General features: G+C 40.9%; 4 protein-coding genes across 5 annotated transcripts; 2 read left to right on the plus strand and 2 right to left on the minus strand.

Moving 5' to 3' along the window:
- Positions 1–22,498: 22,498 nt before the first annotated feature.
- Positions 22,499–40,468, minus strand: chrd (chordin). Its single transcript, XM_041047175.1, has 21 exons — positions 40,051–40,468; positions 37,494–37,597; positions 37,243–37,369; positions 34,677–34,829; positions 34,339–34,450; positions 34,100–34,187; positions 32,877–33,018; positions 32,474–32,611; positions 31,880–31,962; positions 30,088–30,235; positions 28,507–28,613; positions 27,847–28,126; positions 27,456–27,697; positions 27,232–27,345; positions 25,651–25,842; positions 25,357–25,450; positions 25,097–25,153; positions 24,776–24,879; positions 24,260–24,523; positions 23,925–24,018; positions 22,499–23,615 (listed from the first exon to the last, which is right to left on the minus strand). The coding sequence occupies exons 1-21, from the start codon at positions 40,190–40,192 to the stop codon at positions 23,551–23,553; spliced, it is 2,850 nt and encodes a 949-aa protein (XP_040903109.1). The 5' UTR covers positions 40,193–40,468; the 3' UTR covers positions 22,499–23,550.
- Positions 40,469–46,394: 5,926 nt separating this feature from the next.
- On the minus strand, positions 46,395–50,645 carry LOC121186779. Its single transcript, XM_041045575.1, has 5 exons — positions 50,235–50,645; positions 49,134–49,188; positions 48,963–49,037; positions 48,612–48,851; positions 46,395–47,789 (listed from the first exon to the last, which is right to left on the minus strand). Exons 1-5 carry the CDS (start codon positions 50,643–50,645, stop codon positions 47,248–47,250), a joined length of 1,323 nt encoding a protein of 440 aa, XP_040901509.1. The 3' UTR covers positions 46,395–47,247.
- A 3,623-nt stretch (positions 50,646–54,268) lies between these two features.
- Positions 54,269–58,863, plus strand: LOC121187460 (thrombopoietin-like). Of its 2 annotated transcripts, none has more exons than XM_041046714.1 (4): positions 54,269–54,518; positions 54,775–54,855; positions 56,576–56,740; positions 56,972–58,863. In XM_041046714.1, the coding sequence occupies exons 1-4, from the start codon at positions 54,345–54,347 to the stop codon at positions 57,167–57,169; spliced, it is 618 nt and encodes a 205-aa protein (XP_040902648.1). In that variant the 5' UTR covers positions 54,269–54,344; the 3' UTR covers positions 57,170–58,863. The 2 variants fall into 2 exon arrangements, with proteins under 2 accessions (XP_040902648.1, XP_040902649.1); XM_041046715.1 differs by having other exon boundaries at positions 56,582–56,740.
- A 976-nt stretch (positions 58,864–59,839) lies between these two features.
- zgc:153039 (uncharacterized protein LOC767698 homolog) lies at positions 59,840–119,215 on the plus strand. The gene is made up of 13 exons (XM_041045923.1): positions 59,840–60,450; positions 64,071–64,205; positions 65,055–65,195; positions 65,372–65,698; positions 67,371–67,478; positions 67,550–67,661; positions 81,768–81,925; positions 86,280–86,362; positions 96,183–96,307; positions 109,800–109,992; positions 113,500–113,674; positions 115,613–115,759; positions 117,192–119,215. The coding sequence occupies exons 1-13, from the start codon at positions 60,231–60,233 to the stop codon at positions 118,148–118,150; spliced, it is 2,883 nt and encodes a 960-aa protein (XP_040901857.1). The 5' UTR covers positions 59,840–60,230; the 3' UTR covers positions 118,151–119,215.
- The last annotated feature ends 24,964 nt before the right edge of the window (positions 119,216–144,179 follow it).

Consider the following 144,179-nt stretch of genomic DNA (forward strand, 5'->3'; position numbering starts at 1 on the left):
GTTTTACTTTGGCCTTGGTTTAAAGTGACTACTTCAGATTTTTCATGAGTTGTTACAGATGCTGTGTCTCATTTTTAGGCTTTATTATGAATCATGCAAGTATGGTAGCCATTTCTGTTGTCTTACCAAAATTCTGGGTACGGACACTAACCCAAGAAGCTTGAGTACTGCATAAGTCAGATCTGGTCCACTGTTTCTAAAACACACAGTTAAAGCTGGACTAAACAATGTTTCAATGTCACACCACTGGCAAGAAAAGACTGCACAGTATTGTGTTTTGATATGGTCACTGTGTCAAATTAAGCCGTCACAGAGTTAGAAATTCTGCTATGGCTTGGTTGTGAGACATGGCAGGCTACATCTCGGACCCCTACCAATCATAGCTTGTAGTTAGCTTGTCATACATGTGTTGCACTGTTCCACCTGACAGCACTAACAATGAAAACAATGCACAATTCACACTGAGTGGTCCTTGAGCTGCCATACAGCAGTGCAGGAGGCATAACCAGCTGAGTAAAGAGTAAAGGGTATAGACCACACGCACCAGTTTCTCAGTTCATCAGCTCAGTTTAATTCAAAATACTTTACTTGTTCCTGAATGGACAATTTGGAGGGGAAAAAATGGTACAAAGAGGTCATTCATTTCCTCACATAAATTAATTCACATAAATTTGGATGTGACTAAATCTGAGTCTGTGTGAAAGGACTGTGAAGAGATGTATTACTTAAATACTGAAACGACTGAAAACCAGACATAGCATGACTGAGAAGCGAAAGACGAGGACAGGGACAGTTATTAGCACAACATAGTTTTGTATTTGTGAGTGAATAACTGAGAGAGGGATATTGAACAAATAGAGATCTATGACTCTATTCTAAACTATTTTCATGATTCTCTAACATGCAAGTCCTACGTGGTGAGTCGGTTGCCTGCTACGCTTACAGATTACATGGGATGAAACTGTCATACTCAGTGCTCTGTATCATTCCTGATGCCTCACATGTGTTTACAAGCCATTGCTGGGCTGATATCATGTAGTCTGGATTGTGCTTTAGCACAGCACAAGTACTCTGAGTTTTTTTTTTTTTTTTTTTTAGGTGGGCTAGAATAGAACAGTAATTGCAATACAGACAAGTCTCCTGCCACATTTTGTGAAATAGAGACTCAAGTATCTCTCTGGTATTAATGCAAAACCATTTCCAACTCATTTTTGACAAGAATTTCATCCATTCATTATCTAATGTTCTTTGTGCTTGTTAAACTTGACTACAACCTCCATGTAAAAGCACCAGTAGCCATCCTTTGTCTCCCAGTGTCTCTCTGCTGCATGTCATTACTTTACCATCAGAGCCCCATCAACAGAAAAACTGTAATTTGCTCAACATTACAACCTATCCAAGTTGTGCCCCAGTGAGTGTACAAACAATCAAAGGAAATGATTACCCAGCACAAATTGAACAAGAATGTTTAGTAGTATATCACAACACATACACACACACCCACATGCGCAGGCACATTCATGAACGCACTGACACAAACACATAAACCTTTTTGGCTGACTGAGCTGTTTAGAGAGCAACATGGAATTAAAGCAATCTCAATTAAGCCCAAATTTCTAAAGCTCCACCCACAGACCGAAATGGATTAACTTCATTAAAATTGCTTTTCCCTCAGCAGAAGCTGTTTCATTTGAGAAAGATTTGAAAACAAAACTGCTGATTTGATCTCCTTCTAGCTGCACGTCTTCCAACGCTTCATTTGGCAACACGTTCTGGCTCACTCTCTCTCAGGCCATAAAGGTGGAAGCAAGATCCAAAGATCAATATTAAATACTGGGAGCAATCCAACCGCGCGCTGACACTCTGTCGCCCCACCTGCCCCCACCCCTGCCTCATACCTTCCTCTCTTCCTGTATCAACAAGTCTGATGCTGTCCCTGGGGTGGTGAACTTTAAAGAAAAATCCATATCATGCCTTGGGATACATTTGACGTATATTTAGTGATAGACAACTCTATTACTGTCGTGGATGTGTTGGACTCATTCATGCTTGAAAAACCCCACCAGCCCACAAACCCGTGGCTCTTTGCCAGCTCGATTGCTGCCTCACCTAATTGTTTCACACTTAAATGTCAACTACAGCGTTAATGGAATGTGTCTAAAGAGCCCAGGAGTGGAGATAAATAAGTGTAGTAGTTTTACTGTGAAGTGGAGAAAGTCTCCATGGAGCGTAGAGCAGAAGAGTAATGCATCCTCAGTGTGAACCTGAATCTCATTCAGTAACTGATGAACAAGATGTGATAAAAGACATTATCCTTCCTATAGGTCCTGTTAGATGAAAGAATATATTTTAGTACCTTCCTGCATAAATTTGTGTATCAGCGTATTACAAAAGTTCTTGTACAGCAGAAATTCTCACAGACAGGAGTGTAGAATCAAAGACTTCTTATTGTGAAAACATTTATTAACATAATTATTTTTTTTTATAACTTTTATCTGGTAATTCCTTGATCCTTGATCTGTAAAAAAAAATCTGAGGCCTGAAATGCTTTTAATAAAATTACTACAAGTGATCAACATGGTGCAACATCTTCTTCATTACCAGGTCAGTGATCACAAGGCACCAAGTTCTGCTAAAGGTTTAGTAAACACTGAACTGGATAATGTCATGAAAGCAAGTTGATCTCTTCAATCATAATTACAGGCCAGTGTACAGTAAATAGAGCAATGAAGTTCTTCCACAAAAGACAAGATCTGTCCCTCTGTGGGTCCACAGTTGCCAAAATCATCACATATGCAGCTGGCAAAAAATTACGCCAGCTACAACTTACTCCAAGTATCAAATTCTGTCTTAAGGTAGCACTGTGATGAATTTCCAAGCAGCAGCATTTCTTTAAGGGGGAATATATTTACCAGAATTTCTGACTTTTGAAAACTAAAAAAATCAAAATGCCTGTCTGTGCTGTCATCACCCCTCAAACACCAGCAGCTTCTCACACAGTCATTAAAAAAGAATAAATAAACAAAACATTTTATACTTGTAAAAAAAAAACCATACAACAATATTTTGATGTTTTATTTTGATTGTCAGTATGAAATGCATAAGGCGTGACTGTACTGTGACTGCTGCTGTCTGACTACAAATTCACAAATTAAATTAATGATGATGATGAGAGTCAGTTTAATATCATGGTCCATTCAATATACTTAATATATATATATATATATATTCTCACTAAATTAATTATTAATGATAAAAGAACAGTGTGATGATGAAAGCTTTTATCTCAGCTACCAACTATCAGGCATGAGGTAACAGTGCCAGTGAGTTGTGTTGTTAGCATTTTTTGTCTTTGCTCTTCCTGTGAACAGAAACAAGTAACTGATGTTTTTATTCTTACGGTTGGCGTCAGCAAATCACATTTAACTCGCAGAACAAAATGGCATGACATTTTACTCCTGCATCATATTCATCCAAGGAAGATTTGTTTTCCTGAGGAAAGAGTTAAATGGACCTAAAAACCATTCACCATCTTGTGACACCATCCTGAGTGTTATTATAATATAATACAGAAATGACAGAGGGGATGAAGTTGCCGTTATGATTTTTTTGTCTGACCAACACGGGTCGTCATTTTAAAAAATGATTCCAAACAAAGTCTTTCTTTGTGGTTGCATGTTAGTATGCCAGACACTCTACTGCCATGTAAATTACATCTACAAACAGTAGGTCCAACAAACTTTGTGGGTTGTATCAACAGAAAATGTTTCTTAATCATCATTAGCATCAAGTTTTGTTGTCAGATGTATTGTTGTTAATTATTCTTATTCTTATTATTGTTATTGTTATTATTATTATTATTATTATTATTTAATTTAAGTACCAAAAGACACAACTCTCACTGCTTGATAAGACTCTCACTCTCTCACTGTCACGATTGTCAGACCTCATGTTTCACCACGTATGAAACCAAGAATTGAAGGAGTAGATGAGGCGAAACGAGAGAAAAGTAAAAAAAAAAAAAAAAAAAAAAAAAGGTAATTTGTGAAGCCTAATTCAAAAATGACACGCAACGCGGTTGCTCTGGGCCCCCTGGTGGCGCAGTCCAGGCGCAGGCATGGTCCTCATGAAGCCATTCAGCATTCAGACTGTTTACTAAGTACCAGGACCTGTGGAGTGTCCATGCGCTGTGCTGCGGGCCAGCGCTTTGCCTTTGATTCTACTTAGACGAAATCAAAGGAAACTGGTCGCCCTTGGCCAATTTAGCTGTGTGCCAGCACTGTGTATTTGAGTGTGTAGCCTGTCTGTGTGTGTGTGTGTGTGTGTGTGTGTGTGTGTGTGTGTGTGTGTGTGTATGTATGCGTGTGTTTGTGGAGGCATGACTGAAGACACAAGCCTCGCACAATTAGAGGAGTTTAGGCACATGATCACTCTCCCATTAAAACACAGATAATGTGTGTGAAGCGCGGAGCCACTCAAAGAGCCCATCTTGTGATTTGAGAGGCAACTGATGTGCAGATATGGTGTCTATCTTGTGACAAGAAGATCCGTGACCACCGCGCTAAATATGTGCGCGCGTGTGTGTGTGTGTGTGCGTGCGTGCGTGGAGGTGAGGATGGGATGAGGAAGTTGACTGAGAGGCGACGTGAAGGCGTTAAGGGCAGATGGAAGGCAGTTGATGCTGCCGCTGTTTGACAAACACACACACTCATCAGTCAGGGCATGCGGACGCGCAGTGCGCAGCCTACTCACCATCCTGCCCGGGGCCCCTGGGTCTCTCCACTACGTCCAATAAACCCCCAGTAGACTTCCTGAATCGGCGGTAAGTCACCTGCAGTTCTCCATCTCTCACCCTCCTGGTGGTGAGGGCGGAGGAGGGGGTGGGTGTCGGGACGGGGCGTCGGACTGGTCAAAATCCCTCAAGTTCAAAGATAAAGTTTGATTCAAGGCAACAGTTTATCCTGCTCGAGAACTTTGCTGCTGCTGCTGCTGCTGCTGCTGCTGCTGCTGCAAAGATTTCTGATTGCTGCCAACTAGTCCAGTCCGGATTCTGTTGTTTCAGACTATCACCGGTGCCAGGCTGGATAGAAATCCTATTGGTTGTAACAGCCCAACTTCCAAGACGCATTTAACATCCAAAAAAAACACACCCTCTCTGTAACCCTGTCAGAGACATTTCTAAAGATGACACCAGTGGATGCGGTTACTGTGCACGACCAGGGTGTTTGTCTGCCTGTTCTGTGCTGGTCAGGATAAAATAAATCAAACAAGGAAAAGAGACGAGAGATGCTCCTCAGACATTCAACAGCCGGTCCTCAGCATCCTGTGTTGCAATGCGGGAGCTGTCGCTGCAAACAGCGCTTGATATCCCGTCTCATCCCTCCGGTTCCCCGTCGCTGCTCCAGATGTGCAGAGCTGAACCGGGATCCCACCGCCTGGAGCGGACTGGGCAGATGCGGTGGAGGTGGGGGGAGGTGGAGGGGGAGTGGAGTGCGCACTGCTGGGAGAGGCAGGCGACGCAGGGAGCTGAATGGGAAGGAGAGGAGGCTACCTGTGGGAGGTTTTTGTGAATTCAGTTTAGATGCCGACACCGACGGGAAAGAGCATCTGTTTCATATGCGCGTCAAGTGCGCAGCTTTCCTCACGTTTAGAGGGGTTTTTATAAAGCGTTGTCATCAAGAGTGAAATCCACTAAACAACCGAATTTGAATATGAATCCAATATATTTTTAGCTTTTAGTTATTATTTTTATCTTATTTTATCTTGTCAAGAAACGTAACATAAATGTAAAATGAGGATAAATCATAATAGTTATTATAATAAACAGTTAAATTATACAATTATACTCACTAATAATATTAATTAACTTCTGTGGTTTATTATTGCTATGTAGATACAGACAGTTTCAGTTTGGTACGTTAACACCTGTGCGCATTTGACGCATGGAGCTGGAAGGAGATGAGGGCTGATTTGATCCAGCTAACAAAAAAAAGGTAAATAAATAAATAAATAAATAGATAGATAGATAGATAGATAGATAGATAGATAAATAAATAAAAGAAAAACTGGCTTTAAGATATCACTGCATGAATTTGGTCTTTTTTTTCTATTGGTCTATTAGGTCACGCTTTATAGGAGGTTTATAAGGACTTCTTTTAATCTTCATTAAACTATTTACTGATGCATTACAACACATCAGTTATGGTGTGGTGTTCTAAGAGTTCACCTGAGATGCACCTCTGACAGCAGTTACAGCCTGGAGTGGATCGGTCTCTATCAGCTTTGCACATCTGGACACTGCATTTATTCTTCATTCTTCTTCACAAAACTGCTCAGCTGTCAGGCTGAGTGGGGACTATGGCTGAACAGCCTTTTTTCAAGACCTGGACTCTGACTTGTCCACTGTTGTTTGGGAGCCAATTCTCTGGAACTTTGTTTTTAAATTTTGGGTCATTTTCCCAAGAGGAAGGTTTCTTGCAGACGCCATCAAGTTTTCCTCCAGGATTTCTCTGTAGTTTGATGCATTTATTTTATCCACTACCCTCATGAACCCTGCAGAAGAGCATCCACACAGAGTGATGTGGCCACCGCCATGCTTCACTCTGAAGATGCTGTGTTTATGATGATGTAAGTGCAGTGTAACATATCTTTTAGTATGATGGCCAGAAAGCTGGATTTCAGCCTCATGAGACTGTAGAACCTTCTTCTACGGAGACTGTTTTTTTTTTGTGCGTGCATGTGTGTGTGTGTGTGTGTGTTTGCCACTTACCTGGACCAAAATTTGTTTAAAAACAACTTATTGATTGGAATTGACTTGATGGTTAAAAGCTCTTTATAACTAGAACTTTATACTCAAAACTACACAGATTTCTCACCAAAATTTAACACAAAACATTGTGTTTATGGTATGAGCTTTAACCCTTAAACTACCAGGACACTCCTGATTACCAAAATGTATGACATTTGTAAAGCATTCATAAATGGTTATCCAACACAACAGCTAGTTAAAACTTATGAACTCTTTATAAACTGTGATTTCTGAAAAATACCACATTCTACAGCAACATAACAGCTCTGCCTTTTGTTTGGAGCATTTAATGCATTTGTAAACAGCACAACAGGTCCATGTCAAAGTGTTTGTTACGATTCTGTCCCATTAAAATTCCCATAGAACCTGAATCTGAATCAATAAACTTTTCTTGGGGGTTGTTTCTTGTAAGAAGTTTCCCTCTCCTCGTCTGCAGAATAAAGTCTGCTTTTCTACCCAAAGCCCTTATTTAATGGGTCTTTGGTCTGAGACATATCTACAGCATATGGGGACATCAAAAAGCTTACGAGAGCCCATTTTAAAATCAGCACACTACAGTGGTTTTATATTTCTAAATGTGGCTCTGCTATAGGCAATTTTGTAAAAAAAAAAAAAAAAAAAGTAACACCTCAGCAAAGCGTTTCAAAACTGAAAAAAAAAAAAAAAAGATGAATGGGACGATGGCCTAAAGGGCATATAATACCCACATGATTCTGTGCCACTGCAGGCTGGAGTGCAGTGAGCTGACATTTTGTTTGGACTTTTTGTTCCCATAGTAAACCTCGGCACGTCTGAACTGGTTGAGGAGTTGAGGAGTTAAATTTCCCACATGTTGCATTTTGGAAAAAAATCATTATCACATCCATTTAAAGACATTAGAATAATAAGTGTGGGTTTCTTCACAGTGCAAAACTTCAGAAGAAGACTCATCTCTTTTGAATTCATGGAATATGTTCTTACCACCTGCACTAACACCATGCCGACTGTGCAAATCTGACAGTTTTATATAAATAGTCAAAAATGATGGCAGTCAGAGAGGGATGTGAATCAGCCATTCAATAAACAATGCTAGCAAGCATGAATAGACACAGAAGGCCTGTCAAGCTTTGGAAAACAGAACAGCATGGGGCTCTGTCAAAAAAAGATACTCGGTACACAAAGACTTTCATGGGTGGTGTTTTTCTTTTTTTAATCACCTTTCCAAAAAAAAACTTAAGAGCCAGTGTAAGGAATGGACGAAACTGTTTGTTTGTTGGCCCTAATGTAAGTTACAAAAGCAGCTAACCAGCAAACCCTGTCTCCTAGAAATGACTTTCATATACAGCTGAACTTCTTTCCCCAGTATGTTGTGGTGGCAGCGTGGTCCGTGTAATCTGTCAGGGTTTCCTTCAAAGGCAATGGTTTGTATTTATTTATTTATTTATTTATTTATTTTATGAATGAAGTGCTACATTTTTTAACAACAGCAGAGTCCCCATGAGGTACTCGGGATATTTGGCAGACGTACAAAGCCTGTGACTGTGGACCAGGGTTTGCATCCGCAGTCCGGTTTGTGGTTCGGTTTAGGCAACAAAAGCTCTTTTGTTAAGGTTGGGCGGAGATGGTGGCTTTGGTTTTACTGTGAACAGACATGATTTGTGAACTTTTCCTGTATTAAACCAGACCACAATCTATCCCTAACCTTAAACAACTGCAGTGAGCGCCTAAACATAACCATAAAAAAATTTGAATAATGCTGCTGTTGTTTTACTCATCCATTCAGTATATACATATACTGAATATACATATATATAAATGAAATTGTTAGGAGACAGGGTTGAACTAGTTTACTACTTACTTTAGTAACCTAACATTATTTCCAAAGGCAAGGAGCATTTCATTAAGGATTTATAGTATTACATGGGGTGACAGGTTACATCTGAAAAATACCTGTTCAGGACTGAAACACTGTGAGTCTAAGTTGCAGCGTTGCTGGCTACAGAAATTAGAGACCTCTTAAATCAAAGACCCATTGTCTGTAAAAATCCCAAATTCAAATTCAGATTCAAATCGTGGGTTCGAATCCCACTCCGGGTGGCACCACCTCCCATGGGCTCACCACCCGTGGAGGTGCCATGGGACTTCGGTGCATTGTGGACTGGGCGGCAGTTGCCCCCGCGACCTGGGCCTGGACCCAGATATGCGGCAGATGATGACATGACTTTCTAGAGGTAAACCTGCTGTCGTCATAACTGCTGTGTGAGAACAGAAATCATACAACTATCAGCAGTAGCACAAGTATAGTCAGAGTAACTAAGGGGGGGTAGGATGAGCTGATGGTCAATGTATTTAGCAGTATAGACACCTCCAATGTGTCAGTCAGCCTGATAATCTCATGCTGTGTTTCATTAACCAGGCTGCTGAGTTTCCAACTAATAAGCAGTTGAAGCTGAGCACTAATTGTTTCTCTGCCTGTTACATTATGTTCTTCAGACATAAGGCCGAGAGCTTAAACAAATCAATAAGGTCATTTGCAACCTCCCTATATTGCCGCTCTGCAGTCTCACTCAATTAGCACATGGATCAGAGACCCTGTTCAAACCTGGCAATAGCATGCAGGTGATCTGATCACAAGTGGAGCTCTAAGTGCAGGTTTGAATGCACCCAAGATGCACTGTGGACCCATTCGAGATCTGATCACTCAGACCACATTCAGAAGTGGTCTGGGCTGCCTATTCAGCTGACGTAAGCAGATGTATGTATTCACTTGTGGACAAATACAAGTCATGTGAGATGGCTTTGTCCACCATGTCTGAAATATTTTGGAAAGCCCACAGAGGTATATTACAAGTGTGTTAAACATCTTGGGCAATTTGCCTGGAACACGCCAAAGAATAACTCAGTGTGTGTTGTTTAGATTTCTTCTTCTTTTACTTTCAGGTGCATTGCTGCCTCCCGTCGGTTAAAACCGCATAGATCCAGCTGCTCTAACCACAAAGCAGGCTCATCTCTGCACTTTAAAAGTGTGAGAAACGCTGTGTTGCAATATTTATTAGGACACGGGGGTATATTGGAATCTGAAATCTATAAGCACTAATTAGAGCCTGAATATCCCAGACTGGGGATTCTGAGGTTAAAAGGTTAGAAAAATGAACAGGAAGCTTCCCTGTCGTGCTTCTCTCGCCCTGCTCATGTCTCATTTGCAGCACCTGAGTCTGCTCGAGAGTCTCTTTGTCTTTGCCTCACCTGGTTATATTCAGCTAACTGAGTGTACATTACACTTTCCAGGCTCATTTACATTTAACTTAGAGCTTTGATGCAACTTCCAGTGTGACACAAACAGCAGCGCTGGGTGTCACGGTTGTGGTGTATATGGGCGATAAACAATCTACATGCTTCCAGTGTCTGTGATTTCCTGCACAGGCACATTCTAGCATGTTTGTTCTGTCTCTGCCGCTTCTCCCAACACCAAAACCAGCTCCTCTACCTCCTAATTCCAAACTCTTAACTGTATCCATACAACTCTGTATTGATAATAAGTCTAGAAAAGTTGAAATATATTTAAGCTCTTTCCCACTTTTCGCCTCTGCCAGAGGGAGATATGGCATAATTTTCTCTGTCTGCACAGTTCGATAAGCTCAGTGGAAGTGACAGAGCCCCTCCACAATAATAGAGTGCAACACTTTTGGACATTTGGAACTGAACAGCTTGAATTGTAAGTGGTGTGCTATAGGGTATTACAGTGGTGTCTCGGGAAAGGTCACTCCATGGCTCTGATGTTTGGACTAGGGCTGCACATGAAGCACCTTTCACACATGATACACATGGCTCAGGGTTACACAACACAACAGTCAGAATCCTGCTGCAGGAGCAACAAGCTATTTAATTTAATGAAGCTCACTGTGTGTTCAACTGTGAACATGTTATTGCTCTCATTAGACTGTAGGAGGTCTGTTTATTTGTTTGTGAGGAGCCTGTTATGGTTTTCTGAATATTTGCTGAATCAGGCTTAATGTGCTGTAGGTCTTAAAGGGGTCTGCAATGCAAGTGTTGCTTTCTGGGCGTCTGCTTCTTTTACTGCACTGTAACTTTGATTATAGAGTCTATTCTCTCTTTTTTTTCTTTTTTCTTACTTAACCTTTATTTAACCGGGTTAATCCCACAAAGGTCACAGACCTATTTTGTAAAGGAGTTCACAAAGACAGCAGCATGTTACAGACAAAACCAAATCCACATCAGTCAAACAAAGCAGTGCTAAAACAGACGTCAGACCTGAAAAGAAGAAGCCAAGAGAAGAAGCTGTTAGCAACAGCCAGTATATAGAAAAAGGCCCAATACAATGTAAATAAATAAATAAATAAAATAAATAAAATAGGGGGCACAGAATTTAAATTATGGACAGTAAAGACTTGAAAGGAATTTATTTGCTTCATTGCTCAGAGTTCAATAGAAATGTTATTTATTTATTCTATCTTATACAGTTTTGTCAGTTGTTCTGGAAATGACAGAAATTTAAGTTGAATTTTTACTGAATTAAAAAAAAAAAGGTGTGTAATTCATAACAGATAGTCTGTCACTATCTTATTGTCAAAAACAGCAAGTTATGTCCACACTGCCACACTCAGGCTTAGGTTGTATCATGGGTATTATTTATTTACAACAAAAGTTCCAGTTCCATCAAACGTATGGAAAAAGCATTAAAGGTGTGCTGAACTCACAGGAAGGCACTGGTGATTTTCAGAGATTTGAAATGAGACGTGTAACTCTGTGAAATGTGGGTCCTGTATGTGATTTATACAGGTCACACACCTGTAACACACTTACAGCTCCATCCACAATAATCACCACAGAGATTCTCCACCACACACACTGTATAAATCATATATATTAATAAAAAGCTCGCAGAGAAGAACGTTTAGGTTCTAATGGATAAAAACCAAAATCAATAGAACTGTTCCACAGGCACAGAAATAGAAAAACAGATTTACAGTATTATCTTCTGGCTCTTTCATGATTACATTCATATGTAGGATAACAGCATTTTTCCTGAGGGTTATTTCAGCCCTCATCGATTGGTAGTCAAGGTAATCTGCTGCAGTGAAACAGATCTACACTCATAAGGAGAGGCCAAACAAACCGACTCATATTTGCTGCAGTGTAGAGTGTGAGCTAATGTTATTTAAAGAGACGCAATCTGAAAATAGTTTAATTCAGCTGGTATCAAATACCTACTCATATCACCAGCTAATATAAAAGTTAGACAAGCAAAAAAAAAAAAAAAGAACGTTCAGGAATTAAGGTGACATTTGAAACTTAAAGGATTGCTCATCTGATTTAGCACTGCACTCAAATACATTATTTAAATATACTTATATAACATTGTTGGACTCATGATGGACAGTTTAAAAAAAAAAAACGGATGTAGCAGGACCAGAGATTTCATCTTTTAGATTCCATGCATTTTTTTCTTTTTGTCAAAACCTGCACCTAGATTGTAACATGACCTCTGACAGTTCAGATGCAGATTTGGTCGAGTTCTGCTTGTAACAGCCAAACTTCCCCTTTAACTTCAGCAGGCCACAATGAAGAATCGCACTCCATCTAATAAAACACAAAAACAGAGCGTGTCAGGAAGATTTCCCAGTTACTTTATGTCAGAAGTGGAACCAAATCATTGCTTTTCTCAGAACAGAAACAACTTTTTTACACATTAAAAAAACTCTTCGTTGTCACAGAAAACATTGTGGGAGACATGTGACTGATAAGGAAACATTTAGGACAGAGTAAAAGCACTGTTCTTGCCATGACTTGAAACCTTCTGTCTCAGCTGATGTCAGCAGCATGTTGGCGAGATGATGGGAAAAGACGACCCTGGCCGTCCAGCCTCTGGCCTCCTCAAACTCTGTGCTCAGGCTGCAGATAATGACCGTGTCAGTAGTAGAGGTGGTAGAAGTAATGATAGTCTGACATTACCATATCTGGCCCTGCTGTCACTGATGAGGGCGCAGCAGAGTTACAAGCTGCAATAAACCCTGCAGGAAATGAATGATGCCATATCCAGCTGGCAGACGAAACATGCTGGGAGGAAGCACCATCAAGTTCAATAACTGCCCTTGTTACTCACAAACATCTTTCTTCCATCAATAAAAAGGAAAAGTGATTCCCACAGTAATTTGTGGTGAGAGTAAAAGTGTAATTTTCTGCTTTACGTGATATTGCAATAATTAAGTTTAGGATTGGACTAAAGAGAATTTAGAAAGGAAATGTTTCATTTTCATGTCACTTACATCAGTTTGCTGCGACTCATTATGAAATTATCAGCCTCACAAGGTGTGTTCAGATGTGTTTACCTTCCACTGCAGGCTTGGCTCAGAGGCCAGCAGCAGATTAACAAATGCATTTGAGAGAAGCCAACACCATTTGTGTCTCAGTGTGTCGCGCTCATGTGAGCAGTTCGGCTTCCAGCACACAGTAAATGGAGGGAGTTGACCTGCCGGCGTGTAAATTCAGTCCTCTGGCTGCATATATTTCTCCGCAGTTGTCAAAAAGCACTGTTACAAGCTGAAGCCTGCGTGGAGTGGTGGAAATTGAGTAACGAACAGAGGGGTCTGTTTGCTCCCTGCGCGGCTGATCTATGTGAGAGGAGAGCAGAAACAAGTTTAATGTGGAGGAAGGAAAAAAAAAGATCCGGAGGCTGTTTCTTCCTGGAAAAGTCTGAGCAATCAGGTGCACATAAGATCACAGCATGACATGGAAAGGGTACATCAGTGAGTCAGAGAAATTAAGGGTAACATGATATATAATAGCATGGTATTACATGACGTAAAATAACATATCATGACACAAAATATAACATACGCACTCAGGAGAAGAGTAACAGGTGCTGATAACATTAAACCTTCCAGTGTTTCAGTGAAATATAATTATCTTGATCAGTGCACAGATTAATGAATGAGAGATGAAAGCTTCATCTATTGTTCAGAGATATTCACCGAGAAAGTCCAGGTAATGATTTCTGCTCTTTGCATGAAAGATTTAGGAGGCGAACTCTTTTGGGGTTTGTGAGCACAGAAAGAGGGAAGTGAAGCAGAGAGGGTGAGGAAGATGAGATTCACTGAACTGAAAACATCGACATGCACCAACATCTGCATGGAAATAAATCTGTACACAGGACTTTGAATGAATTTAGCCGAGTATATTTGTCTTTAACTTCTAGCAGTTTAAACTAACTACATGTGAAGTTTTTGCTGGTATTACAATAAGATCAGAGCTCAGTGGAACAAAGAGAAACCCCACAACTGCACTAATTTCTCCTCTTTTCAAGAGACAAACATCACAAGACGTGACCTTTAATGTCAGCTGGAAAAATAAAAATAAAAATAAGGATTCCTGAAGTGTGCATCGTGTGAAGTACTTTTATCTTTGATGGTCTAGATGAAGAAGAACCTGAATGTGTACCTCTGACAGGCTGGCTGATGTAACCACAGAAACACATGAAGACGTGGAGCGCATAAATCTCACCCAGAGGCCACCGGAGAGGAGAATCAAGCAACAAATTACCAGCGAGTGGAAAGTCTGAAGTTTGATCCCTCTGCACTCCAAACGTCTGCTGCCTGGCTTAAGTGTCCTTGAGTTACCTTTAGCTTTTCCCTTGGATTCAAGGCCGCATTACAAGTAAGAGCGAGAGCAGAGTCCATTTGGTATAAAAATGAGGAGGCTGCTTGGAAAACCTTTCAGTGGCATTTAAAACTGCACACCAGAGCAGTGAGAGTGGGAGCTGTGACAAACTGAGTTTTGAAAAGTGGAGTTTACTCATCTCACATCGAGTGGTGTGCTCCTACTGAAACTTAAGGCTGATAAAATGCTAAGTTTCCTGTTGCAACCACTGCAAAGACAAATCACGGGCTTTTCACTTTTTTCTACGTTGGATGGCTGATAAATGGGACAGAGACATCTTGGATTGTAGCTTTTTTTTTTTTGTTTTACGAACCACTCTCATCCTCTGTCCTAAAATCTACAGCTGAACATGTCCTTGGCCCAAGACAACTACTCTGAAGTTAATCTGTCCAGATTTTGACCAAACCACGGCACTGAGACTTGTTAAAATCTTGAATAACATCTGTTTAAACACAGACTGTGGCAAAATTCAAATCAGTATTACTGGATCTCAGTGCTGCATTTGACATGGCTGACCTCAGCATATTACAGACAGACTGAAAAACTGTGGCAAACTTTCTTACAAACTGGGGCCCACTTTGTGTCAAATACTAATTACACATCTGGGTGAAGAAAAATGATATTTGTTCATGACATGTGTTCTCCAAAGGCTCCATTCTCTGGCCTCTTCTGTTCAACAAATATGTTCCCCTTAGCTCATATGATGCAAAACAACAAAATCTATTTCCATATCAATGTGGGCAACACACATATTGATTTAATTATATCAACAAGTGACTATGGTCCTTGTTTTGAACACATCACTGGTTGGATGTAACTAAATTTCCTCCACTAAATCATTGAAGCCACAGAGGAACAATTACAAGTTAGCGCTTACCTTTAAATGCTCATGTCAAAAGCCCACAAAGCCAAGCCAGAAATCTTGGTGTAGAGTTGGACTCAGACCTAATTTTACCAGTTAATCCACAACTGGCAGCTGGTTAGTGTTGTTTAGCTGTAAGACAGGAAGCAGGGGGAAACAGCTGGACTGGCTCTGTCCAAAGGTGTAAAAATCTGCCCTCGTGTGAAAGTACAAGCCAGTTTGAGTCCAGGAAGGAATAAACAACTCAAGAAATTAAAAACAAAAAAAAAAAAAAAAAAAAATCCAGGTAGTTAAAAAAAAAAGCTCTGAAATATAAACTCGATGGAAACTAAGGAACTTTTTCAAAAAAAAGGTGGAAAAAGCAGACAAACTGAAGAGAACACAAGGGAGGCAGAGGTAACAGGGAACAGGTGAAACACATCAGACCATCACAAAGGAGGGAAAACACAAAGACAGGAAGTAACACCACTGCACACTGATGCACAAGTAATGCAACTTCAAAATAAAACAGGAAATACTAAACAGAAAAACAAAAGCCAAACCCCGGTCACTGGAGGGGTTGATCATGACCACCTGAAGTTAATGAATGAACTAATTAGCTCATTAATGAACATTGTGTGATTTGTTTGATCTGTACAGACACAAACATGAAAACTTAAATCCCATAATTACATTTTATTTCATTTCTCCTGTGAAACCAACTGTCAGTGTTGTTTCCTTTATCCTTGACCGTTCCACAACCTTAACCGTGTGTTTATTATTGCAGCCACGATGATGAGAGTCCTCTAACCTTAAGGAAGTAATGATTTTAACCCAAACCACGATCTTTTCCTAAACCTAACCATGTGCTTTCTGTGCCAAATGCTTACCAAGCCATGACTGTTCCACAAGCTCAACCACATGTTTTATTGTTGTTACCATGACGGCAAAGGTCTGGTATGCTAACCGCTGGTATGACCCTATGGGCTCCATCCAAGGTATATAGTCGTTCAGGTTTTATGTGTCATGTGACAAGACTCCAGGAAGTTACTTCATCCAACCAAGAAAGAGTGTGGGACATAACTTTGATTAAATCACAGCTTGTCGTTTATACGTTTCAGCTTTTTGCACAGATCAAACAAATGAGACACAACATGTTAATCAGAGAGCTTTAGAGGTGCTGGTGGGTGGATTTTCTTCCCTTTGAACAAAGAAAGACGAGCTCTTCCCCCCTGCTTTTAGTCTTTGCGCTCGACCGTGCACTGTACAGAGAGTGGGATTGATCTTCTCATCTAACTCCTGTCAAGAAAGCAAATATGTGTATTTACCAAACCATGAAAACATTCCTTTAAGCATATATCCAGAATGAAAAGGCTCACGTCCCAGCAGGGCAAACCTGACTCGTTTCCATTGTGGTCTTTGATTTAAAAAAAAGTCCAGGTGTCTCAGGGACATCACACTAACACCAGATCCGTGTATCAAATGCAATGTATAACATCAACAATAAAATGGACAATAAAAACAAATCATACACACATAAAAACAAATGACATGCTTACACGTCCAAGTTCCCCTTTAGCCACAGTACATTCTTTCTGAAACTGTGTGGTTACTTATGTTTTTAATATGCAATGGTAACTTGTTGCAGTTTCTTGCGCCACATGAATATAAAAGAACAACAGCACAAGTCTGCAACACTGGCTCAGTCTGATGAGCATGCAGAGTTCCTCCATGTTATATCCTGCACCGTTATTGTAACTGCACTTTATTTTTTTTAATCTCCCATTTAATCTGTATTATTCAATTCGCTTTGTCTTTAGTTCATGGTCACTGGCTTGTCCTGATTTTTGAAAGTCAGTTCAAAAGAAACTTTATGGCATTAGTGCAACACAGAGACGTAACCTTGTAAAATCCCAAATGTCAGAGTAGATCTGCTGACACTGAGTAGAGAAGGTAATAGAAAAGTGGAAGTGACCTCTTCAGGTAAACTCATCCTCAAGTAGAAGTTTTACAAAGGGAGAAAATCAAAGGGAAACTTTTCCCCTCTGTCACACAAAGAGTTTCACCTTAGTTTTTTTTGGTCATGTATAAAGCATCAAGTGGTTTACTTTGTCCTCAACCCCAGAGGGTGTTTCATTGCTGCAGGCACAAGCTGAACAAAAAGGTGAATTTCCAAGAAAATTATAGTCAAGATCCTTTTGATGATTTAAAAAAAAAAAAAAAAAAAGTTTTGTGAAGCTTCTTCTAAAACTGCTCTCAACTGCACCTGAACCTGTTTGTGTGTGAGCCTGAATACTAGACAACCAGCTGGGGCTGAAACAATCTGCACTGGAAAGAGAATTTAGTTTTTTCCTTAAACAATTTCTGCCACAGTGTCCTTGAGCAAGGCAGTTACCCTGCAACTGCATCAGGGCTTAGAATTTCAGCAGCAGAGAGGCAGTTTGAACCATCAGCAGCTGCTCTGAGCTGGTTCTTTATGGAGCCATAAAGGCTGCTGCTGTGTCAGTGGTACAAGCCTAAAGAACCGTTTCATGATGCTGTATAGGCCCCGTGTGTATATATGGTCGGTTAAGCTTTGTAAATCCTCATTTTAAAAACAGTGATTTAAAATGTCAGTTCAGCTTTTCACAGCGGAGGGCAGCAGTGATAAAATATTGATGGCTCATCAATATTTTTTTCCCGCTCTCCCCATTGAGTGTAATTTGAGTAGTATGTCCAAGAGTTTCCCGAACCAGCTTCCTTTGATGAATTCATTTCTAACACTTTCTTCAAAATACATGTTTACACGTATTTGTATGAAACATTTAACTATTTTTTAATTCCTCATGAAGAATTTAAAAGCTCTTTAAGCTCTTTAATCCCACTGTCCTGCTGATGGTTCAGTCATTACAAACTCACACGGTGCAGCCACACATGGGTTTTAAATTCTAGTGGAGATCCCAGAGGTTTCCCAGTAAACACAGGGTGGATAAGAAGCTATGAATCAGTGTGAAATAAGATTATTTAACTTAAAGCCACTTAAAGGAAAATGAAAGGAAACTTGATGTTAAAGGAGTTTAAAACAGCAAAACTGTCTTTACCCAAGAACAACAGTGGATACTGTAGCTTCTCTGCAGACGAGACCCGACTAAAAAATAAAAAATAAAAGCGCGACATCATTTATCATCATCTATCTGAAAATCTCCAAATAAGGTCACTCAAAAAACAAAAACAAAACACTTGAATAAGTTTCTAATGCATCATGCTCAGACTGACACTGAACTGATACTGTTTTGACAAGAATGTAGTGGGGACGTGTGCTGCTTTATATGTGTGTGTGGGCTGCAGTCTTGCTGATTATATTACAAACTAGTCCTGTACCCTGCTTTATTTTGTTTTGTTGTATTTATTTTTATTATTTATTTATTACCAGTTTTATATGTTCCTGTGTGAATTATTTATGTATGTGCATATGTTGTGCACATACATAAATACGTAATTTTACTTCCACTTGTTGAAATTGAAAAAAAAAATTGAAATTGAAATTTTTGTTGTAATTTATGGACCTGAACAAGAGTAACTGTTGCAGTGGTAACAACTAATCCGAATCCAAAGAGCGGTTAAAATATTTTTATCAGTGATCCATTATCAATAATAAACACATCCAAGTCATTGATAATCAGGTTAGTGTGTGTGTGTGTGTGTGTGTATGTGTGTGTGTGTGTGTGTGTGTGTGTGACAGGTGAGATGTTCAGATGATTGTAACACCTGTTTTCACACCATAGCTCTACTGTCCATATATAACAGATGTGGCGGTGTGCCTCCATGTGTTTGTGTGTCTGCCCCTGTGTGATGTATTACAGTGTATTCTCTATTGTTGTGATGCCCTCAGTATATTTCAAAGTGTGCTGAGTTTGGATTTTGCTGACGTGTTATTGTAGGTGCTGTGGTATATAAAAATGAAAAAAAAAATGGTGCTGAAAAAGGGGTGCTGAAATGTGTTAGTCAGGAACCTCTCCTGCACCTTTTCTCTCCTCACACACACACACACACACACACACACACACACACACACACACACACACACACACACACACACACACACACAGTGTTTATTCTCCTGTTGCTCTCACCCGTGTGAAAGATAAATAAAGATAAATAACCCGGGTCACACTAACACAACAGACCAACCCTCTCCTCCTCCTCCTCCTCTCTTTTCATCTTTTCTTCTAAAAGCTTCTGTTAAACCATCCTCCTCTCACCTCTGGTGATCTGCTCTCATGGCACGTTATGCATCATTCTTACTTTGACTGTTTTTCTTCAGTCAGTCACACTGGTTTAATGAACTGAACTTTAATGACCTGAGGGTCAATAATTCATTAAACCTCACGCGTCTTAGTGAAGCCTTTACATCTAATATCATCAATACCCATAATTTTAACCCTGCCAGAAAGAACAACACTGATCTGCCTCATTATCACAAAATCATGTTACGTTGATGAACCAACTCACAGTGGCCTGATAACAAAAGGGCTCAAATCTGAAACTAAAGGACATTTTTGAGGTGAAGGCTTTGAATTGAAAGTCTGCTAAATTGTAATACAAGATAAAATCAGGTCAGATCACCAGGCCACCAAGCCCTGAAATCCAAGTAAAATTCCCTCCTTCTCCAGTAACAATTCTATTTTCTATTTGACTGTATTCTACTGAAAATCTTTAGTTTATACACACACATAAATGTATTAACGTTTGATCATTATTGTAATTATCAACAGTCATACCCAGCTGACATTCAGCATCCTGCAGATCGGTGTCGATGTTTGGCGGGTACCATTTCACCATGGCAACATGGTGTGACATTTAACACCACATAAAATAAACACACACCTGTCAACCATATAGCGATAACAACTGTGTGTAGTGTGTGTTTTGTTTTCTGGCATAGTGAGGACATTTCTCCATTGTGAGGACATTTTTGGCTGCTCCTCACTACGTCCAACAAGGTTAGCTCTTTATTTAGGTTGGGGCTAGGCATTTAGTTTTGATTGTTAAGGTTAAGATAAGGGGCTCTGGAATACATTGTGTGTATGAAGGTCCTCATAATTATAGAGAGACAAACGTGTGTGTGTGAGCAGGTGTCAGGACTGTGCCTTTCTTTGTGTGTCAGCAGTTCAGCTCAGAGACACTTAAAGTGCTTTTTAAAGGTTCTGTGTCCAACCATGCCAAACCGAGGTCAATAGATGGGAAGCTGCTCCAGGCAGAGCTCAATGTGATGCAGCTCGATGAAAATGAATTGACCCGTGAAACTGTTTCCATCAGCAGGAACGTGTCTTGTTTTGTACATGTGGAGAAATTAGAGTTTTTAAGACTTTTTTGTGTCCTGCCACAATAAATAAATAAATAAGTAAGCAAAAGAAAAAAAAACCTAAATGAGAAAAACAAACCAACAGGACATCCGTGTTAAATAAAGCAGTGCAGTGTTTTTCTTTAACCACATGGAAGAATAGGGAGCAGTTCATCATATGTTGCAGTGGTTTAAATGAATAAGCTGAATAACTCACCACAGTGATGAAATGTTTCATATCACAATCAGACTAAACAAATATCTGAGGAGGTGTCAGTGAGAGATGAAGAGGTCACGGCAGGAGCAGCCCGTTCTTTTCAACAGACCTCCTTGATTTATTCAGACATTTTTGGAATCTCTGGCATGTTAAAAAAAAAAATCACCATTTTGTATACGTGCTACAATGAAAGGAAACCCACAACAAAACTTTTAGCATGTGTACAATGTTCAGAGTGAAGTTTCTGGAAAAGTGGAGAGAAGATTGTTCTGGGCTGTTTGGATAAGTGATGTTAGCTGTGCAGTTGTGATATATCACTTCTTTTGGACTCGTCTGTAGTTGGTACTGTTGAAGTTACTGGCCATCCACGCACGCACACACACACACACACACACACACACACACACACACACACACACACACACACACACACACACACACACACAGGCAGGCAAAAACATATGCAGGTGCAGGGCTCAGGCTGGTACATGTCTCATGCTTCTTCACAGGCTGCCACAGATCGTAGCTCAGGATGCTTAACCTTTGACCTCCACCAGGCGGCTCTGACCCCCTACACCTCTCCCCGCTGCACCGATGATGACTTTCCAACATGTCTTTAGTGTGTACACATACACACCTACACACACACTCTGCTCTGTGCCTGGGAGAGGTCAACAGGTGCTGTTGGAAGCACTGTCAGCCAGCTGGTTCTTAGCAGGCACCTTTGGTGTAATATTGTGTTTTGGCCAGCAGAGTGCAGTAGCAGATCTAGGTGTGTGTGTGTGTGTTTGTGTGTGTGTGTGTGTGTGTGTGTGTGTGTGTGTGTGTATTGGAAAGAATTTTGCTTGCCCCTTGGCAGTGTGTGAGTTCCTGATTCAGGAGTTTGTACATGTGCACATGTGCGAATATGTGTTTATGCTTCAGTCTGTCTGCACTGTGTGTGTGTGTGTGTGTGTGTGCGTGTGTGTGTGTGCATAGGGAAGTATGTAAGGGACAAACCATTGCAGAGCACATGTGGTGACTGTCTGAGGAGGAGAGCAAGCAAGGAAAGGAAAGAGTGGAAGGAAAAAATGGGAAGAAAAAATAATAGGAAAGTATAGAAAGAAAAATGGACAGCAAAGGAAAGAAAAGAAAAAGAAGCAGAAGGAGAGGAAAAGAAAAAGAAAAAGGAAAGGAACAGAAAAAAAGAAATGAAAGGAAGGAAAGGAAAATGTGAGGCAAATAGAGAAGAAATGGGGAAAGGACAACAGGAAATTAAATAACAAGAAAGCGAGGAGATCAGAGGAGAAGCAATTTCACCAGGAAAGCACGGAAGTAGATGAAGGGAATCAAAAATGGGTGTAAAGACACAGAGATAGAACAATGGAGGGATAGAAACAAAAAGCAAGGGATTAAGTCAGGTCAGCCTGGCTTGTCATCCCTCTATAATCACAGCTCCATATGTGAGAAACTGTGAGGAACGAGAAACAGAGACGGAGAGTGAGAGACAGAGAGAGAATGAAAGCAACAAAGCGTAAAACGAAAATACCAAGTACTCAAGATGAAAAACGAAGATAGAAATGCATAAAGGGAAGGAGGGAGGGATTATTAGGGGAAGCTGGTTACTGACAGCGTCCAAAACAAACCCACAGGCATTCCCTCTTTTACCAACAAACATCTTTTTTTATTTTGTCTCCACATCATTCAATAAATACAAAATACAAACCAGCTTCATATTCATAAACAACAATGATAGAAAATTCATAAAATATTACTTAATTCGAAACAGAAACAGGAACAGTCGAAGCAGAGGAGCGGTGAGATCAACAGGAGGTGAAGACAAAGCTCACACTCAGAGAGCAACCAGCCCAGACGGTTTCAAACTTCTCGCCCAGTCAAATCCGACTGGATCCTGACGTCTACACCAGTGACACTGAGTGGAATTATATTCTTACAGCTAATGAACGCTGAGTGAACACAGACGTAGATGAGTAACAACATTTTCCAGGTTTTCACTGTGGTTTTTTTTTTTTTTTTACAGTTTCTGAACTCTACCTTCTGCCAGAAAGTTTATTGTGTTTCTGTGTTGCTGGTTAGTTGTATTCTTTACTAGTATAAAAAAAAAAAACACCACCCCCACACAAACACATACACACACATACACACACACACACACACACATTCAGATTTAGGCAACACTTTCCTTACTATGTCTGGTGAGATCGGTGCTATGGCTGTGCTTCAGAAAGAAGCCCTGTCAGTGAAATACAACTCGCACAGTCTTACCAGCATTTACCACTTAAACTCCAGCTGGACTTCTTTCAACACCAACAGCAAAACAATCCCGTTGACCAGCTGTGTTTTATATCTACATCAACACCTTTTGTCCTGTTGAGCTGCTTTGAAAAACCAAGCAAAAAAAAAGAAAGAAAATCCAGCAAAAATGGCAAAAGGCAGCAGGTTTATAAAGTCTGGTTGGTTCTCTCCATAGCTTCATCCCTTCACTTCATGAGTCTGTTTCCGTTTTATTATTCCTCCGTCTCTGCTCTTCTCTGTTTGTTACAATCCTGAAGCTGATAACAGGGTGGGTGTGAGGCGAGGAGGGGCAGGGGGCAGATGGGTAGACCCAGAATGGCTCTGGGTTCGGGTCCATCTGAGAGGATCAGGCTTAAATGGGTAAAAATGGGTTTGGGTTATGCTTTTTTTTGTGTATGTCTCTCCACAGATCAGTGTGTCCGGGTTCGTCTTTTGTCTGGAACTTTCATCATCAGGTCGTCTTCCTCTTTGGAATCTAAGGGAGACAAAAATAATTTTAACCCAAATAATAATAAGATCTTTGTGTTATGTTTGACTGATACAGCTTGAGCTTTGACATCATGCTTCAAATAAGAACTGTCTTCATGTTAGGATGTGGAAAAAACAGGTCAGTAGCTCCCTAAGACAACTATTCAAAGTATTGTATAAACAAAAGACAATCACTGTCTTGTTACCAGGTATATACGTAGGTTTAGTCCCTGATGGGGGTTTGTGTGTGTGTGTGTGTGTGTGTGTGTGTGTATGTGTGTGTGTGTGTGTGTGTGTGTGTGTGTGTACTACTCACCAACACATTCAGGACAGCATGAGCCGTCTCTGCGGGTGATGTTGGAGCACGTCAGAACTGGACATTGCTTCCTCTGACACTTAGTCACACCGTGCTGTGGAGAATAAGAGAGGAAGATGGAGGGTTGGTGAAAGAGGTAAAATGTGGGTGCAACACATTTGCTGAAGAGCTAGCTTCATTATCAGATCGCTTTTATTTGTTTTTAAATTTTAACTTTAATTAATTTTCTCTTTTACTTTTGAGCAACCTTCAAGTGATTTTCCATCAAATTCCAGCAAAATAACAATAACAATATTTCCATGGGAGTGTTATTTCTTGGAAGCCACAATACTTACATCACACCAGCAGTTGATGCACTTCATCTCCCCCACCATCGGCACCCATGGATGCCAGTTGTCACTGTTCTGGTAATAGTTCTTGCCAAACTTGCAGTGCCTGGGGCTGTCTGCTTGCATCATGTCGCTGTGCTCCAGGCCTGCAGGCGTCCTCTCCTCCTCCGGACACTCTTTACAGCAGTCAGAGGGATTACGTCTCACAGGATGACTGCATGTCAGCACTGGACATGTTACCTTCTCACAGTGTACCTCCCCTGTAGATCCCTATGAGGAAAATTTAGCATTAACAGATCAGCTGCAAATCTCGTTTTTCCCCCCATACACAAAATGAAGCTGATTTATTTCTTTTTTCCAAACAAACTGTTGAAAAGTCTGAACATTTCCCAAGAAAGAACTGATGAAAAATGTATTTATGCCTCAGTTTCTTTGGAGTCTAATACAAGATAAATGATCCATTAAGGGCTTTTGGAAAGTAAATCCAGCCAGATGTGAGTGGGTTTATTGATGTATATTTACCTTGCAAGTGCAGACAGCACATTTAATGTAGCCAAAGGGAGGTACAAAGGGATGCCACGTGGTTCCTGGGGCATGCATCTTCTGGTCTCCTTCAAAGTAACAACCTGAGAAAGAAGGAAGAGGAGGAGGAAGAAAAGGTTACTGAGGACAGTCGGCAAGAAAACGATTCAGAGTTAACTTTTGACTGTAGGCAGAAAATCAATGAAAGAAGCACAGTATAAAGACACCGTAAAAGAGAACAAGACTTGGAAAACTACAATGAAAAAAACACAAGGAGAAAAAGAGAGAAGCCAAGTCAGAGACAGGAGAGATGGTACATACCTTCAGGATGTTCATCCACTCTCTCTGGAGCTTTCATATCCTTGGGCTCCTTCCTCTCTTTACAGGAAAAAGGAAATGGAGACATAAAAACAGAATTAGTTTTCCACTTTATGATTTCTGTGAGGAACACTTTGGGACTTCACCCAAACGGATAAAATGTCCACAGAAACCCAGGACTCAAATCAGCACAGCCACTATAAAACACGATATTGCATAAACTGATACATCTCATGTACAACTAAAACCTCAGACTATCTCACCATCACAGACGGGGCAGCACTTGTCCTCAGGCTGGATAGTTCTGGAGCACGTCAGCACCGGGCAGATGACTGGATCACAGATCACTGTTCGCTTCTACAGAAAAGAAAGGCAGAAAGATGACGAGCAATAAGTTTTATTTGTGACACAAGACAGATACAACATACAGTCCTTAGATGCACTTTCCAGAGTCCGCTGAAAAGCTATTTCCAACATTTTAGTGCAAAAACATGCCCCCTTGCTGTATAAACCATCAAGGAGCTCTTTTTATTGCTGCCTTTGTTTGTTGTCCTTACCTTGCAGCTGCAAGAGAAGCACTTGTCGTAGCCGGGCGTCCAGCGGGAGCCATGAGCGTGGTGTTGGTTCTCAAAGAAGCAGGTATGAGGGTCTTTCTTCAGCTCCTCCGGGTCCTTCACGAAAAGGTCATCAAACTCAGCCTCGTCCACCTCCCCCCTGGTCCCAAACTCACAGTTGTTTGGCACATGGACCTGCACAGAGGAAATGTGTTGGAAAAGAAAAGAAGGGATAGATGGGGGTTGATTTAATTACAGAAAAATACAATTACAGAACAAAAGGAGGCAAATGGGGGTGTGAAATGTATTGAGGATAAAAAGGAGGCAAATGAAAGAGGAAGAGAAAAGGCTAAAGAGACAGGGAGGTTAGGACATTAGAGGTTTGTTGGCCACACCTGAGTGCAGGCAGGTGTCACGCTGGCTTGTTAATTGTTCCTAAATGGAGCGTTTCTGTGCTCCCAGGCAGATGGCTGTTTATGTGTCGGACCTGTTTGCTATTAAAACAGCTGGACCCCACTGAACAAAGAACTCATCAACCACTACACCTGCGAAGCTGCAAAATAGGTTTGTGGGCAACTGTGGTCTGCGTTTGTGTGCTTCTCAACCCCAATAAAACTTTACTTTTCAACAAAGTCTCTCCGGGCAGACAGCACCTGCCAGTGAAAGTGTGTGGGTGTGTGTGTTTGCGTGGGCTAGTGAGCGCTAAGCGATTAATCACACAGACACATAAACACTCAGATGGTTAAAGGAGGCCCCAAGGATTCTGCTGCTACTCTTCTTTCTCTTTCTTTAATCTAATCACCTGTTCAGCTTTGCCTCTCTTCTGATGTGATCACTTTGTCCACTGACACTGTTCATAGGACATGGGAATTTGGGGGAAAAGCAAATTAAATAAGTGAATTTCTGTCTTTCTGTGGCTCTGAGATACTGTTTTAAAATTCCAAAACATTTGTTTTACATGACATTCAGAGTTGGTGTGTAATTATCTTTCCAGCTAATGGCATGAAAATGTGTTCCTTCTATTATAATGAATCAACTCATTTATACAGGCCAGGGTTTTAAACAAAGAAAAAAAAGATCTAATCACTAACCTTGCTTGGTTGCCATTTTATTGCATTATGGTTGTAAAATGCTTTTCTTGTAATAGTAAAACTGTTGTGTTTTACTATTACAGTTGTGTGTGTAAGGTCATTGTGCTGAGACTGAGCTGCAGTAGGAAAATGGTTGCCCAATTTCATTGCCACAGGCATAGAGATATGGGTTTCAGATTCAACTGAAGCAACTAATATTCATCATTCTCTACCTACTTTTGAATACCAAAAAAAACTCTGTTTCCCATCTGAATTTCTTCACATCAGGATCAGGGCCTCTGAAACCATCATGGGAGACTAAAATCTTTCACTGAACTCCTGAACTACTTTACGGGGGAAACTGCCTCAAATTAAGCAATGAACACAAAAAAATCTGAACCATTCAAATAAACAGCTAAAACTTGCAAAGAAAGAGATGTATCAGTCTAATGCCAGTAGATGTATGTGCATAAATGAATGTAAAATGGTGACTTTGTGGTTTTTCTTTACATACCCGCCCTCGTATTTCTCCTCGGGGGTTGAGCTTAGTGCTGACTTGGATGAAGGCTGTTCCCTGGTCCAGGTGTTGCAGTAATTCAACACTGATGTCCTTTAATACTCCCTGAGCCTGGAGGAGAGGAGAGGTGAGGATGTGAGGATCTGTTCCTGTGTCATGTATTTGTGTTTATTTGTGCACGTGGGTTGCTTTCATTTGTGCCTGTGTTTACACTGATGTACCTGTGATCCATAGAAGCCCGTCAACAGCCTCTTGTGCGTGGTGCTGCTGTCGTCTATCTCTCCAATCTCAGCCAGTCCGTGGAGGTGGGCGTTCACAGTGAGGTCGTCCATCTTGCTGAGGCCCGCAACAACGATCTCGTAATGCAGGTGACACTGTTTGTCCACTGACACCCAGGCATGGCCAGAAGCACCAGTTCTTACTGGTGGAGACACAAAGTGGCCAGCCAGAGGGGTGGGCAACTCTGGAGGAGGAAGAAATCACTTAGAGTGGATCCAGGAAAATCTACAATGTGCTGCATATTTATAAAGACATTCCTTGTATTTTCATGTATTTCTTGAATTTCATGACCTCCCTCCCACCACAGTCACCCCTGCTTCCATCGATGCTTACCATGTCTGGGTGCCTCCAGGCCGCTGTAGAGCAGAGCCTTTATCTGTCCCCTCAGCTCCCCCTCCTGGCTGTGTGCCGTGGCCACGTTGATGAACAGCTCGTTCTGCAGCAGCATGTGGATGTGCCGGGCCTCCATACGACTCCAGCTGCCCACTGCCTTGCCTGTGGCCTTGTCGTACTCCGGTGTCAGGTCGTACAGGACCGAGCGCTTGTTACGCCGCCTCGGCTTCAGCTCGATAGTGAGGCCGACCACGTCGTTGGTGAGACCCGCGACCTGAACCTGGAGGAAGGAGATGAGACTCTTGATGAGTTAAGAGACACCTTGTGTCCAGAAGTTAAACCTTGGAAACATAAACTATATGTTTCACCAGAGATTCTGGATGAGGAAGGAGTGGATGTGTTAACAAGGTAACTGAACTTGGGGAAAATCAGATACAAATTATTATTCAAAGCAGAGTATTTTTATAGGTCTGAAAACATGCCTGGAGGGGATCTTTAATTAGTGATTAGTTATGGGTGTGGGTGACTTTGATCTGAGTTTGCATTAAAAAGGGGAATGAATTTAATGTTTTACGCCCAGTGTTATTACTATTTAGTCAGTTTAATCCCAAGAAGTCTGAGAAAAAAACGTCTCCCTCCTAAGAGTGACCGAAACCTTACCTGATAGTCAAGTGTGCCGTTATCGTGGAGGTTGAAGATAGCAGATCCAACACCTCCCGTCTTCCCTGGGGTCAGTGCGTCACCACTGGACATCACACTCTGAATAGCTGAGCCAGACAAAAACAGATTAATATCAAAAAGCCACTTCAGAGCACATTCCTGCTCACATTACTTATCTAAAACCGTCGCTGTTCCCCTCGGAGTTTCCCTCCCTTAAACCGTAGTGGAGCCTGACAGCATGCGAGATGAGGCAATGATTTCTGTCATTTTAAAATTTGCTGGTTGGTTAAAGGAGGGGAAAGACGGGGACACGTTACATTCCCTCACGCTCTGCTGCCACACACACACTGAAGCCACATACCCATAATGTCAACCCTTCACCAAGAAAGAGTCATTGAGGGGACAGATTCAATTGAACCACTAATCAGGAGGCGTTTCTGCTCGTGTAATTGTGTGAGACCTTGAGCCAAAAACATACATGCTGAAGTACTGCCTGGTGCACACACACACACACACACACACACACACACACACACACACACACACACACACACACACAAACGCACCCAAGGTTAAGCCTTGGAATGAGGTAACCCTTGTTGAATGCAGTAGGCTTAAAAAGATTGAGCTGAAAGGACAGGAGGGAATGAGTAACAGAGAAGGATGAGAAAAGTGCAGAGAAAAATTTCTGAAACGACATGGAGACAGAGAAAAGCCAGAGAGGAGGAATGACGCCAAAGATACACAAAAACGACCGAAGACGGGATAGATGTGAACGGAGGGACTGGAAGAGTGAGAGAGTGAGAACGGGCAAGAGAAGGAGGAGAGAGGGAAAGGAGTGTGTTGGGTTTGAATTCTTAACACATAACGTCAAGCTGTTAATCACAGCACTGGAACACCAGCATGGAGAGTCAGGTCCAGCAGACTGTGACCTTGGCAGCACCAGTGTGTGAGAGTGTGTGTGTGTGTGTTCAAGTTTTAGAAAATAGCATCTTTATGCGTATTTGCGTCTCTTTGTGCACATGTCTCGTGTGTGCATTAGACAACGAAAACACCTCTCAGAGAGTTCACAGTGCTGGACACCTTGATGTTCCATGTTCATGTTCAAGTATGCGTCCCATGAAAAGACCATGTGTGCATGCTTTTACGGTTTCAGACCACTGGGCTGTCCACAACATTCCTGAAACCTCCGTCTCTCTTTCTGTCTCTCTCTCTCTCTGTCTCTCTCACACACACACACACACAAACACACAGACACGAACATGCATACACAGTCTTGGTGGGCCACCAAGTCAAACAGAAGGTCTATAAACATGGTTTTCCCCAAGCGATAAGACTTGAAAGGATGGAGACAGAAAGAAAAAGAAGTATTTATAGTGGAGAATGACAAAAACAGCCACAGATGGACGAGCACAAACCAACTACAACGCAAAACACATTCTTAGCAACCTACGTGTTTGTTGCATCTACAGTGTCGAGTACCAACTCACTGGAATGGTGTGCAGAGAAGACACTTGTAGGGGAAAATAAGCTGTCATTTCACCGGTGTAAAGGTGTTCATTAGCAGGGACCAACACTTACTGTCACAAGATTTCCTGCCGGTGATGAAGCCAGAGATTCGTCTGGGATCCTGAGCCTCGGTCGTCACGGCAATCTCCAGCTGACCGCGAGATAACCAGAACAATTCGCGGCTGTTCAGGTCTGTCAGCACCTCTGCAAAATCTGGATCCTGCACAGATTGAAACAGTTAGATGTTATATGTGGGTCAGAAAGCGGGTACACAGAAAACCATGTTCCAGTTGAAACAAATGTCTTTTCAGTACCAGAAATGAAAATGTCACATTATACTGTTAAGATCTTGGCGGCGTGACGTTGGTACAACACTGTCAAGTACCCAGAGCGACCAGATTCTTATTTAGACGAATTTATTTCTTTCCGAGTAAAATGATCTTGTCACATCAGTTTCTACTAAACAAATGAGCTGAGCACTGCGAGCAAAACACATCCCAGGACAGTAAAATCTCCTCGTGATAGGATTCATTTTAACAATCACAGAGTCAGAAACCCTTAAGGACACAAATAATTATGTTACATAAAAACACAGATTTTAAATCACTTCACTCTGAAGTGCACCCTTGCAAAAATATAGCTTGCATTGCCTGAACACGTTTCATATTGAGCTAAGTTTAATTTCAAACAGGCAGACTGGACTCTGGCAGGACGTTGAGAAATGTTGGATTAATAGGACAGATGTACGAGCGTGTTGAAGAAATGTTACTTTTATGACCTCAGGGCCTCAGTTCAATATAAATATACAGTACATGTACCATAAATCCACACAGTGAGGAGCCAAAACAGAGTGGGAACGGAGAAGGGGCTGGACAGGGAGAGGGTGACTTATATTGGGGAAAATGAATGGACAGGATAATGAGGGAGAAGTAAGGTGAGGAAGGATATATTGGGGTCTAGTGTAAATCAGGCAGAGCAGTAACACTGGCAGGATTACTGGTCCCGTAAAAAAAAAAAATGACTTCACACATTTCAAAATCAAAAGTGTTTGAGCGTCGGTGTGTGTTTTAGAGTTGCATCATTTTAAGCTAAAAATGCTGTGTTGTTCATACGCCTCTGTTCTTCAGCTAGACTTAAAATGAGTCAGCGGTTTGGTTTGGAGTGTCTCGCTCGAGGACACTCGCAGAGGTCATGTTGCTGAGCTCAAACTTTTCGCATATTTTTCACGGACAGTCTCTCTCACCGCTAGGCTTGAAAGAGGCGCATCTGCCCTTCATGCAGTTCCTGGCAGAATTAAAAACAGACCCGCCTTTCATCACTCATCCTCCTCCCTCCTTCCTCCTTCCATCCATCTCAGCCCACAGACCACTAACCACTGACATGTGTGAGGAGTGTGTATGCAGTCCATCCTCTCTACCTCCCTCGCTCCCTCCCCTCTTTCCTCTGTCTCTCATCCCTTGCTCACATCTGTCTCCTGCAAAAACTCTTCTCACACACTTTCTCTCTTCTCGTTCTACCCTCACTCTCTTCTCTCCATCCATTTTTCTTGTCACGTCTCAGGGTAGTTAGCTGTGATCAGAGCGGCGGCGACAACAGCACTAGGATGTGGTGACCAAACCACATCCATCTCAGGGGGGGATTTGGGGGAGTGTGAGTGTGTTGCTGTGTCATATGTTCCTAACCGACAACAACACTGCTCCTCCTCCTCCTCCTGCAAGATAACACTTTTCCCTAAAACTTCCCAAAGAATTTTCAGATGTGAAGATAAATGGATTTGCAACAAAATATTGGCCATCAGCAGCTTCCAGTGTTGCTACCATGTTGATCAAACTATAGACCCTGGGAAATGAACTTTGTTACTCACGTGAGAGGTGATGTTGGCTCGAATCTCTCTCAGGACGTGTTGGCGGTACACAAGCTGGACTCGAATTGGCACCAAAATGGGATCTGAGGAGAGAGCAAGAGTTTTCTTATTACTGTCTGTTAATAACATAAACCCTTCAAAATTCCATGATTAAATAAGTTTTATAGATCTAAGGTGAAACTTATAGAAAACAATGGACTGAAATGATCCCAAAAGATGATTCTGGTCCCACTGATTTTGTTTTATTTGTTTTATTTATCAGAGATGATTAACTGAGTAGCTTTGCTCTTTCTCAGTCTGTGGTTTTACAGGAGTGAAAATTCAGTGTTTGTTCAAGGGAACAGCTGGTGTGGAGGGGTGATAAAGTTTTGACTGATCGAATTCTTCTTCTCATCAGTGTTAATCTCTAGATCTTGTGGCCTTCATGATCTCCCCCAACCCTTTGAACTCTCATTGAATCTTTCTGTCAAAGCTGCAGTTTCTATCCATCTCAGCATCACACATTCCCACACGTTTTAACTTTTGTCTCTTCCCATTGTGTCTTTTCCACCTCCCAAGCCTCTCTCCTTTCTCTCTCTCTGCCCCCTCACTCACCTTTGTCTTTGTGTTTGATGAGACCTTGTAGAATGAGGATGAAGTGAAGGTTGTTTTCTGTATCACTCAGAGTCAACATGGCGATGCCTCCCATGCCTGAATTCTCTTCCTCAGATGTCAGCGTTGAACTAAATGTCTCTGGTAAAGACACATGCACATCACCGTACTGAGTATCTGCATTCTCTTACAGGACGTCTATACAAATACTTCTCTATAAACAAAGCCCACATTTTTGTCTGCATTAATCTATACAAGGCTTTTTTAAGATTACATAAATGTATACAATTCCACTGATTAGTAAATACTGAGTTTGTTGTGTATTACGAAGCAAAAACAAAGGCATACACATGTTTAAAAAATAATGAACCATGAGAAGGCTTTAATATCCTACGTGCACACGTACCAGCAAACAGAGCTCTGTGTTTGATGATCTTTCCCTCCACTTCTTCTCGTCCGCTCGTTGATGTGGTCATGCGAATGCGCATCTGCTCAGACTGCAGCTGCCGCATTAGAGGCTTAGCCAGGTTCTTCCATACTCCACAGATCTACAAACACACAGAAACACGCACACACAGGCAGGTGAAGGTGCAGTATTGTGACGTGAAGATAGAATTACACTTACAGTACATGCACATTAAACCACACTTGGGCTAAAATCTCAGAATCATTTCTGTATTTCTCTTGCTCATAAAACACAAGATTTAGGCAAACAAACGCACATCTAAATGGACACAGACAACACATACACATCTGCTAAATGCATCAGATCATGTGATTGTACTCCAAACTCAAGGCTGCGAACCTTCAACATAAAACCGCTACTTCCTCTTGAGAGTAGAGGGAAGAAATGTGGCAGTGTGCCGGCACCTCGTAACTCAGAGTTCAGGGGTAATCTCAGTTTTAATTAGCAATACTCTCTGCCCCCCCCGCTAAGCAATGATGTAACGTGTGAACAATTCTATCTTTCCAAAAGTTTTGCTCCAGCAAACTCCCTCACATCCCCCTCTTCCTTTTTTGTGCTGGAGTGTTTTCTCTAAGGTCCTCTGGTGCTTGACACTGACATTTATCTAAAAATAATAATAATAGGCCAGTTTCTGGGACCTGTATTTAAGGGGCTCCTGCCTCAGTGAACAGAGAGTTGGGGTCTGAAATGGAATGAGGAGATGTGTGTATTTTGGAAATGATGTGCAGTGATCGAGTCGGACCTCAGGGAGTATGTGGACATGAATGCATGGGTACTACTGTTACATCAACATATTCGTTTACTGATTTATCAGGGTAATATGGGCCTTTTATTAAACTCAGTCACGTACATCTCATGGTGAGCGAGTCAGTGAGTGAGTGAGTTGGTGAGCAAGTGAGTGTTGATGTTTACTGCAATCAGATAGTTTATGATGTTTACAGGGCAGTGAAGCAAAAGGGAAGTGTCACTGTATGTGTATATGAGTATGTTTATCATTTATTTTTGCAGGGTGAGCTATAAGAGAAGACGTCAGAGTTTGAGCACAGGGTTGTGGAGTGAAAGCATTTATCACACCAGAGCTTAATTCCTCACAAACACACAAAACAAAAACAACACTAACAGATGAAAGATTAGAGAATATTTTCATTTATGTGTTGTCTCACCATGTCTGACTGTCCCTTGGGAACCCTGTACTCAAAAGCAGTGGTCCCATCTGAATCCAGGAAGGCTATTGTACTGGGACGGCCCATTCTGCAAAGTAAGGGGAGACAAAAACGGACAGATATTTAATGTAAAGGGTTAATATCTACAGTGTGTTCATATACGTAACTCATAACTCACCGCCAAATTAAAGCTACAAAAAAATTCAAGGCTGTGGACATTTCAGCTCTGTGTGTTTTACCTCTGGTACGTGACGGAGAAGGCCAGGCTGGTTCTGGTCAGGGAGAAGCGAGCTCTGGCAACACCACTGGAGCTCAATGAGTCGGACCCCCCCGTCAACACTGCTACAAAGTCTGCAGGAGGAGAGAGACACCAGGGTTAGATGATGCATGACTGTGAAGAACTGGAGTCCAAATTCATTTTTTGATAGTTATCTACAATTATTCTTGCAGTTCTAGTTAGGCCTAATAAATTACAGCTATTTTTTTTTCCAGTGTGCAATGTTATACTCATTGATACACGGCCTTGATCTATGTGTGTTAGTGATCTGTCTAACTGTCTTTAAGTGCTTCAGCTCACCAGTGCGGCTCTCCCCGGGGCCCACGTCTTCTGAGCTCAGGTAAGATCTGTCATTGTAAGATTTGTGGAGGTCATCCTCCTTCTCTTTGCCCTTCTCATGGAAATACTCGAAGTTCTCCAGCACAGAGTCTGTCTGCGTCTTGTCATCATCACCTGGAGAGGGAAAGGAAAACAGTTAAATAAGCTGAGGTGCCTGCTGAACACCCGTGGGTTGCTTACTGGAAAAGCTATGTAAATATTTAGAGCTGTACAGATGTTATGCACTTTGCCAATACATATAGCTGCTGTTCACCTTTGAATTCTCACCTCAGTCAGCTCTAATTCAATCTGATTTTGTACAAATATGAACATGTTTGATTAGTTTTCTAGTTTCTGGAAGGAACACTATGACCACTAGAGCTATTCTTATTTTCTATTAAAGCAGAGGTGTCCAAACTGTTCCACAAAGGGCCGTGTGGCTGCAAGTTTTTGTTCCAACCAAGCAGCAGCACACCAGACTTGACTCATTTAATCAACTGATCTCAGTCTTCAGACAGTTGATTGGTCAAACCGTGTGCTCTTCACTGGTTGGAACAAAAACCTGCAGCCACACGGCCCTTTGTGGAACAGTTTGGACACCACTGTATTAAAGACTTTTAGTGTCTCCCTTTGAAATTGTTTCAGTATCTGGCAAGATATACCAAGCGAAGCCAAGCATTTAAAACCTCATTCTGCTACAATGCTCTCCAAAGAGCGGTGCACAAATGGGGCTGAAGCATCAGCTGTCCACTTTTTCCTTGACTACGTTTTGAGTATGGATAAAGAGTGTGAAATGTGTGGACAAGGAATTTAGAAGATGTCAGGCACCAATTTCAAGCCAACAGTGAAGGCCAAAGCCCGTTTCTTCTCTCCTCCTCCTTCATTTCTCTCTCTCTCTCTCTCTCTCTCTCTCTCTCTCTCTCTCTCTCTCTCTCGGCCAGGGGTAGCTAACTGGGGTAGTCTCTTGCAGCTGAAGAGCTTAAGGAGAATTGGGAGTGACACTGGCGTGCGATCCCAACAATGACCCGCTGTTCCACACAAACTGCTGTGCATCCTGATGTAATGTGTAGACCTCACTGCTTTGCACACAGAACACATCCTCGTTTTAATATATTTGTGGGGACCTGTCATGGACTTAATACGTACTCTAGTTCCCTATCCTAACCTAAACCTAGTTCTAACCTGAACCCCCAAAAACCAAGTTTAAACAGCCATTTAAACTTGTGGAGTCTTGCATTGTGGTTCCAACAAAGCTGTCGGACCCTACAAGTCTAGCGGGCTTCTGGGTTTTCAGACCCCACAAATATAGTAAAATAAGCCCACATGCGCAAACATACACTGTCACACATGCAGTGTTACTCATTCAGCCAAATACACACACAGACAAGATTTTGAGAAGGAAAACCACACATTGCCTTTTAGCCTCCAAAAACTTTATTTCTCCAAAGTTGATTTCCTAGGAGCTCCGCTGGACTGATTGCTTCATTTCTTAATGTTCTGATTCTCTCTCTCTCTCTCTCTCTCTCTCTCTCTCTCTCTCTCTCTCTCTCTCTCACACACACACACACACACACACACCACCCACACTTCTCAAATCTCATCATTCTGCTCTCACTCTCACTCTCCTGCTCCACTGGGCACACTGAAGGGCTTCTGGGCAGTGTCACTCTCACCTCTCCCCACTTAGCAATACTAGTATCCTCACACCATTTTCCATCACTTACACAAACATACCAGCTGCTTTGGTGCCAAAGGTAAGACAAACACACTCAACCTTTTCCTTAAAACTTGACCACAACACACACACAGTCATGGGCTTGTCCAATTCTTGACACACACAGAGCACAGCGTTGTCCCCACAGCGCTTTACCTTTACTTTCCATTCCATTACCAGACACACATGGCATAAAAAACACCCAATCTGCTGAATAACAGCGCAGCATGAAGACCCACCCTGTGTGTGTGTGTGTGTGTGTGTGAGTGTGAGTGTGTGAACATGTGCAGGGGAGCTCTAATTCGCTAATAAGGCGGAATTGTGTGTGCAGCAGTGTGTAGACAAGGTAAGTGGCAATGTGTGAACGAGGCTAAATAGATGGGTGGTACTTTCAGTTGTGGCTGGTTGGAGAAAATGTCTATTTGATGTGGCTGAATGGAAAATCAGTTGACCTATCATTGTATCCTGCAGCTGCTCTAAAGACTAAAAAGTTGACCTGGCGGAAAAAAAGACAAAAAACTAAATAACTGAGAGTGAAAGAGAGAAAATGGGGGTAGAGAGAGAGAGAGAGAGAAGGAGGGGAAAGAGAGAGAGGTATGATTCAAACAAAGAATAAACAAAACTGTGGGACAGAGGCCAACGCTGTGGCAAAGGAGAAGAGCTTAAATTTCGGCTGTTTCCCATAATGGTTTTTATAGTGATTTAGACTGTGCTTGCTGGTTTTCTCATTTCTAGCGAACAGATAAATTTGGATCAAAAGTTAAAAAAAAAAAACGTTTTAGTGTAAACAACCACAGACCAGTAGGAGGTGAGTGTGGGTCAGTGGATGGATACCTTTAGGGCAGGTTTTACAGCAGTGCCCTGGCAGAAGGATGGGATCATCACAGTTCGGGTCTGGACAGTCCTGTTTGATGTTCTTGCAGTTAACCTTCCCCAACACCTTGCCGCGACGACTCTTTTGCTGCACAAGATAAAAGAAATAGGTGCATCATCCAAAAAACTCTGTTTTAGTTTGTGACAAAGTGAGTCTGATATACTGTGTATGTAGAGAGAGTGGGGGAGAGAGCTTGAGACCAAAAACTTACAGGTTCGCAGTGGCACTGGACACAGTGCATGACACCAAAGGGCTCCCCCAGATCTGGATGCCATGTGTCCTCCAGAGAATAGAATCGACCTCCAAATGAGCATCCTGAAACACAAACACTGCTGAATGTATGTGGTTATCTTCAGGGTCAGACACTGGGTACTTATGATCACAATTCTGCTCTTTCCAAACCAGAGGCAGTCTTGATTAGAAACTGAGTGAAATTACATGATTATATATGAGGTTTTTCCACTTTTAAATTATGCTAGCATTAATTATGGGGAGCAAAGAAGAATTCAGTTGAGGCAATTTATGGCAAGTTATGAGCTGACTTACATTAAGTTCCTGAAATTTAAGATTAAGAAAAAGTGGAACTCCCCAGCTTTCATTAAGCATCAGACTGTAAGATGACAAACTATACAGACCGGACCATTGTACCAATCTTCATATTTTCAACAAATAAATCTTGCTCAGTTCACTGCCCAGGCATGTCGGAGGCGAGTGAAACTGGCTGGATGCCTCATGAGTTTTGGGAATCAACCTCGCATCCTGTCTCATCTAAATGATCCATGAGCAAGCATGGGAGACACTCACTCAATTTTCCACTGAAAGATTATCAGAGGTTCCCAGAAACACACACAATGTAGGCCAATCCTTGATAAAGAGGTTTTCAGATGTCTTTTAATGAAATAAGAAAATAGGAGGTAATTAATACTATGAAGTGCATCCAGTTCACAATCAGCTCTGCCTGAAACACTTTATACATGTTTAACTGATTGTTACGGTGGATAACATGCACAGTAGGACAGTGTTGTTTTGGTTATCTACTTCAGCATTATCAGATGTGAAATGAAACAACAATTAAATAGAAAGTAAACACAAAGCCAGTGCTGTGGCTCTCTGTAGGCTGTAGAGCTGACTGGGTGTTTTCATCCACATCATATGAACCATGTAGAAACTAAAGCCCCCTTTTCAACAGTAACCACCAAAGATAAAAAAAAAAAAAAAAAAAGGGCTACAGTTCCTTAACCAGTGTGGATGTGAACACACACACTCTCTCAAAGCTGAAAGTCAGTAAATTATAGTCACTGTTTCACTTCAAATCCAGTGTGCTGGAGGAGAGTCATAACTATAAAAAAAAACACATCACTGTTCAAATATATAGGGGCATTGTATATTGATCTTACAGGAGATAAAAACAGCTTTTAGTGTTATTATTACTATACTACAAGCGTAATTGAGTGTTAGTCACGCTGAGTTACTACAGGAATATTATAGTGTTTTTTTGGTTAGGTAAGTAGTGAGTGTGGTGAGCGCCCTTGTCTGAGAGAATAGTGCACACACACACACACACACACACACACACACACCAAACGCGATGTTACCCCTCGCCAACTTCACTGGAGCTGAAGGCTTGCCTCGCTCACAGCTATCAACCTGGTTCACATTATTCTTTCATTAAAGTGACTACACACTTTAAACAGTCCAGTCCGGTTGAAGGGAGCCAAACTGTGAGCCGCTCGCTTTGCCTGCCACTTCTGTCTCTGCTGAAATAAATCATCTCAGAGGAGCCAATGCTTGTAATGGAAAGTCGATTGATTACAGTTTCCAACATTGAATTACACGTTGAGGCGGTGGTTAACGTGCAGTTCCCACAGTCTTTAAACTCCAGAGAAGTTACCTTATAAAAACCGCAATGAGCTTTGTACGTAGGGGCTTTCACACATGAATCAAATGGCATTCACTGCGGTTATGACTCAGATGTTTGCCGCTAGTTTGCACATGAGCAACCCAGGCACCGAGGGGACATTTCAAGGATAGTTTACATGCACATTCGAGAAAATTGGGAATGTATGCTATTACAGAGGGATAAGTTAAGGGGGCAGTTTTTCAAACTCAGCTTTAAATGGTATGTTTACCTATTTTAAATCGTTAGATACAGAGACCCATTGAACCACTTCACTGTCGCCTGCAGCTTACAGGGGCTAAACCCGGAGACGGAGTTCATAACCTGGTTCCGTACGCTCATGCAGCACAAAATCTCAAATATCATGAAGGCAATTTAAAGTTTTATTGTTTTTCATGCTCATGCTTTCCAACCGCATACTTAGACTAAAACTAGTGAAAGTAATGGTGTGCTCACTGCAATTCGGCATAATTTTAAGATTTTTAAAAAGCATCTATTTAAACAAAATCTTTAAGAGTGTTACTTAACTAGTGCTCGCTACTGCCCCCCCCTTTTAGAGTGTGTCGGGTCAAAAATATGGAGAGGAGCAGCCATCCAGTTTTGAAGCTTGGAATTGTTGGTAAAATGAAAGCTGCTGGTTGTACTGGCTCCTGTTAATTCATTAAAAATGAATAGACACATAGACCCAACATGCCCGGGACTGGTCCCATCAAACATGACGCATTTTGAGCGACGTTTTACCACAGACTTGTGTTCGCTCTCTGGGCTCCCTTTCACACACGTACTATGTACAAAGTCAGACAAAAAACATTTGGAACTACGGGAAACAAAGCTGTAATAATTTCCCATCCAACGAGCTGTTGTTTCTTACCTGACAAGCCTTTGAAGGGCAGCGGCTCTCTCTCTGACTGGATAGGCAGAGCGGGAGACTTGAGACGCGAGGCCGCTCCGGTGTGCAGCCACGCGCAGCTCAGTACGCACAGCAAGGAGCGGAGCGCACGGGGAACCAGCATCCCAAACCTCCCTCTCTTTCCGTCTCTCCACAAAATATGTCCCTCAAACCTCCGATGGCGAGTGTTTTTAAGAAGCCACTGTCGACTCAGAGCGACTAAATACACACCCTAACAAAAAAAAAATGTGAGTTTCTTCTTTAAATCCAAGTGTCCGTTGAAAGTCTCCTGCTTTAAATCATCCGAGTTACAGTCAGACAGAGGTTTTCCGAAGACGGGACGTAGCCAACAGCACCGTATGTCTTTCCTCAGTACCAACAGCCTCCTCAGAGTCCCGTCCCTTTCTGTTTTATAGCCTGCTTCCCTGACAGCTTGAAGCAGCCACCGGTCGGGAGGAGGAGGAGGAGGAGGGGGAGAGAGGTGATGGGAGGGATGGGTGACGGGTGGGGGTGGGGTGGGTGATGGAAAGGGAAATCGACGCCCCTATCAATTCACTAACGCTTAAGATATGGAAACGAGCCTGCGTCTGATACGTTTTGTGCCAAAAACTTTCATCACGCTGTTGTTACCAAAACAAGGGACTAACTGAAGCTATATAAAAATTCTCAGCGAAAGACACAGAATGAAGGAAAGTCCATAAACAATAACATTAGGTCCAGCTTTGCTAATGTCATTTTGTCCTCAAATGTGTCTTCTTACTAAAGTTTTCCCTTTTTTTTATTATGAATTATATATTATTGATTATAAAGTATAGGCTGAGTGGCATCCTGTATTGACCATAAAAGTTACAAAACCTTTGTTTTATGGGGAATATGTTGTTATTATGTTGTTACTATTATTATTATTATTATTCACTCACTTGTAACAACATGCTCCCTGCTGGTTTGATTGTTTGTCAAATGGCCTCCACATAGATTTATGGCATTTATGCCCTGATTTTCACACTCTGCAGCAGTTTAAAGCCTAAAAAATCTGCTCAGTACGCTGGGTGCCACACTTTAGTCAGTGAAGAGGAACACCATCTGAGATCCTATGGAGAGAACATATGAATCTCCAGATCATGTACAGTAAGGAATGCGTGAGTGTCTGCTACTGTGGCCGCCTGCGCCGTCTATTTTTTCAAGTGTGTTTGGAGCTGAGACCTAAGTGACTTAACAGAAACAAATGAAAATAGTTGGAATACCTCAAAGAAACCCCTGTCAATTTGTCCCAGCCTTCTGCAAACCTCTGTCCTCTTTTAGACCTCAAACTGTTTCTTTTGGCTTCCCTGAAAACTTACCTAGACGAGTCTACTTAAAATCACATTTATTATGACTTAGGCCCTCTTTCATGGATACAGGTGCCAGAAGCTGTCCAACCTAAAATCTTTTAAAGCTTGCTGTGGCCATTGTGGTGCTTCACAACATCAACAACAAGTGAAATTTATTAGGGCCTATTTAGATCTGGGAAATGTTCCCATCAAACAAAACAGAGCGGGTTGAGCAACAGTCCAGTTCCTCACAGGGGTCCCTTGGGGGCCAGGACAAACGCTGTGTGGTTCAAGTTTACATTACTGTAGTGGTGCTCATGGGATTTATTTCAGAGAGTTCAGGAAAGGTCAGGCTTATTATGTGGCTGAAATGTTTGGAATAAAGGAGTGATTGATAGGGGATTTTGATCTTAATAATCTGTAATGATGCTGATAATGTTGCCAAGTTTATTGTACATGTTGCTCGTTTGCAGGATAATCTAAAGAACACGTCCTTCAAAATATTGCGTGTACAGTGAGAATAATGCATTTCTCATTCTGCGGTTTTAGTCCAATTAAAATCTCCAGACCCCACTTTGAGAACCACTCCGGGAGCAGTTGTGTACTCCATTTCCCTTCATTTCACTCTCCCTATAGCTATTTAGTGCACAGAGAGGCTACCGATATCCCTGCAGAGACCCCAAACCCTGTGTTTTTATACTAAAACGCTGCGTAAAAAGGTGCCAGATCTAATCGGTTTTGTGCCAAAAGTGCGGGTCAAGGTGCGAGGGCAAGGTGTTATTTTTTATGCATGTGTCACATTATGTGGCCTGTGGGAGCCACTTCCATCCGGGTGTGGGGCTTCACGCGCTCCCACCCCCGCAGCAATGAGAGTCGATGATGGCCTGTTTGCACTTCATCATAGGGTGATAAGCGACGCTTTTCTTCTGCGCTGCACACGGTGATTCATTAGGCAGACTGGATGGTAAATTGTCTATTGGAGCTAACAAAAGCCAGTACACTTATAGCCCCACTGGGATAATGACGCAAGGTTTTTGTGTATTGGAGGCGTCCAGCAAATATTCAGAAACCGACTCTCTGGGCGGGCTCCAAACTCTATTTCATTATAAGACAGTTTATGAAAAATAAAATATGATACAAGATCCTTCCTGTATTTGACGCCATCATTTAATAGGCGTCCAAAAGCTCACTCAGTGCTCCCTTCAGCTATAAGGTATCACTTCTCAGAGCATTAGGCCGTGCTGTATTTTGTAAAGCTGAAAATCTGGGAATGCCAGGGGAGACAGAAGTATTATAAATATGTTATTGTTAAATGCGTAAGCCCATGCCGAATACAAAGGTGTTTCTTACAGATCTGAGGAAAGTCTTTTAAGTTGTTGCGTGCAGGATTTCATTTCCCCAAAAGAAAAATACAGCAATACAGCCCAGAGTTCACGCAGACCTTATTAGATTAAATTACGGTTTAAAGAATGAACATATTATTTATATATCATTGGACATGCTTTTATTGATACAGTATTGAATGTAGCCTAACCAAGTGAAGATAGTGTAATAGGCTGATTTGTGTAAATCGTTTTTTGAAGTCCATGACTAGTTTACATTCTGGCTTCAGATCCATGGACTTACAAGTCATCTCAGTGTTCCATGAAACATTAAGGGCCAATAAAATCGATTAACCGCGTACGCTACTTTACGACTCTGAGAAAACGCACGATTCCGATCAGGACTTAATTAGAAGCAGACACAGAGTTCCTTTCTCACAATATCGCTCAACAGTCCAGGAATCTCTCCGAGGAGAGCGCAATAACCCGATATGAAACGCTGCTGGCGTGAGACACACATGCAGCAACACATTTCTGCAGACCCAAATGTGACATCATTAAAAGGACATTATCAGTTTCCTCTCACGCACATCACGGGAATGCGCGCGCGCGCATGCATTCAGCAGGTATCGGCTGTAAATCACCCTTAGTGGTATAATGGTGCATCTGGATGGATGGATGGATGGATACACACATGCATACTTCACTCTCCATCTCCGCGCTGTGTATTTGCTCTTATCTGTCAGACGCCCCGGTTTGCAGGTCATAAACGCGGCCTGCCCAACACCACCCCCTCCCAAAATCTGTCTGTCTGACTATACAGCACACACTCACACACAGGGGACCGCATCCTGTTTGCTGGTCGGACTGGGAGGTGTGAATATTCAGCCAGCAAGCTATGATAGCCTGGCAGATGTGCTTCTCTCCCTTTCAGTAACACACACACACAAAAGCCACCTGTTCCTCATCACATGGAAGCTTGCTGCACTAACAAGCATGGCATGTTTTACCCTTTTTTTTTTTACAATGAAGCTAAAATAGCCATGTGATTAGTTAAAAATTAAAAAAAGGAAAAAATGCTGTTTGTTTAGAATAAGCATGTTGTTTTTTTTCTGCAGCAACAGGAACGTGAATCAGGGTAAATAAATCCTGGTACCACAAGGACTCACAGACTCTGTTTGTGACCTCCCCTTTATTCTGTATTTATTCAGTAGAAATGTAACTTAAAGACCCAATTATTTCTGACTCACGTTTAGATTTTCCATGATACAAACTCTAGCTGTAATTATGCATTTCCCGTTGCACTCACTCCAAACTGAAGTGCGCATTTTAGGTGGGTTATTCTATCATATGCAGACATCTAAAGGAGTCATTAGAGATGTTGGAAAATTATCTCTAACGCCAAAAATAATCAGTTCAAAAGAACTAAACTAAACTGCATCCCGTTTTTTTTCTCTCTCCCATAGGAGCTGTACTCTTTATCTAACAGCATCATTGCATATCAGTTAAACGCAGGATGTTACCTCAGAGCAAACCGTAAAAGGCTGCCCGAGCCGCCCCTAAACAGCAAATGACAGAGCAACAAAACGAGAAACGCGTGATGGAGTTTCCAGCCACTGTTATGCTGATGCTGATGATGATGGTAATAAGACGCGACCCGCTCAGTTGTAAAGCTAATTTTGTGCCTCTGGCGGCAACGGAAAAGGTCGAATGGGCCTCTCCTCACTCAGAATGCAAATGGGAGAAGTCTTGCAGAGTTGATGTTTATTCATACAAACGGGATCAATTTGCAGACGCAGTCGAAACCTTAGAGAGAAAAGCGGACCCCTTTTCTTCTCACCATCACTATTTCCGAATGGGGAGCCATGATGGAAAGTGCGTGACAATAATTACTGCAGCACGTAGTGAGCAGAAGCTACCTCCAAATGTACTGTGTGTGGTTGGAGCTGTTTGGTTTATTTTGACACCTCAAGGAGAGGTCCTGTGTGGTTACAGGGTGAGGTCTCCATCACTCAGGCATCATTTGCCACCAGTGATGATTAAACGTGACTGACTGACAAAAAAAAAAAAAACTGCTCACTATTAAGCAGATTGGCTCCTGTCATTGTTATTGTATTCTGTGTTATTAACGCATTGTTATTACTGATACATGAATCAGCATTTTATTCTTGTTGTGGGCCAAGGCCATCGTATTTTATAAACCCCTCATTAAACTAAACTTTATAAACTTCTTTATATTGCCCACATATTTTTTGGTGTAAAATATGGATCAAAGTAACACCAAAAGCGCAACATTTCCCTTTGAAATGTAAAAGGAAAGTTTATTTGTGCAGCACATTTCAATAACAAGACAATTCAAAGTGCTTTCCATAAAACATAAAAAGGCATTAAGACATGAAAAGAGGCACAAGACAATATATAAAGACACATGTAAACCGGATCTAAAAGATGAAATAAAAATAGCATACAGAATAAAACACATTAAACATGAAAAAACAGCGCAGTGCAAGATGAATAAATATCTCAAGGAAAAATATAATGGAAATACTCGAGTATAAGTACCTAAAAGCATTCAAGTACAGTGCGTGGGGTAAAAGTACTTAGTTACATTCAGCCACTGCACCTTACCATAAAGTTCATGCTCAGAGAGCCAGCATACACGCAGACGCTGCCAAATAGGCCTACGCACACATGGCACGACGCGTTTCAAGTCTTATCCATCCTTCCTGTCAGACTCCCCTTCTCTCCCCTCCGCGCCCTTTGAAATCCGCATCATACCGCTCTCGTTTCTGTTTACAAGAGTCAAATTGCTTCCACACACTTTGCACGTAAAAGCCGATAGATCTGCAGAGGGAGCTGCGCCAAAAGCGGTCACGGCACACGCATTTTTTTACTCGCGCGGTAAATACCCCGACCGTTAAACATCAACACACAGTCATCCTGATGAGTGGTCTGAGAGGCGACTGTCTAACAAGCCTCTCTTTGACTCATCGGTTATTACCGAGTCTGCTTAGCTGATTTCGTGCATGCTTGAAATGTGAAATTGGCCCGAAGTCCACTGCTGCTCGTCCTCATCGGTGCGTCTGATTGACGCCTGTTTTAATCGCAATGATCCTTTTTTTCCTTCTTACAGTGAGATTTACAGATTGGATGGTCTGGCTAAATACTTTGAGACTGCACCTTCAAAAAAAGACAAACACTGACAAACAGACAGTAAATGAGAAGGTGTGACAGGAGGGATTTCTTCAAAGGCTCTACATGACTTAATTACAAGTCAAGCGGCCACAGGCAGAATGAATATGAATGTAGGTGATGCCAAGTATAAAAAGTCCTTGGCACCAATGGTTCTACAAATGGGGCTCTGAGCCCTGAGGATTGAGGAGAAAATGAGGAAAAGTTCATACTTCCGCTATTGGCTTTGCCAAAATCACTCAAATTGAGTCAGAGCCCAACAAACAAAACCAGGGGTGTGTGGAGCTGAAAAGCAACAAATAAGAGAAACAAGAGAAGGTTTCCAAGAACAAGCTTTGCAAACCAAGACTTTAAAAGACCATTTTAATTCAACCTCCAACCAATAAATCGGCATGTGTTTGACTGGGAAAATGTGTCACTTTCATTGTTTTAATGTGCCAAGACAACTAATGCCTCTTTCCCACTGTGCTGCAATGTCACCACTTCTAATGTAAAGTATTGGCTTCTGCAGCTCAGTACTACCGTAAAACAAATTCTCAGATAGTGTGGCCTGAGCCAGTTGATCTATTCAGGACTTCTTGTGATGAAAGCTGCTGGGAATCCCTCTCTCAGCTCATTTCTTTTCTTTCTTTTTTTTTTTTTTTTTACCAGTTCATCACCTGCTGTCTTTAATTCATGTGTGCTGTTTTCTCTTTCTTCCTCTCTGTTCTCCCATTCTCTGTTGTTCTTTTGAAGTCTCTGGGGGTCCTGTGGTTTTCAAAGGGTCAGAAAAGGGCAGCCCTACTGTCCTATCGAAGGCAGGCCGCGGGATAAACATATGTTACCACCTGTCCTCTCTGCTCTGTGTCAACACCGCTGGTGTCACTGTACTCGCACCTCGTCATCACACCCCCTGCCGCTTGTACATTGTTCCCTCTTTCTTACACACACACCGAAATGTATGAGTGACTGAGCAAATGCACACACTCAAGGCAGCGCTTGTTCCCACATACACACATGCAGGAACATGCACGCCACTACTGTAGGACCCCTACTGTCTGACAACCGTCACACAGAGACAAATCAAGAAGCCCCGCTGCTAAAAGCCCACCGTTTCCTCACACTTCACCTTATAGAGGACTCTTTCTGGCCTGAGCCCAAACCAGCAGGGGTTGTTTGGTTGAGAGAAAGGCCTGTGTCCTGGGGAGAGAGTCAATTGCAGGTCCGGGGTCACGCAGAGAGTGGAAAGAGGCAGCCAAAAGTCCTTCAAGATGAAAAATTTGCCTTTCAAATGACAACTAGAGATCAAACCACTCAGAGGAGCTGTGGGTGTGTTTTTGATGCTCCCACTGAAGAGGAAGTTTCAGAGGCTCTTTTTATTCAGCTCCAGTTTCCTGTCCTGCGTGCCCAGAGGGAAACATCCCAGGAATCCCCAGATCTGGAAGGGAAGCCAAGGTGGAGCAGGACGATCCAAAACTGGACACCAGGCCCGAGTCTGAGTCCGACACAGCCAGCTCCTCAAACTTCTGTATCACTTTTCTCACATTCTGGAAGGGAATCTCCCTGCGCCACCGGCCTCCACCGGCCCCACAAGGCCCCTTGTAGGTTGAGTCTTTACTAAGGAAGACATGGGGAGGAGGAGGGAGGCTGCAGCGCAACCTCAGCCGGCCCTGGCCTAAGCCCAAAGCTGGGAGCACACCGGCGGTGCTGAAGTGGGTAGGTAGCGTGGCTAGATGCTCCTGGGTCAGGGGGTTGTGGAAGCTCAGGGTTCCCCCTCCCATGTTGAGGAAGACGCGGAGGGTTTTGATCTGGGGCGGGACAGTGCAGAGCGGCTCCCTGGTCCCATCATACACTGCACAGAAAGACCTGCCCTGCCTTTCAAGCCACCAGCCATCACAACCATCCAATGAGATCACACCTGAGAGAGACGGGAAAGTGAAGTTTCAGATGCACTGTGCACATTTATATATTTATTTAATAATGTGTCTCTAAAGACATGAGGTATGATTCAACTACCAATCACCACTTACATTTTTTAATGTCAATCTGTTGATGCCCAGTATTTTTAATATGAACTGGGTGGAGATTTCCATCCATTTTAAACTACTCCAGACAATGTACTGGACATGTTATCATCTGCTGCTTATCTGGGTCCAGGCCCAGCTGCCCAATACACAATGCAGCCATAGTCCTACGGCACCTCCCACAGGTGGTGAGCCCATGGGAGGTGGTGCTGTCCGGAGTGGGGTTCAAACCTACGACCCCGAGAGATTGAATCTCGTGCTCTACCAACTGAGCTAACTGGGTGGCACAATGTACTGTGTAGTGTTAGGTATTATTATAAGGACTACATTAATGAAAGATATCTCATCAGTGGTTGAAGTTTCTTTTTCAAAGATGTAAAGCTGAAATACTTCATAACTGATACAGATGAGAACATGTTTCTACTCATGCCACACTATTGGATGTGTTAAGTTAAACTCAAGCTGCAGATATTTGAGCAAACTGGTTCAGCAATTTGACAAAGCACTAAAAAGGGAATGTGTCAGTCTAACCACTGGGTGGCACTATGAACCATGAAGTCGTCTGATGACGTGTGCGTGTGTGTTTACATGTGTGTGTTTTCATGTGAGTGTGGGCTTAAACAAGCACAGTCTTGCTGACTAATGGTTAGGGGTTTCTGGAAGCAATAAGCACACTGGCATCAAACCAACCAACACACATTGAAACTAGTTCTTACCAATCCAGTACATGGAGCTGTTACAGACATCCACTTCCCAGTAATACTGTCCCCGTGCAATGACGACATCAGCGCAGACCCATGGGAGGGCCAACAGGACTCTGGGGTCAGAGGTCGCTGACCTCCTGACCTCGTTGTCTGGAGGTGGGGTCAGAGGGCCTTGGTAGGTGACAGTGAGGGAGGTGTTGGAAAGATGGAGGGATGGAGGGACACTGGAGGGATCCAGAGCAAAACACAATCCTGAAATGTAAGAAAAGAATAACAACCAAAAATATCACTCATCTTCTACACACATGAAACTATTACATTTCTTTTGTTTGGGAATTAGAAGCATCAAACGTGAGTCCTCACCGTAGACAGACTGCTCCATCTCCTCGTCTCGCAGGTCGACAACGCCATCCACTGGTGAACTGGCAGCATTGGAACCTGGACCAAATGGAGAGAGTTTACTGTAGGTTACCCTGTTGACAGGGTTTATTCCTAGAAACTAGTCTGGAGCTACTGACACATCACCATACTCACCACGCAAACAGCTCTGTGCTCTTTGTTCAGCTGCATCTGTGTGGTATGTGTCTCCCTGTAAATGCAGAGACAGTGATAAAATGGAATGAAATGAAATATGGAAGCAATTAGTTTTAAACCTAAACCCAAGGCACAGAAGTCACATAGCTTATCCATAATCAATCAATCAATCAATCAATCAATCAATTAAGAACTTTATTTGTCCCCTGGGGGGCAATTCAAACAATGTTCTTACTGAGAGTTAGATGAGAAGACTGATAGCACTCTCTTGAATGAAGTTACAGCATGAAGTTACAGGAAGCGACGTTTCACCTTAGCATTACGTAAAGACTGGGAACAAGCGAACAAGTGGGAAAAAGTGAGCCTGGCATTTTACTAAGGTAACTAGATCCACCTACCATGCCCCACCTTGAAAAGTTCAATGATAAACACAATATATGTAGTTTGTGTCATGTAAAACAGCAGCTGTTTCCACATGCTACTGATACTTTGGGCTAAGCAGTTTCATATTTATGGTCCATATATGAAAGAAGTATTGATTTTCTTATCCAACTCTCAAAAAAGCAAACAAGCCTTTTTCTTAAATATTGTTTTAAGGTAAAATTTAAGGTAAATAAATGTTTAACCACCCACTTCTAGTAATTGTTTGGTAAATTTTAATTTCACTACCTTTAGGTCAATAAAAGTAAGAGAAGGAATAAATGAATAAGATATTTGTTATTTACATTACAAAAAAAGACTATGTCTATGAATAAGATATAATGACTCAATATAAATAAAAACATTTAGAGGCTTTCTGCATGGTGTGTGAGCTGTTTGGGGACTTCAGCTCATGATCTCAATATTGCTAAAATCTGAGTTCTGTTATACATAATGTACATATGTAATGTACATTCATCCTTTGCACACATGTAGCATGACAAATCTATTGATTGAATTCATAATTTCTTATTTTCTCTCATTTCTTTTAATGTTGAATTCAAATAATCTTTATTGCACACTAGGCATTTTAGCACAGCTTTAAGAATGTACCACCCTGCATTTTACTAAAAATATAGTATAAGTCTTTGAGTTTCTGTGTCCTCAGCTTGGATTTCTCACCTCCACATGTTGAGGGTGATCCTCAGATCCTCCCTTCTTGATGCATTTCTCCCTGCTGACACATGTAGGACTCAGTGTGGGATGTTTTGGCAGACAGGAAGTGGCAGATGACCAGGTCCAGCACGGCAACTCCACAGGATGTCGACAGCAGGGGCACAGCACAGAGCACACTGATAGGCCAACACCACGGAGGAAAGACTGACCTGAGCTTGTTCTCTCTCCAGCTGCTATGCAGTGACCACACATGGTGTGAGAGCACGGCAGGATCAGAGCAACATCATATTCTTGGTTACAAGCTGGACAGCAGGAGACTGGCTGAAAACAGTCAATGTCTTTTTCCTCATCTTCCTCCCCTTTAGTCTTTCCCACATCCAACTCCCTCTTCCTTATTTGGGGACACAATGTCTTCATTGCCATTAATTACAATTAAATAACTTTATTACAATCCCCAATTTTGCTTTTAAATGAAAATTCCACATTTCTGTTTGTTCCAGACATGGGGATAATACCTGACTGTATGTATCCTGCTATAATCTTCAGTAAGTGAGGCCTCAGTCAATGTAGAAGCAAAATCAACAATCCATTATCGCAGAAAAGTGACACAGTGGCACCATCATGTTGTTAAAGATATCTCTTTGCAGGAAAATCATAAGGATGTTCCAGTGGATAGAGATATCCCACATAGGCAAAAATGAAAAAGCTCAGTCTCCTCTAAAACACCCAAAACACATTGGTTGACTGCAGGATGTAAAGAACGTTGCTGAACAGAAATCCTCCTGTTGTGCCATCCTCTCTGTCTCCCAGCTGGCTATTGTGTGTGAAACAGGAGGAATGGCCTGAGTCCAGATAAAAGAGAGAGAGTGGGTGGGTGAGAGAGAGGAGCCCAGCCTTTTACAAGGTACTCATTGCTTGGGGTTACCATGGTGATGGCTCTTCCTGCAGGGACGCACAACTGCAAGATAATGTGTTGCAAAGAACCTTTGTGTATGCACACGTACACATTTAAATGTTAACAAAGAGCTCATTAATGTCATGAGCACGGGCCACATCACCACCACCACCAGACAAAACCTCTGTGGCACTGTTGTAAAGAAAAAATAACCTACACACACACAAACAAACACACATTTTCTCCTCCTGGTCTGGATGCTCTGCTCTCGTGTTCAGCTGCAATTCCCTTTTGTAGGATTACCAACAAGTGGCTACATAATGGGAGTGTGTCGTTTGTAGGAAATGTGACATGCATGGGCACGCATGACTACACATTCTCGCACAGTGTGACTCATATCATCACTTATCTTTCTCTCTGGAATTCCGAGGAACAACCAATGTGCTTTTACATTGTGCAACATAATAACAGTGAAGTGTTTTTTAGTTTAGTTTTTTTTAGTTTAAAACAGAGAATGTAGACTGCACTATAAAAGAAGGTAAGAACAGTAAACTATACTTTAGCAACACCATTCTTTTCAGGCTCGTCTTTGTGGAATTTTTAAAGATTACAACACCTTTGAAATTGTCCCTCTGTGATCATGGTGTGTTGGGGTGTGGGTATATATTTGCTACTATAAATACTACAACAGATACTATCATTGGTATGTGCCAAAGACATATTTGGCTAAATTAGCTGTAAAGTACAAGCTGTTTTATTCCGTGAAGTCCAGGTGATGCTAGACTTTTTGCTAACATTTCCATCAGCTCAATAAAACTGTGTGAAATACATTTCTATTCAATACATCCTCAGGTTGGTGGAGACCAAAACAGAGTGAAAATGAGCGTGATTATTGGACTTACATTCATCAAGTGGACAGAAGCACAACTCCAAACAGATGCTAATGTTGCTAATTGTGTTAAATTAAGCAAATGCTTGCAAACACATTCAGCTTAACAACTTTATAAGACATTAATATGTCAATACATGTTAAGTAAAATGCACTTTGTTAATGTTTTCATTCTTGTCCACTCTTGTCCACTAACAGAACTACAGGATCTCCTCACGGTGGGGCAGGGGTCTTCAATGTTTTTCAGGCCAAGGACCCTGAAACTGATGGAGAGATGGAGCAGGGACCCCCTACTATATACTTTATACAATTGTGTTTTATATTAAACCGAGCCTAGTGCCATGTATAAACATACGTTGTAATAGTGCATTCAATACTAAGCTATTCAAATAATACACAAGCTTATATCTTAATGTTTTTATTTCAAACATGTGGAAGGCACATTGAGTAGGGTGGCCCTGTCACTGCCATTTATAAACATAGGTATCTTCTTTTCAAATAATATTGCAGCTAGCGTCCTTGTGTCTGGGATCTTAGTTAGCTGCGGGACTGGATAGGCTCTCAGCCTATTGAATTTTGCCAAATGATTAGCTGGAGGCTTGGAGGGACCGGTCTAGGCTCTTGCAGTGAGTGAACCGGTGCCCAGCTTGAGAGAGCTCCTGTGTGTCGTTGAGTGTGTGCATTTCTGACTGAAAGATAATGTCCCCTGCCTCCATTTATCCATTCGCTAATATGTCGGATTCATCTTAATGTGTTTTTAAAGACTTTTACATTTGTGGGAAAAATATATAAAAAAAATATTTATATATATAATATATATATTATATATAATTGTCTAATCAATCAAAAATTTCACGACCCCCCTGCAGGACCTCTGCTGTAGGGGGTCAAACATTTAGGCCTATACAGTTCTCTTGGTGTACGCCACACATGGTGAAGGCTGACTTGTCTGAACATATCATTTCCACATCTGTGTGAACCACTGCCAATGGGTTTTGCACCAGTAAACTCTCAGATGTGCTTTCATCTTGTAGTGAAAGGTTCTGCACTGCAGCCCTGTTATAATATCCTTCTCTATGTGATTGTCGACAGACTGTTCTTCTGCTCTTTGTGACTGAAGCTCCTGCCATCAGTGGCCTATCAATGAACCCTCTCTCAAAGTCACTTCGCTCTTCTCCTCTTGTCATCTTGACGCAAAATCAGAAACAACTGGGCCTGCTTGACATTTTTATACATGCAACAGAGCATGACTGGATGTTAACAGATAGAGTGATAACAAACAGATATGAACTACAGTAAGTTATAAAAAACAATATGACAGTGGGCCCTCCATATCTGTATTATAATTGGGTTAGTGTGGATCAACATGGTGCCTCTCTTGTCTTATTTGCATTGAGGATCCAGAGTCAAACATTAACTCTGGGCTAAATCAAAAATACATCATAAATATAAAGCCTACTTGCTCTGAACGCTTCCAGTGCATGTCATTGTTTTGCACAACAATGACACACAGTTTATTAAACCGTTGTTATTATATAACCATTTAAACAGGAAGCAGCTGAATGATGCTTTCAACAGAACTGGGACCTGTGAGATTTCTACAACAGGTCGACATGATACAACACGTTGGTGATGGTAAACTGAATGGAAGATGGTGGCAGGTTGACAGACCACAGCTGAGGGACAGCATGCACCCAGGAGAGCGTTATGGTGTGTAGCAGTAAGTTGGTTTTCTGGACCCATGTGCTGAACTACAACTTTCATTTACAGAGAGTGAGGTTGAGGTGCTAAGATGTTATCCAGACTTACAGTGGTGTAAACATGACACTTTTATACCAAAAGATAGTAATGACACTAATACAAATGACAAATGACAAATACTAATACAAATCATTTGTATTCTTTGTACTAAACCATATAATTATACTAATGTTAGGACTGATGCTTTGACATAATGCTTCATTCCATCAGATGATTCCACACTAGGACTAGTAAATGGAACATCACGTCATTCCAAAAAAGTTCATTCACGGCAGTTTCCTCCTTATCTGAAACACTTTACTCACTTCCAAATTCCACAAATAACATTCCGTAAAATCAAAGCTGTGGGCTTAAGACATGAATAGATTGCTAAAATTGCTTGTAAAGCTTGTCAGGGCAAAACTAGTGGGTGGGATTTCGCAAGATAAGCAGAGAGCTATAAGGGAACCTAAGGTACATGCCATTAGTTCCATTTAACAGCAGTTGCACCATGAGAATAAAAGGGGAGGGGGATATAAATAAACAAATGCAAGAAGGTAAAATTCTGTCTGCTGGTGCAGTAAGGAGCTAGATGGCAGCTGGTCAGTCAACTCCGCTGTGGGCTCCACTGGGACTGCTGCTGCTGCTGATAGGAGTGATTTCCTCCCACATACCTGACGTGCAGGGCAGACCAATTGACTTTTGGTGTAATCGTCAAGCCAGAAAGAGTTTGGAGAACGGGATCGCGGGGCTGAAGGAAGACATGGTGAGGAAATTAGTCATGAGATGATATTTATTTAAAAAGTAGAATTAAAAACATGCATTGTGGACAACAATGCATTGATACAAAAACAACCTGGAATCAAATCGGAAGAGCTGTCTTAATATTTTTTCACTGTTTCGAAAAAACAGAAAAATAATGTTGAATCTGCAGTGACTGGGCTTCGGTTTTTTTGTTGGTTTAAAAATGAGTCATTTCTGTGCATGCATGTGTGTGACAAAAATTATATTTCTGTACACAGGCTAACTGTTCAGACACACTGCCATCTCCTGTACAACTACCAAATGTTGGGCTAAACCAGGCAGATTGGAAAAATAAAACTGTAAGTACTACCTGACATGAACCAAAAAATGTACACCGATCACATGAAGAGAGGGTATACTTGTTCAACAACTCATTTTATCATGTAATACTTTGCTACATTTGTTGGCACCAACAAATGTAGTTTTATAACAGTTCTACTATTATAAAAGCTACGGATTTTGTATCAGTCTTCAGTCAGTGCATCAGTTAAGTGCAAAGCAACAAGCACCAGTCTACTTGCTACACATGTAAGAGACCAACATCTAAATTTAAAAATTATAAATATAAATTTCTAAACTTCTCAGCGTTCAGAGACTCAGTGTTCAAAGATTCTGAATGTTCAAATGTTGGCATAAGTATAAAGGTTTGACAAAGTATACTGCACAAAATTCACAAAGCAACTTGTGACAAAAACATGGCAAGAAATATTTTGACAATATCCACAAAGACATAGAGGATGGGAAGTTTTACAATATCTGACTACATCACTTGCCAACTCAATGTGCCAAGATTTGCCACTCTTCTTGTCTGACAGCTGTACTGTTGTAACTGCCATGTTCCTTAGATGTGACATGAAATGTCTTGCATAAAATCTCACACAAAGCACAAGCAAAACATAGAGTCCAAAGTTTTTATTGCCAGTAGTGCATTCAGGATCTTTTGAAGGGGATGGCCAAGATGGGACAAAGAGCTAGTGTGGGGCTGCCATGGCATAGAGAAACCTTGATGAATGGCAGGTGATCAAAAAATATAAATACAGACATTCACTGCACTGCATTGCAACAAGCACTGCACAGATGAATCATCATTGAACTCCAAAACTCATGTTTGCTTCCATTGTAATGTTTGCATTTGATGCCAGGATCATTGACCAGTGTCTGTCTTGATGAACTTGACCACCTACAAGTATAATGTTTATCACGTTCACCATCTTAATTCAGCGTCATCATCATCTGTACATAATTTCAGGGCAATTCAAGACAAACAAAAAAAAACAAGCCATTTGAGAACTTTTGAAAACTTTCTCACAGGCAAGGTAGTGAAAAACAGCACCCTGTGCACCCCACCTTACCTGTGAGAAACACAGGCAACTGTGAGAAACACAGGTAAGATAGTGAAAGTTCATATCATGGTTGAACAAGCCGAGCCCAGATCCGGTTGGTGCTAGTTTGCTAAATAGAATTCCGTAGAATGAAAGACTATTCCAGTTGACATTAGGACGTGCCTAACAAATCTCACTGACTGAGATTCCCTAGAAACTGACAACATCCAAGGTTACTAGAGCATAACCTAAACTGGCAGATAGGTACGTGGAAGAGGCTGCTGCCAACACTAGCAACAGGGCTCGACATGATTATTTTTGTTTGGGCTTTGTATAAAGTTACAATTCACAATTCAATTTGCTGCTTCTCTTATGCAATTCACATTATCAGCCACACTAGCAACATGGCTCAAGGAATGTTAGTATTTGTCCGTTAGTCACATGAACTGCTATGATATTTTGCACAGACATTCATGTTTACATGCTAATATGAGCATTTAACTCACATGCAACCTCACAGATCGCTAGCATGGGTGCAGGCTCTTAGACTTGTTAATGGAATAACTGACCGAGACCTGATCTGCCACATAAAATACTAATAATTTATATACATAGTGAAATACTTTGATGTACCTATGAAACCAGTTAATGTCATGTCACTGCAACGTTGTGACGGTTTGTCTTTGTGTTTGGTCAGCTACAGAACAAGCATGAAGAGGTGTTGGGGGCCTTACAGGTTTTTAGAGATGGAGTGCAAGGGGCAAAACTGAATGCCACACTGCAATGTCAGACCTCACTGTTGGAGAAGCTGGAGCATCACACTGAAAATTATTTGAGGATTGTCAACAGGCTTCAGATACAGGTAATACACATGAACACCTGGAAACACACATAAGTTGTTGAATGTTACAGTGTTGCGAACATTTATACATAAACATATTATACATAAACATACAAATAGGACATTAGGGCATATTCACGAGAATACATTCAATCATAAAAATTGTAAAAATAAATTATTCTAAAATAATAAAAAGTAACTGACAATTCATCATTTGCTCATTAAACTAATTCTACTTTTTGCCCTTTACAGAAGGACACCATCTCCTGGTGTCATCCTGTAGTACCATCTCATTCTGCAGCTCAGCACTGTTCCAATGAAACCAGCTTGAAAAAAGTGCTGGAACAGTACAGAAGTCTGCTCCTAGGAAAACTGTGGTTCCTTGTTATTGACCTCCATGACCATATCTGTCAAAAAGAACACGGGACAACCAATACTTCATGCTCCTGAGATTAATTTACCAAATGGAAATGAGCATATTTGCACTGCTATGCTGTGTTGCCTGAACTGATTCAAGACACAGCTGGAAAGTGAAACAGCTCAGTGTGGACTCAGAGGATTCGTGTTGATGAAGACTCAAGAAGAAAGGACTGGGACTGGACTTGCATTCAGAATGGTGATGATGTTTTTGGCAGAACTTTTCAGTCTGTCAATGTGTGCACTGAAAGAAACACTAAGAAGCTTTTATCGGGTGTGTTACTGGCTTCTTAAGCAGCTTCTCCTACTTATAATTTTATATTTCTTCTTCTCAAATGTAACTAGTTTTGAGTCTACAGTGATGCTAACAGCTCTGTGAGGTGTTGTTGATTTATGGGAATTTCATTACTTCTGCAGGTATTTGGTCATAAACCAAAGTACTGCACAAATAAAAAAATTGACCTCATGATGGTACAAGAGAAAAAGTAAAGGTATTAACAAAGGATTGAGGACCATAAATATCTATGCAATGTGGACTACAGTTGTGGACGGACCAACTGACTGAGTGGCAGACCTACGTTGCCATCCTTAGACCCATGCTGCTGCATGGCTAAAGCAGAGATACAAAAATGAACTTGAACCACTTAACTTGACATTTTTGGAACTCAAGTGAAGGAGATTGTATTGATAGTAATGTGAGCTTGTTTTAGATTCAAAGCACATGAAATAGGGTAAGTGAAGTCAGTAATCATCTTTACAAAAAATATTGAACACCATTTGTTAATATCTGGAAAAAAAATCACCGATATGGTTTGAAGATGTTTTGAGTGAAGGTAGTGTGCCTGAAAATTTTCCTGGCTTTATGCCTGACCCCACACGTTGTATTTGTTTCCATGTGAGTTGATCTAATTGTGCAATGACCAGCATTTTGTAACACTGCCAGTATCAGTGCTAAAAAGTGTGGCCATGTACTTTGTGGTTCACTTCATGCAATGCATAATCAAGACTGAGACTGTAGCACCCTCTATGGGTGCAGGATGGGAAGTGCTCTGTTTTGGATTTTGTTGATCTGCTCACATGGAAACAAGGAAAATAGACATCTCATCTCTTCTTCATCTTTGACTGTGAAAGGCTGGCAAATGGAAGTCTGTTCATTTTTAAGGTGTGCAGGAAGACTTTGATGACGATGCTCATATTTCTTGAATGAAAGGAGGAAAAGGAAGAATCCTGATATTTGGAAGCAAATAAGATCCTGAAAATATGAAACAGACCCAGTTACAGTGCACTTTGTGATTGAGTTAAAGCACTCAACAGTGTTTTCAAATGCCAACATTTCCTCCCATGTCATTGTTGATGATGTGAAAGTCAGCTGTAAGTTGTGCCGAAAACAAGGAAACAACTGTACACTTCATCTAAATCAGTGGATACATATTTAAATTTACCATGTTTCATTTGAGGTCTGAGGAAATATCAGTGTAGCTTTTATAGATTTTGTGTGTATGCATGTACTTTTGTAAAATTAATGTATCAATATGTATATAGAAAATATATGTATTAACAAGAATTATTATTTATTCATGAGGGGAGGACTTCAGACAGGGAGAAAGGTGGGCCATTATACTGTTGCACTACTCTGTATTATTTGGATTACTTTTGTCATAAGTATTAAACCAGTCACAGCATCAGCGTCACATCAATGCCTCAATAGTGAACAGGCATTGCACAATTTTTTGAGAATAAAGAAGTGAAAGAAGAGAAGTAACATGTTGGATTCATTGTGGTAAATCTTTTTCATTGTCTCTCCTCTTTGTAAATGTTTGTTTCTCTAGATGTTATCACAAACCAGTCAGTCAGTCAGTCAAAGATGGGCAATACTAAAACCAAGCAGATTTACACCTTATGCCTATTACAGACAGACAGACAGACAGACAGACAGACAGACAGACAGATAGATAGATAGATAGAGATGTAGATAACAACTAACCTATATTTAGTCTTTAGCACGTTTTATTACTGAATCAAAATTTTAAATTTTGTTTAAAAAATGTTCAAAAGACAACACGCATTAGAAGCATTGTCGTGGTTAACTGTTTCCACCTTGATGCATCTCCTACCAACAGGTGGCCGGAAAAATGCGGAGCTCTGATTGGCCCAGCCAACCTGATCATATGACCGAAAGCAACAAGCTGGAAAAATCAAGAGAAACATGGGGATCTGAAGCGCATGCAAATTTATCAAGTTGGATATGAACAGACAGAAAACCCGGAAACTTATTTATTTATCCCCCAAAACAAGAGAAGCATATGTATTTATGTATTTCCTATGTGTACAGGAATGTAGTTTCTTGAACACTGGCATTTGGTAAATTATGATATCTGACTTGACAGTGGCTGTTAATGCGCTCTGAGTAGTTTGGCAGATAATTGTATGGTACCACTGATTTCTTTTGAGCCCCTGGCTTTTTTGTAGAGATCGTGATTTACGTATTGTTGTCGTAGATACAAATGATTATTATGGCACACCAATTTAACATGAGTTTGCTGTATATTCATGTTAAAACGCGTGTCTAGTGGTATTTGTAGCAAGCGTCGCACTAGCAGTGGCTTTTATAGTGAAAGTTATAACCGGAAGCCCCGCGCGTGACTGCGGCAGCTCAACGTTTGTGAATCACATGATGCTCTGTTCAACAGTTGTATGAGGAAATTAGCCCGAACCGCGGCAGCCGGATGAGGACAGCTTGTGTGGACCTGTAATTCACATTTTAGTACAATGTAACGCGACCGCTCATTTTAATATGTAAGTTTACTACGTTGGTTTGACTTTAAGTCATTTTATCAACAACAAAAATCAGTTTCCTGCTGAGCTATGTAGCTGGACAACACTGACTTTTATCAGTCGGCATTTGGGACGCGTCGCTGATAAATCTCAACGAACTAACGAGAAAAAAAGAACAACCAAAAAAAACATTGGACACATTTATATTCATCGAAACGGTCTGTCAGGTTTCCAGAGCACGGCGGCGGTGACAGCTCGCAGTAACGTTACTCAGAGCACTTTATGAAGTTGTGAAGCTCGTCCAGAGGCAGGTTTCACTATGACAGAGCGGACTCCGCTTCTCCACTACCGCCTCTCCTCCAGCGTCAATGAATCCGAGCTGCGGTCACCTCCGGCCGGGCAGGCCCAGGAGCAGCACTCGGGCAGCCCCGGGCGGAGGTCTGCCCACCAGCGGCAGCCGAAGAAACTCTCCACCTTCTTCGGCGTGGTGATCCCTACTTTGCTGTCAATGTTCAGCGTGGTAGTCTTCCTCAGAATAGGTGAGTACTGTCCCCGTAAATCAGTGCATGTCGTTTTGTGATTGACACACAACAGAGTCAGGCCAAACCCCATAGAAAATTATAAGATTTTAGTGTTTTCTTTCTTTTCAGTTAAAGTTTATAACATAACTCTGGCCCTTCAGGAGCCTCTGGTGAATTCTATATGGAAGTTTTTCAGTATTAATAACTTTGTTCTTCTATCTGACTCAGCATGGAGGGCACTACTAAGTAGTGTAAACTAGATTTTACTGAGAGAAAATTGTGCTTGATAACATTTACTCTGATGTGATAAATCCATCAAAAGCCTAGGTCCTTTTATAATTTCCCATATTAATTCAGTACTGTCATAAAGGCGATTTAGATTGAGAAGCAGAGGTATTAGAGAGGGATTTTTAAGCTTTGAGGAAGTCATTTTTAGTTTCGCACACACACCTGCACTCAAAACCAGGTCCCTGTTTCTGTTTTGTTCATCTGTCACGATGCCTGTGATACCAGCGTTAGAATTGTCCTGGATAAATGGAACCTATCTGTGCATTGCTTGATTTCCCATATTTGATTTGATTTAATTTGAAATGAGTTTTATGCATTTAAACCTTCAACATTTCACACAGTTTTCTGTAAATAACCTGCAAGGTGGGTGAATTCCCACAGTTTTTCCCTCCTTTACATTTACAGGGTAAGATTGAAACATTAGACCAGACTTTTCTCTGGTTTTGAATGTTATACACAACCTACCGTATCTTGCAAAATGGTTCTAATTTCTAAACAAGTTTGATTACAGCGAAAAGGGATAAGCTTAAGACACCTAGGCTTTTAATATTTAAATTATGCAGAATAGGGTAGATGCATCAAAGTGTTATTCTGCTTATAAAAGTGTAACTTTGTGGTCTCTACTGGTCAAATCCTTCTCAGTGTTGTTGGAGCACTAGACCTACTTCATTGAGAGGAAGGACTCTTGTCTGGGGTAAAACAGCTGAACTAAGTAATTTTGGTCCACATCAACAAGGTAAAGGTTCTGTTTTCTTGTGAAAAATGCTAACGGGAATCTAGGGGTCAAAATATGTCATGTAATCCACGGTTTCACGTTTCCGCTGTCAGGGCAAAACTAAGACTGAGACTGAGAATCACTAAAAACCAGACTTCCAGAAGTCTGGTTTTTAGTGATTCTCAGAGATAAAAGACATCTTCTCATGTCTTTTACTTTGTGTGTTTTTTTCCTTTTTGTACCTCCAAGTTGTTTTCTAACTCTCCCTCATTACCCCCCCCCCCCCCCCCCCCCCCCCCCATGCCCCGCAGTCTCGTGAGATGTCAGCTGCTGTGCAGTGGACACACATAGTGCGTGCACACACACGCACACACACACAGACCCTTATGGATACACATTGTGGTTTTCTATGTAGAACTTTACTATTCTCACTTTGTCACAGTCTGCCCAGGAAATAACAGTGGATGTGAAACTGCAGTAAGTCTACCAACCTCTAAACCCTCAACACAAGTGAGCATGAAAAGACTTATGTGCTGTCAAATAGCATGTCTTTCAATCAGACTGTCATTAAACACCTCTTAGCACGGGCCTAACGTATCCTGGTAAATAAAATAATATTTTTATGGTATTTGAAATAAAAAGAATTAACATCTTAAATTTTGCTTTATATACCATCAGCGCTAAAACACAGAAAAGACTTTAAAAAAACATTATACATTCATAAACTGTGCTTCCTGCCTTTCTCCTAACCTGCTATTTTTTTTTTCCCCATGAGATTTTGGTTCAGATGCTTTGTGGTCATGTGACATCCAAAGCAGGACTGTGGCTAAAAGCAGATCATGAAAACATGTTGTTAGTCACAGTCATTGATTTTATATAAATACATGCAGTCGAAGGTCACAGTCGGAGAAAGTGGTGCTGCTGTGGAACATCTGTGTCTAACACAGTGTACACTGACACTGATATCTTCTCCTATACTTTGATTAGGTGCACATGACTTTGAACATGTGAGATTTCAATCACTTGTTGCTCACATCTGAACTACTGTTGTTCAAAAATGTGTGTTAGCACATATTAGGTAGACATGTCAGGTCTAATATTTTTCTTTTTTTTTGGGAGGACAGACTGTGCAATGAATTGTGTTTACAATAATTAGAAGTGAAAGAACCCTGTCACATCCTGTCAGTCAGGCTCAGAGGTCTTGATCTGGACCAGCATGTATAAAACATCTAAGAAATGATCTGAAAAGACCAGTGTGTAGGATTTAGGGGGATCCCTTGCCAGAAATGTAATATAATATTCATAATTATTCATTTTCATTATTGTATAATCACCTGAAACTAAGAATTGTTGTGTTTTTGTTAACTTAGAATGAGCCCTTCATATTTACATAGGGAGCAGATCCTCTTCTACAGAGCCCGCCATGTTGCACCGCCAAGTTCCTACAGTAGCACAGAATGGACAAAGCAAACACTGGCTGTACAGAGGGCCTTTCACGTTTTTATGTTACCTGAAGGCCACCGTAGGTTCCCCTACATGCTGAGGGAGGGGTGAGGGGAGGGCTATTCATTTGGTTGCAGTCTGCAACCTCACCTTTAAATGCGGTCCTAAATTTGACTGAGGCGTCAAAAAAATGACGACTGTTAAATGACGACTACTGTCTTATCTTCCCAAAGAAGAGCTAAAATCTTGGATTTAATTTGAGTAGATTTAAATCAATATAGGAAGAGCTGTGTGGTAGATACAGGCCTTTAAAAACTTGGTGCCCAATGTTTAAAGGTTCAAAAAGGGTTCAAAAGTAATTGGACAGATACACACGAAATCTGAATGGTGATCAGTCCAGTGGGTTTTGATGCATTTGGCTGAATATGAGCAACAAAATATGTGTTTGTCTGAGTACTTACCATCTGGACTGAATATGGTATTTCTCCAAAAGTCATGTTGACAATATCGGTCTGTGCTTTTTAGGATATTATTCGTAAAAATCTTCAGTGATTTAAAGGATAAAGGAGGATCATTTTAAGTGATACTTATCTGTGGGGGATCCTGAAAAATGCAAATCAGTCACATTTTATTGTTTTTGTCTTTTGCTCTTTTGAAAACAGAAAACTGTAGGTTCAGCTTCAAAGTGAAACCTTTCTGTCAAAAGTTTGGAACTACTGATTTTCTGGTACAGATAACTGGAACCTCAGACCTCAACATTATGGTAAAGACATGGAAGAGAAACTGGAATCACATTCAACATGTGATTCCAGTTTCTCTTTCGGAGAGGTTGGAATGTTGTGATGAGTCATTTTGTGCACTTGCTGTCAGTCACTTTTGTTTTGAGTTCTCAAAAGACTTTTCACAAATGTTTTCTTCATAAACTGCAATCACAGCACATGTACTCTGTATTTGTGTCTATGGTTCAAACTTAGTCGATGTGCTGATGATTGTAGAGTGTATTAATGGGGTTTGGATGCAAGATTGAAAGCTCACAATCCTCTGTGCTGTGTGTGGGCTCTTCATGGGAAAGTTCAAACTTCCTCCTCAGCCGCGCTGGTGTCACTATCAAAAGCAGAAGTCCTACGTTCAGTCAGCTGATCATCAGTGTTTTGTGTAACTGTGTCTGTGTGTGTGTGTTTTGTCTGACCAGGATTCGTGGTGGGCCAGTCTGGACTGTACCAATCTATTGCCATGTTCCTGGTGGCCTACTTCATCATCTGTATGACTGTGCTGTCAGTCTGTGCCATCTCCACCAATGGAGCCCTGGATGCTGGGGGAGCGTATCGTATCCTCTTCACGCATGTCACCGTCATATGACAGCTGCACGTGACAGTCAGCACAGTATCAGTAACATTGTCAATGGTCAAGATGTCAGCAGAGAGCACACGGTCCTCGTTGCTCGAAACAAAGATGAACAGTGTCTTTGTTTCATTCAGGCTTTGTCTGTGACACGGAGTGGAGTTCAGTTATTTATTAACTACACTATAAGACACTGCTAAGTATCTGGGATTGGGATTGATGCCAGTGTGCTTCCCTGCCAGGAGTTTGCTAATTGATCCCAATCAGTGCTGTTTATCAGATGATATATATCATCATGTATCTGATGTACAGTATGTCAGATGATTTTTTTTTAAGTTGAAACACATGCACTGACATGTACACTACATTTAGACACACGGACACGACAGCTTTGACCTCTTAGTGTTCGGTTGGCTGCTGTGACCTCTTGCAGATGATTATATGAAAGTAATAGTTTAACCGCTGATCATCAGCAGTATTCAGGCAGCTTGCTGTTTACATTTGCCTGTATGTCATAATATTTTGATTATGGTATGGGCACAGGAGTGAAGTTGGGTGAAAGTTGTATCTGCACAAACGATTATGATGCACTTTGTTTTGACTGTGTCCAAACCTTCCAACCATGATCATATCCTTTACCCTATTCTATCTGTACTCCTCAACCTAAACCTGTCTAATCTTAACCAGAAACTTCCATTGAAAATTCCTCAGTGTCACTGATGTCAAAGTCTTAAACCCTAATGGTTTTCTATTAGATTAGCAATACAAAAACGCACACACCTGTTCTCACAGTGTATCCAACAAAGCGAGTGTACTTTGCCTTAACTTCACTCAGACATGATCAGCCGAGCGCTGGGTCCAGAGTTTGGTGGCAGCATCGGGATCATGTTCTTCCTGGCTAATGTGTGTGGCAGCGCTCTGTTTGTGCTGGGTCTGGTTGAGGCCATCATGGGCACTTTCGGAGTGCCTGAAGGAGGTAGTTTCATTTTAACAGCTTGTAAGATGCTGTCAGATCAGCTGGTAATAGTCTATGTTATATCATGCTCTTGAAGATGTTCTGTCAATCATTTATAAGCATTAACAAATCATTTTCCTCGTCTTTTTCCGTCTTGACCTCTTGCTGGACCCCTCACACATCTCGTCCACTCCCAGACGGGACTGTTGCCGCTGCTTCCTACCAGGTCCTGCCGTCAGGTTACTGGTGGTCTCTGCTCTATGGCACAGTCATCGCCCTGCTCTGCGTGCTGGTGTGCCTGGTGGGAGCCCACATCTACGCCAAGGCCACCTTCATCATCTTCCTGGTGGTCATATTTGTTCTGGCAACCATCTTCATCAGCTTCTTTGCCGTGTGGCCTCGCACCATCGTGCTGCCCAGCTCCCCCACACCTAACCCAGCGACAAACGGAACAGGCCCCACGTTTCCCACCACGGCCAACTTCACTGGCTTCAAGTTGGACACGCTGCTCGGGAACTTATGGGGTAAGGTGGAAGAGGCTGGTCCATAAATCAGGCTGCGGTTACAAATACATTCTCTCAGTGCGTGCTCCCACCAAACCTGTTTTGAGCGTCTCCTCTGATCTCTTGTGCATTTACTTCCTTTGTTCATTTTCCAGATGACAATGATACAAATCAAACTTAGGTATGAATTAGAGATACCAATGAGGTGAGGAAAGAGTGTTGTGAACCGTCAAGACAATGTGCTGTGGTTTGGTTGTCGTACTGGATTGCATCAGTTGTTTAGCATAATGTTTTATTAATATTTTATAACTTGTCTGATCATTCATTGAAGAGCAGAAAAAAGGGGAACATTACTATTTTAAGTGACAGCATAATTTAGTCATTATAATGCAGTTTATTGCTCAAATGCCTCATTTGCTTGAGTTCTGATCTACTTCAAAAGCTGACTAACTCACAATAGTCAGCTGAAAACAAGATTTCAGTTATGAATGAGGAAGAGATGTTAATGTCAGACTCCTGACACGGAAAGACTTGATTTACTTCAGTGTTCTTATAAGACAAACATCAAGTGTGCCAGCTTGTGTACCTAAGTGAAATATAAAGGACACTGGAGAGTAATACAGTGATCAGTTTGACATCAACATTACATAATAATAACTTCTTTTGACTGAATTAAAGTACAGTAAAAGGCTTTGGCTGGATTTAGCCGCTAATTAAGCTGTTATATTGTACAAAGCATTTTAGCAATCCTAAACATTAGTGTTCTTTTTCAAAGCATAGTGCTGTAGAGAGTTTAACGAGGATGCAAAATATACTTGGTTAATTCTGCTGATTCATTATACTGCAACAGCCCTCAAAAGGTGATTATAATTCAGTTATTAATCACTGATTTGTTGCTTGATCCAGTGTTTGAGTTTGGAATATGTAGATGTAGCTTTCCCAAGACAAGACATAATGAAATCCAGAGACTTTTTTTGTCCCTGGTGGTTGAAGACGCAAGTTTTGACTGATCTGTAATTAGATCTTGTACATGTTCTCTGGTTCTTAATGCCCGTGGAAAATTAACCAAGCACTCCACTGTTTTTTTTTTTCTGCAGGGATTTATATCCAGACACATGATTACTAAGCTAACTGCTGTAACTTGGGCGTGCACTCATGCACACGTGAGAGCTATTACACACAACAAGCTCTGGATTATCCCAAGATCTAACTAAAACAAATGCAAATACACACACACACACACACACAGATGTATATAAAATCATAACTTTACACGTTGTAATTTGAGTGCACACATTGTGAATATTTTAAAATCAAGAGAAGAGACCAGAGAGTGGAGTGGCAGTGAAAGTCTACCTCACTGGTTACTTTTGTTTGTTTGTTTCATTCCTTCAAACTGCTGAATTGAGCTTTTGACAAATATAACTGTAACTGTAATATTAGCTGTTTAATTGGTCTTTGTTTACCTTCCTACCTTAATCAATAAAGCACTGTATCCTGTAGTCAGGTAAAGTGCTTGTGCACCTTTGGTAGAAAATAGAGCAGAAAATGCTGATAGAGTGTTCACATTAAAATGTTAGTCTTAGTACATAAATGTATTTCTGGTTGTACACATTCAGCGTCTCAGCCAACATTGATGATGTTGATAAATACATGACAATAGAGACTTATCTATTGTTTTCTCTTCCCTCAGCTGACTACACTGTGGATTACACAACAGGAACTATGATGACCTTTGCCACTGTTTTCGCTGTGATGTTTAATGGCTGCACTGGCATCATGGCTGGTTCTAACATGTCAGGTAGGTGAGGCAAGTTGTGTGTGATGTGATTATCTGTCTATGAACATAAAACAAACCTGTCTGTCCTTCAGGTGACCTCAAGAATCCCAGCTATTCCATCCCCCGTGGAACTATCACAGCTGTCATCTTCACCTTCATCATCTACATCTTGCTCTGCGTGCTGGTGGCGTGCTCCTGTGACCGGTCAGTAACACACACAGACACACACCTACATCCACAAACAAACACAAAAACGGCCCCTGTTGCAACATAAATCCACACTTATCCAAACAAGTTAATTAAACCTTGGAGTTGATAAGAGTAGAAGAGCCCTGCTGTAGAAATAGATGTTAGCATGTTTTGTTTTCATCAGGTGAAATCCAGTAGTTAGTGGCAATCAGATAATGCAGACAGGGTTCATTTTCTGCTTCACCAAACAGAACCGGAGCATCAGCGGTGCCTGATTTCAAAGCCATTTATTCCAAGTGAACGTTATCCAATGCCAGGTGTCAGTTAATCAATCAAAACTGCAGAAATGCAAGTAAGCAAAATAATGGGACTGCACCACTGTGTGCAAGAATGGCCAGTGAGTCATTCATTGTTCTTTATGTTCTTCATGTTTGCACTTTATGTTTGCCTGTGTTTCTTCTGTATAATGCAGCACCAGTAGCCATCTTATAAAAACAGTAGCAGGAACAAATGCATCCAAACACACAAGTGTACTTAAAACTGAAAGCTGGCTGTGCTAGAATTTTGTGAATAACTGTGCAGCTTTAGTTACCTCATCTGTCAACATGATGCTGGTCGGTCATGTTCGGTCTCGTGTGTGTTCATCCGTACGGATGCTTTCAGACAGTGTGTTCAGTGGTGGTTAGCAGCTAGCTGTACCAGAAAACTAATATTAAACTGTAATATTTATTCATATGCTTATCGTTATTAGCTGGCCATAGTCTCCTCTCGTTTACTATATATGATATTTAATGATGCTTTGTTAATCTTCATCTGTCACATTTGGGTCTGTATTAGCATAATATTAATATTCAGCCATTTAGATTTACTATTTTTTCTATATACAGGTCCAGTTAAAAGTTTGGACAAACCTTCTTCGGTGGTTTTTCTTTATTTTTATTACTTTCTACATTGTAGATTCATACTGAAGACATCAAAACTATGAAGGAACACATATGAAGTTATGTACTTAACAAAAAGTGGTACTGTATATTTTTTTCCATTTCCTCATTTTGAGTTGTTGCTGGTGGCGTACTGCTGCTCAACGTTGAAGGAACACTTCTCTGAAAAAATCTGGAACCTGGAAGCTTAAAAAGTTGCTCTGAGGCACTTGTAGCTTGATCCTGTGCTCTCCATTTGAGGAGTCCAGCTCTTGGTAACTTGTAGTTATAATTAACATCATTGTCAAGGCAGAGTCATGGCCAAACAAAACATGTCAAAACATCACTCCTCCTTTTGCCATTCAAGATAGATTTATGGTGAAGCGCTCCTTTACTCAAGAGTTAGCGTCCAGCTAACAGTCTATTAGTGACACATGGATAACTTTGGTGCCTGTCCTCACTGCACTTTTAAGGTTAAAGCTGTAAAGCATTTGAGTCCTTGATGTTGCAATTGGTATTTACTTCTTTCTATTTATTTGTCCTCCCTCTCTCTCTATCTGTCTGTCTCTTTCTATCTGTCTTTTGCTGAGTGCCGGAGTTTGGTATTGATGGAGCTCTAAAGCCTGTGTTGCCAAGGTGCTAAACTGACATGACAGGGCCATAAAAGAGCATCGGAGATCAATACTACCATCATTTACCCTGCCACACCGTCCCTGCGTCTGACTGCCACACATACTCTCACTGATAAGAGACAGAGTAGTTTAACACACTCTCTTTACCTCTCCACCTCTCTGTCTTCCCCTCTAGAATAGTACACATAGTACTTGTGCATTAGACCAGTGTATTTTACATTGGTTTTGTAGATATACCAAGTAGGTTAGGTAGGAAAAAAATGCCCTTTATTTTGGGGATGCAGCTATTTGGTCATCAATGAATGCTGGAGGCAGTGTCAGTGTTTTGAAGTGGGACCAAGTTAGCACTGATCCCCCTCTCACATGACCCAACAAAGAGGCCACACAGGGTCCCTCACATGACGTGTGTGTGTATGTGTGTGTATTGTTTGTGAGTCCAGTCTCTCTTGAGACACATTTGATATATATATTCTGATGCCAGGTGTGACCTGCAAGTGGATCTAGACACATTAGAATCAGTACCTGTGTGTGTGTGTGTGTGTTAAAGCTTATGGGTCTTTGCATCCAACGCTTTTGTGGACTGTGAATCAAGATGATAAAAGGAACAGAGGGGTGGGGTAGAAAGTGAAACATCAAGTTCCTCAGAGCAGGGCACAGTGTTTGGTTATGAAATACAGAAGACACAATCACATGGTGCGTAAACTCCCGTTTTATTGGCATCATGGCCAGGACATCGCTCGTTGTCTTATCTTCAGTTAGCTCGGGGTCGTTTGGTTTATTGAGGCTGACCAGAATTGAACTGATATGAGTTTTATCTTTATAGACAAAAAGTAATTTACGGTAATTATTTCTTGGAAGCAGTAGCAAAATTGTCACCAAGAGGATATTTCCTTATTGTACTCTTGTTTCAGTACATCGTCATGTAGGCCAGATGTCTGACATGATTTTTTTTGATGGCAGTTAATGTGAGAAAACAGAAATTTGTCATATTAAACCTAGACTATTTATTTTAATTGAGTAGGTTGTGGCGTATTTCTCACAGCGAATTTCTCATCTTTCTTTTACGAGTCCACGCAGAATTTTCTGTTTCACAATGTGATCATTTCTATGCTTTGTACCAGTTGGAATTTACTGCTTTCACTTCCCTAGATTAATACAATGATCTGATTGTGCACTGTAAAAGGGGAAAAAAGTCACCAGACAATATTTGACACCTAACTCACAAGAGTGCACCCATTGGCTGGCCAGCAGCCACTATCAGGAGATGAGAAGTGGGCCAATAGTGGCAGGTCCCCCTGGTGAACAATCTGTTTTAATATCCAACTTTCATTTTCTAATGGCGGCAGTGGGAGCTTCTGTGCATTACCTGTTTCTAAGCAGTGAGCTGCAGTGTATTTCATCTTCTGCTCGCAGAAAAACATTTACACTCACTGTTGTTTCTGCTACATTAGGTTGGCTCCTGGAAAAAATATTATCAACAATGCCTAAAGTGCATCATAAAACTTTATTGATTACTTGTAAGGAAATTAGAAAAAACATTTATCATGGCAGAAGATTTCAAGAAACATCTGTTTTCCAAGTGCAAATGGGTCTAGCAATGAGGAGGAAGCTGGTCACCCATTATGAATGCAATATCACATACCTATTCAGAGTAAGCATTTTGTGAAAATGACTCTGCAATATCCTTAAATAAAAAGAATCATTGTGTGTTGACTTTCTTAGAAAAAACATGGCTGATCATTATGAAGAGAAACCAGAACACTTCCAAGTAGCACACACTCAGACGTACAAACATGCATGTGACAGGCAGGCAGCAGGTTTTTTATTATCAAATTATGCAGACAAACAAGTTAACCAGATTATCAAGGATTATCAGGGAAGCCCTCACGCCTGAGACAAGACTCTGGGATAACTGCAGCTGAGAAAGTATCTCATTCAAATCACTTAGTTCCAGGACACATACCTCAAAATAAGCATTTTGTGAGAATGAGTTTAGCATGGTAATAGTGGTGTCAGAAGAAAAAAAAAAGAACATTTTTCGAAAAGTTTCCAGTGATAGTTTGGTAATAAAAGCAAAGGAAAATTCAGTTGTGGTTGCCTGAGTTGTCCAAAGGGTGGCAGTCCCGCTCTCTTACCAACCAGCTCTTCTCCCTTTTCAAAGGAAGATTTAGAGTGACAAACTAACCTTTACAGAAGGCTCTTCTAAATTGCTACCCTTGGCAAATTGTAGTTCTGCATCATAATTTTAAAAGGCAAAGCAGTTAAGATTGTATTTTAAAGTGAATGTCAGGTAGGTGGGAGCGGCCATTGAAAATGATTATACTGTACGGCGAGGGTACCTCTTTACAACTGCCTACCTGTGTCGGCGTGTGTGCCGATCTCGCAGCAGCAGTGCCCTTACTCGGGTACAAGCCGCGGAGAGATGGGGATTGTCAGGGTGTGCTCATTATAACGAGGGATGAGGTAATTTAACCCAGAGCTGACAGCTTCAACCAGTTCAGACATGGTTTTCACATGAACTGCAGCATGACGCACTTCAACAGCCAGAGCACTTTGATTATATGGTCATGAAAGTCCTGGCAAATCATGGAATTTGAGTTAGTGAGCTCTTGGAAGTGAAAGTTAGGGGATTTGGGAAATGACCACAGAACTTTACAAATGACTCACTCCACAGAAATATGGCCGAATGGACATATTTTACCTTTTATCACACATTTAATATGGTATTAAGTATTTTTTCAGTTGTGGAATGTTGTGGAAATGTACACCTGCTCCACAGGAGCCCTGTAACTGTGAGATTGAATTTGCAGATGCACTGATGTGTTTTTTGGGTTGTTTTTTTTTCAGCTGCATGAGCACATTTTCTGCTTCACAGCTATTAGCACTGCAAAGAAAATGAAGCTCATTTGGATGTAAAAGCCATACAACTGGCTTCCAGGTCACCGTTAATAGAGCAGCACCATATTTTGTCTGTTTTGAGATTATCGCTGATGATATGCCAGGATGGTAAGAGGGCCGCTGATGATGACGATGAAGGCTGAGGGGATGTGAGATAGAGGGGAATCTATTAACCTCATGTGACCAGCTAGCCAGCCATGACAGATTGCCCTGTCGCCACTTTATCAAGCTCTTTTGGTAGTTTGTGTGTGTGTGTGGATTAGGAACTTAAACCTATACCTAAAACAACAGAATGGGCATGAAAACTCACTGTGCTGTTCCACCGTCGTTGTTGTTTTTTTTTTTTTTTTAATAATTTTAGAACTAGTTTCATGCTGGAACATTAACTAACTGGTTTAGTGTCTGTGGGGATGTTTAACTGTGGGGGTTTCTGTCTTTGCTTGGTTGACTTTTGTGTGTGTGTGTGTGCGTGAGTCCACACATTATGCACACATGTGTTTCTACTCCCTCTCCACAGCACTGTGCGTCAGTGACCTGTGGGCTAATCCGCCCCACGCTATAGAAGCTTTTGTATTAATAACTGGCTTGATAATTATATTAATTTGAATCTGCTGGGTCTGCTTTTGTTGTGCTATCTCTGACATGCAGCCTTGTGAATATGTGTGCAATCCATACACCCCCCGAAGTGCCTCTGTCTCTCATCTCTCTTCTGCCATCACCCCCTGCGCACACACACACACATACACACACACACACACACTGAGCTTAACTCTTTTCACTTTTCCAGAAAAGTCATGTCTTTCGTCACATCACTTTGCACTTTTTCTTTTTCTCTTCATTCTCTAAAAAACAGTCTGCTGTGTCTCTTCACTCACACGTCGTCTATTTCCATTCCTCTATTCCCTTATTTTATATTTTGTCCATTTTTCCCCTCACTGGATCTTCTCACTTTCAATCACATATTTTGTTCACTGTTTCACTCATTCAGTATTTTTTTCCCCCTGCTTTAACTGCTTCATGTCTGTTTGAGCTTCACCCAGAACTCTGAAGCTTTTTTTTTATCAAAGCACAGACCTTCACCTCCTTTGGCACCTGAGAGTCCTGGTTCCAATTGTATTTTTTTTTTTTTTTTGCCATAGTTGCTCCCCTTCATAAAAAATCTTTGTGACCTAGATCTTGTTTCACAATGGGCCACAAACTATTGAGGTTGAGTTTGCAGTAGAAAATGTCTCTGAGTGGTGAATTACACAGCTACCATTTTTTATACTTGCAACTAACTGATTAAAAAACACATACCGGCACTACAGGAGTGTTGCCATTACAAAATCAGCAATGTGTGTCAGATATGCTAGTTGACTTAAATGCACAGTAAAACTGTGTTGGCTTTTTAATTTGTACTGCACGGTAACTAACTGAACAAACAAGAAACCAGGTTCAAATTGAAGTGAAGATGACAGGGTGAGTGGACAAATTTAGTCTGCTGGTATGACCGAGGGTGTGGCCAACACAAGGGCACCACACTAATGTTCATCAGGAGTGTTGAATTCATTTTACAGAGGGCTGTAGTCACATAACCACTGTAAACGTAGTTGCTTAAAGATGGCAGAGTGAAAACAGTCTGTATGTATGGACAGTGTGCGATGCTTGGAACAAACATCCTGGTACACCAGTCACAGTCTGAGGCTTTAGACACTGTGAGAGCAAAAGCACAGTTCAGGACCAGACTGAATTATCAGCTACACAAAGTGGGAAAATGCTGGGCTCCAGAAGCTGTAGGTTCCCTTCATTTCAACGGTTTCTGGTAAATTGATAAATAACAAATTTGTTAGTGAATTTGCACTGTTTTAGTACAGTATCAACCAAAGCACACTGTGCATTATTAGCTACATCTGTGAGTTGTAGAGGGGTCCTGTGGACGCACAGAGACAATCTGCAGCCTGAAGCCTCCTTAACTGGTTAAAGGACCAATTCAACAGTTTTAGAAATATCCTCACTCCCTTCTTGCTAAGAGTTACAGAAGAGGATGATTAACCCTCTGTACGCACAATATGAAGCATTAGGCTGGAGATTATCTTAGCTTACCATAAAGTACTCCTATAGTTAATGAGTTTTAGCCGATAGGTGGATTTTTTTTCAAACTTTTTCTTCACTCCAGCCACATACAGGAGAAATTGAAACTGATTAAATATCGGTGATGCAGAGGCAAATTAAACACAAACATGCTCATGTTTTTTTGTAGTCCTTTAAAGTTTTAGCTTTTCTTGTTCTTGATTTTGTTTGTCAGAAAAGATTCAGGATCCTTGTGTCTTTCCCCTTCATTCTCCGGCCTTCTCTTCTTCTTGCTTGTCCAGACTGTAGCTATTGTGAGGCAACTAGTCCAGCATCCCTTCTCCCCTTGTCCTCACTCCTTCTTTTTCTCCTTCCCCCATCACCTTACCCCATCCCTTTCTTCTGGCATTATCACCTAACAGCAGCATTATTTGCTTCCCTCTCTCCTTTGTCACTCCTCTCCCTGTCCATCCTTCATCCATCCATCCACACAGCCGTGCTCCCTCCTTTTGTTATTCACCCCCTATCTCTCCACTGCAGAGATTCCAGTCACTTTTGTCCCCTCTCTCTTCTTTTTCACCGTTGTCCTGTTTTTTTTTTCCTTTTTTTTGGGTGGGAGAGGGGGTGGTGGAAGTACAAGCCAAATCTTCAACAACATTTCCTGTCTGAATGAAAAGCAGCAGGGATTGGAGGAAGAGACACAGAATGAACAGACAGAGGAGAGAAAGGAGACAAAAGGAGGTTTTGGGTGAGAGGTTTAGACAGAGGCACTTGTCCATGATAGTTGTTTATTATAACTGATGAATATCTCACCTGTTGTCTGTTAAAAGTACTAAACTTCAATTCTGATCTAACTTTTTGAATTCCACACAAGCATCGATGAGTAGAGAGTCCTGACGTCACTTCTGTTGTCTCTCTGTCTCTGACATCTCACCGAGGGTTTCTGTCATCTGTCTGTTTGCTATCCATGTTAATAATTAAAGTTAAATTTAAAAGATGATTGATTTAAGGTTCAAAGTAGATTCTTGACGTTGGAAACAAGGGCTGGAAAAAAAAAAGATATTCTAATTAGCCACAGTCTTTATTTGAATGATCCAATATCAATTCTTAAAATCCCAAAATCAATCTCTGTTTCAGATGGTGAAAAATGTCTGCTCTGTGGAAATCGAGTTATTCCAATATTAAGTTAAATGTAATCTAGATGATAGCTGGCTATGTGATCTTCCTTAAATCACGACAGTCCTGTAAACTGTTTAGTCCTGTAAACTGTGTGGTAAAATGTGGTAAACACAGGATGCCATACAGACACAAGAGATATTCAAGGTATGGTAGTTGGAAAAGCTTGGTGTCACACCTTTGAATTTCTGCCAGCATCTCTGATTTGTTCAGCAGTTTAAATAGGTCTGATGATGAGCCCGCAGGCAGCTGACAGGCCAATCAGAGCTTAGTAGGTGGGATTAAGAATCGCCTTCCTACATGACTAACTAGCTTCATAAAACTGACAGAAAACAGAAGCAACAAAAAATGGTGACAAGCTTGGGTAGATTGATGTAACTATACACGTTATTGCAAGTCAACTTAAGGAAACTGAAAATCTTTTCGGCAGTTTGTTCAGTGTTTAAAAACGTTGAGTTGACTGCTCCTAACCCACTCGCTGCAGAATGGTTAGGGTAAAACAGAACGGAATAACCCTCACTCGTAAACAGAAAACAGAGAACTAACAGCGTCAGGCTGAGTGAATAAAGTGAAACAAAATTATAAGTCTAATTATCAGGCTGGATTTGAAAAGGAAATGGGATTTTAAAAAATGCTGCTAGAGAGTTTGTGCACTGGGAAATAGAACGGTGACAGTAGGAATCCTGACAAGTGGATGTGTGCCAAGATGCCTCTGGTGTGTGTTGCCCTTACTCGTTTCTCCATTATTTGTGATATCCACCCACACTCTCCTCCAATGTCACCTTTCCAGCTCTTTAGCTGTGATATTAGCCATCTAGAAACATTTGTCCTTTGGTCTCCCTGTCCCATGGCTTTTCTTACTTACAGAACAGAACCAGGAAGTTCTGGTTTCTCTTTGTCTCTCTACATGTCTCATTTAAAATGCAGAGATACATTTCCCCAGCTTGAGAGATCAATAAAATAATAAAAAAAAGAATTCTGGGTTTTACTGGAGGTCTTTATTTTTCTATGATGGCAACCCCTGTCTTCTAGAAATTACATTTATATACAACTAATTAGCAACAGCAGTTACATTTAGAAGAAAATGTAATGCTAGCCAGGCTATGGTTTCTCTTGTTAATTAATATATATGGGCAAGTCACAAATATGTTGATACTGAATGTATCAGTGAAATGTTCACAGACCTGCAGAACAGCAGTCACTTGTAATGACTACAGCATCGTTAACCTTTAGTGTGGTTATATCTAAGCTCTCACAGCACATCCTTTGCAAAGATTTCAACGTTCTTTTGTTGCCTAAACCTAACCACAGACAGGAGTCAGGATGTGGACCATGCTCTCTGGTGTCAGAGTTGTGTCTCACATCCTCCATAGCCACCTCTCAGCGACTCTGGTGCCATTCATAAATATAGTGCTTCCTTCATTAAGAAAAAAAAATATAGCCTTTGACAATAATCCTACCACTGATTACATTTATCATCACAATGTAATAGAGAAAACATGTATAAATGTAATTTATTGTTGACCGGGTTGATGATGTTCTACAGTAGGTGCTTTCCCTGAATATCAGAAAACAAAGCTGATATTGCTATCTCATATCGGTAACACCCAGTTACAAGCATTGAGGGCAAGTGATGGAGTAATACAAACAAATGGCTAGAAATTGGATGTTGGTGTACAGCATGACTGAATGGAGGGGCTGGAAATGGTGAAATGGAGAGCCACCGTGAAACGAGATGAGTATCAAGAAAAAAAAATTGATGAACATTTAAAACGTGAATAGGAAGATTGGCTGTGGAAAAGCAGAGATGCGCCGCCTACATGTGAAGTGTTGGGAGAGAAGGGAAGGTTAGAGACTGAGGGAGGGAAGGTAGGAGGGGGGGGGGGCAGAGAGAGGAGGAGGTAGTGTGTGTGTGTGTGTGTGTGCAGGCCTTGTTAGTTATTGATCCCATTTAATAATCCTTAACCACAGTCTACTCCCCTGAGAGCACTTAACTCCCCCGTCTCCCTCCCTCTCTCTGACTCAAACAACCCCTGTCTGCCTCCCTTTTTACTTTCTGTTTGCCTCCTTTTCCTCTGCTGCTGCTTTGTGTGTCTGTATCTCTTCCTCACCTCTGGTGTGCAGTGGCTACGCCCGAGAAGTACCTACAAGGTCAAGGTGGAGTGAGGCTAAAGACCAACACTAAATCCCAGCAGTAAAGGGTGCAGTTCAGTGCTGATGCATTTGTTGCTATGGAGTCGATTCAGTCGTCTCTAAGAGGCCTGGGCTCATTCAAAGCACACCGGGCCAGACACAGACTGCAGAGGTAACACAGGACCTGTGTGAATTGAGATCCACATGCTTAGGCTGTTACTGCTCAGACTTTTGGAAGTTTTTTTTTTTTTTCCTGAGGATTTTGTCGTTGTTTTTCCCTGCTGGCATGGTGGAAAAGTGGGCCACAGATATGTCACCTTTTTATGTTTTCAGCTGAGGTGTTGCCTTTATAATTTTACATTATATGCTTTAGGAAAAGCACACACTTTAACAAAGCAGACATGTTCTTTGTGTAGTTTTCATTCGATTATAGAAACCCTTAGATAAGTCTGAGTTTGATTCTGTTGGTCACATTTGTGTGATTTCGCCAGCCTTAAAAAGAAGGACTTAAAAGGAGCATGCCACTAATTCTACACAGAAAAGTTCAGTTTATTTGTTGTGAGTACTACTCAACTAGAAAACAGTTGTATAATGGTGACTTCTGTGGCTCTGGAGGGAGCTCTTCAAAGTTTAAGAAAACAACAATAAAAAAATTATATCTCAGCTTAGGCTTGACACTGAATATTTTAAATAGAAAGCCAAGTTTAGGAACTGGAGGTGTGGCCTTTTTGAATGAAGTTGGCATTTGGGAGACAGGGACATCTAATGAAGGACTCTATCAGGTTTGATTAAGGGAAATGTAGGATCCAGAGTTTTCGGGGGAAGTAAAATTTATGTTGGTGTTGACACAGTGGAGGGTGTTCTGTGTCCCATGTTCTTGAAGATCCCATGGAAGGCACCTACTCCTCTCGGAAAACAGGGGCTCATTAGTGATTGCCTCATGCTGCACTTAGTAGGTGTAACTAAGAAACAAAATTAGATTAAAAAAAATTCTGCACTGACCTACCAAAGCAAACTCCCTTTCAGTCCATAAGTAATAACCTGTTAATTTGCTTAAGATGGCTCCTTCACTGTCTATTGTCAGGCCACAAAAATACAGTTTCAGGAAGGAAATGCATAACGGTAAGAAAATAATAATAATACCACTGCAAGGGGTCTGTCCATCGCTGGTTGCAAACACGGAGAGGAGGGCAAACAAAGAAAAACACCGTAACAATAAATGCTGTCCTCGTAATACTGATGGAGAGAGGGACTAACCTTTGTATTCTACAGCGAGTTGTGGAGTATTGACTTACTATGGACTATGTCCATATTGCAGAGACACAAATGGTCACTTAATGGTGCAATGAGCAAAACATTGATGTTAGCCATAAGCCAGAGCCATCTCAGTAACTAGCTCTGATCCCACTTGAGCATTTATTGGTCATTCTGAAGCCTCCTTCTTCAGGATCATTAAACTAGATGATCCTGAATCGTTATGTTAGCCCTGATGAGGAGTGACCTCAGCCTCTATTAGCTGAGATGACCAGCAGCATAAGCTCTGTTTGTGATGGGAATGTTTATGCTGATGTCGTAATACACCTAAACACACACACACACACTCTTGGTGTCAGCACTTCATTTTTCATCCCATTTGAAAAATCGCAGATAATTAATCCATAATGTTCGACCAAAGCGCTGGTGAATTATCAGAAGCACAAACACATGAAATGATGGATTAAAAGATGAATATGCATGAATACACAAATGAGGGCATGAATAAAAATGGTAAACAAATGAGCTGAAGGATGGAGCGGGCCGGGAGGAGTGAGAACAATCAGCCAAACAATCTCTGTGGGCTCCTTTTAGTCATTTAGCTTTGTTTCCTCCTCTTCTCTAAACGAGCTCTTTTAATCTGTCACTCGCTCCCTCACGCTTTGTTCTCCTCTTTATTTGGATGGCAGAGCTCATTTCAGCTGGATGATCTGATCAATAATTACTATCCAGGCCACACACACACACACACACACATACACTCTGAGTCACTTACAAGCAGTGCTCCCTTGGTAGTGAATACACAGCTGTGGAAGAAACATAAAATTATAAAACACAGACTACATATTGTTGTTATGACCCGACACATGGACAGCCTCCCTCCCTCCCTCTTGCTCTCTCTCTCTCTCTCTCTCGTCCCTTTCTCACACACACCCACACACACACCATTTGTCATAGCTGTCACCCAGTTTGCAGTGGCTTTGTTTTTGAGAGCCAGTTTGGAAATGCCAAGCTTTTCCAGATTTATTTTGCTCCTGCTGCACGTCAGAGAAATTAATAATCAGCCTATAAGTTCTGACCCACATCATCACTCACCTCTCTGACACACACACACACATACACACACACACTTTAATTCCTCATCATGCTTAGCACAGTTTTTTTTCTGTTTGGTTTTGCTTTTGTATGATTCTCCTTTTCTTTTTTGTGCGACAAACATACTGACACCCCCTTCCAGCGTGTGCTTGTGTATCAGACCACTGAACAGTTTTTTTGGTGTTATGAATATGTCACAGACTCTGATTAAAGCAATTGTTCATAAACTTTTCACCACGGTGCTCATGCCACACACAAACACACACGATCACGTACACGCGCGCCAAATAAACAAAGTAGTTGGCATTTCCTAATTTCGAGGGTGATGTTAAATTCTCCACAGAACCTTTGTTTAGTTGATTTGTGGCAGTGCGAAAGCCTGTGTGTGTGTGTCCGTGCGTGCGTGTGCGCTGCCTCCCTCTCGGGCTCCGTGTGAAATAATAGTGTGCTCAGATCTTTGGATGGAGTGAACAATACTTAATAGGGCCATGATAATAAGTATTAAAATCACTGGACCTGAAAGAAAACGTGATGAGACTCTTAATTACAAGAGAAAGAGAGAGAGAGAGCGAGAGAATGGACACTGGTACAAGTATAAATAAAATGGAAGGGGGAGGAGTGAGACACAAAACTAGAAAAAAAAACCTTGAATGGGTTTTAAAAACATCGTGATGAGGGGTTGAAGGTGATGAGGGAGGGGAATAGATGGATTGGATATGTGTGTGTGCTTCGAAACACAAAAAGAGATTGAGTTGGATCGAGAGAGAGAGAGAGAAATACTTTGCAATCTAATTCTCCTCTCTCTAGCTGTGTTGTATTGAAAAGAGGTGGGGGGCAGGCCGTAATCATGCACACCCCGCTGTGGTTTTTGTACTCTCTGATCTCTCTGTCTCCATGTCGAGTGCAACATCTCTCTCCCTCGCACAGACACACACACACACACACACTGAGGGGAGTGAGCCCCTTATTCCAGGATCCCATGATTAGGCACCCTGGCAGAGTAATCATCACTTCCTCCTCAGTCTTATTCTTTTTCGTTGAACATCGGCAGGTTTTGTCCCCCCAGAACAAATGAGTTTGAAAAGACACAACCTTTTGGACTACTTTGTTTCTGATCTCTTGATATGAATGTTATAAAACGATAAACACTGTCTACAGCTGCAGAGAGAGTCGGCCTCATCTTTGTCATGTTGGTGCAAGTGGAAATTTTAAATGCCAGGTTGTTGTAGTAGTTTTAGGTTTTGCCCTTATTTGTTTTTCTGGAGTAAATCTCAGAGTCCCACTGACTCAGAGTTTTTGAGGCAGGTACTGATATCCATACTTAATATACAATCATGAGTATGTACACATATAAACATCTGCTAACAAATTATGGGCATTTTTAACATTAAAAACAGAAACTGAAACATTTTATGATAAAGATATTTTAAAGTCTCCACCAACCGTCAAAGCTGACAGCAAATACAAGACAACAGAAAACAGTAAACAAACTGGTTTCTGTTTGTGTATGTGTTTATAGTTATTATTTAAAGTAATCAAAATGTCAGATTTACCCAAATCAAGGGCCACGTACTGGTGTTTTCCTGAGCTTTCAACAGTGTCACACAGTCTACTTCTCCAGATGGAGTTTTGCCCGACGGTTGCCAATTTGCCAACATATATGTTTGACAGACCAGCTCTGAGCGAGTTATTTGGTTCTGTTTATTTATTAGTTTACTGTAAGTGGAGGTCTTTGTGGCTCAGCTTGCTGAGCAGTAAACAGTACTATGACAATCTGAGTTGAGTTCTGTTCTCATCTTTATTATTTTATGTCTGTCTCTACTGTACTTTATATAAACTTTTCTTGTTCTTCCACATAAAGGGAAAAACAAATGGGTTTCTTTTGCCAGAAGCAAACCTTTATTTACCTTTATTCATGATTATTTACCTAATGTGTTGAATTTTGTTTTTCCAAACCCTTACAGTGTCTTGCTGCAGAGGGATTACAGTTTCCTGAGGGACATTAATGTCTGGCACCCCTTTGTCACCGTCGGAGTTTATTCCTCCACGCTCTCCGCCGCCATGAGCAACCTCATCGGAGCCTCACGCATCCTGTACGCCCTGGCCAGGGACGACTTGTTTGGTAGGTACCTCAGCAGATTCCTGAACTTGCCTCTAAAATTGGTGTTCAAGGTATTTTTGGGAGAAAGAGGCAGATGGACTGATGACATTTCAGTAGCCAAACTGTACCAGACCAGACCTGTATATGTTTATTACAAGCAAGTTCTGGAAGTCAGGCTAGCGCAAGCATGAGACTTGAGTAGCAAACCACTCCACTCCTCCCACACCTTCTTCCCCCTGCTCCGTCACACTCCGCCCAGCCCTTCACCTACATCCTTGTCATCTACGCCTTCTCAGCTAATGCAGGAATCAGAGGCTTGGTAGCCTGTGAGTCAGCGTCTTGCTGAGTCAGCTGATTTTAAAGTTCTCTGTGACCCATCTAAATATTATTGCAACAGGTAGTTTGTTTTATGAACCGTAGTAAACTCAGGTGCCTCACTGGAATGAATTGAAGGGGCTGCATTTTTTCAGGCAGTGCTAATGTCATTTTGAAAATATCTGTAGCATTTCCTGTTTAAATTAAAATCTCAGGGGAAACATGAGTCACACAAAACAGCTTATATCATGGAGAGCTGCGCGAGCCTCCTACAGCTTACCAAATAAACATGATTTTATATCAGTCATTTCTAACGCTTGTTTCTGAGTCTGACTGAAAGAAAACACAGAAGGTAGCCGCTTGGAGTTGGCATTATGGCCGACTGCATAGGGAGTGTAAAGTTAGATGGCTTTTCTCTTGGAAAATTAGAGTACTCAAACACTTTCAGTATAAAGGGCCATTCAAATTCCAGTTAATGAAATCATTGAGCAGACATCAGGTTTTGCAGTTTTTTTCTTAAAGCAAAGAAAGAAATCTTCAGTGCACTTGTCTTGCAGAATTGGAGTGATTCATTAATCTATATTTCATGACACAGACATGATCCGCATCATATGGTAAATACCTCTGACAGGTACATTAAACTTACAGTTGGTACAGTAAGTTCTACTTAGGGACTGACTTCCTGAATGCTGAATCTCACCAGCAAAGTGTACATAATAATAAGGCTGAGATGGTTTGAGGTTCCCTGTTTGTCATCCAACCAGACGGTGGAGGAATCATTTAACAGTATCTGAAACCCTGAAACGCTGAACCCCTAAGGATACCTGCACTGAACAACATAAGTATTGATCACTGTCACTTTGACTTGAAAGTTTAAACACAACATTAGTGAGTTGTAATGTTAGCCACAGCCTTTCCAACATCAACTGAACACAGCGTTCATGTGATTTCCATCTCACTGTGTGAATCCATGCCGCCTGCTGCTTTGTCATTATTAATGACTGTGAGCAACTTCCTTATCCCATCCTCTGCTCCTTTTGTTAAGTCTATTGCAAATTAATTTGGCCTGTGTCTGTCTGTGCGTATAGCTGCGTGTGTGTGTGTGTGTGTGTGTCAGGGGAGATAAATGGCTGTATTAGTGCTAGTTCCTCAGTGGAGTGATCAGACAGAGCAGAGGCAGATGACTCTAGTTCAGCTGTCTGTTCACCAACAGCCAAAGGGTTAACTTAAATTAGATTAATCTGTTTAATTAAGAGTCAGTGACTGCGGAAACATAAATGTGTAATGTTCTTGTAGAGGGGATGAAATGGTTAGTATGACCACATTGTATAGCATAAGTGTGTGTGTGTGTTCTTGTCATTCATGCATGCTACTCACTGCTTAACCTTGCCACTGTCCTATGCAAACTGAGTGATGGATGCATCAATTTTCCAACACACACGCAGTTTTTTTTCTCCATCCTACATATCTTCCGTTTCTTACGTCTCCATAACTCGCTACTCTCTAACTCCTTTACCTCTGCCCTGCCTCCCTCTATCCTTTCCATCACTCAATCTTCTCCTCTCAGCTGCACTGATTTGACTTTAAAGTCTCACAGATTTAATTTCAGTCCTTTATCTGCTGTGAAATTTAGTCGTAAACGCTGATTCCACCCCCAGTCTCCCTACTTCTGAGTTTCTCTTCTTGTCTTTTTTTTGTCATATCTTTATGTCTTTGTGGTTGGCTCTGTCTTTCATTCTTGTAACCTCTGCTACACAGAGCCACTGCAAGAGGAAGCGCAAATGTCATGTTCGTCATGAGATTAAATGTCATATATAAAAAAAGAAATGAGAGGCTGTATGTAAATGAATTGTCTTCCAGTATAATATACAACCTTATAAGGTATCAAATAAAGTGAAGGGTCAGCTTTGCTTGCAGCGCTCGTTGTCTCGCCCACACATTCACTGTTTTTCTCTCTCGCTTTCTCTTTTCAGACTAGACATGTAGTTAATTACATACATTTGATTTAAATGTCAGTAACATTAGAAATTACCATCCCTGGTCCAAATCTGGTCTGAGCTGTAAACTGTAACATTATTGTCTCTCTGAGGTCTGTTGTCAGAATCTGGTTTGTACCAGGCTTCCACAGGAAACAACATGAACTATAAAAGAAACAGGAACACAATCCGTAAAGCTGCAAAATGATATCGGCCACTAGCTGCAGAAGTGTCTTCCTCCCTTTCTGTATTCCCAATTCAAAATTTTCCTTAAATGCCTTGATGTTTCTTAACACCGAAACAAAGGATTACCCTGGATTATGTTACATTATGGTGCTCCACTGCAAATATTTTAATTTGCGTAGTATTCTGTGACTCCTCCTCTCCTACATCCTTCTCTTCATTAACTACAGCTATCCCTTCCTGACTGGCAGTGCTGGTTGAAGCCTGGAAATATTTCAAACAAATTGATTGGAGAGCTAATCACACTGGTTCAACTGTTCAGCTTTCTTACGTGTATCGGTTCTCTGTTTTGCTAATACCTCTGGCCCAGACTGTCTCTGTGTCTCCCCAGGATGAGTCTGTTACAATATTTTTCAATATTCATCTGGATTGAAGGAACAAACGTTCAGTGTCAGTTAAATAATTAGCATTAACGTTATCCACCTGCATGAGCAGGTTATATTCACTAACAGCTATGCTTGCCGTCTTCTCTGCAGTCCGTCCTTCATGATCATGTTTTGATTCAGAGTGTGGAGAGTAGGAGGGGCTATTCACAGATGGGTCAGCTGTCAATGTGTGTGTGTGTGTGTGTGTGTGTGAGAGAGAGAGAGAGAGAGAGAGAGAGAGGGCTGGGCAAGCAAATCAATGCGCTGCGCTCAGCTCTACAATTAAATATGATTCTACCCATTTGAAATAATAAGAAAAATGTAGATATTGTGGCGGCCACAAATAAATCAGTATATGGGAGACACTGAGTTGAGGTATTGTATTATTGGGTGTTCAAACTAAAAATGGCACTGTGTTGTTAAAATGCAAAGCCCTGCTTTGGCGGGGGCATATAGCTTCAGGTATTATTAAGATGATGAAATGCGACCAGGACACTGCACAGCAGTTTATAGTACTGAGACAGGATTTTGTCATCATGGTGTCAGTATTGGTATTTCAGCAATGTAGAAAGGATACCTGAGTCTTTAAACATATGCAAAAGAGCAAACTTCAAGAACTTTTTGAATTTTCTAAATGATTATGAAGAGTGATTATCTCCCACCTGTGGTCCCAATTATCCAATGAGAACACGTCCCTGAATTAATAAATTAATGAAAAGGTCAGGCTCAGGTATTGTCTCCTGATCAAAAGTGAATCAAGCAGTGATTCTCTTTTTTTACTTGTTTCACGAGTTGTAAAGATGTTTTCAAGTCAGATGTATTTGTCCTGTTTGAAATAACAGAAGTTTCTTTTAGTCTTTAACTGAGAATTTTATTTTTCTCAGCATGTGTTGAACTCTGGAACTTTAGACCATCATGAAATCACTACATGTCCACTGGCAGCAAACCCTGCACGCTGAAATCTGCTTTTCATTTGACAAGTGAATACATTAATATTTCATGGAGGCTTGTGGGAAGTAGAGTGTCAAAAATCATCAGGAATAGCAGTGAGGAGGAGGTGTCAGTTGAGGAGCTGAAGTTTAACTGTGCAAGTGTGAACTTGGGTAAGTATTGACAACAGACATCTCTCTGAGTGACGATCGGCGAGGAATGTCCACCTGCTATTTCATTTAGCCCACGCCAAAACAGTGTCCAAAATCATGTAATATTTTCTGGTGCTGACATTTAATATAGAATGCTGTGGAAGAAATTCTTCGCTTAACGAAAGGTTTTTCATTCATTACATTCCTTCTTTGATTAAACTTTTCTGTTCACGTATGTATTCAAAATTTCATTGATGTGGGTTTTGAAGGTCAATGCTGATATTTTTGTACGGACACTGCTGCTGGAGAATGCTAAGGGTTATTTTCATGTTAAAAATTCCCTTAAATGTTAAGGATTTGCTGTTTTCACCGACATCTCTTTTCATCCCTGTAGGTAAGGTGCTGTCTCCGGCTAAGAAGACGTCCCACAGTGGTAACCCCTGGGTCTCGGTGCTCATCTCCTGGTTCTTTGTACAGGTTAGTGGAGAATGGTGGAGATAGTCAATAAAGACACTTGATGCTTGTTAAAAGAACTGGCAGCAAATGCTGTCAAATTAGCCAGCTGAGTCCTCAAATCAAACAAACAAGTACTGCCAGAAGATGACATAAAAGTAAGTTTGATCTAATGTGGCATTTAAAAAAAAAAAAGAAGAAGTAAAGGCAAAGAAAATGTATGTTTTTTTTTATTAAGATGTTTGAAGAGAAAAGAGGCAGAGAAATTAAATTTCTTCTTCTGGGACTTATTTTCTTCCCTCAAATCGTCTAAATATTTTTTTTTTCCTGAAATGGGGCAACATTCACAAACCTCCTCTATTAAATGAAAATACCAAAAAACAAAAAAGAAAAAAAAAGTTGCATTCACTTATTTGTTGTGCGATCATTTGGTCTAAAAATATAGAGCTAAAAGGGTGAAGAGTACAGATACAACACTGGCCTTAGACTTGTTTGTTTTCAATATTTTAGTGAACTGATAAATCAGGGATATATTCCTGCTGATCTACAGGAGCAATGAAGCTCAGAACAAAAGGAAAGACGAGAAGCCTCAAACAAGCTGCTATTATTTCTGGATAATAAATGTAAGGTTGGTGAAGTTGTGGGACAAAATCAGCCCAATCTCCTGCTGTTTGGTTTGTGAAGTCTTGTCGCAGAAACCTTCCTCAGGCAAGCAGATCAGAAAGGCCTCCTGTGTAACTCGAGAGAATTCTTCCTTCAAACAGAACTGATTCATTCAGAGGAGAAACTAATTCAGCCTGGACAGTTTGATGTCTTTGTTTCCTGTGACTATTCAATCTGCACCTGCACAAACCTGTCATACTGTTCTTTAATTTTGTCCGTTTTCATTGAACAAATAAGGCTTGAAGTCATTCATTTAATGCGTTCCAAAAATGTGCTCCAGGACCACTGAAGGCTCTTGGGTTTAATGGTGCTCAGTGAGTTTCCCAGAAAAGTGTGAATACCGGAATGTGACAGTTTAATTGTACTGTTTGTTACTTCACCAGACTTACAGACAGGAAAAGTTTGGTTCCCTATTTTGGATCTGAAACTTCAATCTTTCACCTGCCTGACTTTTTTTTATTATTTTCTTTTTGTCTTTTTTTTGGTCGACATTTTCTCTTCCTGCACTTGTGTGGTGCCTACATTTTGTGTTGCTGTAGGGTGTGTGGCCAGTTGATTTCATACCAAAAATGTGGCATTTTTCTTGCCAACACACTTTTCCTAACATATTTACAAAGTGCTGTGACAGGGGACAAGAGACTGTAATAAAATTACTTTAAGATTAAATAATAAGTGAAAAACAGTATTGGCCAGGGGATATAAAAAATTTTACAAGTCAGTTAAAGTTGTTAAAGAGTTGTATATAAGAGCTTAGTCAGAAATAGTAGTAGTTATAGTCAGGCTAATAATAGTAATAGTTTGGAGCTGATCCATTTAAGTGATTAATATAATTTTGAGATGTGTTCTAGAAGCACTGGGAAGTTAATGGATGGCTGGTAAAACTGGGGTAATGTGCACTTTTCTCATTGTTCCAGCTCAAAGTCAAGCAGCTGCCTTTGGGACCATTTGAAGACAATTTAGTGAGTAGTGCAGATGGAGTAATGAGGATGGGATGAAGTGAAGGCATGAATAACATTCTCCAGATCAGCAGCAGACATATAAATGGTTTGATTTTACAGATACTTTTCCAAAACAAGCCTGAATAACCCTTTGAACTTGGTTGCCAAGGTTCATGAAGTTAAGATATAAGTCAAAGTTACTCCCAAGTTTCTAGCAAGTAACTGCTAGAAATAATAAGGCTATTCTTAATTATTGGGGACATTTATGCTGAAAGGTGTGCTGTGGTCAAATATACACTGAATCTACTTGGGAGTGGTGGAGAGTGTTTCCCACAAAGGAACAAAATAACAGTCAACTTATCCTCCGTGACTGGGACAATGGTTGACCGGGCCGGTCAAAGTCATTATAGCTTATGAATGCAGTGCCACCTTTAACCAATCAGGGTTACTTCTAGAACGTTGGAACGTGGGAAGGAGATGCATCATTTCCCAAGTTTTGTCAAAATCAGTGCTGTCTGATTAACTATGGGAGGAATGCAGGAATGATTTAAAGAACAGGCATTGACTGATCTAACAGAGGCCAGGAGGACAGCAGTACTAGAACGAAGTGTCACTTCTTTCGCTTTGTCCAAAGAAGGCAAAAATCTGCCTGTGGTGTTTTTTCTCTTCTATTGTGTGTACTAAGTGGGGAAAGACGACGTCAATATTTCCTGAGGAGAAAATATTAGCAGAGGGGAGGTGGGTGAGGATAGAGAGACAAAGAGGAGGAGGATCTTAGAAGCAAATAGGCCTGACTATCCCATCATTATCAGAGGTGAGTGTTAAAGGCTGAATGACTTGTCATTATTTGCACTCTTTCTCCCTTTCTCTCACCCTTTGTCCCTCTCTCATTCTCTTCTCCTCATCCCTCACAACTCTCCAGGAGTGGAGGAGGAGCAATTAGATGGAAATCGTTAGCTGCGCCGCTGCCGCCATCAGAGATTATTGACTCTCTCGTCCTCTTTCTCTCTGCCGCTTCCTCTGCCATTTGAATGATTCACTGATGACAAAAGTCTGATTGTAATCTCGCCTCGAACACTCACACTGCAGGATGAAAAGGAAGAAGGAGGAGTAGGGGGAAGGCACAAGCCAAGGCTTTCTTTTATTTGACTTTTAAGTAAAGGGAAAATAGGCAGACTCCAAGAACAAGGAGTGGAGAAAAACAGAAAAAGTTAAAGAGAAGTTTGAAGTGGATAGGGCTGGATACTGAGGTGGAAGCAAGCTGCAGCCTGGCACAAATTAATGTGCTAGAAAAAACGGATGTGGCATTGTACATATGCTGATCAGTTTTAGTCTGTTCCTCCAAGGATTTGCAATCTTGTGATCCCAAGAATAGAAGCAAATTCGGCCAGTACCCATAATTTTTGTGAATAATTTCAAATCCCTGCAAAATTGTTCGGACTGTAAATTTCTTTGAAGTTTTCTGTACAAAAATAATCCAATTCAGAACTACGTTTTTCCATCCAAAGTCAAGCAAAAGTCTCAATCTCCACCGGCTAAAGATGGGAAGTGAAGTTGGACACTCTTCAGCAAGGTGCTAACTAAACTACCTTTCAAAGCCCTTGATGTAAAATTTGCATGGCAGCTGCTTATCTAGGCCCTGGGTCACCATGGCCGGAAGTTAAGCAAAGTACCCCATATATGCCTCTCCTTACCTGCTTCCTCCAGCTCTTCCTGGGAGATCCCGAAGCGTTCCCAGGCCAGATAGGATAAATAATCCCTCCAGAATATTCTGGATCCACCTCATAATCTCCCCTCAGTTGGACATGCTTGCAACACCTATACAAGGAGATATCATTACCAGATGCTTGAAAAACTTATACTGACTTCTTTCCGTGTGAAGGAGCAACAGTTCTACCCTAAGATACTTCCTGATGTCTGAGCTCCTTACCCTGTCTCTAAGGGTGAGACCAGCCACTCAGCGAAGGAATTTTATTTTCGTTATTTGTAACTGTGATTTCACTCTTTTGGCCATTACCTACAGCTTATGACCGCAGGTGAGGATTGGAACAGTGGAGCCCAGTTCATCATCTGCATTACTGCTGATGCAGTACCAATCTACCTATTGATCTCATGCTCAAGATCAGTTCCCCAGGAGAGTACCATGAGATTTGGAGGTTTTGACTCTCATCCCCACTGCATCACACTCCACTGGAAGCTGTCTATGCTCTTAAGATCACAGTCTGATTAATTCAGCAGAATAACATGAAGCTTTGTGTTCGTTAGTGATTTGCAGAAAAACTGTCAAAGAAGACTGTTCTGGCTGAGCCAGAACTGGAAATTTAGTCTTTACAAAGTGTGTCTAAATATCCATGAAGGAGAATATTATTGTGCATTGGTGGGATTTCTCTTTTGTAGGTCCCTTACCTCAAAGATTACAGTTTTTTAAAAAATGAAGCCCTACTTACCCCAAAGTCACAGAAAAATGTTGGAGGAAATCTCAGGTAGCTTTTTCCACAACTTTTGCTAATGAGCAAAAGTTGAATATTTACAGTCACTGTAACTGATTACTTAACATAATTAGAAGTAAGTTGTTTTAATAGTCATAACTTTAACTGCTGACTTTCAGTTTTCATGTCTACTGCAATCTGTCTCACAACACAAAATTTTAGCTAACTTTTATTTAAAAGCTGCAGCAATCTCCAGAAACCTGTTCATTAACCATGCTGTGAAATAAACTGAACCCAAACATGCACTTGAGCAAGCACTGTCCGATTCTGAGCTGTAACTTCAAGACAAGAAAAGCATTGGCTTTGTAGACCGAAGCATTACTCAGCTGCTTCCACTCCATCTTTTTTATTTATTAGAAAGTCTGTGTGAGCCCACTTTTTTCAGTGAAATTTATGCACACCGCTTTCCAGTAAAAAGTCTTTCAATCCGCCACACAAAAACATGCCTAGGAGAGATTTCTGCACACATCTCGTACACTCTCACTTTGTGCGCCATGACAGCAGTTGCCCAGACTGGCCTATGTCTGAGTTAATGGCTAATTAATGCTCTGGTAGAGCCGGCTCCCAGGGGATCGCTGGAGAGACACCCACTGACTTTGACTGCCAGAGGTCAGAGATGCTCTCTTACCCACTTTCTCTTTTTTTCCACTCGTCTTTCTTTATCTCTCCTCTCTTCTTTCCATCTCATCTTTTCCACTCTTCTTCTCTCGCTCCCCCCCCTTCTCCATCCTCATTGCTCCCTTGGTTCGTCTCCTGTCATTTTCTCTCTCGTTCTGACTACCCGTCAATAATATGACATCATTAATCTCACTTCGCCATCATTACCTTCTCTCCTCTTCTCTCCCCTTCAGTTTACTTCTGTCTGATAGTCACAAATTTAGTGATCACAGAGTTTCTACTTTCTCCCCTCCATAAATACCAATGATATGCCCTTGGGCTCAAGAAAATATTCTCTGACTCCAGTGGAGTTTCCCAACAGCCAATTATAAAACACGTTATAATTGGAGAGAAAGACTGTACTTTGCGTTTGTACAGAGTCTAGTGTACAGTACACTAGTTACCTCTTTGTTCTGCACAGTCAGTCTCAACAATTTCCATACAGACAAGTAAGGCACACCTGATGATGATGAAGATGAAATATCCCTAAAAATGTCATTCTTTATAGAAGAACTAATTATGGCCTGTGCTTGAAAGTTTTAATGTTCATGCACACGTTTTTGTTACTCCAAAGTAGGGAACTGTGTTACATGTGGATTGGAAGGGAGCAATGGAGAAGATTTCCATTTCCGTTAAAAGTGTCCACAGCATTGCACAATTCAAGATAAAGATTGTTTTTGACAGGTATAATTTACACACTGAATGAATAGTTAAGCTACATGCATGTTAGATAAGATCTGGTGCCAAACACTGACACGGGCACAAGGTGGTTGAGGATTCAGAGTTTACAGGTGTGTAAAGACAGGTCCTAGATCCAAACACACATACACCCATGTGTGTGCACACACAGAGACAGACAGACAGACAGGAGAATTGGAGACGAGACAAGCAGAGACAGGGACAAAAACAGGGAAACACAAAGAAAAACTAGAGTCACGACCGGAGCCATGATGAATGGTTTTATGATGGGCACAGCTGATCATGTGCAGATAAAAACAGTGGTCTTATTCCAGTATTACAGTGCATTTAAATGATGGACTTCAGCTGTTATGGGGCATTTATGTTATTTAACAATAATTATAATTATTAATTTTATGTGATTAATAACTATATGAAGATCTGATTATATTATAGATTACTTTTTTGGATAATTGTCAGTGTCAGTGACAAAACTTTGATTTCTTTGAAACTACTACAGTTGCTTCAATCCTGAAAGACACCAATATTTTTATTTTAACAGTGGATCAAAAGCCTAATGCAAAAGATGTCGCCCGTCACGAGAACTGTCATTTGACTTTGCATGGCTTCTGAACTTTTTAGATTTTTTATTTATTTCCTTTTTTTTGGTTTGTTTTGGTTTTCTGATCTGAAAACCAACAGCTGTTTAAAAAAAAAAAAAAAAAACAACAGAAAAACCTCAGAACCAAACAACAGACAGACAAAGTTAGCAACTAAGTGCTGAACATTGTTGAGCACTTAGGTGCTAAAGAGCAAGATATTTCCCACAGTTCAGACTAAATCTGTTTGGTGGCAAGATTCAAGTCTCCAGTGGTGATCTGTGTCTGCCTGATGGGTAATTAGATGCATATTTGCAAACAACTGTTTGCATGTTGTGTTTACAGTTAATTGTGCTACCCACAAGTTGCTTTAAAAAGAAAAAAAAATTCAAAATGTAGCTTTAAAATACAAAAACTTTCCTATGTTGATACAAACATTTGCAACTTCCTACATTATAAATGTGATCATAATTGTGGCTATGTTGCCAAGATGTAATGATGTGAAGTGGTAAAAGCTCTTACTTTTTTCATTCTTGTCTTTCTCGTCTGTGGTGACTTGCAGTGCCATGTTCACACATTCTGGTGTCAGAGAACATGGCACGGAGCAGCGTGTATAATGGGGGTCATCATTTCCCTCCTCTATGAGAAGTCACCTAGCACTCTTCAGTCAGAGAGGGAGGGTGAATCTCATATATTATTGAGCTGTCAGGATTAGTAGATACATTGGCGTCACCAGCATTGGACTTCCGGGGCTTTAGTCGGGAATGTTTATTGACTAGCCCTGAATCTTTCTGACAGAGGAAAAAAATCTATAATCATCATGAAATGTAAAGAATAATTAATAATTCCCGACTACCCCAGACCCCTGTTGCTGCCTGTGTGTGGATGTAGAGGGACAGTGGGAATGGGCTCCTCATATATACAAGCACAAACAGTCGTCTGCAGCCTTCTCCTGGCAGGGACAGCACACACTCTGCTGGCAGGGTATGCAAACAATGATGCTTCTGCTCGGCTGTCTGTTTCACACAGCAGCAGTAACAACTAAAGGAAAGGTATGAACAAAAGTCCCGGCAGCGACACTAGATTTGAGAACCACTGCTTTATTGACTAATGTAACTAAAGTGATCTGCTGCTGGTGCACTTGGACATGCCCGTGAATGTTATCTCTGGCAACAATAAGAGCCATGTTTAATATTATCAGTAACACCTGTGTCCATCCTACTGTGACAAAGTGTGAAAAAGGCCTATGGACTTTATGCTAACAGTCCCAAAGGACAATGTTTTATAGATTTACAGACAGTGGAACATTATACCTGTCTGCGATTATGCAATTTGAAGATAAGTGTCTGAAATCACAGTTTGCTGCTCACTTAAACTACTGTCTGTTGTACAGGGAGGAGGGAATGAGTGAACTAGTGAATTCAGACACAGCTAGTATTTCTTGTTCTTTTTCTTTGGCTGCTCTCTGTTTTACTGCAAGTTCTGGATTAGAACAGCTGGCAGATGTAAAAGTTCTGCCTTCCAACAAACATGAAACAACATTCTTTCTAAGATGACATGGTAGTACCTTAAAGTTTGACTTTAGATTTACTTATTCCCCGTTTTCTGGCACTTCAGTGAATGTGACAGCAGACACAAAGTCCTGCAAGTCCAGGAGTTATCATGTTAAAGTGTGTTTGGCCATAAGTGTGTCTTCACCACCCACACTCTGTATTGTTCCTATAAATTTAGAACTTTGGCTCTGGGTTGAAGCAGCTGCCTGGTGGTCAGGAGTCAGGTTAGTGGCTGCTTCCTCTTACATCCAGACCATAGGAACAAAGTAGCAGACAGCATTTCCCTCCTCAGCTGGGAAGTGTACCACACAGCTGTCATATTTCTGTGAAGGGCCTGATTGTTATATAACTTCCTCTAAATAATAAAGGTCTTCATCTCTCAGATTTACCATTTTCTGACCTTGAGGAACTGAGGTTTAAGTTAAAACATTGTTAAGCTCTTGATTTAAATGTCATTGTAAAGATAGTTCAGAGAAATTTGACTTGACTTAAAATGAAGTAAAACGTAAATTTTTCCTTTTGTCCACACGTTGTCACCAAGGAAGTAGTGGGACCAATAAATGTTGTACTTACAGAGTAACATAATAAATCAAATAACAGTTATGAAGTTCACCACAGTACTGTATGGATGATTTAGAAATGGTAACTGGTGGACTTTCAAATTTTTAATTTGCTGACTTTTCCAAACAGGCCAAAAGCCTACGTGCTATACATTCAGTGAGTCAGTGATACATTCAGTAGCCAACATAGCAGACTGCATGCAGCTTAACAGCAGCCTAGATACCATCTTAATTAAAACTGAACATTAGCCTCAATCAGTGCTCCCAAAATGGAGCGAGGGGACCACCTGTGGTCCTTCAAGGGTCCCCAGGAAAATGTAGAACAATTTAATTTTGAAAGTGACTCACTCCCTAGATGTTGGTTAAATCTATCCTTGATGTCACCTCCCAGCTACAGTGCAGACAGATAATCATATCTAACTGCACAAAATCTTAACAAGGTTTCTTGGGACCAAAGTGGACTTAAGCTCAATTATCTGGGGATGCTTGACTTTAAAAAATGATGGAATTTGGCTCCGATAACAACTTACTTAAAGCCCCTATGTGTGGAATTTTAGTTATTTTAATTATTTAAATATTTTGATGGTATAAGTTTTTCCTTTGTTCAAAAATTTAACAATCCCAGGTTTCTACCATTCATTCTCTCATTCTTTTATATTTTATTACTTTAATATTTTTTTTATTAGTGATGTCTTTTCTTCATTACATCTCATCTTATATTACAAATAGGAGAAATACTGTATATCATTCAGTCCCCTGCACACGTAGAGTCAGTTCAGCTCAGGTGCAGAGCAGCCTGCTCACACCTTACTACACAACTCTCATGTTTTACCTAACAGCTCACATTTTAGCGTATTTGTTCATGATCTCTGTCATTTTAAGACAAGCGTCAGATTATAAATTTTGTAGCCTGCCTTGCACTGTGTGCTGTGAGGCAGCTGAAGAATGACACTCAGTCTCACATGAGCAATGTATGAAACACTGAGGTGGACGACCTCTCGTTTTTAACCAGCTGTAACTGTTGCTTTTGCTTGTTAGTGGGGCAAATGTCATTTTATCTGAAGCTAATTAAGGCTAGTTCCTTAACAGCTAAAATTAACAGCTGGCTGTTGTCTGGTGTTGTGTGCAGACTAAAAGAGTAGAAGAGTTTTCATTTTCATCTGCTGAAGAGGGAAAGTTTCTCTGTGCTCAGGAGAAAGATTCGTAACATCTCAACTAATTTGGAGCCAATCATGGTCCAGTATGCAACACGCATACGCTGAGAATAGACTGTTCATTGAAGTAGTAGATATCTTGTGGCCCGAATTTTAACTTGTGAAATGAAAAATATTTGCATATTCATAAATTATGGATTTCTTTTGGTGAAGAAGAAGGAGAATATGTCATTTTAAGGATTTCTAACAAGGTAATTGAACTTTTTTTGTGGAAAAACCATACAAGACACAGCTGCTTATAAATCAGATTTTTGATCACCTTATTTTCATCTAAATCGAACATGAACATGCAAATCACGTTGCTTCATCTTTCAGAGGTATGTTTTTGGCTGTGAGAAGTAGTTGGGAGCTGGAAAAGGTCATAAAACGAGGCATTAAAATGCACTGTTCTGTCAGACTTTGGAATGATTTTTTGCTATGAATGCTAATTTTTCTCTTTTTCCTTTTCCCTTTCTTTCTCTCCCTCTTCCTTTGTCGTCTTCTTTCTTTCTAGCTGGTGCTGTTTTCAGGGAAGCTCAACACCATCGCCAGCATTGTGACCATTTTCTTCTTGTTGGTGTATGCTGCTGTGGACTTGGCCTGCCTTGCCTTGGAATGGGCCTCTGCACCCAATTTCAGGTACACACATTACTTACTTAACACACACACTTGTACATATATGCTTATGAGGACACTCGTTGACATAATGCATCCCCTAGCCCCTAATTTAATCATCTGAACTGAATACCCTAACACTAACCAAGCCCAATTCTAACACTAAAACCAAGTCTTAACCCTCAGACAGCCCTTTAAAGTTGTGAGGACTGAACAAAATGTCCTCACTTTCCCAAAATGTCCTCACTTTCCCAAAATGTCCTCACTCTGTAAGGTCTGTGCTCAAATTGGTCCTCACAAAGATAGATCTACAAGTACACACACACACAGTTCACCTGTCATAAGAAAGGCCTGTGGCCGACATCCTGCGCACCTTTTCCTCACTAAGCACTCTCCTTCCCTTCTCTATTTTCTACCTCTGCCATTGTTTATGTGTGTGTGTAAGGAGGTGGTTGTTTGCCAGCTGGATGCTGCTATGGCGACAGTGTACTAATTAAAAGACATAAAACTGGCCACTCCTTATAGCCCTATATCGGAGAGGGACCGACAATAAAACTGAGAGAGTCTTTGTGTGTGTGTTTTTTTTCTTGTGTGGGCGCAGCCTGAACTGGATGCTTACAGATTTAAATTTACAATGTTTGTGTGTGTGCATCGGTGTATGTGTGTGTAGTTTGTATTCCTGGGACTCTTGCAAATGATACTGATTTACAAATGCTCCCTGAGGCCATTCTTACAGAACAGTAGCATAACTTGAGGACAGAGTTGGTATTTGTGTGTGTGTGTGTGTGTATGTGTGTGTGTGTGTGTGTGTGTGTGTGTGTGTGTGTGTGTGTGTGTAGCACGATGATTATATCATGACAACAACGCAGCCAGAGCTTGGTATTCGATTCACTCTGCAACTTTTTTTATGAGATATTCCATATTTTGTGTGTGAAATGTTGATGGTGTCATGCTGAAAATACGTTGTCATCCAAATCTTTAATTTATCAAAGTACATCTCCAAATCCAATAACCTGCACTGTTTTTCTAAAGACATACCTCCCTTGATTGAATTCCTCTACTGGCTGTGAAATACGTTTCAAATGTGATAACTGCTACTGTTTTTATTTGTTATGGAGGAGAGAAACTGTTTAAACACCACACATCACTTTATTGTTATGACAGATTGCCTCCAGCGCTGCATTTCGTGTTATATATTCCTCTGCAGTGATAGCTGGAAATGAGTCGTAAGACGTGAGAACATTTGCAGCTTTCCATATCAAGGACACATCAGTCAAGTCAGCAACAAAGAGTGTAAACACACTGTACGTCTGGAAAACAAAGACATTGAGAAGTTATTCTCTTCAACAAGTTATTTCTGTAATATTGATTTTCGGCACAGTGGGATTTATTGAACTGTTGTGCTTCTGATTATTTGGTTGTATGATGTGACTGGATTACATTGATAGTTCCATATTGAGCTGGGCACTGCAATTGTAGTCTTGTGTTACTCTACTAGAGCAGAATGGGGATTGAATACCTCACTCAGGGCACTGACACAGTGGGAGGGAACTGACTCACCTGTAAGATGATGCTATTCGACAAGAAATGCTTCCTTTATTTAATATTGAATGTGAGCATTTACACTTAATAGAGCTATATACAGAGACACAGATGAGTTTTTGTTCCAATCATCTTATCTTATTTCAAGGCAGGCCACTGATGGAGCAATATTAAAAATAAAAATAAGAAAACTTTAAAAAATGAAGTGATCACATAAGATGTTTTTAACAAATGTCTCATTCGTCTCACAACTCAGGCCCTTTTAGTGCTTATAAAACTGCAACGAAGCTGCATGGTAAAAGTGTTTCTATTATGAGCTCTGGAACCACATATTTAGGAGAAATGGAAGTAACTCTGTCCCTGTGTTTTCTCTTTTCAATAGTAAGACCCTCTGTTAATATTAACATATGAAATAAACCAAGCCCTTATAGCATATATTTAATTTAGGGTCTAATCTTGTTTGCTATTGTTTACTTCTAATGTACATTCACCCCAGTCATTGAGCAGGTTTGTCTTAAATCTCAGATCTTTACAGATAAATTCTTTAAAGGAACCACTGCACATACAAGGAGCCTCAGTAAAATCTGTTTGTGATACCAGTTTGTAAGACAGCCCCTGTGCTGTTTGTGTCCCCCCAAAGTACAGTGTATGACAGAGGTTCATTAATACAGAGAGAAGAACATCATCTAGTTTGCTCTGAATCCCAAAGGAACAGCTCATGTATATATATACTGTCAGTGCCAGTTCAATTCAAATAGCAGTGTGGGCACTGTGTGCATCCCAGCCCAAATAGCTGATAGTCATGGAAACTAAAGAAGCTGCTGTGTCGCAGTCTGGCCACATCTGTTGGTACCAAACCCTAAGCTTGTCCTCAGGTTAGCCACTGTTAGTCCTGCTGCTAACACTGGATTTAACTCTTAGGTTGTTTCTGCCTCAATGTACAATTCTGTAGCTGTCTTTGAGCTGAGACCTTTTGTGTTATTGTAAGGAAAATGGGCTTGCATATGGAAGAAATCTTTAGAGGCCTTGAGAAAAGCTTCTCCTCAAGTGTATTTTTCACCTGTGGGAGATAATGAACTCTTAAGCCACCTGAAAGTGCACATACTTGGCAGTTAATCACCTGTACCTACACAGACTGTTATTTCTGCGCCAATACTTACCCATTTGTCCCAAGTGCATACAGTGAATTTTGAGAATCTGACATACCTAAAAAAAATTATAGTGATACATAATTAAAATGATGATCTACAAGCGTTTTGTAAAGTTTTTTTTTAAATTTGAAATTGGCAGCAATTTTGTAAAGTTGCAATATCTTGGCTGTTTTGTTTTACCATTTCACATTTTTTTGGGGACTGAAATGCATCAGTTTCAACTGCCACAAGAGTGCACTGTCAGCACCAGTATACAGTGGATGCTTTAGTGTGAAATTAGTTGCTGAAGAGTGAGTGTGAGAGAGAGCAAATAACTTTGTGTATAGCGCGCTCTGAGTGCCCAGTGTTTCCTCTGGTGCCTTCCATGTACAGTGCTGTGTGCTATCTGCTCATGCCTTGTTATCGCTGTGTGACCGCTGGCAAAGGCTGCAGGACACAAAGTTAGCTGCTAAACTTTTCCTACCGTCGATCTCTCCTCTCTCTGATAAGGCGGCGCGTTTGGCCGGCCGCCTGCTTTGGGCCTCCTCCCTCTTCCCCTGAGTTGTTAATTCTGTTAGTTCATTGTTGCTGTGTCACCGGGCAAATTTTAACGCCAGTTGTTTGTGTGTTTATTGGTTTATTTATTTTTTTATTTTTTGCTTGTGCTCTCTGCTTCTTTCACTTCGCTCTCTGTCTGGCTCTCTCCCACGTCTCTTTCCAGGCGAAAAGAATTAAAAGCCATTTAGCGCAGTCTCTCCCCCTGAGAACTGCTCTGTAATTAGCATAACTAATTTAGCAGAAATATTTCCCTTTCCCTTAAATTTGCTGTTGTGTAGGGGAGGGGAGGGATTGAAATTATGATGTAGCGGAAAAGATGTCTGCTTGTTAAGAGAGTCTGTGTTTGTGTTTGCACAGAGAGTTTACTACCGGAGAGTGCAATGCAATTTGGAGACTGTGTGTGTGTGTGTGTGTGTGTGTGTGTGTGTGTGTGTGTGTGTCTGTGATCTAAGTCATGCTGGGTGTTTTTTTTTTTTTCCTGATCATTGATGTGTGAGTTCATCTGCCTCTTGGACTATCTGTGTGTGCATGCTTGCTTGTGAGTGTTTTCCTTCATTTGTGTATGTTTGTGTGTGTATGTGTGTGTGTGTGTTTTGTGTGAGAAGGCTTGTGTTGGCTGCAGCTTTATCAGCTGTGGCTCCAGCTGTGGAGAGTGTTCCTCAGGGGGTGCTGTGTGTCCTGCTGCTGATGTTGCATGGGCACTGGCCACTTGAACTTGTGGCTTAAATACGCATGAACACACACGCATGCAAACACACAAACACATATACAGATGTACGCATTGTAACACAGGGTCATTGGCCAGGATTCAACTGAGTGCTCCACAATGATGCCAAAGGATGTTTGTGGAAAGTGTGGAACTCAGTCACATCCAGGCAGTGACCTTCAGTTAAATAGAAAAACACATTTTTCCTCTTTTTACTTTTACCAGCTTAGTGCCAAATCACAGCAACATTTTCTGCAGCCGCCTTGATTGTCTTTGTAAGAATCTGTGAATCATCGAGCTGAACCATGGGCTCCAAAAGCAAAAGCTTTGTCCTCTGCTCAGCCTTGGTCCTTTGTCCAAATATGAATCAGAGTGATTTGACTGGACTGTGTTATTAAATGAGATTGTGGTTGTGGATCATCAACTGTGCCTGGATGGATGAGGGAAAATTGGTTGTCAGAGAGTCCTTATCTGTTAATGCAGTGGTGTGACTTGATGATGGCTGAGGATAAAGGTGGCTGCCCCAGTTCAGACCAGAAATTCAGAGCTTGGTTGTTTGGTTTGTGATCACATCTTTTTACAAGATCATCCTCTATAGCTGGTTTCTCATGTGAACAGTGTCCATACTTGATTCTTCGGACATTGTCCGGAGTTACCCTTTCACACATTCAGCACACAGCTGGAGAAACTCTTTGTTCTCCAGCTGTGTGTCCAGGTGTCCTCACCTGCTGGAAACACTCCATTTGGTTTGGCACCTGGGTGGAGTGTGCAGGAGGCAGGATAGAAACATCATCAACACGCCCACTTGCTCGCTGTGAATTCTCCGGACAATGACCAGCCTTAGTCACACATTGGCTCAATCAGACATTACACAGACTTTGTACCAGGGAGCTGGCAGTGTAAAGTGAGTTTAATGTCTGGTCCAACTGATTTGGACATTTGCGTTCCCACATACAGCTCCTCTGGGTAATGTCTGTTTATGTTCAGGGTTGCAGTGCATTTGTGAAAGCAGGTTCAGATGTTGTCTTTTGTCAGTTTGAATTTACATTGATACCATACTGTTTACCTTGGATTCTCTCAGGTGTTTTTTGGTAAACTGTTTGTCAACTTTGGTTGCCCGTGTTGCACTGAAGCGACTGAAGTTGGCCAATTTTACATATTCAAGTTTACTTGTCATGTGGAGTATTTCTTATCCTGTCAGAACAGTTGAATGTCTTCTGTGATTCTGGAGGAATTTTGTGAAGTCTAACAAAAATGATCAAGTGATTTCACCCAGTTTGGACTTAAGGCTCCACATTGTTAAGAAACAGCCAAACTCCTGAGGGCAGGAGTTAGAAAGAACCAGCAGTTTACCAGGAATGAAGGGTTACATGAAATCTAAGATTCAGTGGGCACTTCAATAGCCTAATGGTTAAGGTGCATACCACATAACCACGTTGTCCATGATCTAGTTTCAGTTGGGGACCTTTGTTTGCAGGTCATAACCCTTTCTCACCCCATGTTTTCTATCCCTCTACACTGTAAGCTCTCAAAGGCAAAGGCAAAATGACAAATGACTCATACCAGGGAGTAAAAGTCAAAATGTCTCAGCTTCTGCCGCTTCCATTTTCACCAGCACATAAAAATGATGTTTGTACCAGTGTTGCCTTTTTATGAAATATATAAAATCATTTTACAAAATACAGTGGAAATAGAACTTAGCACTAAAGCCTTACTGATTCTTTAAAGAATAACTTAACGCTGCCCTCTGTTTTAAAGGTTCAAGCTACACCCGTACATTAAGGTATCAAGGTGAGAACCACTGGAGGTTGTCAAACACAAGATTTAGTTCAGGTTTTTTAGAAAACTTGGGAAAGGGAACAGGACTGGAACAGGACTATCCTTGATTAATTGCGCTCCTGGAAATCCCCCTTTTATAAAGAGCAACTTCTCTCAGTCTGATAATCAGGCTTGGTTTGCCAATTAGTGGTGACAACATGCTTTTTCCTTTGCCTGTGCAGTAGTGATGTACTATTGTACTTTAGTACCATGCTGCATCACAGCTCATCACTTGTGCAGCAGACTCCATCTGCACAAGTGATGTTGGCTGTAGTCAGAGGTTTAAGAGACCTTTACCTTTCAACCCATACAGGCCAGTACAGCCCCTCCTGCCAAAATCCCCTGTGGACTTAAAGGCTGATCCTAAATCATGTTGAGCTGAAGCTGAATGACACTGGTTTTGGGATGTTAGATTCTTCATCCACTCAACATGAGGGTGATCCAGAAAGCAACAGTACCAATATTACTATAATGAAACAGATACACAGTATTTGGTATTAATGTTAGTCATTGTTATGATGAGTTGACATTGTTCATTTTTAAGGTTTTTACCTAATTTTATATAAATGGTTGATTCTGTGTTGTTAAATGGATGACCCATTGTCGTAGAATAATTAGGTAACTCCTGTTGAGTGTCATGTGAAGGCAGCTTTATTTATTTAGCCCAAAATCAACTCAGGGCAGGAAATAGAAAATGGAGCAACAGGACAAGCAACAGGAGAGGAGTAGATATGCATTAGGTGCTGTTTGTGCAAAATGTCAAGTAATTTCCAGGTGCTACTGAGGACCTTGAACACAACACGTTCTCTGTACCCAAGATGCCTGAAAAGACTACATATAAACACATGAGGCAAAACTCAAAACCATTCAAATGGATGAAGATGGGACAAGAGATGCTAAGAAAGGATTCTGCGGTTAAATGTAGAAAATGCATGATGAAGAAATAACAGCTTATAGTATCATAACACGATTCTTTGATTATGTGTGGAGGTTTATCAGGTAATTAGATGACCTGAGATTGATCCTGTCATGCATTTTGCATTGAGTGGATCTGGTTATGATTTTACATCAGACTGATCCAAATCAAGTGCTTTCTTAAGTTCTAAAGTGCTTTCTTAAGGTCAGTCCAGTCTCCATGCTGTTGTGCCAGTGTTGGGGCTATGCCTGACGTAACGTCTCATACACTCACTGACCTCTCACTTATACAACCTGGCATCTCCTGGCAGCCTCACTGTATTTGTGTGTGTGTGTGTGCCAATGGGGAGGGGCAGAATTTCAGAATTTCTGTCCCCGCTTTCCCTCAATTATGACGTGTCTTTTGGCTAAAGGCCGGGTCTCCTCTCTCCGTCTTCGTCGCTCTCAGTTTCTTTTTCTTAATGTCACTAAGGACTTGATTGGCAGTGATTATTTCAGGGTGCTTTTGCTGCGTCAGCTAAGTGACATCAGTCGCTGCCGGAGAACAAGAGAGACGGGAGAAGGGGTGAGAGCGAGGTGATTGTATGGAGGGACCATTGCCGCTGATGATGGAGGGACGGCAGAGACAAAAGAGATGAGTGGGGGAGGGCGAACTGGGTGGGCAAGCTTTTATCGTAATTACACCCGCTCTCCAATGGGATGGAGAGAGGGATAAGATGAGAGAACTGTGGGGACCGCCGATGCTAAGTGATCAAGTCAAGAAGAAATAAAAGCAAAGTCTGAAGACAGTAGACCAGTGCAAACCTGCAAAGAAATCTGTTTCTCTGAGCCTCTAACATCTAATTTCATCAATGTGACATTTAGCTGTGATTTGAGTCCCATGTGGTCTAAAATGCTGCTTCAGAGGTTTCTCCACCCTGACAAGAGAAAGTCTTCATAATTTGTCTGGCATTTAAAGGTCTAAAAATAGTTAAAACTCACTGAAATGGCTAAGTCAGCTGTTTGATTTTAAAGAGTCTGAAATCCTGTGTTTACAACAGTAAACTCCACACAGCAGGCTCCTGTTAGGCAGCCCCGTCCACGTGATGTTATATACCAAAGGATGCCAAAGGGAGAAGAGAGGTAGTATATCTTAGGGGTATGTTCTTTTTATTTTGCTCACAAAGGACAACACAGCATGATGGTGATTCTTTCTCTCAGTCAATTTATTTATTGGTGAAGAGTAGAAACATAAATATCTGTAACTTGAAAACAGCAGCAGAGAACAGTCTGCCATGATCTACAGCAGTAAAGTGAAGGACGAGAGGAGCTGTTCCTTTTAGATTTCACTTTGTCACCTATTATAACACTGTAATGAGAAAAGTTCTTGCATGCAACCTGACTTGGCACCCAGACACTATAAATAAAAAGCCTTATTGATACAGCAGCATGCTAAATATTTGCAGCTGAATTTAATATGTTTCAGACATATGAGAATTGGGGCATATGGATGCCAATAAACAATAAGAAGTTGCAAAACAGAAATGCCAGAGATATTCTTGAGGTGTTGGAAACAGGGGATGGGGGTTCGGTGGCGGACTTATCCATCACCCAAGCTGAAGTCACTGAGGTGGTCAAAAAGCTCCTTGGTGGCAAGGCACCGGGGGTGGATGAGGTCCGTCCCAAGTACCTCAAGTCTCTGGATGTTGCAGGGCTGTCTTGGCTGACACGCCTCTGTAACATCGCGTGGCAGTCGGGGACTGTAACCCTGGAGTGGCAGACAGGGGTGGTGGTCCCTCTTTTCAAGAAGGGGGACCGGAGAGTGTGCTCCAACTATAGGGGGATCACACTTCTCAGCCTCCCTGGGAAAGTCTATGCCAGGGTGCTGGAGAGGAGGATTCGGCCGATAGTTGAACCTCGGATCCAGGAGGAACAATGCGGTTTTCGTCCTGGTCGTGGAACACTGGACCAGCTCTATACTCTCTATAGGGTGCTCGAGGGTTCATGGGAGTTCGCCCAACCAGTCCACATGTGTTTTGTGGATCTGGAGAAAGCGTTCGACCGTGTGCCTCGTGGGGTCCTGTGGAGGGTGTTCTGGGAGTATGGAGTCCGGGGCCCTCTGCTAAGGGCTGTCAGGTCTCTGTACGACCGGAGCAGGAGCTTGGTTCGCATTGCCGGCAGTAAGTCAGACCTGTTTCCAGTGCATGTTGGACTCCGGCAGGGCTGCCCTTTGTCACCGGTTCTGTTCATAATTTTTATGGACAGGATTTCTAGGTGCAGCCAGGGGCCAGAGGGAGTCCGGTTTGGGGACCACAGGATTTTATCCCTGCTTTTTGAGGATGATGTTGTCCTGTTGGCTCCGTCAAACCAAGACCTTCAGCATGTACTGGGGCGGTTTGCAGCCGAGTGTGAAGCAGCTGGGATGAGAATCAGCACCTCCAAGTCCGAGGCCATGGTTCTCGACCGGAAAAGGGTGGCGCATGTCTCGCCGGGGGGGCATGTCTCGCCGGGAGGAGGCCCCGGGGAAGACCTAGGACACGCTGGGGGGACTATGTCTCTCGGCTGGCCTGGGAACGCCTCGGGGTTCCCCCGGAAGAGCTGGAGGAAGTGGCCAGGGAGAGGGAAGTCTGGGCGTCCCTGCTTAGACTGCTAAACATGACCTGGCCCCGGATAAGCGGCAGATAATGATGATGATGATGATGGTGTTGGCTTTGCATAGTCTATCCAACAGAGATAATATTTATTTTTACAACTTCAAAGTGTCCCAGTACATGCCCATTTAATAAAAAACAAATTCAAATAAACGTGTATCTTATCAGGACTAAGAGTCCAGAGCCGTGCCAGCAGCTCTGTCTAAGCTCTGTCCAAGCTAAATGGTAACATCAGCATGCCAACATGCTTGCTGTAGTAATGTTTAGCCAGTGATATTCACCACATTTGCCTCCTTAGTAAATTATTGTCCTAGGTGATTGTATTATTTTAGTATCCTAGCACTTGCTAATTATCACTAAATACAAAGTACAGCTGAGGCTGACAGAATTGTCCTTAGTTTTGCAGGTATTTGGACACAAACCAGAGTACTGGACAGCATTAAATTTTGACCTGGTGGTGAAAAAGTTCAGCAAAGTTTGCCAGAGTTATTATAGTTCCTCCTGAGGGGGAGGCATAAATGTCCAAATTTCACGGCAATCCATCCATTAGTTGTCAGAATATTCTGCTCAAAACGACAAATTTCAGCCTTATGGTGGCATTACATGAAAGGTCAGGGGATCACTAAAGTCAGGAGGATTCATCCTGTGGGGACATGAATGTCTGGGCCAGATTTTATAGCAGTCCATCCAGTTACTGCTGAGATGTTTCAATCTGCATTGGTGGGCCAAACAACAGAGCGACTTTGCCATTCCTAGAGCTGCTATATATCAGCCGATGTATTCATATTAGATGTTAATAACGCAAATTTCACTATCCGACTCAAAACTCCAGTGTCAGTCTGCTTCTAACTTCTGCTAATTATTTTGTGATCGACTGTCTCAGTTATACTGGATGAGACTCTTGAATATTGGATCTTAGCAGCTTTGATCTTGGCAAGTATTGAATTTTAAGTTCCTGACCTTTGACCTGCTCACATTTTCCTTTGCCCCTCCCTTATCAGTGAGGAAAACTAGGAGGGCGAATGACTGTCTCATGGCTCCATCTCTATTTCTGTCCATCACTTTCTGTTTTTCTTCTTTAGTTTAGCCTCCTCTTGCTCTCAGCCCTGCCATCCCCTCGATACATTAGCACTTTCCTGCTGTGTGGAGTTGACTGGTTACTCTTCCCCCCTCTTTAAGAGTCTAAATTTGATCCATGGAGGAAGCCAGTCAGTCATTTGAGCTGTATTGTGTAATTACAGCTGGAACTATTTTAATGGCTGTTTATCCACATAGCCGCAGTTACTGCAGGGAAATTGGGGTCAATTACACGATCCTCCGAAAATGTGAGTGCTTCCACCCGCTGTGCTGCACCCAACTCCATGGCCCCATCAAGTTATTTACACTTAAATGGTACACACATATCTGCAAGTGCATTTTTGATAGGTTCATATGTACATTAAATACAGCTAATGCGCTCATTCATATATGAATTCATGCCCACGCATATAAACACTGAGAGGTCTAGTGCAGTCAGCAGCAGTAGCTTATTATCTGTGTGGTGTTTGTTTTAATTGCTTTTGTCCCAGCATTAACTCCACATTTGTTTTGATGCCGCCATGCAGTCACACATTAGGAAATGACTCCGTAGGTGTGTGTATGTGTGTGTTTGCTTGCAGAATTTTAGTTGAAGTCATTATAGTTTGTCTGACACTGAGATTCAGACATCAATTTTGGTTAAAGCCTGAATTTTTAAAATGTTGCTTCAGTGTATATTGATGGAAAAGTTTCATTCAAAAAGAGTTCTCTTAATCTCGCCTCTGTAACTATTCATTTAATAAAATACCTCCTGGTTATAGTCGAGGGTATGTAGGTCTGCTTTACTACAAAAAGTGTGTGTTGTCTTTCTCTGAGTCTGTCTGCCTGGATGACATCAGCTAACGCACTCAGTTACTTAGTATTCAGTTTACAGTGGTTATATGGCACAGGCCAGATAGCTGCGGCCTGAAGTGGAGCATCAGTCACGAACACTGGAAAATGGTGTAGTGTGGAGAAAAAGAGAAAGCAGTCACAAGCAGAGCCTCAGCAGCACTGACTCAAAGAACAGGATGTTTTTTTAACATCACCACAAAAATTACCTCTGAAATTACCGTTAAATTAAATAAAGGTGAGCTGAGGTAACAACGTAGACATTCTCAACTAAAAAAAAACATAGCATTATTCTGGGTATTTACTGCCGGGTTATGAAATCACAATCTCTTAATTCTTCTTCTGTCTCCTATAGTGAATGTGTTGTGTTCAAACTCACTGTCTTTAAATTTGACCACTTGTACCCAAACTTCCAAATAATTTCCAGTGATTTTTTCATAGGGAGTTATGTTGATGTCAGGATTGAAAAGTCTCTGCAGGAGCATTTACACCATGATGTGACACTAAAACTCTCTAGTAACGCCTTGCCATATGAAACTCTTTCATTGGTGTAGCAGCTGTTTAAAAAATTGTTTATTTTCCAAATCATTCATTCACTTATCTGAAATTGTTTTATTATATTTATTTAAAAGTGTACTGAGTATATTCTGAGTAATTCCAAATCCATCACGTAACACTGCAACTATGTTGAAATTCACAACTTAAAAGTGTTATTATCAGTGGCAGTACACGATAAACGAGTATAAAGTGGTATGGAGTTTAGAGCTACCACCTTGGCAAACGGAAAAGTTAAGTTGGGCACAAACTCAATCATAAACATCATATAAGAGCACTTAGAAATCATCATTAAACCCATTGCTCTTAGTGTTTCTTAATGTCTAAGAGTCTTCACATCCCTCAAGTCACAAGTCAAGGCATGTTTTTCATGTTTAAAGACTAAAAACAGGGAGGTAAAAATAATTCAGCATCTGTATGAAAAAAACTCTGCCACTGTTTCCTAAAAATGGACTCAACAGCGTGGGAATAAGGTCGGTTAGCCGTAACACTCTGAATGAAAATGTATTTCTTTGCTCTTGCTAGACTTTAATAATTCAGTACAAGTAATTCCGTATGTTTGTTTCATTGGCTTTTTCAACCCAGGTGGGTGGAAACCCATGTGAGGAGAATCTTAATTTCATTTCAGCTGCTTTTTGTACTGAAATCCTCTGTGGTTTGTCAAATCTTCCTCTAAAGAACTGACATTTGGGAAGTCCCTCTTCAGACTTCTAGACTTTCTAAAGAAGTTTGCTTTAGAGACATATTGACTTCAAAGAGGCAATCAAAATGTTTACAAAATGTTCAATTTAATATGTTTGGTAAGAAGAATTTTTACTCAAAATGTGTTTGAAGTTTGCGTAGTGTGCTTCCTGCCTACAAAATTCACTCCAAAAGCTCTATATTGTCATTAATCTTGACAAGTCAATAATCAAACTGTGGTGTGTGCTTACAGTAGGACCACAACCAATGCATTTTTGTTGAGAATCTGTTGCTTTTGAACCTGCTGACTTCCAAAAGTTATACTAATTGTCTTCCCTTCATCAGAGCCATTTTGTCATTTTTAGACAAATTATTATTACCGTGAATAACAAGAATCAAATTTTGTCAAAAGAGCACCTTTCAAAACACAGTTTTGTGCTTTACAGTAAAACAAGGGATAAATGTAATAAATCCAAAATATGAGAGGATACTGAGTTTGGCTGTTTTAAATCCTCAGGCCCCTTCAGAGCTCCACTGCTGAGTTACCTGAGTTACCTTCAGTGACAGGTTGAGATTTTGGAACTGGCCCTGCCAGAGGATCTCAAGCAGTGATACAGTCAGGAGCCTGACCGTTCCAGGCTTTAAAAATAAGAAGTAAAATCTTACAATCATTTTTAAAACTCCAGGGAAGAGTAGCAATGACACGTTGGTGGTACCAAGCTTTATTGGAACGTACAGTTGCTTATCATCCACATATCAGTGGAAATCAGATCACAGTACGCTTGTTTGGTTATTGTCCTTTCATGAGTTAGATTATTTTACATTATCTCTGCATTATTCCTCCCATCATGTGCTCTCCCATTGCAGTGGCTTTGCATCCCCCCCATTTTAAGAACCCCTGCTTACATAGAGTAAAACTTGCTCCATATACTGATATCTGATATTAAAAGTACCTGGTCATCTCAGGAAACCTCCATCATATCAGAGGTTGGTGTTTCTGAATAATGATGAGTGAGTTTTGCAGTTTTCTGTGGTTTCCACGGTAACTTTTACCTCTTTTGTTCTCTTCCCAGGCCCACCTTTCGTTACTTCACCTGGCATACGTGTGTGCTGGGCATCGTGGGTTGTGCCGTCATGATGTTCCTGATCAACGCCATCTATGCCTCGGCCAGCATTGCCTTCATGCTGCTGCTGCTTCTGCTGATTCACTACCTCAGTCCCACTTCCAGCTGGGGCTACATCAGCCAGGCTCTCATTTTCCACCAGGTTTGACACACACACACACACACACACACACACTCAGTCTCGCTCTCAATACAGCCTTGTCATTACTAGAGCAACTAAAATCTCATCCCCTCAGCTTTACAAGAGCCTGTACCTCTGCCAAGCAATCGTTCTATCAGGTTTATAGAGACACGCAGACACACTCATACACACACACACACACACACAAACAAACACAGACAGACTGTTCTCTCCCTTAGCCAAGCGCTTTGCATTTAGCAGACAAACACACACACACACACACACACATTTTCCTCCTCTCTTTTCCCACACATACACACAACACTGTCTTGTCATTTCTACAGCAGCTATCTATCACGTCTGTATCAGGCTTACCAGACACATCTGCATCTTTTCTCTCAGCCAAGTTCTCTACATCTGTCACATACACGTACACACACACACACATACACACACACACACAGAGCTTTACATCATCCAGCTCTCCATGTCCTCTATCTGGCGAGCCTGTTGCTCTCAAGGAGAGGGGGCACCGTTGCCAGGAGGGCCTGTTGCCGAGGGGAACCGTTGCCAAGGCCGTGGGCAGGGGTTATGGACAGGGAGGGTGAGGGTGGCTGGGTTTGCCAGCGGCTTGTCAGGAGGCAGAGTATTATTACAACCACTTAACTTATTGCGCTTTCCTCCTCATCCTCCCTCCCTTCCTCTCTTTTTCCCATCCTGTTCTCTTTATTTCCTCCCTCCTCTCACCCTCTGCTGTTTCTCTCACCCTGTGACACCAGTAGGGAGCAGTGGCAAGGCCAAAGGGGTGATCAGAGGTGGCCCCCTCCTGTAATCTGATTAGCCAATCCTGGAGCCCTCTCTCAACAGAGTAAGAAGGTGATAAGTTGTTGCCTTGTTAGTGTCATGGACGGTCTACTTGGTACAGGCCTATTGCCCCTGGACCAAAACCTCTCTATGAAGGTACTGTTTGCTAATTGGAAAATCAATTAAACAGCTACAAAGAGACAAAAAATAACCACAAAAGAGACTGAAAAGAGACACACACATATCCCATATCTAAAAGGATGGAATCTTACCCCCTCTCAGAAGTTTCTAAACCCAAGCCTGAATAGGAGCCCAGTCCAATTGACTAACTAACCAACTAACTAACTGATGGGCCCAGCAGGAGAGGACACATGTGCACGTAGGCATCTTGATTCACTCGTCTTCCGTTCTTGCTCCCTCCAACAGGAGCCAGTGTGGCTGGGTTCCAACTGGGTGACATTGAAGCAGAGATGGGAGACACAACAGCGTGGAAAAAAACAAAAACACACAGTTGGACATAATAGACGTCTGACAACAGTGTTAAGGAGAGAAAGAGAACGAAGGAAAAGACGAGCTGAGGCATGAATCGCTGATGGTATCATGGGAGGGAAAAGATAGACAGAATATAAGCAGGGAGAAGGGATGAGTGATTGAGAAACTAAGTGATGGATGAGACTGAAGCGACAGAGAAATGATGATAGCCTGATGGATGAGAAGACGGGGGAAATGGAGAGATAAAGAGAGACAGATGATTAGATGAGTGGAGGCAGTTGGACTTTGCCTCTGGGACCTGTTTTTTTTGTTTGTTTTTATAGCAATTACTCGACAGGAGCATGAAAACAGTTATGGTGATTATGATGGTAATAATGTTGGAAATGGCTACATCTCCATATTTGATTGAGCTTTGATAGACCTAGAGCTAAACTTGTAGGACTGAGATGATCCTTATCAGCACAATTTTTCTGGGTCTTTTCAGGCTAAATCCCTAAGTGGAGCTGCAGCACAAGAAGAGTGTCGTTCTTTCATTTGTCCTACAATTTCACATCATTACCTCAAGTCCATTAAACACACCCTAAAAGTGTTTTCAAGTGAATGTCATTTCAGAGTGTTTTTAGTCATTCTCAAGTGATTCTCTTCCGTTTAAGGGGTGTTTCTTGCAGCCCCAAAAAGTGTCACTTCTTTAATTGACTGGAGGTACTTTAGGCGCCACTTCCTCCCCCAATCTGCCGTAAGTGTGAGGTGACTGCTCGACTCCAGTGAGGTTTGTTTTCTTCTCATCACATTCCTGTCATGCTCATGTCACAGATGACTTTTTTTCCCCCCTTTCTTGTAACGCCAAGATAGTGTTACTCACTCCACGAGTGCAAAAGGCATGAAAAACTCTGATTTAGCCTTTTGAAGTCACCCTTCTTTTCTCAATGAGATGAATTTGGTAGTGCAGGCAGCAGCTTTAACATGGTGGACATGTCGTCACTGAGTTAATGGTCATTAATTCCAATGAGAGTATCAAATGAGTGCTAATCATTCCTGGTAGACTTTAGGTTCGGATCTAATGTTTGGTTCCACTTGGTTACATTTACCTTGATGCCACCTCATCGGCACACTGTTAGAATCCTAATGATGGGTGTGTTATAGTGTGCATTGGAATACAAGCTGATACACGCTGGATGAATTTAAATAATTGCTCATAAGGAATCACAGATGGGTAACACTTTGAATAATACATAAACATACATATGTATACATGCATACACACATGTTCATCTGTGTATGCACATACACACAGACCTTCTGGTCTTTGGTCTCTGCCATAGTCTCATATCCCAGTGGGATGCTGATTAGAGATGTAATTTGTTTCTACATTAAGAGAAGTCCCTGCAATTAAAATATTACAGCACATGCATACATATTAGACAGAGGTGTTTACACACACATCTATATTCAGAGTATGCGACTTAAAAGGAATTATTCAACAGTTTGTGAATTGCATTTATTTGCTTTCTTGGTTTGATTATATCTCCCGCACACTGTTCACATTAATGATGACTTTATTTAATATCTACGTTTTTGATGAAGCGACCTGTAAGTATTTACATTATGCTGGAGCTGATTTTTTTTCCTGAAACTGAACTTTTCTCCGTCACACAGCATACAGATGTGCAAGGAGGGAGTTTTCTAATGTGCTTGCCTTTAATCCCAAAGGAATCATAGTGTAGAAAAATCAAACTAAAGCAGATTTCAATGAGGACTGTGTACAATAAAATACAATAAAAAACAGAAAGGAACTGTAATGTTCCTTTATTGTCATTGGTATTTGTATTATCATCCTTGTGTAAACTTAATGGAACAGGTGAAATTAATTTTGTTGGATGATCTTATTCTTGCCCTGCTTTTAGCTTTTGTCTTGAGTTTGTATCTCAGCTACAATAAACTCTTTGATCTCTCAGAAATGTAAGTCAGCTTGAACCTCTGTGTATCCGCTCATATATATTTATAATTTAAAATACGCATGACCCATGTCTTTCGTCCTTTCAACTGCAAACTGCAACTGTTTTAGCGTGTGTGTGTGTGTGTGTGTGTGTAAGTTACAGTGCATCACCTCCAGACCTGAAATGGACTTGTTCCAAGTCTCACATCACTGCCAAGACAGCTCTGTATTCATGAAAACTCCACTCTCACTTCCCAACAACAACCCTTCTTACAAATCTTTCTCCTCACCTATAGGTGCGTAAGTACCTGCTGATGTTGGATGTGAGGAAGGACCATGTGAAGTTCTGGAGGCCTCAGATTCTGCTGATGATTTCTAACCCTCGCAGCAGCGTGGGCCTTATCACCTTCATCAACGACATCAAGAAGAGTGGCCTCTATGTGCTTGGACACGTCCAGCTAGGAGATCTCAGTAAGGATAGTGAAATTCAGATCAACCTGTAGAAACTGACCTACTGTTAAGTCTCTGATTGCATTCAGCCATGGTCTTTGTTATGTTACATTTACTTTATACCGTGAGGTCATGATGAAATGGACTCCTACTTAGAAACATTGTGATAATTAATTTCCTCCTGTGAACAGTCAGGAGACCAAACAGTGCTGACTTCCAACATCCTTCTGCCCGGCAACATCATGTCATCAAGACTATTTGAAACTTTAGTTCTGCACCATTTCTCATCTAAACCCACTTAGATTGGCAGGGCGACTATTAATCATCAGCAAAACACACCAGGGATGGTGATGGTATATAGATATTGGGCAATTTAACGTTAGCATAATATTTACAGGCAATCACCAAACTAAAAGCTTGTTTTTTTGACTGTCAGCTTCAGAATTATTGCTGATTTTTAAGAGCAGTTTGTTATACTACTCTTTACTATAAAAAAAAGCAATATTGCGACTGAAGTGTTGTCATTTTGTGATGGTTCAAAATGGCTTTAAGGTCTTTCCAAATATGTTAGTGTACAGATTTTCACAGTGAGTAATGCATCATTTAATGGATCTATTTAACATGCTAGACCTTCTCCATGACATCAGCTTCTCTACTGCTGTTTCATTTCGAGGAAAGTACTCGTGCACGCAGTGCTCTGGAGGCTTCCCTTTTCTTTTCTGCAGTGGCACATGCTGGGTTTAAAGGAGCGGAGTCATTGTTTTCTTTGGTTTTATGCTTGGGGGGTTTTTATGTGTTGATGGGTGACTAACAGCTTGTTCTGATAAAAACCGCAGGTTAAAGGTTTTTTGTTTTTGTTTGTTTTTGGGTTTGTTTTTGTAACTTATACTAACCCAGAGTCAACATTAGGTAACAGGTTAGGTTTGCTGGCATTCGCACCTTCGCTTTGCATTTGCATCTTCTCCAATTTGGCGTTTGCTGTAGGACACAACAGGTCTCCTGGCATCGAACGTTTTTCCCTAAGAAGCTGAACGTCTTTCAAACAAAAATAATTACGTATGTACTGACACGTTTATTCTTCCTATGTGCACAAGTTAAGGTGATCCACCAAATCTCAAACATGTTATTTAGTGAAATGAATAGATTCTAGTCTAGACAACGAGTGTTGCTATCTTTCTTTCACAAATGTGGGAAAGATAATGGTCAAAAATGTAAATAACTTAAAATTTCCTTTGAATAATTTCAAACCCAGCCAACTACCCCCAACCCCCTGGAACCCAAACAGCTCCTAAGTCCTCTGAAAACTCAGGGAAAACCCTGCAATCCTCTGAGTGTTACACTGTAAACTGTTACGCTCAGCAGCCACTGAAGAGCCCTTCTCTCACTTGAAAAGCCACTTGGTCTTGGGAAATATGAGGGAGTCATTCATTCACATAATTACATTGAAGAGGAGTTTGTTGTTGAGGACTTCCAGCTACTTCTAAATTGCCCTCCTAATGTATTTTAAGTCCATCCATTTATTCTCTCGCTTGTCTAGCAGCTGTTTGTCTTAACGCTGAGTACAAAGAATACTTGTGCATGGGAACAACAGTGTTAGGAGTCTAACGCAGCTGAAACGACCACAGGAATTGTGTGAAGCTTGTACTCTCCATATATATGGCAGTGTTTTTATAAATGATCGATCACTTGCCTGTTTTTGCTTCCATGTATCTCTCTCTCTGTCTCACACTCTGTCTATGCTGTCATTTGTCCTTGCATCTCAGCATCTAGTCCTGTATCTCTCTCACGCTCTGCCTCTAATTCAGGCTCTGTCAAACTGACTTCTCTGCTCTCTCCTTCTACTTTGTTTTGTTCTTGTCCTTCGCTAGTCTTCAGCTTCTCTGAATCCCAGCGTACTTCTATTGAACTGTCAGCCATATTTCTCACCTTATGCCATTTTGTTTTCTTTCACCCTCCCAGATACCTTACCGTCAGACCCTCTGCAGTCCCAGTATGACTCCTGGTTGTCCCTGGTGGACCATCTAAACATCAAGGCTTTTGTCAACCTGACCCTGGCGGATTCTGTGCGTCATGGAGTCCAGCATTTGCTCTTCATCTCTGGACTAGGTCAGTGTTACCATCACTATTATCATTATCACTGTTGATCAATAAGGACATTTAATATCTGGGATTCCAGCTGTAAGCTGAACTGGTGTGATGCTGTGATTTGAGATTTCTGTGTGTGGGTGTGTCTGTGTGTGATTATTACCTTTTTCAAACAGCATACATATTTGTTTGTAGCAATCCTTCACAATCCTGGTTGAAACTGGTGCTGCCTGTTTAGTTTGCTATGACCAGTAGGGGGCGACAAATTCGGGAAATTTAAAATTCTACTCTCAGTGACTTAAAATTTTTCAAAAGTAATTTTAATTTGTGTATTTCAGTGGGTTTTCAGGCAGGCATTGTGCTTTTAAGTTAGGTGTTTTAAAATTCCTTTTGGTACTTTAAATTCAGCTTCATTCAAAGCTTATGCCTAAATGGATTTTCATTGTAAATGGACCTGAAATTTCTTTAAGCAGTTTTGTTGAACTGTCACTTTCTGTCACATTTCTTGCAAACAAATACTTCAGCTTCATTCTGCACGTACAGTTAAACTGATATAACTATTTTCAGAATTTCCATTTTAACTTCCTTCACTAATTTTGTTTCAACTTCACTGTAGCTTCTTTCAACTATCACTTCAGGTTCATTCAGCTCTTACGCTCCTTTCAGCACCTCTGTTTTAAGTGCCATTTCAGTTTCTGTGAGCCATACTGTTTCAGCTGCCGCCACAGTTTAATTCAGTGCATACAGTTAAACTGACACACCCGCTTCTTTCCGCACTTACACTTAAACTTTAACTCCATTCAGTATTTCCATTCCCATTGACTTTCAGTGATTCAGTTTAAACTGCCACTTTCTTTCACTGCTTAAATTTACATAATGTCTTTGAATAAGTGCAGCCATTGTTGAAAATAACTATATGACTATTAGAACTATCACTGCCAAACAATTACATACAATACATACAATTTTAATTTCTAATTTTGAATCCCATTGAGTTTTGAGGGATCCATTTTAATTAAATTTTTTTTTTTTTTTACCAAATCCAAATTTTTAGTTTAAGTCTTGTTTTGAACAGAAAACTAATATTTGTGCATTGTCTCTTCAGTAACACTCACTGCACTGAAGAGACTTGACTCAGTCCTTTTCTAGTTTTTTCCTTGTTTGCTGTCTTCCTGCTTTCCTGAGCTGTTTAACCATTCTACTTTTCTCAGCCTTTTTCTATTTTTCTCAGCCTTTTTTCTTCTCTCTTTGGCTTCCCTCCCAGTTCTCACTCCAGCACTTGTCTTCCTCACATCTTTCTCTCACTTTCTCATCATCAGATAGAATGGCTGAACCTCTGCAGGCATCCACTTTACAACTCAAGATATCAGTGATCATAATAAAGTAAGCATTTGCTTTAAACTGTATCATTCCTTCCCTTATCTCTCTTTTCTCTTCCTTATCCTCATTGCAGGTGGGATGCGTCCCAACACCCTTGTCCTCGGTTTCTATGACAACTGCCCTCCAAAGGACAGTCTGATTGATCCATCCCTCTCTACCAGTCAGTCCACAGATCCCTCGGACCCTTCTCAGCTGGAGCAACAACCTCCCCTCTTCCACTTTGCCCCCCTGCGGGGGTCCAGCGACAGACAGGATCATGGCGAATGTGGTGATGGTAAGATTCTGGGTCCCCAGGAGTACGTCGCCATCATTGCAGATGCCATGAAGATGCTGAAGAACGTGGTTCTGGCTCGATACTTCAACAACTTTCAGCGAGCTCAGGTCCTCTCACCACCCTCCTCCTCTCCAGGGAAGGGTGCAGTATATGTCGACGTCTGGCCTGTCAACCTCCTGCGTCCGGACAGCTCTAGCTACGTCGACACCTGCTCTCTCTTCCTGCTACAGCTTGCGTGTATTCTCAACATGGTGAGAGCCTGGCGGAAAGCTACGCTTCGTATCTTCTTGTGCGTGGAGGAAGGACGAAGCGTGAGAGGTTCAGAGGAGAAGCTGGGTCAGCTGCTGAAAGAGTTGAGAATCAAAGCTAAGATCTACCCTGTTCCCTGGGACCAGCAGGTGGCGCTACACTGGCAACGTCAAGGCAAGTGGGGCAAGCCGCAGCCATCTCAAACCCCTGATACCACTAAAGAAGACATGCAGAGAACAGACGGGGAGGAAGAGAACGACGACGACTATGTTAATAGCTTCCCGAGCAACACCATGCGCCTGTCGGATGACTACCTGTCAGCTGTCAATAAGCTGATTCTGGACCAGACCCGGCTACCGCCCGCTGTGCGTTTCCTGTACTTGCCCCGCCCTCCAGCTGACACACGGCGCTATGCCGCCTACTTGCACCAACTGGAGCTGCTGACTCAGAACCTGGGGCCCACGCTGCTCATCCACGGAGTCACACCTGTGATCACCACCGATCTTTGAGAAATCCCCTTCTTGATACGGTCAGTGAGGTGTGCCATAGATGCTGAGGTCTCTGAGCTTTGCAGTGTCCCCTCCTGCTGCTGAAGGTTTTTTATGAAGGTGTTTAGACCTCTTTTAATACACTTTCACCACAGACCTCATCCCTGCCGTGGTACCACTCAACCCAAAAACAGGGGAAACAAATTTGAAATTTGACCCAGAGCTAGACGACACCGCTGACTCATAGGCACCATCTGCTCAGCCTTGCACGACATGGACCAATGTAGAACAAAATCTCGAGAGAGTACAGCCGATTTTTAGAATGTTTGAAATAAAGATCAGGTATTATATGGTACACCTTCGCCACTTGATCACAAAAAATCCAAATATTTAACCTCTGCTTGCTTTTATTTGTGTTCTAAACTTGTAGTTTTGGTATTCCCATCAAGCACCTGAAGGCGCCATGATTTTAAATTTTAGGCCAGCCTTGCCCTTCCTTAACAGGCGAATGTAGAACAGGTGGAGTCAGCCAGCCAATCAGAACCAGTAGAAAACAGCACATGATGTTCTTCTGAACACGTGTAATAATGCTACTGGGTCAGCCGACCTACAGGGGAAAATCTCTGCTCATGCAGAGATTTACGTTCCACCCCTGTCTCTTCACTAACTACTTCTTCATTCCTGCCTGTAACAGAGAGAGCAGTCTTAATTCCTGATACATTGTAAGCTGAATTTGAAGTATCCCCTGACTCCCCTTCCTCCTTTCCTGAAATGTTCTTCTGGTGTGCTGCTGCTCAAATTCCTCTAAATGATCATTCCATATGCCTTCAGATCAAGAAGTGCCTTGCTAGTTAGGGAGCCTAAAGTTTGGACTCAATCACACACTGAAAGTTTGGACTGCTTTACACCTTGGAGCAGTCATTTGCAGGCAATCTGCTTTTCCATTTTAGGCGCTTAGAACAATGAAAACAGTTAAACGACAACAGCGACGGTGCTAGCATGGAAATCTTCAAAGTTTTATTCCAAAAAAAAAAAAAAAATCATTTTATGTGGGATCTCAGGAAGACATTCCTCTTTTTAACAAATGCACTTTTGTTCCTCCTCTGCCAAACTGCATTTTATGCAACTTTCCAAAATTACTTTAAACATGTTTACACCACCAGTATCTACTGTGATTATCCACAATATTTTATTGATTGTTTTTATGTTTTAGGTGCTCTGTAACTTTTGTTTCCACTCATTAGTGATCACATTGCTTGACCAGCCTCAATGTTGAAGTGCCTAAATGAATTTTAGTATCTCCACCACTCAGAGTATTTGTAGCATTTAAAGTGAGCCTATGTAACTTTTGTGGCATTCACTGGATAATGGTATGCAGCATACCATTATCCCCATTACCATCAGCATAAGAAGAGTCTGAAAAGTCAGAGAGCTGATATACCGATGTCAGCTGCACAGCAACATCTGTATACAGAAAGTAAAGTATGCTAACGTTAGGTAACACTAGCCTTCATAAGCTGCAGTAAAATCCCTTAGTGTATTCATTTTGACTTTTCATGTGTGAGAGGAAGAATATGATATTCTTGTCAAAAGTTACATAGCCTCACTTAAAGCATCACTGCACACTGTGGCAAATAGTATTTCCATTCCTTGACACACAGATAATACAACACAGAGCCTCTGAGACCAGTGTGAATCCCAGGTTTATTGTAAAAATAATCTAAAAGGTTTAATGAAATTCTTTCAGTTCAATAGATTCATCCTGACAATCTTCATCAGCTGTGTGGGGTCCAGATCCATACTTGAAGAAAGGCTGGTACTTAGGAATCGGGCTTCTCTTGACATCCTCTTGTTTGAAATGCGATATATGTTTACTTGTGGGCCAATTGGATCCATCCGTCCTCCACGGACGGGTCCTTGTTTGGACACTACACCTCTCAGCAAGGCATTGACACTACATTTCTTCAAATGTTTGTCCTGGATTTCTGTTTTTTTTTTTTTATTTTATTCACAGGCGTGGAAATAGCACTTCAGGACACTCTGTTATTGAAGAAATTAATTGTTCAATGTTTGAATTAATGCAGAAATATATGTATATATACATACATATGTGTGTGTGTGTGTTCTTTGCCAGATGTAAACTGAAATGACAGAAAAAATAACTTTGTATTACATGTCAGTTTTTTTACTTCCTCTGGAGATTGTTTGCGAAAGCCAGATCAAACCTAACAACCGCTCAGGGCGCCCGGACTTTGTTTCATTTCAGCTTACCAGTTTGTACGTCTCAGCGGAGAGAGCTGAGGGGTCTTTGTGTGTGCGCGCACTTGTTTGTTTGAGGTAAACTTTGGAAATAGGGGCCGAGATAGCTCAGCAGCTCAGACAGAGAGATACTAGAGGGTGCCAGGCAGCCAAATTACCTTGTCCTACAGTCACCCTCACTGCCAACCAGCTAGAAATGGATTCCATCTCGGCTCTGAGGTGAACAGCAGATTGGAGAAATAAGCCCAAATAACCATCGATATCTGTTCAGGAGGAGGGAGGCTGACATTTATCACTGAGGGAAAGACCCCGGCTCTGAAAGGATCTGATGTGTGTGTGTGTGTATGTGTTTGTGTGTGTGTTTGTGTTTGTGTGTGTGTGTGTGTGTGTGTGTGTGTGTGTGTGTGTGTGTGTGTGTGTGTGTGTGTGTGTGTGTGTGTGTGTGTGTGTGTGTGTGTGTGCATGAGCGTGTGAAAAGAAATTGGCTCAGGCTTGTTTTCTGATGTGTGTTTGTGTGTAGGAAATACCTCTATGGAGAGATCACTTGTAGACTAAACCATTAATTAAATTAGCAATTAAGTGAAAAATAATTGATAGATTAACTGAAAATCAGTAAGTGCTAGTTGCAGCCCTAATCCAAGCCACATTTTGTTAGAATGTGGATGAAGCAAACTTACATAGGTCTTTGCCATTGTTCTTAGTCAGTAATGATTACTGTTATGCATCATTATTTCAAAAATATTCAAAAAATGGTAAGAATCAATAATAAAATCAAGCTAACTGCGTTATCTACGTACAAGACAGACAAAGCTGTTGCATGTTTTGGGAAATCGCTTTTCTTACATGAATCAAGTTGGACGTCTGCGTTTCACCCTGTCAGCACATGTCATGTGATCCGTGCACACACATACGACAGTTGTTTTACATTTCTTCAAACTGTCATCAAAATCTGACACTAATTTCTCTCCACATACCTCTGGCTTCAGATTTAACTTCTGCATTCAAAGTGTTTTGCTTGTTAAAATAAAAAAGTGCTGTAGGCTACAAAAGACAAGAGATAGTGACAGGAAGGAGAAGAGTGGGGTGCAGCGGAGGACACCACTCACCCAGGGCGGTTGTCCTAAGTGTGTGTGTGTGTGTGTGTAAGTGAGTGACAAAAAAAAAAAAAAAAAATCAAAGATAGAGACCATCGGGCTGAGTGTGTGTTTGCCTCTAAGTTTAAGCTCTGCTCTGTCATGTCTGTAGCCCTGATCAGAGGAAACTTGTCACTACCTTGTCACTTGTACAGTGTGTCATAGACCTAACCACCAGGCACGCCACTGGCATGTACGCACATACACACACACACACACACACACACACACAAACTTCAGCACTTATAATTTCTACCATACTTTCCATTTCATCCCTCTCTCTCTGCATCTTCAGATCCACTTAATTTTACATGACACACAAATTGGCAGAGTCATCAGATGGATCAGAGGGAGTGATGGAAGGAGGAGAAGAGGGTGGGGTGTCGAGGGGAATTTGGTCACACTGACACCCAGATTCGATTACCAGGTTTTTTTTTTTGGAGGCTAAACAGACCTCTGGCTTTTCCTGGGAAACATGTTTGCATTGCAATGTGCAGAAGGCATGTGTGCACATTCAGATTACACTACAGAGGGATTTGCAGAGTTCAAGCTGCTGACCAGCAGATTAAACACAACAGCCACAGTCTGATTGCTAAAGCATCTCAAGCGTTCTTCAGTGCTGTGATTGCCGGCCTGCTGCGTGTTTTTAGAAGCATGGCGCTGGGATTGCTCTACTTCACAGGCAGCAAAGCTGCCTGAGCCAAGTGTGTGTGCCTACATGTGTTTGTGCCCTTTAACGACAACAGTCCCAGAGGAAAGCGCACTAAGTGGTGTCATGTAAGCCTGAAGTAAAGGCTTGTGCAAATCGTTTTTCTTCATGTCAGTCAAACTGCAGCTCCCTTCTCTTCATGAATACGAGTATGTGTTTTGCTCTGTGCACTTCATGGCACTTCACCCTGTTGTACATTATAAATAGAATACAACAGGTGTGGGTGTTTTGCAGCCAAGTGTTCATATTATTCTGGATCTGCTGACATTTTTGAAAAAGCCTTCATGAAAACATTTGGGGCTGTTTTGTGGCTGTTATAAATTTTAGAAGGGAATTTAGGTTATTAAATGATATCACAATGTTTTACTTCTGAAACCTGTTCAATACATTGCCCGTTCACCTTTAAATTTAATTTAACGTCTGCATATTGACACAGTTTTCCCTGTGTTGAATATAACTCTTTTGCTTATTATGTGTATCCCGTTTTTACAGAGATATGTATGAGTAGTACACTGATGTGTTGATGAAGAGGGTTTACTTTTAACATTTAACATTTTAAGACACCAGGCTTCACACTGCTAAGACATGAAATTTGGTGGGTAAAGACCATGAGTGGTATATGAGGAATGACACTACTTTTTTCTAGTTACCTGACTTTCAGTACGTCAGTGGCTAATAAAAAGTCAAACATGTCCCGCCCTTTGTGTAACATCAGCGCTGTCCGTCCAAACTCTTCCTGCAGAAAACTGCACCAAATCTCACATCCAGTTTTTACAGTAATATTTATGCTAAAATAACAGAAGTTGATCATTTCAATCACATGAACAGCATCACACTGTCATATCACGAGCAACATTTAATAAAAATGTATTATTCCTCTAATCTAGTGGTCTAAACCTTCCTGTAAATTTATCGCATTTATCTAAATGCAGCCTTTACTTACCAGGCCATTCTGTCTTGCTGTGCTGTGTGTAAGCAGGAAACTTGCTGTTTAAACTCAGACATCTCACCAGATTGTGTGTGCACTTGTTTGAATAAGGGAATTGAATCAGGGTGGAGCTTAAACAAAGCAAATCTGCAATGTTTATGTGCCCTTCAGAAGGTTAAAAAAAGAAAACAAAAACTGACTATGATCTATTGAAAATCTCTTTAGATTACCTCAAACCTCTGATGTGTTGTCTGGATATGAGTTTTCATACACCTCAGTGTGGAGAGGCTACACAAAATAACTCATTTAGAAGAGACTAATTGAAGTAGGGGTTAGAGAGTTATGGTGAAATAATGATCACACCCCATCATGAAATCATTAACTTTCACAGGGGTAGTAACACCATGAACTACAGATGAATGTCCCCTGATGATCACTGACAGTTATGACCTGAAATAGGGAATGAATGCAGTGTGATCCTAAAGCTGAAAAAAAAAAAGAAATATAGAGGATCAAAATGTGAATATGTAAAAAAAAAAAAAGTTAAACATACATATGTCACAAGTGCAATATGCAGTGTGCAAAGGATCAGAGGACAGAGTTCCCCATCCTGATGGTCTGAGATTATGTGTGTTGAACTTGTGGCCTCAGACATTTGCCTGAATGTAGAAGCTGGAATAGTCTGTTGCTGGACAGTGTGGATCCTAAACCTCAGAGATTTAGTTTTATGCTTTCTGGTGTATAAGTCGGGTTTGGAGTGGGAAGGTCCTATGGTACACCGCAACCTGAGCAGAGCACTTCTGTTATCAGCTGCTGATTGTTAAGCCCAGTGCCTGCTTGCTGCATCCAATCATTTCATCATCTGCCCACACTCAACCCACAAGTTGTGACTGCATGCCACTGTGCATGTGCTAGGAAAACAAAATGGCTGCTTGTTTAGAAGAGTGGCTGCGTGTAAAGATCCACCACTATCCAAGTCTTTACTATATGTTTTGGTTTTTTCTTTTTCTCATTAGAAGTCCATCAGCTCAGCAGCCAGTCTGGTGGGGATCATGATACTGACATCTGAACTGAAGAAGACCATCGACTAATCAATCATCAGTAAAGAACTCTAAACTAAATATCTCTAGATTCACCAAATCTTGTATCTGACCTTATATTTTTAGGACGCTTGCATTATATTGTCCACCCTTGTACTTGTACATACACTGTGTGCATGGAAACAAACCCTGTTATAAAATGAAGATTATTTTAACAATTTCAACAATTTCAAGTCTTGTGTTTAATTCACAGGAGAAAATATTTTTTTGGTCCAGCTGAGATATTGGAGAAAATGAGTCAACATGTCCACTTTCGTGCTTGTTCAGTTTTGTGATAGAAACTCTCACTTTCTGTTGTCCCCCTGTCGCACAGTCACTGAGCCGCCTGCTCTTTTTCTACACAGTAGATACATTTAAAAGGCCCCAAGAGACCGTTCCACACACCAAAGGCAAACTCTATGAAATACAGCTATAAAGCTGGTCTGTGTGCACACATACTCGAATTAGCATAGTTTTACAGTGTCAGCAGTGTGTGTGCTGAGTCACGCTGTGGTCCATGTTGAGTTTCCCATCGTGCTTTTGAATATGTATGGTGAATATGCTTGCAGAGCCACGGGGGGAGGAGCATTCCTTATTGCTTATTCTGTTTTATGTTTGACCTGCTCTGCAGTGCGATTCATTCATTTCCACGCGCTGGCCAGACAGGATAAGGCGCGTATGGATGGCAGCCTATTGGCTGCATGTCATTACATCTTCAATTTGTTGTGCCACCGTATGACAGAGTAACATTCGCTTTGTTTGTGTTCTTAGGGGGAAAGCAGAGGTGTGTGGGATGAGAGGAGACGGGATGAGCAAATCACATCAAATGGAACCAAAACTGAGGCCACCACAGATTTAGAAAAGTGTGTGTCTCTGCTGTTTTTGGTATAATGGCACAGAAAGGTCTCACTCCTCTTTATCTGTAGCCTTGGTTCAAGTTTAGCAGTAGCAATGGGAAGGCTTTCTTAGGCAGAACTCAGATAAAGCTCCTAAGGTGAGTGTGGGGAAGTGTGAGTGTGTGAGTCCTTGTTGATTGTATTCAGGACCATTGTGAAAGGCCCCCATGTCCCTGAGTAGTGGGAATGAATTGGTGCCATTACCTTGGCAGATTTTGTATTAATTCTATGTAACTGAAACAGGCTGAGTAAACATACTGTATGTGTGAGTGTGCTGGCAACCTACAATAGTCCTCCTCTCTGTCACTCTCATTTTTTTTAACATCTGTTTTCTCCATTTTTCCCTCTCATCCACTCTCCATTTATCCACAGAGTTGCCCACTCCTTTTTCCTCATTTACTAACTGTCCTGCTCCGCAAAATTAATCTCCAGATTTCCTCTTATTTCCTGTCACCTTTTGTTCTCCAGCTCTTTCTCTTCTCAGTTGCTTTTTATAAAAGGTGCTACGTGTAGCATTTTGACGTGAATAAATCATTACTGCATTGATTTTGGGACATTAGGTAAATAACTAAACAAATGAGACCATCACGTAGAAGATGTAGCAGCCCCTGCCAGCTCTCTACACTCCATTTATTAGCCATGGTGGCAGTGTGGCTCTGTGGATGGCAGCGTTGGTCGGTTGGTCCACTTTAGTCCGGACTGAAACATCTCAGCAATTATTAAGTGAATTGCCATGAAACTTTGCTCAGACATTCATGGTGACCTAACTAGAGACTCTGGCTCTGTCTGTTATTTCCCTCCAGTCTGTCTCCTGTTTGTTTTTTTTGTTTTTTTGGCAGATTCATAAAGCCCCAGCACATGCACAAATCTTTTGCTCAGCTTGAAATCTTTTCATCTTGAGCAGATGTGTCTTCATTGATTTGCATCTATACTTAGCACTAATGTTGTCTCACCTTCTCTCTTTCTCGGTCCCTTTCTTTCTTTTGCTCGTCTTCCCTTTCCCTGTTTCCAATCAATCAGTCAATTAGATGACTGAGGGCGGTTGTACTCTCTTTCCATCAAACCGATCAGATATTGCCACGGACTCTGTGACCCAATCATCTTGCTGCCATCAAAATTTACAGTTCCTCTTCTCTGTCAACTGTTATGTCAGAGCAAGATCGATGCTATCGTTCACATTACGGTTTTCGGGGTCTTAAGAAAAAAAAAATCCTCCAAGGGAAAGACATAAATTCAATAAGCCTCACCCTACCATCCCCAGAGTGTGACAAAACATCACCACAGCCATTAGGTCTGCAGATCCCTTATTAAGAAGGAACTTACCCGTCAGTGATCAGTAAGTTTGGGATCTACTGTGATGTGATCTGCCCCGTTTATTCACAAAGAAGGCAAGGACATGATTCATATCTGGCACCGATTGGTGACGTGATTCTTGAATATGGGAGAAATATTCATCAATACAATAAATCCTTCTCCAGCAAATCCTCTCTCTACATCTCCCAATCAAACACTCGTCTGAACTGGTCTGTTTTGGTCCCTGAATTACTTCGTTGGAGGTTCCCAAACATTTCTTGCACTACCAGCAGGAATATAGCCTCGGTCACATTGCTCCCCTTTGCCCCCAGAGAGCCATTTCAGCCTCTGTCCTTCATCCTCTGGGGTCTCGTCTCAGTTTGATTTATCATGTGTGCTGTGTGAGATGACCCGATGCCTGTAGCATGCCATGTCTGGGGCCAGTTTTAGCATCGTAATTGCATCACAGTTCAATGTGACAATCGAGTAGTCTAACAGAATACTGAGCGAAGGGTACGCCTCTTCAAAAGACATTATGCCTTTCATGGTAAGCATCACATGATCGCCGATCATACAACATCTTCTGCCCAGATGTCAGGACTGTGCCAATACCAGTTCCCTCTGTCCAAGTTCTAGTTCTGTCCTAAATCAAATGCCCTGCTTAGTTATATGGGGTCAGTTTTGATGTATATGAGAAAGGACTCAGCATCGTCCCCCTATGCTTGGATCACTTGCTATGTTTTGTATTTCTATTGAAATGCCACTAAGACCTGTTTCATAAACACTGTTTGTGCCTCCATTTGCTACTATGCTCTCATCAGGGTTTTGTTTGTTTCTGGAACAAAAGAAACAAACACTACCACTAGCTACTGCTATCAGCCAGAAGACAAACCAGGAGCTACACAGACACCAGTGCCAGTCAGAAACAAACATCTGTTTGGCTGATGACAGTAGCTACCAGTAGCAACATGGCTACTGTGTCAGACAGGCTACTGTGCAAGGCAAGAAACAACCATAAGAATCCCAGAATCTCAGTGCTATGGTAAAGGCAAAGAAAGAATTATATATAGAAATTGAGGCTTACAGGGAGCCATTCTAAACACTGATGGTCATTACTCCACAGCCATTACTTTGTGCAATCAACATTTACTTCATAATCATAAGTTAAAGCAAAACCCTTAAGGTACACTATTACTTCATTTTGTCTTCAGTAATCAGAGCAGTCACCCAAATGAGAACCAAAAGAGGTGAGACATCTCATCTGCTCTGTTCTACTTCAGACTTGCTGCTTGTCATTATCTTTCCACCTCTTACTTCACCTACTGTCACCTCCTGCCTTCTCCCCTCCGTCGCCCCTCCACTCAGTACCCAGAGATGTAATTACATCTATTCAGTGATGAAGATGAAATTGTCCGCTCCCTCCGCCTCCTCCTCCACCCACTCACATTTGAGCCTGGTTGAATCTGGTCATCTTTTTGTCGTTGAGGGAACAAACAAATTATGTCTCCTTGCACAGTCAAGACAAGAGTGATCACTTGAATGGAATCAAACAGAGAGCAGAAGGAGCAAGACGGGAGAACTGTGGCTCAGTGAAATTAGCAAAGTAAATGGTTATGAGTGTTTGTCTTTGTGTGTGTTTACAGCGGTAATTAGTGCATTATGCTGTGAGTAAAATGCTCGGGCCAGCCATGCAGAGGAAATGGACAAGTAATGGAGTGTTACCTACGCCAAAGCACACCCACAGGGTTCATTTAACACCCAACACACACACACACTCACACACTTTGTTGTGGATGCATCCACTAAACACAGAAACAAAATGTCACGCAGGCTTTTAAATGAAAGTGTTTTACTTAAATGATCAGTGGTCTGTGTGATTAATCAGATTTCAGAAGTTAAAAGACTCCTTAAAGTCATGTCAGTTAGTGTAGGTGCTGTTAGAAATTCAACAACGTTTCTGTAATAGTGATGTGGTGCAGTGAGGGTCAGTGAAAAGACTAACACTCTGACACTGTTAGGACAGGGAACTGGTTCCCAATGAGTCCACTCAAGCCACAAATGGATGCACTAATAGCTCTTTAAGGTGACCAGTCACAAAGGTCCTAATAGCCTTTGCTTCGTATTTAAAGATAACCCATTTGAAAAATGTCCTATTAATTTTATTTCAGTATTGAAATTTTCATGCAGATTTCCAGATACAAAATTCAAAACTGTCAAATGAAATTGTCAAAGTCAATAATAGGTCATCATCAGAACACATGGTTTAAGGTAGTAATTACAGCTCCCAGCTTCTAATTTTACATGAGCTCTAATAAACACACGTTGCCGTGTTTCAAGGAGGAAAGCTAGTGTCATATCAAAGAACCTCATGCATACCCCGTCATGTACACTGTGCACAGTATGTACCTTGTTGCATCCTTGTTCCCGTAAGTAGAATGTGAACATCAGACTACACGTTACCTTTCCTCTGTATCTTTTTGTCAGTCACTTGATCACTTGTAATTACTTTTTGTTAAAATACAATTTTATTTTGTGATATCTACCATACAAGCATAATATACATTTTAAAAAATTAAGGTTAAAGCTCTGTCAAAACAACATTAGAAACTGGACTCCTCAAGAAAATACCTTCAGGTGAGCTAACACATCTTAGTTGGTGTGGTATTTGAACATATCCCCCAAATAATTTGCAATTAATAAAAAACAGCTGACATACATTGAACCTGGGACTTTCTGGGCTCCCTGGGGATCTGGAGGGCAGTTGTCCAGCCTTTGGAGGAGAGTAGAGCGCGTGTGCGTGGAACACAGACTTCCACCGAGTTTCTGAGTGAGAATGGAGACAGTGTGAGCACACTGAGGGAAACAGACCAGGTGTATCAGACCAGGTGTATCAGCCTGTGAATCTCTGTACTTCAGATGCTGCAACAGAGGCCTTTCCACCATGTGAGCCACAGACGCCACGAGCACACGCTCGCACACACAGCCTCAGTGCGCGTGTCTCCATTGCCCTGCTCACCTTGGACAGACGGTTTGGAAACGGCTTTCTGGACTTTCTACGAAAAGTGAGTACACACAACATTTCAATCCACAATTCCAGACCAGCCCCAGTGAGCGCGCCAACGACAGGGTTCCAAAAACAGTCACAGTTTACGGCGCCACGGTGCGCTGGTGCCACCTGGGGTTGTGTTTTAAGGTGGAGCTCTTCTGGTTCTGTAGTAAATATTTCTTAAGTCTTGGTGGTTTGACATATTTAAATTCTGGACTGTGATGTGGTTCATGTGGTAAAGATAAAGGCTGAATATGACAAGCGGGACAGCGCAGCCGCACAGAGATAATTAGGCCTCAGCGGCCTCCTCAGTTCACGTTAGTAAACCCACAGTTCACCTCACACGTGCTCAGGTTATCAGAGATATGTGGGGACAGGAGACAGATTTTCCGTTTTACTCGTTGAGCAGAATTGAATCAATAAGCAATATTTAGAGATTGTGAAACGCTGCTCAGTGAAGAGAACGTGCTTCCGATCTCTAAACCACCTGCAGTCAGTCTGAAAATCTTCATCTTTCAGCTTCCACAGTCTTCCTCACTCACACATCACAGTCTCCAATATGATCAATAACTATGACAGGAATGTTCCATAAGCTCGATCACAGCAGGGGAAATGATTATTCCCTGATCAGTGTGAGGTGTGTGTGTATAAAGCTTTATATTCAGTGAACTGATGTCCACAGAGTGTGAGTGTTGGACAGGATCAGTCCACTCTGTGTCTTCACAGGTGAACTGGCTCTGACCTGCAGACTCAGACTGAGCTGGTTCTTCTTCTTCTTTCAGGTCCACAAACAGATCAGCATGAGAAGAAATCAGCTAATTGTAAGTGAAGTTTTTATTCTGCTGCTGGGATATGTGTGTGTGTGTGTGTGTGTGTGTGTGTGTGTGTGTGTGTGTGTGTGTGTGTGTGTGTGTGTGTGTGTGTGTGTGTCTCTCTCTCTCTCTTGCACACACACACACAGCCACTGTGTCAATCTGTCTCACCCTCTTTTTCTTTCTGTCTCACACACGGCCACCATTCCATAATTATTTGTCCGCCTGACTGTTTGCCTGTCTGTCTCCCTCCCTCGTGCTCTAATCCTCTCTTAGCATCGATTTTGACCACGTGGGATCAAGAGGCTATACGAGGTATGCGACTTTCATTTCTTTGATGCTGGGATGTCTGGCCGCCATGCCATAGCTTTTCCTCCTACAGAATTTGTTCCTGTCCGTCCTTCCAACCTGGCTGCTGTCCGTCCGTCCATCGTGTCTGTCCAGGCTTCAAGAGGTATGTGGTATCAGGTGTTTGCTTGGCCACCGTGCCATCATTTTACCTTGTCTCGGCTGCTGTGCCAGTTTCTGTCCTTCTGTCTCTCTCTATCTCACACACACATACACACACACTCACACTCACACCTCTGTCTCTCTCCATCCCTCCCTCTAATCAGCCTGCTAGGGGTTGATCTGGGGGCCCAGCATTGGGGCTGTTTAGGGCCCGTCTCTCTCTGTCTAATGTGGTCGATTTTGGCTTGCCCCCCATTAGCTTTATTGGCAGATCACCTCAACCTAAACACCAAATTTCCAAAGCAGACAGATGGTTGGCAGAATATACAGTGATTTAAATCAGCAGTTATGTTACATGATAAAATGCTTCAAATAAGACGAATTAACTTGAACTTGTGACCATAGTCACAAGTGTGGAAGGACAAATAACACAGCTGTTTAAAAAAAAAAAAAAAAAAATGTTGGTGTGCTGGCCGTCTCTTAGGCTCTGATGGCGTTTCCTTCAAGTAGGTGCTAGGTATTTTAGTTTAATCAGAATCTGAATGTTTGAATGAACTTTTTTTTTCAATTTTTATTTATTCGACTGATGTCGATCGATTGGTCAGCCTGTGTCCTGAGCATAGTTGCACTGCTGTCCATCATCACCACATAAATTTTGATAAAAGCTTTGTTATACAGGGAGGGTGAGTTGGACTTTGAGGTCAAACACTGGCTTGTCTCGCTCTGCCAAGTTTGGCTCCAAACTGGAGTAGGACCTTTCTGGGTTGAAGTAGGTGTGGTGAGGAAAGGTTTTGCGATTCTTACATTTTTTGGCGTCGGAACATAGGGAGGCCTCCCGGCAGGAGATTTTTTTCCAGTTATACTAATGTGACATAGTGCTGTTGTCAGTAGTTATTGTTCATTTAGACTGTTGCTGACTCCGTCTTAAAGCTGCATTTTTACAAAGTGAGTGGTTTTATGAATGAATTTTAAAACTGTATTGGCATCTGAATTATGTGTATGTTTAACAGAAGAAACCATAGCAAATTATTGTTTTAACTTTAGGTTCTTATGATATGGGATATTCTGCTGTTTCCTAGGTTACCATTCTCAGTTTGTACTGTAAGGTCGGTATTAGCTGTTATTGTGCTCTCTCCTGATTGTTAGCTGATGCTCTGTGTCATTTTCAGTCTCTGGTCAGTCTGTGTTGAACTGCTGTAAATATGTTCATAATATAACTGAATGTGATGTAATTATAGACCCAAAGTATTTTGTTCATATTTTATTGAATTTTATTTAAATCTTTTGAGTCTGAGTTGAACTTGACTGTGAGAGAGCTGTTGGTCTAAAGCCAGAAATGGCGTTTTGTTCTCTTTGGACTCAAACTAGGAATAAACCTGAGTTCAACAGCACGTGTCAGTGTCCAGAGTCTGACTGTGGACCAGAACACAGCATGGTGTTGTTGGGACTGTGCATCAAACTGCAATAAAATGAGAGAATGACAGACCAGTGATGTGCATGATGATGTGGAAAAGGATACTTTCATTTTTGGTTTCAACAGTCCTAAATTCACCATAGTTATTTTCACTTCACTAAAAATACAAATTACGTTCAAAGTGAAATAATCACTCACCAAGTGCACAGCAAACATTTGCAGGAAATGGCGTGGTGTTTGGTTGATGGATGAATTTGTCGCTTGTTTAAAAAATGCCAAAGTCTGAATATAGAGAAGTAGTGTGTGTGTTTGTTTGCTGGAGAAACCACAAAGGTAGACTGATGTCCCCTGACACTTTAACTGCCTAGTGTGTTCTTTAGCCCCAGTGGAAAATGGTACTGTCGTATAAAAGTCAGTCGTGCACAGCAGAGTTTATACTGGGAAGAGGAAGAAAAAGAATTGGACATAACCGAAGAGAGGGAAGACGAGGGGGTGGAGGGGAAGCAGTGACTAGGACACAGGGATCTGGGTAGAGGAGTTGAGGAGGAGCAGGAGGAAATGAGATAGGACATCTTCATTTAGTTTTAACATCTGCCTCACACTGCAGTGCAACCTGCTCTGCTCAGGCAGACAGCAGCAGGCTCAGCTTCTCACACTAACAGATGGATTTAGACTCTTTGACTCAGACACTTGGCAATATTCGCTGCCTCAGGTGAGATTTTAGAATTTGGTATTGAATCAAGCGTATCAAACTGGTCTTGGGATATGAAAAGTCAATGCGTAAATGGGATTTTCTTTTTTAATTAGTCAATCCGCTGCCATATTTCAGGGCCCCACCTGTGTGGTCTGTGCCTGGAAGCTGTGAATTGTGTATATTCCTCAATTATCTGTCATGAAAAGAAGTAGAAAGGCAAAGAAGAGCAGACATAAGAGGAGGAGGGGTGTGACAGCAGCTGAACGCATACCGTCGCATTTTGCTTCTGCACCCAATAACTGAGGCAAAAAATACAGCCATGCTTCTTTTACCCACTGTCTCTCGATGCATGTGTCTGTTTGTCATGCATAGCATGTTAGTTGTGGTCATATAACTTTGAGTGACTGTCAATGATGGTCGAGTTATTCTGAGAGGAGAGATTTGTGTGTCTCATGAGGGGCAATTAAGTCAAGAGGGTCATATTCACCTGCAGTAGGTCTAACCAGAGAAAGTTCAGGTTAACACTGATTGATTAATCCCACCTACCATGCAGATGCAGGTGTGGCTACAACCTCATAATAAGGAGTCAGGGCAAGATGTGTTGCGTATGCGCATATGTTGAGCGTTGTTGTGAGGAGAATTTGGGTATGTCTCACATAAGAGGCTAAATTAAATCAATTCATTATAAATTTTATACATCAAGGATACTGCAGCAGTGGCTCTGAGGTCATTTATTGACAGAAAGGAAGAAGTGGGGAGGGGTTTTCATGGAACCGTGTGTCCAATGTTTGTCCAGAAAGTCAACACTCCTAAAGGTTTACCAAGCATTAATTGGGCAGCTGAATACAGAATTATAACTAACCAGTTTAATGGGTTCACAAGTACAGACTATTGACTGTAGTATTCAGATGGATGCACATGTTTCAGTCCCAATGGATCAGTGTGTAATTAGGCTACACTTTGTTATAGCATTTGTTTCAAATTAGATGAAATCCAAATATCGGTCCTGCTGTTTTCAGACGGCTGTTAGGATTGAATCAGCTGGAGAGAAAGAAAGCAAACAGTTGTGTCTGATAGACATCTTTAAGCTGCACTTTTAACAATGGATCAAATTTCTGTGTGTTCAGAGAATTGTCGCACAACTCTGCAGAACTTTACTGTTTTGGTTCAGTCTCTCAGCTCTCATCAGTGTCATTTTCAGGCTCAGCAGTTTTCATCAGAACAGCTCTGATGAACACACTGTATGTTAGCTGCTCCGCATTAAACAACAGATAAAGTTTGCAACTAACTGGTCAAGTGGAGCAATTAGCTGCAAAAGAGTCAAATATTTCCTCAGAGCAAAAAGGAGAGTGAACTTTGGATTTGCATTTGCCAAGTATGGAGAAACACAACTAGTAATGAATGCTAATGTTTGTGGATGTGTAAAAATTCAATTTTTTTCTTAATATTTTTGCCATAACAACAAAACAATGCTGTATCAGCTTGATCCACTGTGCCCAAGTGGCCAAAAAAATGTTTTGTCACATTAAAGCTCAGTTTCTGATGTGTGTCAGGTGTTTTCTTTACATCATGCTGTAATACTGCATAAGTAATGAGCATTACTTTCAGATGTTTACACACATCCATTCTCAGCACAACATGAAAGAAAAGCCAACACCTCTTCTTGCAGCATTTAATTTCCTATCATCTTGTTTTTCTTTAATTTAGACATGGGAATATATCTACGAAAAGGGCCGGGCACAATGGAGGTTCAGAAAAATAAATTAGCTTGAACTGGTTCTTGCTCACCCACTGATTTTAATATGGAAAATCCTTCAGCACACAGGACCATATGAATTTGATGCTTCTGGTTTGTTTGGAATAAATAAAATGGGTATTTTATCAAACAGGTGATAACAACAATGGCCTTCAAACAATTTGAGGATTTACTTGACAGATAAACTGAGGATTAGGTTTAACTCAGTGGGGTCGCATTTAAGATTGTGGTGAGGGCTGGGCTTTAAATTTGAGAACACAAGTGTAGTTAAGGGAAGGTTCACACAAACATAGTAATATAAACTGAGTATGTGGGTGTGTGTGTTTAATGTGAAACTCAAGTGTGTAATAAATCTTGAGGACCGGACAGCGAGCGAACAGCAGCTGTAATTCACTCCTACTGTCACCTGCCCCACCACACACATATATGCAAACACACACACACACACACATACAGCTTCACTGTGTAATGTATATGTAGGCAAACACATGATATCAGCCGTACATCAACAGTAACTCTGGATCTGTAACTCGCTCTTCTCTCTTCCACTGTCTGTGTGTGTGTGTGGTCCTGTTGCATGTCTGTGTTTAGCTCCATAGTGAGAGCTGTGGGAACATTCAGACTAAAGTTATTTGGCTCCAACCGAGAAACTAAAGGGAGAGTGTGTGAGAGAGAGAGAGAGAGAGCGAGAGGGAGAGACAGAAAAGGAAAATAAACCAACAGATAGGAAAAAACAAAAGCTCCTTTCTGATTGAATCTGTTGAGGCGTGGCATTGAGATAGATCACAAACAGTGATGTGTGTGTGTGTGTGTGTGTGTGTGTGTGTGTGTGTGTGTGTGTGTGTGTGGGTGTGTGTGTGTGTGTGTGTGCTGCCTGGTCTGACAGTTACACAAAGTGGAAAAAGATGGAATTTCTCCTCCATATCTGAAAGACACGTGTCAGTATGTGTTTGCGTGTGTGTTTATCCACCCATAAGTGCGCATGTTTGAGAGTCTGTGTGTGTGCATGATAAACACATTAGTGTGTGCATCAGCATTCATGCAGCCCGGTGTATGTGATTAGATATTTACTCGGTGCTGCAGTGTGTGATTAAGTGTGGTTTGAAGCGGTGGCTTTACGCTAGACTGCATCTCTGGACTGCAATCACAGCAGCACACACAGGTAGAGAGAGGAGCACATCAGACTGCTGCAGCTTTTCGTGTCTGTTTTAAAGGAGTTCATTTGTCCCGTTCATAAACTTTCCGATTACAGAGGAGACTATCAGCCCTGATATGAAAATAACTTTTTTAAAAAATTGTTTAAATGTTCTTTGTCTCAGAGGCTCACTCACTTTGACAGGATTTAAATGTAATCGACTCCATCACTACAGAAGTGTCTGAATTTTGGTTTTAAAAAACCTTAAATGAATTTAAGTGAATAGGAAAGCAAGACTGGGTCAAAGCCCAGTGTATGGCTGGACCGCCCTTCATCTGTCTGTCTCTCTCCTGCTCTCTGTGCTCACATGCACAGTAGTTTAAAGAAGCTGAATTCAAGATCAAACTGTTCTCATTCACGTTTTTCTGTTTCTGTTGTCACACAACACACGACTTTGATCAAACAATATTTTTCTACAAATTAGTTTTTAGAAACCATGCATGTTTTTATTTTATGCTGGAGGCTGTGACGCAAACATTAGTCACTGTAGGAGCAGTAACTGGATATCAAGCAAATTTCCGTATTTGTGACTTTCTGAAAATACTGTGTGGTAATGGGTTTGAGTTTGTTTTCTGAGGGAACAGCCGTGTGTCTCGCAGATTGTCTCACTAACAGATAAATCACCGCAAAGCATCTGAGGATATGGAACTCATCATCTTCTTGAAATTACCAGCTTCTAAATGCCTCATTCGTATGTGTGTGTGTGACTGTGTGTGTCTGTACATATGTATGGCATGAGCTACAGTTTTACAGTTTGTACACCTCATGTCACCTGAGGTCCCTCACACAGAGGTCCTGCTTTGACTGGCAAGTGTGCCCTCCTCACCTTTTCTGTGAAAATCAATACTTTTTCCAGAGTCCACCACTGTAAGACCAGTGAGGCGTGTGTGTGTGTGTGTGTGTGCATTAAGGGTTAAACAAACATACTCTCCTGTTGTTGGACTTCTCAACCGCCACATTCATGTCTCCTTTTCTTTTCCCATCCTTCTCTCCATCTCAATCTCTCTCCCTGTGGGTGTATGTGGTTACTTCTGAGGGACTGTCCAAATTCTAGTGTATCTATGTGTGTGTGTGTGTGTGTGTGTGTGTGTGTGTGTGTGCGCGCGCGCAGGGGAGAGACACGTGATGATAGATTTATGGGCCACTCACATGTGCTGGAGCAATCAAGGAGTCACCCCCGACTCATATCCTCTCCTCTAATAAAAAACACTGGAAGGAGAGAAAGAAGAGAAAGCGAGTGGGTGAGAGAACGGACAGATGAAAATGACAGGGATGAAGCTGAATGATGAGAGAGACAGGGAAGGAGAGAAACAGACACAAGATGGATGGATGGATGGAGAGTTGAAATAAACAATGAGAATGATCTGAAACACTGGATTTTTGATTTTTTTTTCATGAAAGACTGGCTGGACTTTTGAGTCTTTTTTCCAGTGAGACAGTAAAAAGAGACACCAGAAAAGTTTGGATGAGATGTGAGAAATGTTGAAACAAGAAAGAAAGAGGGAGAAAGGGAAGAAAGATGGAAAAGTTGTTTGATGGAGAGAGCAGGGAGGGACTGAAACAGCCTGATTTAATGTGGTCTGTCTTTATGAGGTTGTAAGTCCTGTTTTTTTTTTTCTTGCATGAAAATGATCTTTAGTTTATGGCTTACCCCCATTTCTCCTCTCAGTCGACTCTCCCCTCTTCCTGTCTTCTTCTCCCGTCTTCTTCTGTCTCCCCTGCTAAATTATATGCTAAAATATGTCCAGACGTTATAAAAAGGAAGGATGTTTTTCCTTCAATGATCAATATTTCATGCATCATGTAGGTTTTTTATATACAGTACTGGAAAAGCAAACAATTCAGTGTTTGTCCCTGAGACATTTCTTGACGTGGCGTCTAGGACAAGTTTAAAGATGTCCACTGAATATTAATGACACAGTGGCTTTAAAACTTTCACTTCCTTATCACCAAATGGAAAATGCTTTTTGGTTGGAAAAATATATTTTTAAGGGATTTATGATCTGAAACTCACACAAAGTTGAACAGGAATTTAACTATAACATTAGAGAAGAAGATGATGTTGCCTCTAAATTTGAACATCATCATCATCAAGTATCTCCCTTTTTTAATGTATTATTTATTTATTTAGCATAATTCAGTACATTCAGTATATTTTATATATAAATCTGAATATAAGCAAATACATAAATAGTCCTAGGCCTCCAGGCTTCCAACTTTTTGGAAGTATTCTATAGTGAAATTTAGCTTTGAAGTTGCACAACAATATTTTTTTGTTAATAATGTAAAAACCATAGAGAAGTATTGCCCCCTCAAGTTGTACACAGTGTTTTAGTGTCTTTTTGCTCATTGTTTTGGTTTTTACTGGAATAAACATTTCTTAAATTTCCTCCTAACAGACAAAAATATTCATATTCCAACAAAGTAAGATTTTTTTCTGTTCACTGCATTTGACACTGAAACTATTTATTCAGTAGGAGAAGAAGTTAAAACAAACGTGTGAAAATCAGTGACACCAAATACCTCTCTCTTTACCTCCAGACCTCTTTTCTCCACTTCTTCTCTTTTCATGTCTCTATTGTTTTCCACAATCCTCTCCTGTTTCTCTGTCTCCCTCCCTCTTCCCCCCTCTCTCTGTCTGTTTAATAAGTAGAGATTGTTGGAGGAGTCGGCCTTGTCGCCCTCCTCACTCCACTGAGCCAAAGTCTCATTAAGGCAGGAAACATGCTTACACACACACACACACACACACACACACACTTATGCACACATCACTTCATACTGTGGGATTTCATTGGTTACCCATCGTCTCCTTTTCTTTCTTTTCTTTGCCATCTGTATAATTTTGACCTTTTCCCCCTGAATTCTATTGCTTTTCTTACTCCTGACCTTTTCATTTCTCTGCAAGCATGTGATCAGCTTTGTTTTTTGGCACTGTCTCGCTTTATTTGTGCTGACAAACCTTTTCAGTTTTCACCTGCTAAACAGCTCTCCTCTGCTTTACTGTGTTTTCTTCTTCCTGCTGGAAGAAGAACAACATGTTGGTGATTTCCAGCTTTTTCAGTTACAAATAAAAATTGTAATTTTCTGCTGCCATGTCTATGGTTAAGATTTTGATAACCTATTGATTTGTTCTTAAACCCGCATTCATTTATTATTGGCCAGCTGGCAGTGGAAAGCACCTATCAAAACAACACTGACACATTACAACCTTTTATGTTGCTTGTATACACATCCAGCAGCTACAGAGCGACATTATCATTAATTAGGACCTGAGCACGAAATTTGTGTGAAGCCCTATTGTAACTAAAGAGATTATTATTATTCTCCTCTTTTATTTTTCTTCCGCCGCTTTGTCGGCTAATTTGACCCCCTGAACGTGCTCAAAAAGTCACCAAACTTTTCCCAAAATTGTTCCCCGACAAAACTTCTTCTTTGACACTATCCTTGGATGGCCAAATGGCTCTACAGCGCCCCCTAGAATGTGAAAATATTTACAGTAAGACCTATGGACTTGAAAATCGGTACACAGATGCATCATGTCGAGACGCTGAATTTTGCAGATTGGCATTAGGGACAAAAAGTTATCAAATGTTTTGATGTGGGTTACACAGTCTGCCCGTGATGAGGCCACGAAAATGACCGTTCGCCAACACACAGGATGTAACTCACACATGCTTCATCCAATGTGAATGAAAAAAATCAGACATGAAGAGCATGTGATTATGAACAGATTGATATGATAATATGGTGATATTAGCATGTCAAAATATATAATATTTTGAATCCTTACTATACTATGATGTTTTTTATGACATTTTGAGGTCAAAAAAATTTTTGACTTTTTTTGGCCGATTTTGACGCCTTACTACACTATGATGTTTTTTGGCACATTTTGAGGTCATACAAAAGTATGACTTTTTTTGACCGATTTTGACACCTTACTATACTATAACGTTTTTTATGACATTTTGAGGTCCAAAAAAATTTTGACTTTTTTTGGCCGATTTTGACGCCTTACTATACTATGACGTTTTTTATGACATTTTGAGGTCATACTAAAGTATGACTTTTCTTGGCCGATTTTGACGCCTTACTATACTGTGACGTTTTTTATGACATTTTGAGGTAAAAAAATTTTTTGACTTTATTTGGCCGATTTTGACGCCTTACTATACGATTACGTTTTTTGGCACATTTTGAGGTCATACTAAAGTATGACTTTTTTTGGCCGATTTTGACGCCTTACTATACTATGATGTTTTTTATGACATTTTGAGGTCCAAAAAAATTTTGACTTTTTTTGCCCGAAAAAAAACGCCATACTATACTATGACGTTTTTTATGACATTTTGAGGCCCAAAAAAATTTTGACTTTTTTTGCTCGAAAAAAACGCCATACTATACTATGACGTTTTTTATGACATTTTGAGGTCATACTAAAGTATGACTTTTTTTGGCCGATTTTGACACCTTACTATACTATGATGTTTTTGATGACATTTTGAGGCCCAAAAAAATTGTGACTTTTTTTGCCCGAAAAAAAACGGCATACTATACTATGACGTTTTTTATGACATTTTGAGGCCCAAAAAAATTTAGACTTTTTTTGGCCGATTTTGACGCCATACTATACTATGACGTTTTTTGGCACATTTTGAGGTCATACAAAAGTATGACTTTTTTTGACCGATTTTGACACCTTACTATACTATGACGTTTTTTATGACATTTTGAGGTCCAAAAAAATTTTTACTTTTTTTGGCCGATTTTGACGCCTTACTATACTATGACGTTTTTTATGACATTTTGAGGTCATACTAAAGAATGACTTTTTTTGGCCGATTTTGACGCCTTACTATACTATGACGTTTTTTATGACATTTTGAGGTCATACTAAAGTATGACTTTTTTTGGCCGATTTTGACGCCTTACTATACTATTATGTTTTTTGGCACATTTTGAGGTCATACTAAAGTATGACTTTTTTTGGCCGATTTTGACGCCTTACTATACTATGAGGTTTTTTATGACATTTTGAGGTCATACTAAAGTATGACTTTTCTTGGCCGATTTTGACGCCTTACTATACTGTGACGTTTTTTATGACATTTTGAGGTAAAAAAAATTTTTGACTTTATTTGGCCGATTTTGACGCCTTACTATACGATTACGTTTTTTGGCACATTTTGAGGTCATACTAAAGTATGACTTTTTTTGGCCGATTTTGACGCCTTACTATACTATGATGTTTTTTATGACATTTTGAGGCCCAAAAAAATTTTGACTTTTTTTGCCCGAAAAAAAACGCCATACTATACTATGACGTTTTTTATGACATTTTGAGGCCCAAAAAAATTTAGACTTTTTTTGCCCGAAAAAAAACGCCATACTATACTATGACGTTTTTTATGACATTTTGAGGCCCAAAAAAATTGTGACGTTTTTTGCCCGAAAAAAACGCCATACTATACTATGACGTTTTTTATGACATTTTGAGGCCCAAAAAAATTTAGACTTTTTTTACCCGAAAAAAACGCCATACTATACTATGACATTTTTTATGACATTTTGAGGTCATACTAAAGTATGACTTTTTTTGGCAGATTTTGACGCCTTACTATACTATGACGTTTTTTATGACATTTTGAGGCCCAAAAAAATTTAGACTTTTTTTACCCGAAAAAAACGCCATACTATACTATGACATTTTTTATGACATTTTGAGGTCATACTAAAGTATGACTTTTTTTGGCAGATTTTGACGCCTTACTATACTATGACGTTTTTTATGACATTTTGAGGTCATACTAACGTATGACTTTTTTTGGCAGATTTTGACGCCTTACTATACTATGACGTTTTTTATGACATTTTTAGGTCATAATAAAGTATGACTTTTTTTGGCAGATTTTGACGCCTTACTATACTATGACGTTTTTTATGACATTTTGAGGCCCAAAAAAATTTTTACTTTTTTTGCCTGAAATAAACGCCATACTATACTATGACGTTTTTTATGACATTTTGAGGTCATACTAAAGTATGACTTTTTTTGGCAGATTTTGACGCCTTACTATACTATGACGTTTTTTATAACATTTTGAGGCCCAAAAAAATTTAGACTTTTTTTACCCGAAAAAAACGCCATACTATACTATGACGTTTTTTATGACATTTTGAGGCCCAAAAAAATTTTGACTTTTTTTGCCCGAAAAAAACGCCACTCTATACTATGACGTTTTTTATGACACTTTGAGGCCCAAAAAAATTTTGACTTTTTTTGCCCGAAAAAAACGCCCTACTATACTATGACGTTTTTTATGACATTTTGAGGCCCAAAAAAATTTTGACTTTTTTTGCCCGAAAAAAACGCCATACTATACTATGACGTTTTTTATGACATTTTGAGGCCCAAAAAAATTGTGACTTTTTTTGCCCGAAAAAAACGCCATACTATACTATGACGTTTTTTATGACATTTTGAGGCCAAAAAAAATTTTGACTTTTTTTGCCCGAAAAAAACGCCATACTATACTATGACGTTTTTTATGACATTTTGAGGTCATACTAAAGTATGACTTTTTTTGGCAGATTTTGACGCCTTACTATACTATGACATTTTTTATGACATTTTGAGGCCCAAAAAAATTGTGACTTTTTTTGCCCGAAAAAAAACGCCATACTATACTATGACGTTTTTTATGACATTTTGAGGTCATACTAAAGTATGACTTTTTTTGGCAGATTTTGACGCCTTACTATACTATGACGTTTTTTATAACATTTTGAGGCCCAAAAAAATTGTGACTTTTTTTGCCCGAAAAAAACGCCATACTATACTATGGCGTTTTTTATGACATTTTGAGGCCAAAAAAAATTTTGACTTTTTTTTCCTGAAATAAACGCCATACTATACTATGACGTTTTTTATGACATTTTGAGGTCATACTAAAGTATGACTTTTTTTGGCAGATTTTGACGCCTTACTATACTATGACGTTTTTTATAACATTTTGAGGCCCAAAAAAATTGTGACTTTTTTTGCCCGAAAAAAACGCCATACTATACTATGACGTTTTTTATGACATTTTGAGGCCCAAAAAAATTTAGACTTTTTTTGCCTGAAATAAACGCCATACTATACTATGACGTTTTTTATGACATTTTGAGGTCATACTAAAGTATGACTTTTTTTGGCAGATTTTGACGCCTTACTATACTATGACGTTTTTTATAACATTTTGAGGCCCAAAAAAATTGTGACTTTTTTTGCCCGAAAAAAACGCCATACTATACTATGACGTTTTTTATGACATTTTGAGGCCCAAAAAAATTTAGACTTTTTTTGCCCGAAAAAAACGCCATACTATACTATGACGTTTTTTATGACATTTTGAGGTCATACTAAAGTATGACTTTTTTTGGCAGATTTTGACGCCTTACTATACTATGACGTTTTTTATGACATTTTGAGGCCCAAAAAAATTTTGACTTTTTTTGCCCGAAAAAAACGCCATACTATACTATGACGTTTTTTATGACATTTTGAGGCCCAAAAAAATTTTGACTTTTTTTGCCCGAAAAAAACGCCATACTATACTATGACATTTTTTATGACATTTTGAGGCCAAAAAAAATTTTGACTTTTTTTGCCCGAAATAAACGCCATACTATACTATGACGTTTTTTATGACATTTTGAGGTCATACTAAAGTATGACTTTTTTTGGCAGATTTTGACGCCTTACTATACTATGACGTTTTTTATAACATTTTGAGGCCCAAAAAAATTGTGACTTTTTTTGCCCGAAAAAAACGCCATACTATACTATGACGTTTTTTATGACATTTTGAGGCCCAAAAAAATTGTGACTTTTTTTGCCCGAAAAAAACGCCATACTATACTATGACGTTTTTTATGACATTTTGAGGCCCAAAAAAATTTTGACTTTTTTTGCCCGAAAAAAACGCCATACTATACTATGACGTTTTTTATGACATTTTGAGGCCCAAAAAAATTTAGACTTTTTTTGCCCGAAAAAAACGCCATACTATACTATGACATTTTTTATGACATTTTGAGGTCATACTAAAGTATGACTTTTTTTGGCAGATTTTGACGCCTTACTATACTATGACGTTTTTTATGACATTTTGAGGCCCAAAAACATTTTGACTTTTTGTGCCCGAAAAAAACGCCATACTATACTATGACGTTTTTTATGACATTTTGAGGCCCAAAAAAATTTTGACTTTTTTTGCCCGAAAAAAACGCCATACTATACTATGACGTTTTTTATGACATTTTGAGGCCAAAAAAAATTTTGACTTTTTTTGCCCGAAATAAACGCCATACTATACTATGACGTTTTTTATGACATTTT

Source organism: Toxotes jaculatrix, chromosome 9 (genome assembly GCF_017976425.1).
Source record: "Toxotes jaculatrix isolate fToxJac2 chromosome 9, fToxJac2.pri, whole genome shotgun sequence".
Taxonomy (NCBI): domain Eukaryota; kingdom Metazoa; phylum Chordata; class Actinopteri; family Toxotidae; genus Toxotes; species Toxotes jaculatrix.

Bases quoted from the DNA above. Each gene is read 5' to 3' on its own strand.
- chrd (XM_041047175.1), bottom strand. From the start codon at position 40,192: ATGCTGGTTCCCCGTGCGCTCCGCTCCTTGCTGTGCGTACTGAGCTGC. The intron at 33,019-34,099 runs GTGAGACAACAC...GTGTGTTTGTAG, and splicing joins CCAAGGGACAGTCAGACATG to ATCTGTGGAGTATGGAAGAA. The intron at 27,698-27,846 runs GTAAGCATCGAT...TTCCTCCTCCAG, and splicing joins CCTGGAGGCACCCAGACATG to AGTTGCCCACCCCTCTGGCT.
- LOC121186779 (XM_041045575.1), bottom strand. From the start codon at position 50,645: ATGAAGACATTGTGTCCCCAAATAAGGAAGAGGGAGTTGGATGTGGGA. The intron at 48,852-48,962 runs GTGAGGACTCAC...CTTACATTTCAG, and splicing joins GATGGAGCAGTCTGTCTACG to GATTGTGTTTTGCTCTGGAT. The intron at 47,790-48,611 runs GTAAGAACTAGT...CGTCTCTCTCAG, and splicing joins CAGCTCCATGTACTGGATTG to GTGTGATCTCATTGGATGGT.
- LOC121187460 (XM_041046714.1), top strand. From the start codon at position 54,345: ATGGCAGCTGGTCAGTCAACTCCGCTGTGGGCTCCACTGGGACTGCTG. The intron at 54,519-54,774 runs GTGAGGAAATTA...TTCTGTACACAG, and splicing joins CGGGGCTGAAGGAAGACATG to GCTAACTGTTCAGACACACT. The intron at 54,856-56,575 runs GTAAGTACTACC...GTGTTTGGTCAG, and splicing joins CAGATTGGAAAAATAAAACT to CTACAGAACAAGCATGAAGA.
- zgc:153039 (XM_041045923.1), top strand. From the start codon at position 60,231: ATGACAGAGCGGACTCCGCTTCTCCACTACCGCCTCTCCTCCAGCGTC. The intron at 81,926-86,279 runs GTAGGTACCTCA...TCATCCCTGTAG, and splicing joins GGCCAGGGACGACTTGTTTG to GTAAGGTGCTGTCTCCGGCT. The intron at 113,675-115,612 runs GTAAGGATAGTG...TCACCCTCCCAG, and splicing joins CGTCCAGCTAGGAGATCTCA to ATACCTTACCGTCAGACCCT.